The sequence below is a fragment of the Schistocerca serialis genome, chromosome 4, assembly GCF_023864345.2.
Source record: "Schistocerca serialis cubense isolate TAMUIC-IGC-003099 chromosome 4, iqSchSeri2.2, whole genome shotgun sequence".
NCBI classification, from domain to species: domain Eukaryota; kingdom Metazoa; phylum Arthropoda; class Insecta; order Orthoptera; family Acrididae; genus Schistocerca; species Schistocerca serialis.
The window spans coordinates 140377142-140521320 of record NC_064641.1 but is presented as its reverse complement, the minus strand read 5'-3'; the positions used below and the strand labels follow the sequence as shown (position 1 = coordinate 140521320).

General features: G+C 41.3%; 2 protein-coding genes across 2 annotated transcripts; both read left to right on the top strand.

Moving 5' to 3' along the window:
- Positions 1–5058: 5058 nt before the first annotated feature.
- On the top strand, positions 5059–46204 carry LOC126473827 (ribosomal RNA processing protein 1 homolog). The gene is made up of 8 exons (XM_050101146.1): positions 5059–5286; positions 5496–5575; positions 5707–5850; positions 26108–26461; positions 37968–38236; positions 40242–41280; positions 41514–41778; positions 45958–46204. The coding sequence occupies exons 1-8, from the start codon at positions 5133–5135 to the stop codon at positions 46104–46106; spliced, it is 2454 nt and encodes an 817-aa protein (XP_049957103.1). The 5' UTR covers positions 5059–5132; the 3' UTR covers positions 46107–46204.
- Positions 46205–74995: 28791 nt separating this feature from the next.
- On the top strand, positions 74996–138727 carry LOC126473834 (WD repeat-containing protein 54-like). The gene is made up of 5 exons (XM_050101159.1): positions 74996–75436; positions 76050–76230; positions 101447–101660; positions 110512–110737; positions 137885–138727. Exons 1-5 carry the CDS (start codon positions 75209–75211, stop codon positions 138011–138013), a joined length of 978 nt encoding a protein of 325 aa, XP_049957116.1. The 5' UTR covers positions 74996–75208; the 3' UTR covers positions 138014–138727.
- The last annotated feature ends 5452 nt before the right edge of the window (positions 138728–144179 follow it).

The following is a 144179-nucleotide window of genomic DNA, read 5'->3' as shown; positions in this document are numbered from 1 at the left end:
TTCCACTTCAAATCGTTCCGCACGCATACTCCCAGATATTTTACAGAAGTAACTGCTACCAGTGTTTGTTCCGCTATAATATAATCATACAATAAAGGATCCTTCTTTCTATGTATTCGCAATACATTACATTTGTCTATGTTAAGGGACAGTTGCCACTCCCTGCACCAAGTGCCTATCCGCTGCAGATGTTCCTGCATTTCGCTACAATTTTCTAATGCTGCAACTTCTCTGTATACTCTGTATAGAGTGTGACCTGGTAAAGATTGCGTCAGCATCGAGACACACCAATGTTGAGTTTGTATCTGTCCTGAGACGCCATGACCGGCCTCATTTGAACTCTTCTGTTGGGAGAGTTAATTTGGAGTTGGAACGGCTGCTTGGATTGGGGGCGGGGGCTCATATTGGTGTGGTTCCTGTTGATTATCTCAGTAGGTGGGACTATACCAGGCACGGCCTACATCTCAACAGGAAAGGGAAGGGGAAACTGGCTGGGGTAATAGCAGGAAATTTAAGGGGGGGAGGCACTGCCATGAATGGTAAAATACCAGTGGTTAAAGGTGTTGGAGCAGCACCTTTTTTAGGATAGGTAAGACAGAAAGATGTCAAGTTCTACGAGAGGTCAGGATTGAAACAAATCTTCAGTTTAGGAAAGAAATTAAACAGCACAATTCTAGCACATTGGATCACCAATCACAACTATCAATTATAAATTTTCACCAATCACCAGAAATTTTATCTCCACCAAGTTGTATCTCAGTCCTAGGTAATTCCATTGATGAATTAAAGTCACCCAACCCAATTGACATAATCTGCCTCTCTGAACACCATGTGACCACTGGTATAGGAACTAGGCCTAAGCACAATGAGAAACTCAGACAGGAGAGTACTGCAAATGTTAGAATAAGGAAAGGTTCTCATAAAAGTACAATTAAAAATAATGTAAGTATATTTCATCAAAATATTGGGAGTTTAAAGAATAAAGTAGATGAGCTTCTGGTTTGTTTAGAAGATTTAGATGCTGAGAATGAAATAGATATACTATGCCTGTCTGAGCATCACATTGTTACTGATATGGATAAGGTAAATGTAAGTGGTTATAAGCTCTCTGCACATGTAATGAGAGAAAATATGGAGAAAGGAGGAGTTGCCATATATGTCAAAAGTTATCATTGTGCAAAAAGTATAGAAACAAAATAGTTTTGTGTAGAGAAACATATAGAAGCATGTGCCTGCGAGCTTAAATTAAATAAAGGCACATTTATAATTGTAACTGTATATAGGTCCCCATCAGGAAATTTTCATCTATTTCTGAAAAATTTGGACTCCTTGTTGTGCTATCTGTCAGACAGGGGGAAGCAAATCATTATTTGTGGGGACTTCAATGTAGATTCTCTGAAAGAGGGTAATAGGAAAAATGACCTTGAAGTATTACTCGGTTCTTTCAATTTGACACCCGTTATTGATTTTCCTACTCGGGTGGTAAAGGATAGCAGCTCACTGATAGATAACTTCTTTATAGACCAAGATAAGTTTAACCAGATAAATGCTCAGCCTGTTGAGAATGGTCTTTCTGATCATGGTGCACAGCTAGTTACAATATATGACATAGCTCCATTCAGCAATACTAAACAGTCCTCCAAAGTAGTACGTTCAGTCAACGATTTAACAATTGCAAATTTCAGGGAAAGCCTACAGCAGTTAGACTGGGATGAGGTGTACCGTGAACCTGATGCCAATTTAAAATATAATTTATTTCATGACATTTTTGTAAATGCATTTGAAAACTGCTTCCCCAAGAAAATAGTTAAATATACTCGTAAGAAACCTTGTAACAAACCATGACTTACTAAGGGTATAAAAATATCTTGTAACCGGAAAAGGGAAATGTATCTGACAGCAAGAAAGAGTAGTGACCCAGAAACTATCAAAAATTATAAAAACTACTGTGTTATATTAAGAAAAGTTATTAAAAAATCCAGGAGTATGTGTATCATGTCTGAAATCAGCAACTCTGATAATAAAATTAAAACAATTTGGAATATTATTAAAAGAGAAACAGGTCAACCAAGAGCAGAGGAAGACAGTATTACCATCAAATTGAATGAAAACTTTACAAACAAAAAGTCAGAAGTTGAAAATATTTTTAATAATCATTTTCTAAATGTTGTGGATATAGTAGGATCCAGGTGTTCATTAGAAGATGCTAGGCTGTTAATGGAAGAGGCCATACCTATGCAATTTGATACAATTGAAATCTCACCCACTTCTCCCTCTGAAATTAGGAAAATAATAAACTTGCTTAAAAGCAAAAACTCACATGGAATTGATGGCATTTCCAGCAAAATACTAAAAGCTTGTTCTCAACAGATAAGTAAGATTCTCAGCCACCTGTGTAATAGCTCTCTGGAACAGGGCATTTTCCCAGATAGACTGAAATATGCTATTGTTATACCTTTGCATAAAAAGGGGGATAGATCTGATGTCAACAATTACCGTCCAATCTCCCTTCTAACAGCTTTATCCAAAATTTTTGAGAAAGTAATGTATTCAAGAGTAGCTTCACATATCTGTAAAAATGAAGTACTAACAAAATGTCAGTTTGGTATCCAGAAAGGTTTTTCAACAGAAAATGCCATATATGCTTTCACCAGTCAAATTTTGAATGATCTGAATAACCGAACACCTCCCATTGGGATTTTTTGTGATCTCTCAAAGGCTTTTGATTGTGTAAATCATGAAATTCTGCTAGACAAGCTCAAGTATTGTGGCATGAGTGGGACAGTGCACAAATGGTTTAATTCGTACCTAACTGGAAGAGTACAGAAAGTTGAAATAAGTAGATCTCGTAACATGCAAAGATCAGCACATTCCTCAAACTGGGGAACTATCAAGAATGGGGTTCCACAAGGGTCAGTCTTGGGTCCTTTGTTGTTCTTATTATAAATTAATGACTTGCCATTCTATATTCATGAAGAGGCAAAGTTAGTTCTCTTTGCTGATGATACAAGTATAGTAATCACACCTGAGAAACAAGAATTAACTGATGAAATTGTCAATACTGTCTTTCAGAAAATTACTAAGTGGTTCCTTGTAAACGGACTCTCACTGAATTTTGATAAGACACAGTACATACAGTTCCGTACAGTGAATGGTATGACGCCATTAATAAATATAGACCTTAATCAGAAGCATATAGCTAAGGTAGAATATTCCAAATTTTTAGGTATGTCCATTGATGAGAGATTAAATTGGAAGAAACACATTGATGATCTGCTGAAATGTTTGAGTTCAGCTACTTATGCAATAAGGGTCATTGCAAATTTTGGTGATAAACATCTTAGTAAATTAGCTTACTACGCCTATTTTCACTCATTGCTTTCATATGGCATCATATTTTGGGGTAATTCATCACTGAGGAATAAAGTATTTATTGCACAGAAGTGTGTAATCAGAATAATAGCTGGAGTCCACCCAAGATCATCCTGCAGACATTTATTTAAGGATCTAGGGATATTCACAGTAGCTTCTCAGTATATATACTCTCTTATGAAATTTGTTATTAACAACCAAACCCAATTCAAAAGTAATAGCAGTGTGCATAACTACAATACTAGGAGAAAGGACGATCATCACTATTCAAGATTAAATCTAACTTTGGCACAGAAAGGGGTGAATTATACTGGCACTAAAGTCTTTGGTCACTTACCAAATAGTATCAAAAGTCTGACAGATAACCAACAAGTATTTAAGAAGAAATTAAAAGAATTTCTGAATGACAACTCCTTCTACTCCATAGAGGAATTTTTAGATATAAATTAAGAAAAAAAAATATTAAAAAAAATAAAAAAATAAAAATAAAAAAACACAAAAAAATAAAGTTGTTATATTAACTTAAGTATGTTGTTAAATTAACCTAATTATGTAATGTATTGGAAAATTTGACTCGTTCCACATCATTACGAAATATCGTATTCATGATCCATGGAACTAGTAGTAATCTAATCTAATCTACTACAGCATCATCCGCAAAAAGCCGCATGGAGTAAGTAAGTGGGTAATTTCCCCAACCCCAACAAAAAATTAAAAATATCAACTATCACGTAATATTTTGTGTAATGAAAGATCTATATAGACACCTTTTATTAACCTGACACGTTCCACATCACTACGAAGTGTCGTATTCATGATTTATGGAACAAGTACTAATCTAATCTAATCTGTGCTTTGTTGATCTATGTTTTTGGAAAACAAACTGGTTTCTGTTGAGTATTTTGTGGTTGTTAAGGTGTTCTACAATTCTTTTATACATTAGTTTCTCCAATACTTCTGAGAAACAGTAGTGATATTGGACAGTATTTAGATAAATTGCTTTTGCCATTTCACAATGTCCTCTGCAGGAATTTCAGTCCCACAAACTTCAGAATGTTGATTTACACGATACTTATTCAAATCCAATCTTTATAAATGATTTTACTGTCTGTATACATTACCGCATCAAGTTCATACAGTTCTTTCTGCAGATCATTTTGTATTGTGTTTTGCATTAAGTCGCAAAGAACAGAATACTTTCCGCCTTTTACATGAATAGTTTCACATATTCAGGACATTTTTTTACGTTTGTCATGTTCGATAAACCGCTTGAATAAGTATAAACATTACCAGCCGCCATATTGTATTTTCCTCTAGCTTATTTCCTTCCCTTTCCCAGAAAGTTCTTTTCTTTTAAGTTATTCTTGCAGTTTTATAATTTTCCAATGGAACTTCTGAGAGTGTAGGGTTTTCCAGTACTTCTTTCGCTCGTCTCCACTATTGGAAGTCGAACCATTGTTGTTTCGCTCTTTTATTCATGAGGTTGGCGGCTTATCTTAGGAGTTCTCCTATTGCCTGTGTTGCTGCTACCTTTAGTCGCGCGTTCTCTGTTAGCTTTTCAGTTTATTTTATGTTGTCTAATTTTTTCCACCTTCCCGATGCGTGTCTTCTCTTGACCTGTAAGCTCACTGGTGCTGGCATGTATCTCGCAACAGTCTCATTCAAGACTATCGACTTTGGTTGCTAGTTGATTTGTTCGATAGTCAACCTGCGTGTTTACAAAGTTCTGAATTTGAAGAGTGTTTCCAAACACGTGCAAAATGGAAACATCGAAAAAAGCTCGGCAAGAAGTTTTATTAACAGCTCAGCAAATATCCCTTGCTAAAGTTTTAGCATCAAATGATAAAGCAATACGTGACAAAGGCATTAAAAGATTAAGTAAATGGATAACTGCTAGATCAGGTAGCAAATTAGGTGAGACCAGGTCGTTCATATCATGACAGTTATTCGTTAACATTCATGTTACTTAGCTTTCCTTCAGTACGATCAATATGCATACTTGAAATATAACTTGTATGTGTAATTTACGTTCAACATATAGTTTCCGTCCATTTTAATGGTAGTGGAGTTTATTTATTGTTTCAATGTGACTTTTGACGTAAGTAGTTAATTTTCCATTGCAGAATTTACCAAACAGGATATGATGACTATATGGAAAGGTTTATTTTACTGCATGTGGATGGCTGACAAACCGTTGTACCAGGTAACACACTTTAATGTATGGTTATATGTTTATTATATAACGAATATCATACCATATAACTTTTCATATATATGTGTGCCCAAGCACTCGATATAATACCCAACATGCCATTTACACTAATTTGTTTACAGGAGGAGTTAGCAGAACGAATTGCAAATTTAATTCATTGTTTCAAGAAATTGGAACAGGGATTACTTTATGCTGAGTGCTTCCTTCTAACATTGAGGCGGGAATGGTTTGGAATCGACCAACACCGTTTGGATAAATTCATGATGGTAAAATTTGCAAATACTTTCTAAAGTTAGTGGCTGTGATTTTCTGGATAGTAAATTATGCGAGCTGATACATTTTGTTCATATTAGAAATAACATCCAAAAGTGAATCATAGCAGGGAAGCAATTAGTTACATAAGTTGGTCATAATTTACTAGTTTCTTTGTATGGGATATATGATTATTTAACAATTAAGATGTAGGAACGTGGACTGACTGCATTTACTGCCCATCCACCATCGACAAAGAGTAGTAGCTAGGCGTTACAGTCTTGAACCGCGTGACCGCTACAGTCGCAGGTTCGAATCCTGCCTTGGGCATGGATGTGTGTGATCTCCTTAGGTTAGTTAGGTTTAAGTAGTTCTAAGTTCTAGGGGACTGATGACCTCAGAAGTTAAGTCCCATAGTGCTCAGAGCCAGTAGTAGCTGCATGTGTAAACCCACAGCCACACCAACACTGAAAATATCACAAATTAAAATTTTCTGTTTTTTACCATATGTAGATTATTACAGAACTCTAACATTTATTCAAGGGATATCCATGAAATTTTGAGTGCCACTATTAGCTGATAAATACTAGTACAACACAAGTCTGAATAATTGCTGTCATTAGCACTTGCTTCTGTGAGTTAAGTCAGATTTGTACAGTGCCAAATGGCCTTGTTTTTATTAACAACACCAGTTTTATTTTTAAGTGACAGCAGTAAAGCATATGAGATATAAATACGCACTGTAGAATAATCAAAGGCAAAAGTACATGTGTCAAAATTAAAATGACTTACATGTGTAGGCCCTAATCAAACAATATTGCGAAAAGGAAAGTTGCTACTTATCATATAGCTTGTGAGTTGTTTGTGTGTGTGTGTGTGTGTGTGTGTGTGTGTGTGTGTGTGGTTTTCTCCTATCTAATTTTGTCAAAGGCCTTAATGGCTGAAAGCTATATTTGTGACAGTCTTTCTGTCGTGCATATCTGCGACTCAGCAGCTCTGCAGTGTGGTGAGTAGCAGCTTTCCTTTTCACAATATGTGTAGGCTCCAGTTAGCTGCACACCACAATATGGGAGATGCTGTCATTACATCTCTGCAAGCCACTGAAGAGTGCACTGTGAAGAGAACAATTCACTTTCCTATTCTAGTCATAAGTACAGCATCCCAACGTGTCTTAATCAATCACAAATTGTTATAATGGTTATTGTGTGGGATATACAATTGAGGCAATAGAATCAGTTTAGCCACCTGACATGATTGTCATTGAAGGGGAGTTGGAACACATTATCCCGACAATGTTAAATTTAGTGACTTGGCCTCCCTGTATTTCAGGAGCCACTGTAGCCATTGACATGAAACTTTTACAGGACATGAAACTGTATGTTTTGAGTCTACTGAACTACAATAATTGCATTTCAGCACTGCTTTCAGAAATACAATTTTTTAATTACACGGTTAAAATTTAGTGTACTTTTTTGTATGTTATCCTAAATAATTTTAATCATACATAACATTATGTTCTTCTTTTAGTTCCGTAGACTCAGGATTTGTATGTTATTACTCCCTGAAAATTTGAATATTCTACTCGAAGTGGTTTCTGAGATTTAGGGGAAAATGTAAATTTTCAGGGACACCTTCTAAAGTTTCTAAAGACTATAACTCACTTAATATATGCTTTTATTTTTTTAGGTCACTCAGAAGCACCCTGCACCATACTGTCTATCTTCCTCTTTAACATTTTTCCATGTTTTTTCTTCTTTCTGGACTCCTTAGTGGCCAACTGTGCTTCATACTCTGCTTTATCAATGTGAATCTTGTCCATATGTTGAAGTTCTCTGATGCAGTTTGCTCCAGGATTAATTCCCATATGCTGTAGCACTTTCACCCTACCAATGTTGCCATCATTAAAAACAATAATAGCATCACTGACACCCCACTTCAGCATCTTCATTCCAACAAAAACAGTTTTTGGCAAGCGAGTCCATATAAGAGTATTGAAGGACTCAGGATTTTGAGTCTGACCATGCAGACACTTCTTCAGTGATTCAGGATTTGCCAGGTCTCGGTTAATAGGTTTTATGATATCCATGACTGCTGCTTGGATGGAATGTTTCAGTTCTGGGCGTTGCGGTAATTGCACCATGAATCAGTTCCATGAGGTCAAAGGTGGTGTACTGGTTTTTCATCTGTTGACATTCTGTGGAAGAAGGTAGCCCATACTGCCTGCTTCATTTTCAATAGTTCCTCAGTGTTATTTGTAACGGCCATGCCACAATACTGCTGTAGTTCATTAATCATTTTGTCTGTAAGCCTGCCTCTTATGGTTTTACCATCAGAAAGTTTGTCTCTCAAACTTTGCTTCAGCTTCCTCAACCTGGTGCCCATCCTCTGTTAACCTTTATAACACAGCAATCCACAGCCTTCTATATAAAAAATTACCAATAAATTAGATCTTGAAGTAATGCATGTAAAAAATTTAAAATTTTCAAATGGTGTAGATTATATCCAAAAAATAAAATACTTCCCATTTGAGTTTGTAAGTGATATATATCATTTTATTTGGAAAATTGCAAATTTCATAATGAGATAAAAATCCGAAAATGTGAAAAAAATATTTTTCCCATTCTAACTCCCCTTAAACTATTCTAGCAGGATTACATGGAAAGTCTCTATATTAAAGATCACTGAGCATGAAAGTTAACACTCCAGTATTGGTGAACTGACTGTCTACAATTTTAGTCGTTGCATAGTTGTGAATGTCATTGATATTCTCCTGTAATATGAACAAGGGGTGCTTTCAATCTCTCAAGAGAGCTAACTTCTAGACCAAGGGCAGTGCCAGGCGGTGCATTATTCATCTGTTTTACACAGGTTGACAGTGTCAATTTTTTTTTAGCCAACGAAAGGACAGTTGTGTAATTAACCTTTGAGCAGTGACAAAACAGGTGATGTCAAGCATTGAAATTGAAACTGTTCTATATTCACTGTACATTGTTCATGATTTCTTTCAATTTTTGGGACAGCAGCTTGACAGTTTGTTTACTTCTGTTTTGTAATAGAGGTTGTGATGATACTTGTATTTAGTGGCACCTGAGGTCACGGTTAAGTTGAAAGATGACAGTTTGGTTGTGAGCTGGCGAAACCAACAAATGTGATATAAAAAGAAGATATTTGTTAAAATCGGGGTTATGGTGACAGAGTGTTTGTAGAATCACCCAAGATCCATCGTGAAAGGTGATGGTTTGGTTGAGATTTGGTGAAGAGAACAAAAGTGTTGTTATGCTGGAAAGTCTGCCTCCATTTACCAAACAATTAATGTTGTTGAAACGTCCTGGCCAAAACCACAGCTTACCTTCATCAGTGTTCGCATGTTAAAAACATCTCTGTATTTTGTGTCAATATTTCAGTTATATTTTATGTGCCACCAATTTATTTTTAATGTTACAGCAGCTATCTTTTAAGTTTACCAGTTTTTCTTCTCTTCTCTCCTTTTTTTTTTTTTTTTCAGTTGCGGAAAAGCTCTGTAATGTGCCCACATGCCATGTGCCAACCTTGCTCCATTAAATAGGCTACATCAGTAATAACGCTTATGTCTGATCAGTAGTGTTATTCTCGAGCAGTGCTGATAGAAAGTTGCACAAGTCTCTTATTTGTGGTCTCCTTTGCAACTTTATTACAACTTCCTAGATTCTTCTCAGCATTAGAAGTTACACACACACACACACACACTCACACTTATACATAAAGAGAGTGAAGAAGATAGAGAGACATTGAAAGAATACTATGGACAAAAAAAAAATTCATATTTGTAAAAGTATGATTTAAGTGAGAGGACCATAGTGAATTAGTTGGGAGTAAGAGGCTGAATGATAGCTGTAGTGAGGGAAGTAGACAAAGGCAGATGATGTGGTTGCCGGAGAGGGAGTACTGGATGTTGCAGGGAGCCATTTCATTTGCAGGACCAAGGAATATGTTAAGAATAAGAAGATCTTACTTGGACAGTTCAAAGAAGCAAGTATTAGGAGATGGGGATCTGTACGTTACCACTTCTGAAGCTCATGTTCAAGTCATCAGAGTTGTTCTCACCCGTGTTCTTGGCCAGTGTATGGTAAACCTTACTCGTGTCTTTAGTGTAACAGTGCCTATTCATTCATCTGGACCTCTGGTCATTTCCACCTAAAAGGCTGTGTGAAAGTTGTTCAGCTGGTATGTAATGTGGCTGCTTTCAGAGGTAATATTGCTTATTATGGTGTAAAAATAAAAAATACCTATTACAGGACTGGAATAAGTTATAGAGGTTGGGTGCATGGGACACACAGTCAGAGCTCTGGTAGATAATGTGATGTAGTTGTTCAGAGCATGTATATTACGTAATAAAGGAACCAGTCCTTTATAGTTGGTCTGTAGGAATATTAGGGATCTTGGAGGATACACTTCTGGACCAGGTTTTGGGGGAACACATTCCATATAATGTACTGAGTAAGAAATTGCTCATCATTGTAGATGAACAGTCTGCAAGAGGCAAGGCTGTGCTGGAGACACTTTTTGGTGCAAAAGCATTGACTGATATTTGATGAGTGGAGTTAGTCATTTTATGTATGCAGGGGCTTTTATGAGCTCGGGGGGGGGGGGGGGGGGTTGACCTCAAGGAATGTGGAGTGTTTAGCTAAGGACAACGAGGCAAAATTAATGGTAAATATGGAAATGCTGCAGTGAATGTGAGCCTTGGTCCTGCTTTTATACCATGAAGATATTGGAGGCTGAACCAGGTGAATAAAAGGTTGAGAATTTGAGTGTGTAGAAATGTTGCTTCTAGTTGGCATATAAACTGATCTTTGTTCCAAAGTACCAGGCCAGTGCTCATACCATGACATCGATTTGTTTTTATATATACCCTTCGGAAGAGAAGTAGTTGTGAGTTATACAGTCTTTCATAACTATAAGAAGTGTGATGGAAAGTTTGTAATCAGCAAGACATGGGAAGGTAGTCTTTGGTTTCAGGAAAGCCATGAGTATGGGGAATGTTGACGTATATGGAGGCACTGAAAGCAGTAACAACTCAGAGGCCAGGTAGTTATGGGATAAGTATTGTGCACTGGAGGATATGGTTAGTGGCCCTAATGTAGAAAGTTGGCTGCAAACAATATTGAAGTTGGTCAACTAGACCATAAATTTCTTGTGTGATGTCACAGTGGGGTGTCCACAGTGTTTTATAATTGTAGATTTTAGGATTCTGGGGATTGGAGATCACATGCGACTACATAGCAACATTGATGAAGCCGTTGTCTGTTGGAGAATCACATGTGAAGTATCTTTCAAGTTTGTGGATCCATGCTCAGTCATCTTTAAAGATATCTGTGTTGTTGGGGCAGGGTATGGAGGTTTCCAGTGGATAGGAGGGCAGTTATAGTCTGTCCGTAAACTGAAAAGTGGGCAGTGCTTGTTGTGGAAGGAAGAGGCCTTTCCCAGAAGAATGCTTCAACTGCCATACAGGTTAGCTAAAAACGAGTTTCTCGTCAAGAAGTTCAGTGTAACATGTGCTGATTTACGTATATTCTGTTCTTGTTCATTTCTCTGGACTGTAGTTGTATTAGTTATTAATTCCTTTACTCAGTATAGTGTTAACACATGTAGTGGAAAATAAAACACTTCCAGGTATGTATGTGGACCCCTCTGTTTTAAAAGGTGCACCACAGAAGGGCCGGTGCAACTGTGTGAAACGGCTTGTAGTTGCTCCATGATATGTAGATGGGTAGAGGGAGTGGGCAATTGCTTGCTCATCCATCAGTTTGCAGACAGATTATACCAACAATCCAACTATTTACCTCCCCCTTATTACTCAGTATTGCCACAGACTGTAACAGCTGCATTACATCCTATGCTCAGGCTTTGAGTACTGTTTTTCCTACCTTCAGATGAGGATTGTGCTCCCCAAAATCCTTCCCACTTCTCCCAAATTGTTATTGTCACCCTCACAATGTATGAAACATCCTAAACCATGGCACTCCTATCTCAAATGCCATGTCACATGGGTCATATGCAGGTGAAAGACCATTGCGCAAGAACTGTCCCTTGCACTCACTCAGCACACCCTCATTTCACTTATCATTAGAGTCTTCCCTTCAACAACTCTGCCTTTCTCCAGGTGGCTTTTTGTTTTCACTTCTGACTCACTCACCTCATCTGCACTATTTGGATTTCCTCTCGATCCTATACTGCTCCTTCTACATTCAGTCTTTCTCCTATGTGTGTTTCTAAAAATAAAAATAAAAATATCAAGCTGAGCTACAGTGTTTCAGGTCTTGTTTAAATGCCTATTTACTGCTCAACTGACTAGTTACGTTTGTTTATTCCATTGTTTTTATCCCAAAAGTTTCATATCTCTGCAAACCCATACACTCGAAAATAGCCATTTAAGTGCTAATTTAAAGCATTATAAAGTAGCAAAATATAATAAATTACAAACAGCATTCCTGTTAAGTGACTGTGTTAGGAATCGGCAGTGCCAAACAAAATGTGGAAGTTTGCTGTGGCTTCCTTTTCGCTTGTGACTTTTAAAACTATTTACGCATTTAATGTGAATCATATTACAGTGTTATATAATGTTAATGTGTTTGTTGGACTTGAATTATATGATGATGCTCATGTAAGACCCACCAAGGTGTTAATTGACAAGGCAAAAATAGCATTCCTCTTTTTTTTTGGGGGGGGGGGGGGGGGTGAGAGAGAGAAATCCCATACCTTGCTGAGTTTATACCCCTGTCTGTGTTAAATAAATTCAGTACCTACACTTATTATCAAAAAATTTAACCATATAAGGTGTATCAAATGAAATTTGTAGCTGAATTGGAGATTTATTGAAAATTGATTTATTGAAAATTGTGTACTTCACAAAATAAAAAGAATAATATAGTGGAAGCCTCTAATACCAAGTCACATTTATAATCGGACAACTCATACAAACACCTGAGCATCAAAAATTTGTAGGCATATGAAAATAAATGGTCACATAAATTCAGTGGAAGGTAAGGCAGGTGGCTGACTTTGGTTCATATGCAGTATACTACGGAAATGCAGTCAGTCTACAGAGGAGGTTGCTTACGAAAAACTCGTGCGACTTGTTGTATAATACTTCTCAAGTGTTCAGGACCTGTACCAAGTATGACTAACAAAGGATATTGATCATATACACAAAAAGGGGGGGGGGGGGGGGCAGCACAAATACTCATCTGATAAAGGAGCTGTTGAGTTGCAGACAGACACAACAAAAAGACAGCTATACATTTGACCTTTTGGCCAAAAGGTCTCTTTCTAAAATATAAAACACACATTCACGCAAACACAACTCATACACACTGACCACTGTCACCAGTCACTGAGGCCAGGTTGCAACTGTGCTTAATGGAGGTAAGAAGGAAGCTGGGGAGGTGGAGGATGCAGTGCTGATTGTGGGGAGCATGAAGGGACACCATGGGGACACAAGTACGGCTGCTAGATGAAGTTGAAAGGTTTGAGGGGAAGGAGAATGGAAAAGGAGAAAAGTAGAGGGAAAAAAGAGTAGTTGGTGTAATAGAAAGCTGTAGTTGGTGTAATAGAAAGCTGTGTAGTGCTACAGTGGGAGCAGGGAAGGTGGTAAATGGGTGAAGTACAAGAACAAGCAAAGGTTGAGGCCAGGGTGGTTGCAGGAAAGTAGGATGTTTTGCAGGGAGTGTTCCCATCTGCACATTTCAGAAAAGTGGAGTGTTGGTGGGAAGGGTCCAAATGGAGCAGTATGTGAAGCAGTCATTGAAGCGAAGCACATTGTGTTGGGCATCATTTTCAGAAACTGAATTGCCCAGATGTCTCTTGGCCATAGTTTGTCAATGGCCTTTCCTGCGGAAAGACAGCTTGGTGGTTGTCATGCCCACATAGAAAGCAGCACAGTTGCTGCATAGTTTGAAAATCACATGATAGCTTTCACAGGTAGCCCTACCTTTGCTGGGATAGGTGATGCTTGTGACTAGAATGGGGTAGTTGGTGGTGGGAGGATGTATGGTACAGGATGATTGCTGCTTAGTTTGTAAATCACATGATTGCTTGCACAAGTAGCTTAGCCTTTGATGAGATAGGTGATGCCTGTGACCAGAATGGAGTAGTTGTTTGTGGGAGGATGTATGGGACAGGTCTTGTATCTATGTCTATTGCAGGGATATGAACCAGCTGGGAGCAGAGCTGGAGTATGGATGGCCAAGAGTATTATTTAGGTCCTATGGGTGGTGGAATACCACTATGTGAGGGGTGGGAAGAATAGTGGGTAGGATATTCCTCATTTCAGGGCATGATGAGAGGTAATCGACACCCTGGTGGAGAATGTGATTCAGTTGTTCCAGTCCTGTGGTACTGAGTCACAAGGGGAGTGCTCCTTTGTGGTCGAATAGTGGGAATGTGGAAGACAGTAGGTGACTGGAAAGACAAGGCACAGGAGATAAGTTTCTATGCAAGGTTAAGAGGATAATTTCAGTTTGCAGAGGCCTCGGTGAGACCTTCGGTATATTTGGATAGAGGCTGTTGGTCCATACAGATGTGACAGTCACTGATGGCTAGGCTGTATAGAATGGACATGCTGGTACAGAATGGGTGGCAGATGTCAAAGTGGAGGTATTGCTGGTGGTTGGTCAGTTTGATGTGGATTGAGGAACTGATGTAGCTATCTTTGAGATGGAGGTCAACATGGAGGATGGTAGCTCATTGAGTTGAGGAGAATGAGGTGAAGCAAACGGGGGAAGAAGTGTTGAAGTTCTGGAGGAATGTGGACAGGGTATCCTTATGCTCAGTGCAGATCACAAAGCTGTCATCAGTGAATCTGAAATAGGTGAGAGGTTTTGGATTCTAAGTGGTTTGGAAGGATTCCTCTAAGTGGCCCATACCATGCAGGTGTCCATTGCCATACCACGGATTTGTTTGTAGATAATGGCTTCAAAGTAGAAGTAATTGTGGGGATCATGGTGATCAGGAAGGAAATTGTAGGTTTGGAGTCTGTTGGGCATTTGGAAAGGTAGTATTCAGTAGCAGCAAGACCATGGACATAAGAGATGATAGTGTAGAGAGAGGTGCCATCAATAGTGACAAGGAGCATGTTATAGTGTAAAGGAACAGGAACTGTGGAAATTTGGTGGAGGAAATGGTTGCTGTCTTTTATACAGGGTTGTCAGAAACAGTCTGAAAAGCTTGTAAGGGTATTTGGCGGAGGGAAGATTGTGCTGAGAAATAATCGTCAAGAAAAAAATTCGAAACATTGCACTTTTTCAGAGTTATGTAGTGTGAAATTTAGCCAATCAAGTTTATGTGTGTGCAAATTCAAGCACTTGCATACACCAACATGTGATAATGCACCAACATCTGTGGGTCCTTGAGGTACCATTTGTTGAAATGCTCATTACTAGTTAATATGTGCCTTTTTCAAAAGTTATTAATTTAAACCAGGTGAGAAAAAGTTACAATTATCCAGATTGGGGAGAACTAATTTGGCAAGACTGCCTCTGGCAGGCTGCTTCAATTTGCACCTGTGATGGCCTGATTGGTTAACTTCAGTGCTAAATAACTCAGAAACTGCACATGGTCACAGACTTCTTTCTTAACTCTTATTTCTCTGCTCAACACCCCCTACAACACCCTTACAAGATTTCCAGTCTGTTTCTGACCTTTACTGAAAGTGTTGGGCCATGAGAGCAGAGTTGCTCTCATTGGGGACACAGTAACCGGCCACAGTGGGGCTTCTGAGTTGTTGGGTTTACAGACTTTAGGAAGCACGTAGAAGGTAGGAATGAGGGGAGTGATAAGGGGGAGGAGAGAGTGAGTTTCAGAGGAGAGGCTCTAGGATAGCTGTAAGGATTTGAGAGACTGAAGGTCCTGTGGGATTTCTGGAATATGGTCACTGTGGAAGGGTTTATAGGTGGATAAATCTGACAGCTGGTGGAGTCCTGCCATGTAGTCCCTCTGGTTCAGAACACAGTGGTGAAGCCTTTGTTGGCAGGTGGGATGGTAAGGTTGTGATCAGTTTTTAGGTGGTTGATTGCAGTTCTTTCTGTGAATGTAACGTTAGGTTCCATGTTGAAGGATTTGGAGACTGGCAAGGTTTGTGATTAAGAATTTCTCGAACGTTAACAGGGGGTGATTAGGGGGGCAGTTGGGGTGAATCATAGTTGGATGGAGAAGTGAACTGAATCAGGCATGGTTCAACATTAGCTTTGGGTTGAGTCTGATTGGTAGGGTTGTTGGTGAAAAAGGCTTTCCACTGTAGGGACCAAGAGAAGGAGAGGTGGTCTTTAACAAGTCCAGTGCGATTGAATTTGGAAGTGGGACTGATACTTCTTTAGGGTTAAGGTTTTTGGAGGAAAGGTTTATGACTGTGTTTCAATTCCATTTTGGTTCTGCATTCTGTATGGTGGTAGGAAGGAGTTTCTGAGGGAGTGGTAAATGTAGTAGGTCTGCAAGGCGGGGTTTATTGGCAATAAGGGGATGTTGGGGAGGTTCAGAGGCTGTCGTAGAGGTGGTGGAAGAAACAGCTGGACCACCTAGTTGCTGAACACATGCTGCCCAACCTGCTGTGCTCCACTTCAATGGCTACTTGACAGCCTGCACCATTAGTGTCCATCCTACTAATGGCAGCTTTTCTGTACTGCACTGGTGGGAACTCTCCCTGCAATATATCCTTCATCCACACCCACAGATTGCTTCTCCCGTTAAGCGTAAGTGCTTGCAGTCCTGTCTCAGTGGCTGTGTGTGTGTGTGTGTGTGTGTGTGTGTGTGTGTGTGTGTGTGTGTGTGTGTGTTCTACACATGCATTTGAGGTAAACATGCCCAAGAATCCACATATTTTTCTGTCAGAAGCACATGCATACTGATATTTGTCTTCAGGCATTGTCATCCACACTGGAGAGACCATAGCATTTAGGGTGCCTGTGCATGTAATTCTGAGTTATTTCATACGTGGAATATTTACAAGCAGACCTGTCAGCCATAGACCATTTTTCGTCTTAATTGGCGTGGTTGCAAAATCTGCACATGCAACGATTTAGTTGACAGGCATATGACATACCTTTGCATAGTGAGGGATCCATCACTGGCTTACTAAAAACATATCAGTTGGAGAGTATGAAGGAGCAAGAAATTTTCGTCATCCATCTTCTGATTGATTTGATCTCCTCAGCACTGCTATCTCTCCCTCCCTCCCTCCCTCTCTCTCTCTCTCTCCCTCCCTCTCTGTCTCTCTCCCTCTCCGTCTCTTTCCCTCTCTTCTGTGCCAACCTTTTCATCACAAGGTAGTGCTTATGCCCCTCAATTATTTGTTGGGTATATTCCAATTTCTGCCTTCACTTCTAGTTACTAACCTCTACAGCTCCCTCTAATACAAAGGAAGTGATTCCCTGATGTCTTAACACATGTCCTATCATCCTGTCCCTTCTTCTTGTTAGTGTTTTCCACATGTTTCTTTCTTTGCTGATTCTGCAGAGAAACTCCTCATTCCTTATCTTTTCAGTCCACCTATTTTTCAACATTCTTCTGTAGCAGCACATTATACACTTCGACGCTCTTCTTTTCCAGTGTTCCCGCAGTCCATGATTTAACCATACAATGACATGCCCCAAACATACATTCTCAGAAATTTCTTCTTCTTGAAATACTAGTAAATGTCTCTTCAGCAGCAGTGGCTGTGCTGATCTGCTTTTTATATCCTTGCTTTGTCCATCATGGATAATTTTCCTTTCAAGGTAGCAGACTTTATTAACTTCCTGTACTTCGTGATCACCACTTTCGATGCTAAATTTATCACTAATATAATTTCTGCTACTCCTGTTTAGTTTCATCTTTCTTTGTCGCACTCTCAATCCATATTCTGTGTTCATTTGCTTGTTCATTCCGTTTAACAGATTTTGTAATTCTTCATCATTTCCACGAAGAACAGCAGTATTATCAATGAATATTGTTTCATGCTGAACTTTTTGCTCACTCCAAAATCTATCTTGTATTTCTCTCATTGCTTCTGAGATATGCAGATTGAGCAATATAGGTGAAAGGTTGGATCTCTATTTTATGCCCTTCTTAATCTATTTAATTCTCGGGCTTCCATCCTCATTGTTACCTCTTATTTCTTGTACGTCATTCCCAATAGCTTACAACTATTTCTCTGAGAATTTCGAACATCTTGCACCATACAATTACAGTTTTGTTAGCGGTAGGCATTGTAAGACATCCTGTGAAACATTAGTAATGCCTCCTCTGAAAACTACCTAGAACAGATAGTTCTGAACCCTACTCATAATGGAAGTATATTGGATCATATGGCAACAAATAGACCTGACCTATTTAAGACTGTCCACATTGAAAACTGGCATCAGTGATGTCCACATTGAAAACTGGCATCAGTGATCGTGACAGTAATCATGTGCAGTAATCATGATGCGGTTGTGGCAACAATGATTACCAAAGTAGAAAAGACGACTAAAGCAAGCCGAAAGATACCTACATCTACATCCATACTCCGCAAGGTGTGGCGGAGGGTACCCTGAGTACCTCTATCGGTTCTCTCTTCTATTCCAGTCTTGTATTGTTCGTGGAAAGAAGGATTGTCGGTATGCTTCTGTGTGGGCTCTAATCTCTCTGATTTTATCCTCATGGTCTCTTCGCGAGATATATGTGGGAGGGAGCAATATACTGCTTGAAGGTATGTTCCCAAAACTTTAACAAAAGCCCGTACCGAGCTACTGAGCGTCTCTCCTGCAGAGTCTTCCACTGGAGTTTATCTGTCATCTCCGTAACGCTTTCGCGATTACTAAATGATCCTCTAACGAAGCGGGCTGCTCTCCGTTGGATCTTCTCTATCTCTTCTATCAACCCTATCTGGTACAGATCCCACACTGCTGAGCAGTATTCAAGCAGTGGGCGAACAAGTGTACTGTAACCTACTTCCTTTGTTTTTGGATTGCATTTCCTTAGGATTCTTCCAATGAATCTCAGTCTGGCATCTGCTTTACCGACGATCAACTTTATATGATCATTCCATTTTAAATCGCTCCTAATGCATACTCCCAGATAATTTATGGAATTAACTGCTTCCAGTTACTGACCTGCTATTTTGTAGCTAAATGATAAGGGATCTATCTTTCTATGTATTCGCAGCACATTACACTTGTCTACATTGAGATTCAATTGCCATTCCCTGCACCATGCGTCAATTCTCTGCAGATCCTCCTGCATTTCAGTACAATTTTCCATTGTTACAACCTCTCGATACACCACAGCATCATCCGCAAAAAGCCTCAGTGAACTTCCAATGTCATCCACAAGGTAATTTATGTATATTGTGAATAGCAACGGTCCTATGACACTCCACTGCAGCACACCTGAAATCACTCTTACTTCGGAAGACTTCTCTCCATTGAGAATGACATGCTGCGTTCTGTTATCTAGGAACTCTTCAATCCGCAATCACACAATTGGTGTGATAGTCCATATGCTCTTACTTTGTTCGTTAAACGACTGTGGGGAACTGTATCGAAAGCCTTGCGGAAGTCAGGAAACATGGCATCTACCTGTGAACCCGTGTCTATGGCCCTCTGAGTCTCGTGGACGAATAGCGCGAGCTGGGTTTCATACAACCGTCTTTTTCTAAACCCATGCTGGTTCCTACAGAGTAGATTTCTAGTCTCCAGAAAAGTCATTATACTCTAACATAATACGTGTTCCAAAATTCTACAACTGATCGACATTAGAGATATAGATCTATAGTTCTGCACATCTGTTCGACGTCCCTTCTTGAAAACGGGGATGACCTGTGCCCTTTTCCAATCCTTTGGAACGCTACCCTCTTCTAGAGACCTACAGTACACCGCTGCAAGAAGGGGGGCAAGTTCCTTCGCGTACTCTGTGTAAAATCGAACTGGTATCCCATCAGGTCCAGCGGCCTTTCCTCTTTTGAGCGATTTTAATTGTTTCTCTATCCCTCTGTCGTCTATTTCGATATCTACCATTTTTTCATCTGTACGACAATCTAGAGAAGGAACTACAGTGCAGTCTTCCTCTGTGAAACAGCTTTGGAAAAAGACATTTAGTATTTCAGCCTTTAGTCTGTCATCCTCTGTTTCAGTACCATTTTGGTCACAGAGTGTCTGGACATTATGTTTTGATCCACCTACCGCTTTGACATAAGACCTAAATTTCTTAGGATTTTCTGCCAAGTCAGTACATAGAACTTTACTTTCGAATTCATTGAACCCCTCTCGCGTAGCCCTCCTCACACTACATTTCGCTTCGCGTAATTTTTGTTTGTCTGCAAGGCTTTGGCTATGTTTATGTTTGCTGTGAAGTTCTCTTTGCTTCCAAAGCAGTTTTCTAACTCGGTTGTTGTACCACGGTGGCTCTTTTCCATCTCTTACGGTCATGCTTGGCACATACTCATCTAACGCATATTGTTACGATGGTTTTGAACTTTGTCCACTGATCCTCAGCACTATCTGTACTTGAGACAAAACTTTTGTGTTGAACCGTCAGGTACTCTGTAATCTGCTTTTTGTCACTTTTGCTAAACAGAAAAATCTTCCTACCTTTTTTAACATTTCTATTTACGGCTGAAATCATCAATGCAGTAACCGCTTTATGATCGCTGATTCCCTGTTCTGCGTTAACTGTTTCAAATAGTTCGGGTCTGTTTGTCACCAGAAGGTCTAATATGTTATCGCCACGAGTCGGTTCTCTGTTTAACTGCTCAAGGTAGTTTTCAGATAAAGTACTTAAAAAAATTTCGCTGGATTCTTTGTCCCTGCCACCCGTTATGAACGTTTGAGTCTCCCAGTCTATATCCGGCAAATTAAAATCTCCACCCAGAACTATAACATAGTGGGGAAATCTACTCGAAATATTTTCCAAATTATCCCTCAGGTGCTCAGCCACAACAGCTGCTGAGCCAGGAGGCCTATAGAGACATCCAATTACCATGTCTGAGCCTGCTTTAACCGTGACCTTCACCCAAATTATTTCACATTTCGGATCTCCGTCAATTTCCTTCGATACTATTGCACCTCTAATCACTATAAACACACCTCCCCCTTCACTGTCCAGCCTGTCTCTGCGATATACATTCCAATCTGAGTTTAGGATTTCATTACTGTTTACGTCTGGTTTCAGCCAACTTTCTGTCCCTAGTACTATATGGTCGTGGTGACCGTTTATTAAAGAGAGCAGTTCTGGGACCTTTCTATAGACGCTCCTGCAGTTTACCATTAGCACATTAATATTGTTATTCCCTGTTACATTTTGCCTACTCCTACCTTGCCGCATCTCAGGAGGCGTCTTGTCGGGCCTAGAGAGGGAATTCTCTAACCTAAAAAAACCGCCATGTGCACTCCACACGTACTCCGCTACCCTTGTAGCTACTCTCACAATTAAAGCTTTCGGCCATTAAGGCCTTCGTCAACAGTACACACACACACACACACACACACACACACACACACACACACACACACGACTGCAGTCTCAGGCAACTGAAACCAATGGCCTTCGTCAACAGTACACACACACACACACACACACACACACACACACACACACACACGACTGCAGTCTCAGGCAACTGAAACCAATGGCCTTTGTCAACAGTACACACACACACACACACACACACACACACACACACGCGCGCGCGACTGCAGTCTCAGGCAACTGAAACCACACTGTGAGCAGCAGCAGCACCAGTGCATAATGGGAGTGGCGACTGGGTGAGGGTAAGGAGGCGGCTCGGTTGGAGAGGGGGAGGAATAGTATGGTGGGGGTGGTGGACAGTGAAGTGCTGCAGGTTAGAGGGAGGGCAGGGGAGAGGTGGGGAGGGAGGGGCGCAGGAGGTAGTGGAAGAGTAGAGAAATAAAAAGACTGGGTATGGTGGAATGACGGCTGTGTAGTGCTGGAATGGGAACAGGGAAGGGGCTGGATGAGTGACGACAGTGACTAACGAAGGTTGAGGCCAAGAGGGTTACAGGAACATAGGATGTATTGCAGGGAAAGTTCCCACCTGCGCTATTCAGAAAAGAGGGACTGTTCATCACTGCAGATGTGACGACCATGGGTGGCTATTCTGTACAGAAGGGAATTCTTGGTATGGAACAGGTAGCAGTTGTCAAAGTGGAGGTATTGCTGGTGATTAGTGGTTTGCAGAGTATTGATGTAGACATAGGTACAGTGTAGACTTTCATGGCCACTATTTACAATCTTGGTGATTTTATTTGTATGGTCCTTAAACCATAGTTTAGGTATGTTTGTGTGCTTAATGTTTTGTCTCCAGAAGGACACAAAAGCAATTATCATCTGGGCAACACAGATAAATTGGCAATAGCAGTTGATGCACTGGGACCAAGGAACCACTAAATTTTATTTTCTGTTGCTGGAGCTTTACCAAGGTCTATTCATTATAACGCTAGGAAGTATAGAGAAGGTATAGAAATTCAAAAACACAAAATGCCTTCAACATAAAAGCAGGACTGAAATTAGACAAGTTGTCATCCGTAGTCCTAAATAAACCAAACAGACCAACTCTTTAGCAGAATAAGTTCTGTATCACACATTGGTGCGAATCTGCATTCTTAAGCAGTGGCATGGTTTCATATAGATGGTTTGACTTTGAGCTTCTTTGTGTTAGTACACCATCTAACAAACTCTTTATAATCTCTGAGGTTGTCTCCAGCATTAGCTGTTGTTGGGCACCGAAACGTGCCTTAGACCACATCCTAATGCCCATCCGACTAAAATCACAAATAACATCTAGCACATTTTAAACTGTCAAACACTTCTCTAGGTCAACAAATCCTATGAAAGCGTCTTAATTTATTTTAAGTATTGTTTCCATTATCAAGTGCAATATCCAAACTGCCTCACTGATTCAAACCAGTTTTCATCTTACAGATCCTTAGTTTTATTTCCCATTTTCTGTATATTATTCTTGTCAATAACTTTGGTGCAAGAGCTGTTAAGCTGATTGTGAGATAGATCTTGCTCTTACCTGCTCTTGCTATTTTTGGGATTGTGTGACTGATACTTTTCCAAAAGTCTGGTGGTATATCTCCATGCTCATATATTATATACATCAACATGAATAGTCACATGCTTGTCAGTCCCCAAAAATTTTAGACCTATGTCTTCCAAATCCACTCCCATTTCTTGTGCCAACATGTATGTGACTAGACAATTCCTCCCCCTTGTAGAGGCCCTCAAGTTTCTCATTACACATATCTGCTCTCTCTTCTGCTTTTAACTGAAGAATTCCTATTGCACTTCTGATGTTGACACCCTTCCTTTTAATTTAATCTGTGCTGATGACATCTTTTTCAGTTTTCTTCACATTTTTTGGAGCTGTTTCACGTCTCTTCCTTGAATTTCCTGTTTATTTTGTTCGTAAGTTACTTATATTTGTGTATTCCTGTCTTTTTGTGAACATTTCAGCACTTCTTTCTTTTGCTGTTGAAGTGAAGTACTTTATCTATTACCCAAGGTTTCTTCATAGTTACCTACCTCATACCTATACTTTTTGTTCCAAGGTCTCTGATTGCACCGGTAAGAGATGTCCATTCCATTTTAACTAAATTGTATAGTGTGGTTATTCCTTACACATTATCTACTGCCTTAAAGAACTTCAAATCGACATGTTCATTCTTCTACTTCTTTACACATTGATACTTTGTGACAACTCTCTTAAATTTCAGTTTACTCTGGCAGTCCAAGACCAATGTGTTTTCATATTTAGCATACAACTGATAGCCTATTTTCACCACTGGACCCAAAGATTATTTCTTGGGACATGTACATTCTTGTTTTTCCATGATAATTAACACCATGCTGAAATTTCCCCCAGTCAGAAGAATCATTGCCTCATAATTACAGTAGGTTCTTTAGCAAGATGTTGCCAAGATTCAATGACGACCAACTGGCAAAGTGTGCGAAAGCCCCAGAAAAAAAATTATTTTGCCCTAAACAATCTACTTTTATTATTTTGATTGTTGTCGGCATTACTTAAGTTTAAAAAAAAGTGACTGACAGCATTTATTTATCACATATAGAACTGTTCCAATTCTAAACAGCTTGACTTTGCTTTTACAGGAGTATACTTAATGGTGTTTCTGTCTGTAGGCCCATATAACCTGCAATGTTATCTTACAAATATTAGCAGATAAACAGCCGCATTCATTTTGTCAGTCCAAATGATGACTATTGTTTTTCCCACCTTATAAGTAGTTCAAACAAAAGTTAATGTAACATATGATAGTCATTCCATAAGTCATGGTAACTATGGTATATCTTGTGATAATGCAACTACATGAGAATTCCATGATGTGCATTGAAGCGGTATACAGTGTGTATGTGAATGCCAACACAAAATAGGGTTCCAGTTCAGTAAAGGTTGAAATGAAACACACGCATTGGAATGCTGTGTAAATTTATTCTGCACAAGTACAAATGGAACAAAAATGAATGAAAATTAACTACTGTGCTTCAAGATAGTCCCCCAGTGCATATACAAACATTGTTGCCTGTGTTGAATGCCATTGGCATTCCCATCAGTGTGTTGCCAAAATGCATTGAGAACATTTGTCCTGTTGCAAAGTGCGTCCCATGCAATGGTTTCCTCAGTTGTGGAATGAGGTCAAAGTCACGTGGACTGAGGTCTAATGAGTAGAGAGGGTGTGGGAGGACCATCTTGTAACACGGCCAACCTGACAATAAATGTCTCAGGTGATGATACTGAGCCATATTCACATGTGGTCACAATGTGTTGGCTGATTTAAGTAATATTTTACGTGAGCTTTCAAATGTATTTATTGTGCTTACAGTGATGCCATACTTCTGCGCGATATACCGTAGTTGCCATGACTTATGAAATGATCCATGTATATCCTCATCAGTCATTTAAGATTCAGTGCCAGATAAAAGCCTCCTCTAGACTTTTCCATATATTGTGATCTTCAACTACACACAGCCATGTTTCTCTTTCCATTAGGTTATCTTGGTGTTTTAGAGTCTTTCTGCATTTAGCAAAGAACTTCCTTTGTCCAGCTATTATCCAGTTGCCCACAGTGGGGTGCACATAAGAAGGGAGCAGCACAATGCATTCGGAGTGGACAAGACAGAGAATACTTTGTGGTGTCACCAGTGTCCTCTTTGTCTCTACCTCGCAGCTCATGCTCCAGCCATTGCCTACCTTGGTAACTGGCAACGCAAGAGTGAGCATTACACCAGGTCACAGTTTCTGCTTCTGACTCTGCCTAACAGAATTTATGTACTCAGAGAACTGTCACTGTTGCTTCTTAATGTAATACTTATCCTGTTTCCTTTATGACACCCATAATGAACACTGAAGTTGCTAAGTAACATCACAACACCTGGACTAAAACAAAAATCAATGCTCAATGTCCTACATTCACACCGATGTATCTGCTACAGGCATACACACCAGAATGACACTATTGGCTGGAGTGTCATGTGATGCACTGCTCCTTGCCACTGAGCGTTGCCCATGACCCGTCATCTTACGGCCAAGCGAGGTAGCACAGTTGTTAGCCCACTGGACTCACATTCGGGAGGATGATGGTTCAAACCCGTCTGGCCATCCAGATTTGGATTTTCCTTTATTTCCCTAAATCGCTTCAGTCAAATGCCAGGATGGTTCCTTCGAAAGGGCACAATGATTTCCTTTTACCCCCTTCTGTAATCAGAGCTTGTGCTCCGTCTCTAATGACCTGATTGTCGATGGGATGTTGAACACTAATCTCCTCCTCCTGCGTCGTCTTATGTGCATACCACTATAAATACATGTACTGCTCACCTTTATCTCATTTTTATTAGGCAGTAGTCCATGTCTCTCCGGCATAAGACAAACAGGTAGCATGCATTAATTTTTTAAGCTTTCCATTTCACACACATTGGAAGCTTAGTTTTAAAAACTCTTGTTTAGTTTACAGGAAGAACTCTTTTACTCTGACATTTATTTATTCCCCAGGCCACCAACTCATAAACTTTAACAGCCTTAAATACCAAAACTCCACTACTGACTCCGTGACTTCATTGTTAAATTACACTGTTTTCTTTTCAGTGTGTTGGTTATACACTATTTTAGTTCTATTGCCAGGTCCACTTTTTATATATTTCTGTTGATAGTGGTTTCTGAGGTATGTGGTCTGAATATTTATTTACTTGTTTTATAGCTATATGCTAATGAAATAAAAGTAATGAATTCTTCCGAAATTGTTTCAGCTTGTTCGTCGATGCATACGTCAACTGTTTGCATACTGCTCGTCACACTCATGGCCCAGTGAAACTTGTGAAGGTATTTCAGGCTTGTTGGAACGGGGCATCACATCGTCTGCTGAGTCATCCCCATCGCTGGGTTTGTTATTTCATATGGCTGACATAATACTCGAAGAACTGGCAAAAGTGGAAAGCCCTGAAAAGGGCCTTCATGCTGTTCTCTTGCCCTTTGCTGCATTAATTGCTTGCAGTAAAGATGGGCGGATTCGGCAGCATGTTTCAGAAAGGGTGTTTCATCACTTGATCCAGCAGTCTCCACTTGGTATTGAATTTCAAGAAAAATTTGAAGCCTGGAAACAGGTTTGTTAAATCTTTATCATGATTTACTACCACCTGTGTGTGTGTGTGTGTGTGTGTGTGTGTGTGTGTGCGCGCGATTTGAAGCAGCTGCAACATTATGGCCCAGCAATTTTGAAAACCAGCAGATTTTCAGTGGCAATATTTTTTTAAAAAAAGAAAAAAAAACATTGCTCAGAATTTGACTTGGATTCATACAATATTGTTCATTATAAATTCTCAGTGTGATTGTTTCAAAGATGATGGTAAAATCCTTTTGGTGCATCTTTTATACTTTTTTCCTAATGACATTTCCATCAACATGATATGAAACTAAAATTCTCAATATGCAGCATTTTGCACTTTCTGAACTTGTCATAAAATGTAGTTGAAGACAATGATATATTTTATGGAAGTTATTGAAGTGCTGAAGTGTTTGCTCAGTTTAGTTTCAGGCCTCAATGATAAAACAGTAAATTCCTCAACAAGTTATGAGAATAAAAATTACGGTTGCAGTCATGTAAATAAGGATTTTTGTCATATAGTTGAGGGACTAAATAAAGGTACTAAGTCATCAATGAAACTCTCGCTATCTTGAGTGGGTCAGCAGAGTTTTACAGGTCATGACAAAATTACTGCTTGTTTGTACGAGACAAATTGAAAGTGTTTGCTGGACTTGGAAAAAGCCTTTTGTGGACGATGCACTAATCAAGCTATTGAGTGTGCCTCTAGCACCAATACAGTATTTGTTGTGGGTTTGTCCCCTCTTTTTCCAATCTCTACAAAGGTTCTCTCAAAATACTGTAAGATTAAAACCTGTGAAACACATACACAGGATATAGTATGGGGTTAGGCGTATCGACATTTTCAGGGTTGTTGCTGAGAATGAATGCTTTTAACATATGCATATTTGCTAGTTTCACAGCATTGTGGGAAAGCCTCTGCAGTATTTAAAAGGAAAGGAGAGGAACCTTTGAGAAGCTGGTGCTCAGAGTTGGTGTATGAGGTGTTCATGCACTAGGTAATCATTAGCGCGTTACTCTAAAAAGGCAGAGATCTGAGACCTAATCCCAATTTGGCTCTCATTTAAAAACTTCTCATGAATCAACGCAGCATCTTCTTTGCATAGAATGATAATTCACTACCAGAAAGTGTTGCTTGTTTAAATATGGGATACTTGGTCATCTTTACTGTATTACATCACCTTGCAGTGCTTAACAATTACAGAAGAGTCAGTGCAAGATGATCCCTGACAGCTACACACTGCAACTGTCAGGAACAATTTATGCCAATCCCCCTGTGGGTCCGAAGGTTAGAATAGGCTTGAGGCCTGTTGTAGGAGGTGACTAAAAGGAGTCTGTCACTTTTCGGCCCTATAAGTTCAGGTCCCATTTTATGGTTTGACCTGCCACTTTTCAAATTCTACAGAAGTAGGGCCATATGAGAAAGGAGGCCTTACGTGGGGCATGAGTTATCAATTTAGATTCAGTCTCCTGAACCTCTTGTCATCACTTAGCGTCTCCACCCGCAATTCAACTATTTAGGCAAGGACACTTCCGGGGTATGTCATCTTCTTCCGTTGTCTCCTGTCCTCTTTTGCCCCATGACAGTATTGGATTTCTCTGCGCCCAATGTTCAGCACAGTAGCCAGTCTGTTGTGGTGGGGCCATCATGTACCCATTTGGTGGTTGGCCCCCTGACAACACAGGGATTGCACTGCTGATGCCTGAGCTGTAAACTCCCCACGTATGCCAAGGAGTAGATGCCTGTCTTCCTGGAGCATCAGGACTCCCAGCAACGGTCATCATGCCAGGTGGCCTTTGCTGTGGCTGGGTGGCACCCGTGGGGAGAGCCTATGATCCGAGTGGGTGGCATCAGGGTGGATGACCCGCATTGAAGTGGACTAAGTCATCTCTTGCTGGTGACTGTACGGTGCCAGCAGTCTCTAAGAAGGGCAAGATTGAGTTCAAAGCTGACAGATATGACCCTAAATCGTTTCCCTCCCTCGCTACACCATGGTAGGAACGTAGGGCTACAGAAAGAAGAGAGGCATATTCACTTCGGTGTGGGGACTCCTTTCTACCTATGAAGCCTCAATCTTTTGTTGAACATCTTGAGGATAAGTTTGGGGAAGTGACAGCACTGTCCAAGATTAGAAGCGGTACAGTCTTGATTCAGACAGCATCCCCAGCCCAGTCCCGGTCGTTACTCACTTGTGACTGACTGGGTGATATTCCCGTTTCCGTCACTTCCCATAAAAGCCTGAACATGGTCCAGGGGATTATTTTCCATCGCGACTTCCTCTTTCAGTCTGATGAAGAGCTCGGTGCCAATCTAGAACAGTGGGGTGTTCATTTCATCCGTCGCATTTACAGGGGACCCAAAGACGACAGGGTTGCTACCGGTGCCTGAAGGCCTTTGTTAGGGTGATTCATTGCCTGAAAAGGTCAAGGTGATGGTTTACTGCTGTGACGTTAAACCATATGTCCCTCCTCCCCCTATGCGGTGCGTTAAGTGCTGGAAATTCGGGCACATATCTTCCCGCTGCACTTCCAATGCCACATGTCGAGACTGAAGACGTCCACTGCATACAGATACTCCCTGTGCACCTCCTTCCATGTGTATCAACTGCAGAAAGCAGCACTCCCCCTGCTTGCCAGACTGCATAGTACTCCAAAAGGAGTGGAAAATTATGGATTGCAAGACCCTGGACCGGTTGACTTACCAAGAGGCTAAACGTAAATTTGAACGATTACACCCCATCCAGTTGACATCCACATATGCTGCAGCTACATTACCATCGCCATCACAAGTACCAGTCATACCACACACTGTGCCACGGACAGTGGGTCCTCCGGGCCTCCAGAATACATCTTCCCCCTTGGTGGTAGGGGGAAAATCTCCTTCCATTGCTCCAAAAGAACTTACTTTGGGAGTAAGGCCCCCCCCCCCCCAAATGCAGGGGACATCGGTCCCCTCCCTTCAGTCGGAGAAGCAACAGGCTCCTCTCGTGCGGTCCCAAAGGACCCTCTCTCCCTAGGTCTCCACTAATGCCACAGCAGACACTCACCAGTGGCTAAAGGAGCCAAAAGCTGCTTGATGAAGAGCTTCAGTCTTTCTCCTTGCATGAAGCTACTTCAGAGAAGTCCACCCAGCAAGCCCCTAAAGAGAAGCGACAGGACAAGCAAACAAACAAGTTTGCCAAGAAAAAGGTTCATCCGGTGGCCCCAACACCATCACTCCCTACTAATTCCGCACCTGTGGATGAGGTGGAGATCTCAGCATCCCCTGAGGACCTGGAACTCACAAATGCCTCATCCACAATAGGAATGGATACAAATACTCACTCGGTGGCAGCAGGTGACCCTGAGGCGTAACGTACCTCCTTGCACACTTCCATGCCTTCCCAGCCTCACTATAACGTCATCCGCCAGTGGAATTGCTGCAGTTTTTCCACCTCCTGGCTGAGCTATGGCAACTGTTAAGCTTTACACCTGTTTTCAGCATTGCCCTCCAGGAAACCTGGTTCCCGCCAATGTGGACCCTTGCTCTTCGCGGCTATTGGGGATATTACAAGAACAGTAGTGACTATGAGAGTGTCAGGTGGAGTTGCATCTATGTCCTGAACTCAGTATGTAGTGAACCTGTGCCCCTCCAAACCCCTCTTGAAGCTGTAGCTGTCAGGATAAGGACGACCCAGGAAATAACTGTCTGCAACGTATACCTTCCTCCAGATGGTGCAGTACCCCTGAACGCATTGGCTGCCCTGATTCAACAACTCCCTAAACCTTTCCTACTTTTGGGAGATTTTAATGCCCATAACCCCTTGTAGGGTGATACTGTGCTTCGTGGCCGAGGTAGAGATCTCTAAACTTTCCTTTCTCGACTCGACCTCTGCCTCTTAAATATTGGGGCCCCACACATTTCAGTATCTTATGTCACTTATTCGGCCATTGATTTATCCCTCTGCAGCCCAGGACTACTCCCATCTGTCCGCTAGAGAGCCCACGATGACTTGTGTGATAGTGACCACTTTCCCATCTTCCTGTCAATCCCTGAGCACCATTCACCCAGACATCTACCAAGATGGGCTTTGAACAAGGCAGACTGGGAAGCTTTCACCTCTGCTGTCACTATCTCCCTCACATGGTACCATCTATGTGGTAGTTGAGCAGGTCGCTAGAATGATCGTTTCTGCAGCGGAAAACACAATCCCTTGTTCTGTAGGATGCCCGCGGCGAAAATCAGTACCTTGCTGGTCACCGGAAATCACTGAGGCCATTAAAGAGCATTGGTGAGCTCAACACTGACATAAGTGGCACCCTTCTCTAGCTTGCACATTGCCCCGATACAGCTTCTGGGCCAGATCAGATCTACAGTCAGATGATCAAACCTCTCTCATCCGACTACAAACGACATCTCCTCATCATCTTCAACCAGATCTGGTGTGATGGCGTCTTTCCATCACTATGGCGGTAGGGCACCATCATTCCAGTGCTCAAAACCCGTAAAAACCCACTTCATATGGGTAGCTATTGGCCCATCAACCTCACCAATGTTCTTTGTAAGCTCTTAGAACGTAAGTTAAGTTGGTGGTTGTGTTGGATCCTGGAGTCACATGGCCTACTGGCTCCATGCCAGAGCGGTTTCTGCCAGGGTTGCTCTACCACTGATAATCTAGTTTCCCTTGAGTCTGCCATCCGAACAGCTTTTTTCAGCCGCCAACACTTGGTTTCCATCGTTTTTGATTTACGAAAAGCTTACGACATGACCTGGCGACGTCATATCCTTGCCACATTATATGAGTAAGTTCTCTGGGGCTCGCTCCCAATTTTTATCCAAAATTTCTTATTGCTCCGTGCTTTCCGTGTCCAAGTTGGTGCCTCCCATAGTTCCCTCCATATCCAGGAGAATGAGGTCCCTCAGGGCTCTGTATTGAGTATGTCTCTATTTTTAGTGGCCATTAACGGTCTAGCAGCAGCTCTCAGGGTGTCCGTCTCACCTTCTGTGTATGCAGACGACTTCTGCATTTTGTACTGCTCCTCCAGTACTGGTGTTGCTGAGTGGCGACTACAGGGAGCCATCCACAAGGCGCAGTCATGGGCTCTAGCGCACGGCTTCAAATTTTCAGCCATGAAGTCGTATGTCATGCACTTCTGTAAGTATTGTGCCCTTCATCCGGCACCAGAACTGTACCTTAATGATTATTCACTTACTGTAGTGGAGACATATTGATTCTTAGGACTGGTTTTCGACACCCGATTGACGTGGCTTCCTCATCTTCATCAGCTGAAGCAGAAGTGCTGGCAGTACCTCAATGCCCTCTCTGAGCAACACCTACTGGGGTGCAGATTGCTCTACACTGCTGCAGCTCTACAGAGCCCTTGTTCAATCCTGCATTGACTATGGGAGTCTGGTTTATGGCTCAGCAGCGCCCTCAACATTGCGTTTACTCGACCCAGAGCACCACTGTGGTGTTCAACTGGCAACAGGAGCTTTTAGGACGAGTCCGGTGACCAGCATTGTTGTGGAGGCAGGGGAGTCCTTCCATTGAAGGTTAGGTGTGCACAACTGCTCGCCAGTTACATTGCACACATTCATAGTTCTCCTGAGGATCCAAATTACTGTCTCGTTTTTCCCATCCATGGTGGTTCATTTTCTGCATTGGAGGCCCAGGTTAGGGCTTAAGAGTGGAGTCTTTGCCTTTACCACCTATACTCGAAGTCCATTCACATACAACTCCATGGTGTACACCTAAGCCAAAGCTTCCCCTGGACCTTTCACATGGTCCAAAGGACTCAGTTAACCCAGCGGCTCTCTTTTGTCACTTCTTCTCAATTCTTGACATGTACTGGGGCCAGGAAGTGGTTTACACTGACAGCTCAGTGGCTGATGATCACGTTGGCTTCGCGTATGTTCATGGAGGACATATTGAACAGTACTCCTTGCCAGATGGCTGCAGTGTTTTCACTGCAGGGCTGGTGGCCATTTCTCATGCTCTTGAGCGCATCCACTCATGCCTCTCTACACTGACTCCTTGAGCAGCCTACAAGCTATCAACCAGTGCTACCCCTACCATCCTTTGGTAGCGACCATCCAGGAGTCCATCTATGCCCTGGAATGGTCCATTTGTTCCGTGGTGTTTGTGTGGACCCCAAGCCACGTTGGAATCCCAGGAAATGAACTTGCCGACAGGCTGGCCAAACAGATTACATGGAAACTGCTTCAGTAGATCGGCATCCCTGTAACTGACCTGTGATCATTATTACGCCACAAGGTTTTTCAGCTTTGGGAGATGGAATGGCATAATCTCAGTACACACAACAAATTATATGCCCTTAAGGGGACCATGAATGTGTGGAAGACCTCCATGCAGGCCTCTCACAGGGCCTCTGGTTCTCTGCATTGACCATATGTGGCTAACACATCGCTACTTCCTCCATCGTGAGGACCCACCTTGGTGTCACTGTTGTCCACATCTTGCTGGACTGCCGACTTTTAGCCGCTCTGCAGTGGACTTTTAACCTTCCCAGCACCATACCTTCGATAATGAGCAACAATGCCTCAACAACAGATTTAGTTTTACATTTTATTTGTGTGTGTGTGGGGGGGGGGGGGGCTATCCAATTTACTGTTCTATCGTGTGTCTATATCTCCTTTCAATGACTTCTGAAGGCGATTCTGAAGACCAGATCTTTTAAAGAAAGTTGTGATAGCTCGACAGGAATTTATTAGTCGCTGCACATCACTCTTCTCATCATTCACGTCTCCTTGAGTCGTGTGCCCCAGCACAGTATTAAGAATGTGTGCTGAGCACGAGAGCCTCTTGTATTGGTGAAGTGCTGCCACAATATTTGGACCTCTCTCCGTAACGAACACGATGTTATTCACAGCACTGAATAAGTCGTACGACCGTAGTATCTTAATTCAATCAAGTTTAATGTTTTCTCCTGTTTTTTTAATCTCACTCTAAAAATTTCTGGTGCACAACACTCGATCCTCAAGTTTCACTTCTTCATAATTAACATAATGTGCAGTCACTCCCATATAGTTTATTTTACGGTACGAATCAATTCATAAATCTACAGTTAGTGCTCCACCTATATCTCTGAATATATTCTTCACTTCTGCGGAGATAGTTTCCCGCAGACGATCGGCCGTTTCCTCCAAATTTCTGGATATGGTGGTTGGATGAGGTAGCAGTTCCTTAGCACTCACTGCACGGTACTTGGCCCCCACATCAATAAGAAACTGTGCCGTCTCGAGAAACCCAGATCCACACGCAGCTTCGAATGGTAAAATGTTTTTGCTGACAAGATTGATAAGTTTTTCTGTCGCGGCTGTCTTCAAATTTGGCGGAACTTCAGGAACTTTCACGTCTCTCATGGCATTTAAATAAGTAATTATGCTACTTTGTCCAGCCTCACACGAATGTTTTTGCAAATTTGAAGTTCCACTTTTGTGTCCAGTGTAGGAATATACTTTTTTACATGCAAAACAAGCCACTATATCTTTTATCTTTTCATTGCCATCAAATATGTATCCGAATTTTTTCCAGATTGGCGATTTCAATTTGTTTTCCTTCACTAATGTAAAATCACCTTTTTTTCACCTTACACGAAATTGTATCCATCGATATGGTGTTCATTTGAAGAAAGAACTCTCACTGATATTTGCTACGATGCACGTTGTCACTCGGTCACTACAAAGCGCTAACTGAAGGCAGCGGAAAATTGTAACGGGCACCTGTCTGGTAGACAGTGGGCAGGTTTGCCACCCAGAGAGCACTTCACAGGCCACACAAAAGACACGGTCATGGAAACAGATTAGGCGCAGGTCTCTTGGGTACAGCTACATCGGTCGTAGCCAGGGGCTGAGGACAACAGACATCGGCTCTACCCGGGCCCTGCAAGATTCCAAGAATGTCAACAGACTTGAAGTTTTCAACTAACATTACAACATACGTACTGGGCAGATGCCTTGCTCATTATCCGCAGATGACCCGCGGATATCCATGCCGGTCATGATTTTATCTGCCAAGTAACAAATACCACGGATATCCACATCCGCGCAGACCTCTAGTCATAGCATATACTTGAAACAAACATAGTGGTTGATGGTTTCCATAGGTAACTTAATTTGTGTGATTAAATCTTGTCCTTCACCTTGCAATGTCTAGACGGTTTTACATTTGGGATCTTCCTGTATTATCATCTAGAGTAAAAATTAATTAGTGTGGAAAAAGTAATTCAATTTTTAACACTATTACTGCAAGTTTGTGTATAGTATAACACTCTATTGCAATCTAGCATTACCGTCTGGTATGATTTTTTGAAGTTTGACCATGTGCTAACCTAATAGGAAGAGGGTATCAAACAGTATTTTCGTTTCTAATAGAAAGACTAACAGACTGAGTTTTGGAGGTAATGAAAGTAATAAAATGCATACAAATAAAATAATCCATGGTCACCAACCTAATTAGGCATAATACTTTGAAACATTAAGTTTAAAGAAAAATGAACATGGGTTGCTGAAGTGACTTTCGTTAATGCTCCTTTTCAATAATACAATGGATACACACAACTAACGAACGAACTACATAGTGGCTAGCAATAGATAGCTTTTACACAAACCAGCAAACATAGAGAACTACAGGGTGGCGCATGAAATGTGTTACCAATTGTTTCTTTCACAATTTACGACTCACATTGGATATCCCGCTGGGATCTCTACAGCAGTACCAGCAGAGCTTGGAAAAACAAATGAGTTACGAAATGACGTGTCATTCACGATACTGCCGGTAGGAGACTAGTAAGCAGCAATGACTGACAATGGAAGACTGACAACACAGCAACGATCGGCCATTGTGTTACTTTTTCATGAAACGAAAAGCCTTGTTGTGACTCGGAGGCGTTTTCGACAACAGTTTAACACACAATGGGTCCCTTGCAAGAAGACCATCCACAGGTTGTACGATAAATTTGTACAGGAAGGAACAGTATTGGAAGTGAAGCGACCTCGGCCTGAGCATGTTTGTTCATCGAAGAATATTGAAGCAGTACGAGTTGCTGTACAGAGAAGTCCCGGGAAATCGTGTAGAAAGGGAGCAGTGCAACTGGGAATATCCAGATGCTCCGTTCAACGCATTCTTAAAAGTGACCTCCATATATACAAGATGACCTGTGCACAGAAGCTCACTGAAGAACACAAGCAGTAGAGACTACTGTTTGCTCAGTGGGCGGAGGATAGGGAAGAAACTCTCAACAACGTTTGGTTTTCAGACGAGTCGCATTTTCATTTAGACGGTGTGGTTAACAAACAAAATGTACGCTTTTGGGCCACTGAAAACCCACAAGTGCTTCATGAATGACAACATTATGTTCCGTGGATTACAGCGTGGGCAGCAATTTCCAGTCACGGACTTATTGGACCCTTTTTCTTTGAAGAAACTGTGAACAGTGAGCGTTATTTGAGCATGCTTCGCAATAGCTTCATTCCACAGCTTCTTGCTACTGTCTTGCCCTTCAACACGCAGTGGTTCATGCAAGATGGAGCAAGGCCACATACTGCAAACACTGTATTGGAGTTTTTACACGAGCATTTCGACATGCAGATCGTTTCACTCAGGTTTCCAGGTCGCTTCAGTAATGAACAAAATCGGCCCCCCAATAGTCCAGACCTCAATCCATGTGACTCTTTTCTTTGGGGGTACCTAAAGGAAAAAATTTTCCCGAAATATCCACGTGATTTAATGGAGCTCAGAAGACTTATTCATCAAGCTTGCAGTGAAATTACGGAAGACATGTGCTGTAGGGTAATCACTAACTTCAGTGTTCGTTTGAAGGAAGCTAGGAAATGAAATGGTGGACATATTGAGCATGTGCTGAGTTAGAACAAATCTCCATGGACGGCTCTTCATTGTAGTATATGTTCCTTTCAGATTGTATTGGCAATAAAGTTTATATTCAAAAACAAAATGGTAACACATTTCGTGCGCCACCCTATAAATAATACTTCACTCATAGTAATAAAAGTTACTATTGCAATCATTAATTGATTCAGTACTAATTCAACATTAAGATGTTACTAAAGACACACTGGACTGAAATTGGGCATGGAAAGAGTTCTGATTTCAGCTAACACATACATACCACAACTGAAATTAAATAATTCTACACCTATACTTATTATGCCTTCATTATTAGCAATGTCACTGATTTCTTTTAATAGCAATGAAAAACCCAATTATCTTTCAATTTGAGAATAGATTACTGTGGGGGGTCATAAACTGTTACTTTCTCTACATGCAAACTCTGGCACCAGTTGCAGTTTAATAACATTAAATTTTTAGCTCCACTTGCAGTAATTTATGTTTTAAAGCTTTAACACAAGTTAGTCAAATATTAAGCTCAAACAATTTCAGAAAATAGTTCATAATACTAATCAATTCACGTTACTTTTCACCATAGTCAAATATAAGTGCCTTTCTCACCACCTGTGAAGCAGGTAGCTTTCATAACATTCAAATATTTTAGCACTGAACTTTAACACCTTTAGTGCAACAACAAACCATTATTTTTCAGAAACATGATGCTTGGTTATCTGTACGTTAAGGGCAGGACCCTGCATTGGTTTGTGATTAGGACAAATTTTAAGGTGCAAACACAGTTTTATGTCACTGGAATTATTATTGAAGGAAAAAACAAAAAAAGGAAAAAAAAACACTCACATCAATATACTGGTCCATACTGTGATACATATCTGAATTCCTGCATTTGGTGGAGCAATGGCGCAATAGTGGTGGCAGGGACATGATGGCTAAGTGGTCCCATGCTCTTGAAGTTGAATGCTCTTTATAAATTCTTCTTGTCAACATATTTCCTTCATTTCAGAGCCATTCCATGAAAACAAGAGCACCATACGCCAGCCAAAACCACATCCGAGGCAATTTCAACATAAATTTGCTTCCCAATGCCTTACTTGGCACCTGCATTGTTAACAGTACAGCATCTAGCCACTGACTGTGTAACATGCTCTCTCTCTTGCCGCCCAGATTGACTGCCAAATCCATCTTTTCCCAGGCGCCAAGCCCTTCCATAGTACAGGGGGGTTCACTACGTCTTTTAAGTTACATCGTACAATTTCCCTAATTATGAACCAGTATTCAAAGCACAATTTCTCTTTTACGAGCACACATATTTTTTAAAGTTTCATTATTTTTAAACATTATTAAGTTTTTACAGTAGATATACTTTACAAACTTCCACTTCCCTCTGACAATTCAAAGATCTTAATCAGTAAAGAACAACTACTTCATAGTTACATACACATAATTACATTGTTTAAACCACTTACAATCGATACTGGTGCTACAAGGTGGGGGAGGGGAACTTGTACATACGCAAATGGGGGAGGGAGTGACAGCCTGCATCCACATATTTACTTCTGTCGGCCAGGTAAAATATCTTGACGAGGAAAACATAGCCATATAATAACTAATGAAACAGTTGTGTTTGTTGTGTCATTTCAGGCTGGATTTCCAGGGAACAGTTGGCGTGACATGGTACCAGTGGATGTCAGTGATAATGAAGGTGATGAACCAGATGAAGAACAGGATGAAAATGAAATTTCTTCTTCCGTGACTGGAGAGAAGCTTCTTGACCCTAGAGCTGGGAAGGTTGATATAGTGTTGCCAACTATAGACTTTGATGCTGTTGAAATTGCTTCATTACTTAAGTCACAAATGCAGAAGGCTGCTAATGTGAAACAGAGGAAGGCATTGAATGTTCTTGTATCACAGTAAGTGCACAGATGAAATTCTAGTTATGCTACCCCTTTTTTCCTGCTTTGCTGTTCATGTACAACAGGCTACACAAATTTTTATAAAACTTGAAATAATCTAATTACCATGAAAGATAATAAACTACAAGTATTTGATTACATTGTACAATATAGCTTACAAACTTGATCAAATGGTTTGTGTACTCTGTTTAATTATACAGGCCAGTATGACCAAAGATGATGCCCACTGATTTCTATTACTTGTTTGTAATTCTTATTTTTGGTTGTAAGATTGCAACTTTCTTCCAGAAGCTGACGGTATAGTTGTAATTGTATGTACTATTAGTGGACACTCTGATCACAAGCCTTACACTATATAGACAATAATAATCACACCACTAACTTCATTTGTTGCACTTCCCAATTCATGAGCCAAAATTTGGGAAAGATAGCTCAATGATTAAAACAGTGGGCTCCAAGCTAGGAAGAATGGGGTCCAAGTCCTCAAATGGCCTTTATCAGATATTATATTGCTTATGAGCAACAGAATTAGTAGGGTATAATGGTTGTTTTCAAGCAGATAACAGAAGCTATGCATCTTAGGATGGACACTGAGAATGAGCCTGCTCCACGATGGCTCAGCCATTGGCTACAATTCAGGCGACTGCTCAGAGCAGATTTCAAGATGAGCATATCTCTCTCCTACCTGACCTGCTCTACAAGTGCCATAATATCTGTTAAATGTGCCTCAAACCATTCTGACAGCTCAGGGGTAGCGGACAGGCGCAGTGTGTTTTTGAAAGTGCAGATACTTGTGCGGTGCTGTTGGCAAACAATTAGATGGACATGATTCACAGTAGTTTCCTGTGTTCCTCCCTCCATGAAGGCAGGTGTATCTGGGGTCCAGTTTCTTCACACACAAATGTCCTTCACAGTGGAATATGTCACTGTTTGTTTGACCAGTGTCTGTCAAGTAAAATGAACTGCCTCATCTTTTTTTCAAAGTATTCTTACCACTTCATAAGTTGTAAGGTGTACTGTAACTCATTAATCCAGTTGAAATTGTGAGCATAAAAAGTAATTTTCCTGTGTCCATAAAATCTTTGTCCCCTGTGGCATGCAGTTAGCAGAGATACACCTGTTGTACAGTGGCTTCTGTATGCTACAGGGAGGAGGTGAATTTTTGCTTGGTGTGGCTGTTCACAGTTTGTGGTTATTCAGTATTGAATTAGCAAGTGATTTCCTACACTGTGACCTGTCTATCCACTGATACGATATATGATAGTGGTGGCCCCTGACATCAGCATGTTGTCTCCTGTGGCAGTTGACTGATTTGTTTTGTCCAAAACTGAGGTGCACCTTTGACAGTTTGATACTTGAAATTCCCAGTGCCTACATGCTTTACATGTAATGTTACATGCTCAGTCACCCACAATGAGCTGTGTGTTACCATGTGCATCGACCACATTGAAGTTGACTGTCACACTTATGCCCAGTCAAGGGACATCCCAGTCATAGGGAACTGCCAACTGTTCCATTTTGCAGGGTGGGAGGAGTGCTCTCTCTCTCTCTCTCTCTCTCTCTCTCTCTCTCTCTCTCTCTCTCTCTCTGTGTGTGTGTGTGTGTGTGTGTGTGTGTGTGTGTGTGTGTGTGTGTGTGTTTTCTTCTTCCTGGTCATCTTGCTGTAGCAGAAAGTGTTCCTGCTGAGTATACTGTTTCCAATCTTGCTTTAAAGATATTTTATTTGTTGACTGGTAGTACTGCAAATTTATATTCAGTATGCAACTACACTGAAAATAGTGTGTATTCATAAACCATACTACATCACCACAAAAAATAAAGCAACTTATGATATTGTCTCTGCTTTGCGGTTTGTTCTAAAATTATGAATTTTGTATTCACTTACACAATCCTAGTTAACATCTTTCATTTGTGCTCTGTATAAGGTGCGTAATTTTTTTATCTTTTGAAACTAGTAGAATCTTTCAAGCATTTTTACTAACTTTTCCAATTCTCTTGACAGATTTGTTACTCTTTCTAATGGCAAGTATCCACTTGGGTTTAAGAAACCACCAGGATCCACAGATCGTCCCAGTCGTGCTGACCACCAGGAAGAACTCTGGCAAGCAGCAGAAGATCTAATTGGATTTGAAGAAGATCTGCTGCGAAAGGACCCTAATGATGAAGGTGATGATAATAGTAGTTCACAACCACTCAAGAAAAGGAAGCGTCCTGATGCTGATGCTGAAATAGTTCAAGGCAAAAGAAAGAAGCATAAATTGTCTGAGGAAAATTCAGAGCACCCACATGATTTGCAGAAAAGCGGTGGTGACCTAAAGAAACCAAAGAAAGGCACCCACAACTTGAATAAAGGAAAGAAGTCTTCCACAGTTGTTAAAAAAGCTGGGGAGGAAAACCAGGGAAATGAATTAACATCGAAGGGTAATGATAATGTGACATTTAACAATAGTGTTGCAGACTCAAAAAGATCTAACAGAATAGTACTGTCTCAGAAAAGAAATGAGAATGATGATGTACCAAGTAAACAAGTTAATGCTGGAGTGCAGTTATCTGACAAACTTCTGAAGGGGAAGAAGAAAAGGAAACTTAAGGCTGCTCCTGTTGAACTGCTCACACATACAGTTAGTAATGCCAGTCAAACAAGGAAAACTAAAAAGAGTAAACAGAATAGTAAAGCCTTCAATGTAGCACAAAATGATGAGAACCACTTCCAACATTCTGATCTGGATTTAGTTAGTGGTGCATCAGATTGTAATCAAATTAATAATGTGCATACAACAAATACTGTTACAGGCGGTAGCAACTTTTTACTTGCTGCTAGGCAGAGTCCAGAAACACGTGCAAGAAAGAAACTAAATGGCTCAATCCATGGAGAAGAAATGGGTTTGTGCATAGGAAATACCCTCCAATCTCTCAGAAATAATGTAAATGTAACTAAGATGGTCACAAGGAAGAGCCTGCCCTTACAGCAGACCTCTTCGCCATACATCCCAAAGAAACGAAACAGTCTTTCATCGTGGATTGTAACAGAAGTATCACAAGTAAGTCAACTACGTCTGAAACATTAATAAAATTATGTGGAACTTCTTTCAGAGTCTTTTCTCTTCCAACTAATTTGTGAAAATGAAATTAATGTCTGTGTATCTACTTTATTGTTTTTTATCTTATAGGTTTATAATGTTGTAGTTTTATATGGTTTATTTAGACTGATAGACTTTACTTGTGTAATTTTTTATGTAAAAAATTATTACTAATGAGTTTTTCACCTCAACAGCCATTTAGTATGAATGCAACTACAAAAGAACTTCCAGAATCAACCACTTGCACTGCTACAAATTCTTTGCCAGGAACCGCACCAGAAATCATGAAGAGTTCTGTTAAAACACCGAAGAAAGAAAAGAAAGCAGAAAATGAATATAGTACCAGTCCAAATGAAAATTCTTTGCTAACAACCACACTGGACTCCAACAGCAGTTGTGCCAAAACACCAAAAAGTGCAAAGAAAGTGAACATAGTTCTCAATAAAAACATAGCACATGGTAAAAATTCTCAACTAGTCTAATTTTACTGTATGAAAAAAAAAAAAAAAAAAAAAAATCTATTTTTACTGATTAGATATATGGGTACATCAGGGTATGAACATAAGGTTTATTTTTCAGAGGTAACGATCTGAGACATTTTTGACTGTAATTAGGTTGGGGAGGGGGGGGGGGCTAGATAGATGGAGACTGCTTTGTTCATGGATTTGTGGCAAAAAATAGAACGTTTGCTTCACCTTTGTGATAATGAATCTGGATTACAGTGAAAGGCCATTTTGTACATGGCACTAGTATTATAGCAACAGAGATTTAAATTGTAGAGTTTTAATAATGAGCTGTAGACAGTTAGAAAGAACTAGAACTTGGAAAAAATCCACATGCTTGTAGAAGGAGTGGTAAAGAGAAAGGTGTAGTGGTGGTAGTGGAAATAGTAGTAGTAGTAGGTCAGAAACGGAGAAATTTCTGATAAAAAATACAGAGATATGCTAAGAAACTGAGAACAAAAAAAGGAAAGAAGTTGCATATATTTAAAAAATGAGATTTATATTGGAGGGCCTGTAGCCATCTCTGTAGCTTGGAAGTACTTGTTGAGGAATTGGATGGGATCCACATTTTTTCAAATCATTAATAATGGGAGGCCCTGCTATTGTAATGCATTCCATGTTCAGCAACAGAATGTTGTTAGGTGGTATTATTAATTTACACAAAGCACTTTGATGCAGAGACTGTAAATATCTAAAGAGATTATCTGTAATAAGGGTTTTCCAATAAGCCATTTCTGCATGTTAAACTATGAAACTGTTTGTTTTTAAGACATCCTTGCATTTGAGTGCAAAAATACATTTCTTCTCTTCCATATCATAGTCTACAACTGCGAAGCCAGCCATCTTGCCAGTTGGTGGAATGTTCGTTGGAGAATAGGTCCAAGACTGATCCTTGGATGTTAGGAGATTTTCTCCCATGCTTGGGTCATCTACGAAGCAAAAGGGAAGATTAAAATTTGATGTGCTGTCAACAATGAGACCGTTAGAGACAAAGCACATCTTCAGATTGGCAATGATGAGGAAGGAAATTGACTGTATACATTTTAGAGGACGCACCCCGTCAATCACCTTTGATTTAGGAAAACCACAGAACACTGTTTCTTAATGGTTTGATGAGGATTTGAACTGTGGTCTTCCCAAATGCACCCCCTTAATCACTGTTACCTCACGTAATGAGCATCTACGAGTTGAGTATATAGGATTTCCTCTGACATTTTAAACTGGAACTTGGTAAATCCTATTCATTTCCTTGTTGTGTACAAAACATCATAAATAGGACTAGCATGTAGTGTGTGTAAGCGTAACTTTTGTACCAGTTTCCTTAATTCTTTATCTTCACATGTAAGAATATTTGAGTAGGAGGGGGGGCGGGGGGGGGGGGGGGGGGGGGAGTAATTGCCAGTGTATAACCCAAACACATGCACAACAATACAGGCAAGACAGGGCACTTGAGCAAAAACTACAATTGTTTAATGGTTGACCCTTACCATTGGATACATGAAAGCATCAGCCACAAAGTTAATTTTAATCAAAGTTTAGGAATACTAGAGTAGAGTCACAAAGACAAAGGTCCTTAAAGATGGTTGTCCTTGAAAGTAGGGCTAGAACTATTTCAAGTATTACAGGAAGTAGTAAATGTCTTAAACATAGGATGAATGATACCAAACAGTCAGTTGTATGTGTTGTTAAAACAAGAAAATTGTAAAACTATAGATGATTTTGTATGCATATCTTTAAAAAGCTGGTAGAAAGCAAAAGTGTGGGAAAGGAAGCCCTTTGTAATATAGAAACTGCAATGAAAGCATTTGTATTGGATAACTGGCCAAATGAATTTAATTATTTGAAAAGTTACTAAATCCATTAACTTGCACTAGTGTTCATTGGTAGAGAAAAACTGTAATTATTTTTCTGTGTGCTAATGATTTTATCTGTGATTTGATGAATAGATGATTCAAACGTGCTATTAACTGCAAGTAAAATACTATCACTTCATTACAGAAAGTTTCTCATTGAAATAACTGCATAGTTGGCTATCTTGACAGCACACATTTTTATTCTTTGTTTTCTTCAGTCCAATATACATTTACCAAAGCTTTGTTAACATCAAAGTGATTTTCCTCAATCAAAGGCAAATGAAGACCTGAATTGCTGCAACTGTTAATTATTACAGTACTCTCTGATATTCTTTCACAGTAAGGCATACCACAATATGTCCTTGTAGTGAATACAAAGTGAAATTTGAATCATCATTGTCCACACAGTACTAACACTTTAAATAGCCTTTTTGTTTAACAGGAAGAAACAAAGAAAATTGATTGGTATCTCAGGCTACACTGCAGAAAGTTGTGATATGCATATAGATGGCTAGCTTTGTTACAGTTTACCATGTCTATAGGAATACTCATGCTATAGTGGTCACTTTCCAATGAGTAAATGGCACTCATATTACATTGCCTTGTATTCTAAAGAGATTGGAAATGGTATTGACACATGGCTAGATGCAGTGAGAGCCTGAAAGAAGAGATGTTCAAGAAAAATGAAGGATAAGGTTCAGTGCTGTTGTTCTCAATATTGGGTTAAGTTTAGTCATATGGGGGGGAGAGGAGATGGATACGTGCTGTGTTATGAAAAATAATCAGTCCTTGACAGGAATAGTTTGATGAAACTGGGGGCACAGTTGGAGATAAAACTTTTTGCCAGTTCTGAGAAGTTGCAGAAGCAGAGTTTCAAACTAAGGGAACTGTTTTGTTAGAGCTGTGGCTGGTCTCATTTGAGTCTAGACATTAGAATCCCTTGGTTAAGCTGGATTCGTGTAAGAAGAGAAAACTGTTGATGGCAGAGCACAGAGTAATTCCATAGTGGAAAAAACTATTAAATTTTTGAAATTATGCACAATTTGTTGCTGCACCATATGGAGGATTAGGACTTAAATATGGTTTACACGTCAGCAAAAGCTTGAGGATAAAAAGTTAACCAGTTGTGAAACTTCGTTCATTCATTGTTCTTTCGTGGCACTCTGTCATGCTATTTTGCTGTATTGATTCATTTCTGTATTTTGCATTTCATTCTGCAATCCCTTTTTAAGATATTAACGTTAACTCATTCATTGTCACTAGCTTGGCAAACAGCATTTCTTACAGCCATTGAGTTGGATCAGGCATTTTCTTCCATTCTTTACCAATTTGTCAGCAGGGTAAGTGATAGAAGCACAATTTAATACACAAGCTTTCCAAAGTGCTCAAGTCTCTAGTTGATTTGATGACCAAGCCCATATGTGGATATGCACTTTAGCATTTTTTGACTGTGGTGCCATGAATCACACCACCACCCAAGATGGAGATCTGACAGCTGCCCAATAACTGGCATTGGCCGCCAGACAGCACCTCTACTGTCACAGCTGCCTTTTAGTTATGAATATGGACTCTGCTTGTGATTAGTTTGCCATGTTAGCAACTGTTAAGTTCTTTCACAGAACTTATGGCTCTAAGCTCTATTGCTGTTGTAACAACACAACCGTGTCTACGAGCTGATTCCAGTGTGATTTGTTTGGTAATTTCATGTTGCGTTCCTTGGTCTGATTGTAAAGAATTTACATACATACAGGAAAATGCTTGATTTTTGGTTTAATGCTTCATTCAAGTTTTCCTTGCTCTTAACTTTCAGATATCAAGTTAAATGAAACAGCAGAGTATTGAGAAAATAACAATAAGATTCCTTCATATTATAAAGTTAGTAGTTGCTTGACTTTCCTTCCTTCTTATTAGGAACACAGGACATTGTGTTGCACTGAATGGAATATTTACATTTCTTCAAATAGCATATTCAGTGTTTATATGTGCTGAATTAGAACTGTGTTCTACCTGGTCATAGGAGATTGCAGCTTTGATTCAGTCTCTAAGGGGGAACAAAAGGAAGTTGTACATTTTTAAATTCCAGACCAACACTTGTTTCACATAGCCTGTTATAAAAAGCATGAGAGTGGATGTATTTCATTGTAACTTTCAAAATAATATTCTTGTACTTAACTGATTAAATTGGACTGTGTAGAGAAAAGGGTAACAAGCAATATTAATTTAAGTGCTTCAATAAAGAAAACGTTTATTAATGAAATATACATCACTTTATCTTGTTCCAGATTTCCGTGACTACCCCAAAGCTGTCAAACAGAGTCCCAGTATTCCTTTTGATGCCAACAAGAAACCAGTTCAGGGAGTGCTTAAAGCAGGTCATTTACCAAGTCCTATCAATCCTTTCTATAGAAAGTCACAAAGACTTAAATTGTAACTGCTGAAATTGTTTGCACTTAACAATGTTTTTCTTGTAATTGTAAATACTTTTGTAAAGGACCTCAATGTAATAAAGCAATATTTTTATTATTTTAATTAATTTGTTGGTTCTTTATGGGAGACAGTAGTTATAAATTCCTGAGAACAATTATATATGTAAACGGATAGATAAACACCTACTCACCAAGTGGTGGCAGGAGAACACACACACAAAAAGGTTTCATTGTTATATTAGAACAGTTGCAGTGTGATTTACAGTTGTTGGCATCTGATGTTTAAGGTCCAATGTTGTTGTATTGTCAACATGCTACTGAAGGACAGTGCCCATCCAAGTGTCACTCATGTCAGCTGTGACAGAGATACATGAGTCTGGGACAGGGTATGCAAGTGTGACAGTGTTCAAAAATGCAGTCTTAAGAGTGTTGAAAGCTTGAATCGTTTTGTCCAACCACTGCACCCTACATTGCCCAGAGGTGTTTATTCCAGCCAAAGCATCTATGAGTGGTCCTTGAATAGAAGAGGCATGGGGTAAATATTTGCAGCAGAAATTTTTCATACTGAGAAAACAGTATAAATTGTGGTAAGTCATGGCTAGTGGAAGATCACAGATGAATTTGACGCAATCAGTAGTCAGGTGGACGCAGTCAGCGGTGACAGTGTGTCCAAGAAAGGTTGCAATTGTGCTGCCCAGTTGTGATTTGTCATAGTTAATTTCTGTGCCATTGTCATGTAGGGCAGCCCGAACCTGGTCCAGGTGGTGTTCACGGTCCTCAACAGCTGAGGAGAAACGAGGATGTTGTTGAGGTAGGTGTAGCAATATGGGAGATTGAACAAGATGAAGGAGAAGTCAATGAATCTATGGCATGTCTGGACCACATTTTTCAGGCTGTAAGGCATAAAGTGGCAAGGCATAGAACAAATGGCATAATGCTTGCTGTTTTAGCAGGTCATCTTTGAACATAGGGACCTGCAGGTACACTCACAGCAATCAAGAATACTAAATACTCATGCCCCTTTAAGCAGTTGGGAAAAGTACGAGATGTGGGAGATAGTGCATTTGTTGATAATGGTGCAAGCATTTCTAATAGCCACCACATAACTGGAATTAACTGTCTTTCTTAGGTACAAGGTGAACAGTTGATGACCACTTCCTGTTTAAGGGATGTACAATACTCGTGTTTAAAAGGTCATTAACAGCCGATTTCTCATGGCGTCATTTTTTTTGTTGTAGGTGGTGAGCCTTGTGGCACACAGGAGGGCCTTCTGTCATCATTATCCCAGGGCAGGTGCTATTAGTGATTGCACCTAATTGTACGTCTTGTGCATGAGAATAAGGAACACAGGTGTCCTCGTGTGGGATGGGGGCACAATCAGACACTATACTGGGGACGTGAATGTCACTAACCTTAGGGTGTCGATGCTGAGGCACCAATAGGTGCGTGTCGACTGCAGGAGTTGTGTCAGTAGCGTTTGCTGATCACAAACAGGATAGGTGACAGATTGTGTAGTGAGTGTCCATCAGCTGTTTCAGCTCGACGTTATGAGTGCATGGGGCATCAGTCTTGAAGCTCTGGATCTTGAGCTCAACCAGTGAGGAAGTAAAGTGAGCAGTCAGTGTAGAGCACTCAGAAAGGGCAAGCCGAAGTAGATCACTATTTTGTGATAAAGCACCAAATGAACCTTGGATGTGCGTGCCAGGAGCATGGTGCAGTAAGGCTGCCATTTGTAGATTTGGTGGTAGCCCGAAATGCTTGAGAGTACTGGTTCGTCAGTGTCACCTATGTGGAATGTCCAAGTAAACTCCACCCCAGTGTAAGTTGGACCAGAAGTTCGGCTGCACCGTTAACATTGAAGTGGGATCTGTTGGCTATGCATAAGGAGGGTTTTGCCAGAATGGTGGGTGGGAGCATGCAAATGGTGGTGATGATGCTGGCATCTGCCCCTGTGTCACCAAGAAAGTGAAGACTCATAAGATCCAAGGTGTAGAGTCTGGTGGCAGTGTTGCTGGCTGCTGCTCACGACAGCACCGTGCACACTCGTCGCGAGCTGTGCTATCTAGACTGGCTAGCATGTAGAGTTTGCACAGTGCAGGCCAGCCAGCAGTTTCTCGTTGTGTCATTAAATGCTAACAGAGCTGGTAGGTAGGTTGGAGAGTGAGGCATTCATCACCCATGCCATCTGTTGTGGAATGCTGTTAAGTTGGTTGCATGTTTAGGCGGAGTGTCAGTGTTCAGGAATCCAATGCAAGTAGTGCCCATTGTCAGCAGCTGCCAGGTGGTTTCATTGTTATATTAGAACAGTTGCAGTGTGATTTACAGTTGTTGGCATCTGATGTTTAAGGTCCAATGTTGTTGCAATAAGTACTGTCTGCAGGCAGCCACCACAATGACCCTCTTTGCAGTGATAGAAAATTGTCGAAAAATCTACCTCCTTAAAAAAAATTAAAAAAAAAAATCAGATATCAAACAATGGAAACTCCAGGTAGGAAAATCAACAATGTAGCAAAAGACAGATTTCTACTTACCATAAAGAAGACACATGAAGTTGCAAACAAGCACAATTAAAAGACGTTTACATAAAGCTTTCAGACACAACCTTCATTAAAAGAGAGAGACACACCAGTCATGTGTGCTTCCTTGTGTATGAATGGTGTATGTCTCACTTTTGAAGTGCTGATGAAAGCTATGGTCAAAAGCTTTATGTAAGTGCTTTTTAACGGTAACTGTCTGCAACTTAACGTGTCTTAAAAAGTTAAGTATCAATCTGTCTTCTCTTCGTACATTGTTAAATCTTATGGTATACATTTTTATAATGTCTCTAAGCATGTCAAAAATCTGTTCTTAGTTTTAATTTTGGCCAGAGTTTTACATTTTTTATTGAAATGCGCAAAATGAATGTGTTCAGGACAGTTTCCACATGAGATCTGGCAGGCACAATGCTTTGCACTGTGGAAATGGCAACACAACACGGGCTGACGATGGCACTATTGCTCCCAGTGATGTATTGGTGGTGAGAGCTATCCAGCTGAATATTTTACTAATGCAAGCTACTTTATATCAAACTATAAGGTCAAGTTACTGAAAGAAGTGTTCAACTACATAACTTGAACTCCAGTTTGTAGGGCCATACAGGGATACAGTTGAATCTCTAGATTTCAAGATACACAATTGATTACAAAAGTAACAATGAACTAATAGTTCTGACATTGTACAGTGTAAAGGGTGTTCAAAGGGAAAGATACAAAACAACACTAGGGTATAATTGAGGTCTTTATTCAAAAGTAATCACCAGATGCCTGAGTATAACTATCCCACTGTTTCACAAGCTGAAGGATTCCATGTTCCAGAATTCGTATGGCCCTGACAGGAGCCAGTCCTCCACTGTGTCCTTCAGTTTGCTGTCCAACATGAAGCACTTCTCTCTGAGACGTTTTAGCAGCCAAACACATCGAAGTCACAGGGCAGATGCTCAAGCTGCTCCCACTTGAACTTGACCATTACATTGGGTGTGACCGCAGAGATGTGTGGAAACACATTATCATGGAGCAGACTCAGTCCCTCTGTAATCAGCCCAGGCTGTTTGCTCTTGATGGACTTTTGTAGGCTACGGTGTGTCTCTCAGCACACATCACTGTTAATGATTTTTTCATGCTCGAGGAATTCGATGAGTATCAGACTTCGAATGTCGAAAACGACAGTGAGCATCATCTTGCCTGCTGAGAGCACAGCTTTGAATTTTTTAGGGAGAAGTGACAACACATATTTTCACTGCATGCTGCCCCGCTTTGTCCCTTGCTCGGGAGGGATGGCACCAGCTCTCAAAACCAGTGATAATCCGCTCCAGGAAAGCAGAGTCTTTGTGATACCAGAGCAGGTATTGCAGTGCTAGCCCTGTATGCAGTGCCTTTTGCGGTTCACTGAGCTGCTTCAGAATCCACTGCACACACACTTCCAGTAACCGAACCTGTTGTGCACAATTGTCCACACTGTCCCAACACTGGCCTCCACCATTACTGCCAACATTTGCATTTTGACACACCAAACACTTTCTACCAGGTTATTCACCTTGTCTATGAGTTCGACCATGATTACTGTGTGTGCCTGGCCTGGTCTCAAGTTGTCACTTCACAAAAATGGGCACGCCACTTTCTCACTGACCTTTTGGACACACTGTCTCCCCCCCCCCTACACAGCCACCATAAGTTGAAGAATATCGGTGGTTTAACCCCTTCCGCAGTAAAAAATCTGATGATGCTTCACTGCTCCTCAGTCGTTGAATTTTGCAATGAAAACACTGTCTGCTTCCCTCCTGCATCACGTGCCTGTGCATATGCACAACCACACTACATTTGATCCCCTAGATGTGTCGCTCTGTTATACCAAAGTACTGTCAGTTATGAAGAAAATGAAAGAGAAAAGGTTATGATAAAGGTTTGCCTGGAGGAGGAGAAGCAGGAGGAAATATGAGGAAAGGTAAAAGAAATGAAAAGAGTGGTATACCATGAAGGAAAATGGTGCAGAATTTAAATAAAGGCTAAGGAAAGTATGTGATATGAACATTCTGGTTCTTATCAAAGGAAAGATACAATGACAGAAATCTAAAGGGGAACATCTGGACCAAATGCTGTTGAACTGATACTAAAGTATTTCAGTGCCTGTTGTACACCGTATGTTCATCAAACTATCGTTCTTATGTGAGCTTATTTTCAATATGGAAAAGTCACTCCCGTAGATGAAGAATGGTGTGAGTGCATGGTGGCTGTTGGATACGTCTTAACATTACTGGAACTTTTCAAGTGGTGATTCTAACCCTATGTGCACATGCAGTTAAGACCACGTTAACAACTTTGAAATATGTCAAATCATTAGCGTGGTGGACATAGCAGCATCATACCTATCACCCAAGACAGTTGGCTGTAGTGCAATGACTGCAGAACATTCCCTGGCCTCGTAACAACTGTATTCCAGAAGAACTACACCACACACGGACAATCCTCTGTCACCTTTAGGCCTGATACACATACTGAGCTCTTGGGCTGCTGTGTCATGTGACACCACAGCAGTGCTCATAGCACATGTCAAACTTAGTGTTCATGATGTTAATGTTTATAGATAAAACCACTGATATGAATGGCACCCCTTTTGCAACAAGCCAAGCCGACAAATTATACCTCAAAACATGCATTTTATGTTCACGCACTGTGAACATTGTTTCTTTACTTAAGACATTTTACAGTACCTGCCTTAAAAACTTCCATTGCAAAATTCTAAATGTACTATGTTCATGACATGACAATAATTGTAAACATCCAAATATGGGATACCATGCATCTTGAAATGGCACCACAGAAAACAAAGTGCCCTCAAAGCCAACTGGTTGCAGCTAATTCACTGTAAGTTACCCTCAGTTTCAACAGTTGTAATGTTCTAATATTTCTTAGGCAGGGTGCAATTCGAGTGCCTTGCTTTATGTCATACGAATTTCTTCCATGTGTCAGATTGAAACCAATTGCGGGGTGAATCCTGTGGGTCCCCTGTTGCTCATTTGTGGACTACATCATGAGAAGATTGTAGCTTTGTTTAGTTGGCTCTAACAAATAGACTGATGACAACACCTCAGATCTGAGCAGAGCTTACACGCAAAATGACACCATGAACAGAGTACAGCAAAGTGTGTTATCTTTAGTTGCCATGTGACATTTATCGTTGACATCATACCTCAGTAACAGAGACTTGCATGGCCTACAGACAGAATCATGTGGGATACTGCACTGCATACTGTGATGTTAGTTGAGCCATGAGTCTTGCTTCTATTTGTAATAGTCAGATTGGTACCACTATCTTCATAGATGTCTGGTGACAGCTCACAAAGCAGCAATTCTTGAGATCCATCTCTCTCGAGCTGCTGACATCATGGTATGGGAAGGTGTTGGATATGTCAACTCAACTAATTTGTTAATTGTCGAAAGAAGGCTGTATGTTTGTCAGCTTGTGGCAAGAATGTTAAACCATGTTAATGGTAAACCATTCATGACCAGGTACCAAATACTACATTCCAGCAGGATAATGCAAGATCCCACACAACAGTTCACACAGCAAATGCCCCTTGTGTGCCCCCATAGATTGTGGCTGGGATACAATGGTCAGAAGCATTCTTTGATGCTAGCCTCCAGCCAACAATCTTCATGAACTGTAAGAGGGTATTCGTGCCCACAGGTGTCAGACCTCATACTGATGTTGGTGGACATCAGTTCTAAATGGAATGAAAGTTTAATCATTTAATACTCATCTCCACTTATTCCATAACAATCCATCTTATTGCTGTAATGTTTTGCGATCACAAGAAACAGCTTAATTAAATTAAACAAGGTGCCTAATGTTCACAACTTTTGATTACTCTGTTCACTGCCTCACAGAGCAAGAGAATACAGCATTTTCATTTGTTAAACTACTTCTAAAACCAAACTGTATGCTTAACAGCAAATTATGTGAAATGAAATGATCAGTTACTGTTATGTACCAGTGGCATAGAAATAGGTCTAAATATGTCTGAATTATCCCTTTACCGCTTCCTATAAAGCAGTTTCACTACTGAGTATACTGAGCGAGGTGGCGCAGAGGTTAGCACACTGGACTTGCATTCGGGAGGACGACTGTTCAATCCCGTCTCCAGCCACCCTGATTTAGGTTTTCTGTGATTTCCCTAAATCGTTTCAGGCAAATGCCGGGATGGTTCCTTTCAAAGGGCACAGCTGATTTCCTTCCCAATCCTTCCCTAATCCAAGCTTGCGCTCCGTCTCTAATGACCTCATTGTCGACGGGTCGTTAAACACTAACCACCACCACCACTACTGAGTATTTTAATCTTCCAGGAAACTGGCTGTTCCTAAAGGAAAAATCACAAATGTGGCTAAATATAGGGCTAACATATGCAGCACGGTACTTTAGTATCATGCTAGAAACTCCATCATATCCATGAGAGTCCTTAGCTATGTTTCAAAGAGCCTTGGAAACCCATTTTCTAAGAGACAAACAACAGAAAATCCAGGATGGAATATAACAAAATTGTGAAAGTATAGTCTCAGTTGCCTGAGACTGCAGTCATGTGTGTGAGTTGTGTTTGCGTTTGTGTGTGTGTGTGTGTGTGTGTGTGTGTGTGTGCGTGCGTGCGTGTGTGTGTGTGTGTGTGTGTGTGTGTGTGTGTGTGTGTGTGTGATCTAATTTTGACAAAGGCCTTACTGTCCAAAAGCTATATTTGTGACAGTCTTTTTGTTGTGCCTAACTGCGACTCAGCATTTCACAATATTGTTACATTTTCTAAGAGAGTTTTGTGATTCCTTGTAGCAAGTATGTTTGTATTTAACTCACCTGCTATATTCAAAAGGGATTGTTAATTAATGTGCATTTATCTGACTTATGAGTAACAAAAACATTTTTACTATGTATTGACCTTATATCCTTGACCCTGTGCTGTTGGCAAGACACTTACTTCGTGACTGACCACATTGTTTTAATTTTATTTTGAGAATTAACTATTCCTTTGCATACCACATGCTTTTAACCTTTCTAAAGACATTGTAAAGAGCTGACAGTGATGTTTGTAATGGGCTACTGCAGCTCAGTTGTGACTACTCCTGACATTTTGATGTAAAGGTGCGTTTACACTGCCATTTGTATCGGCACATGTATGAGATACAGGTAAATGCGACTTTGCGACATGTATCGCGACTTGTATGAGTTGACAAGTATCAACCTCATACATGTATGAGCGTGCGTTTACACTGGTTGATATGTATCACTGTGCGATAGCTTTCGACGACGATTTGGAAGTTTTCACATTTTTATGTGCTGGTACACTTGCTCTTTTGGAAGATGATAGGAAGAAAAGGCGGAGGAAGCGTAGATGGTGGCACAGAGAGTTTCTCGCGAATTAACGCTAAAGGATGGCGCATATTTTAGAAATTATGTTTGGATGAGTATGGAGGATTTCCGCGGTTTGTTATCACTTTTGGCTCCTCTTGTGTCCAAAACCAACACAAACTTTCGGGAAGCGATTCCACCAGAGGATCAGTTGGCAGTAACACTCCGTTTTTTAGCCACTGGGGATTCCTCGTAAAACGAAGATTTCATGACAAAACATTTGCATTGTCGCGCGATTGCTAATGCCAACGTCTCACACACGATTGTCGGCATCCGTTGTCAACATTATCACGCGAGGCCGCCGGAATAACAGCAAAACATTGATATACGTGCCAGATGCATGAAAAAATTATATAATGTATTACATACTCTGATATATATAAAACTTTTACCTTCACTTATTGGGATAAAACTTTCACAATGGCCTCGCAAACACGAAGAATAATGTTGCATATGGCACTTTTTGATATTCTATGCAGATACATTAACGTCGAAACGACAGTCGGCACCTTCAAAACTCAAACAGCCGCCAAAGAGCCTGGTACTACGCATACGCTAATCGTCGAAATAAGCGGCAGTCGACAAGGCGAAAGGACATGATAGTACTGGGCATGCGCGAGTTCTTCAAATGTCGCTCATACATGTCGCGTATATGGCCAAAAAGCGATATACAAAATGTATACGCGACATGTATGAGCTCGAGGGTCCGCATACAAGTTCCGTGAATTTTTGTATGAGGTGATGTATCGCGACATGTCAAATTGACATGTCGCTCATACATGTCGCGATACATGTATCCCAGTGTAAACGTACCTTAATGCTCACTTTTTTCTACATATCCTGAGCTCAAACATAATGAGGTATATATGTATGGTGTCTGCTTTTTTGGACATGTCCAAAAGAACAGACACCACGGTGGATCATGACAGCCGTGAAGAATGGAATTTCAATGAAGTACAAACATCAGCTGTGTACGGGACATTTATAACACTGGGGAGAGTTGAAAATGTGTGCCCTACCAGCATTTGAACCCACGATCTCCTGCTTACTGGGCAGGCACTCTAAACCCTAAGTCATTGAGGACACAGAAATTAGCGTGGATGCACGGACTTATCCCAAGCATGCCCCCCCAGCAGACTCACATTCTCAACTTACTCCACACAGTACGAAAGTAGTGCTCCCTGCCCATTAATCTCAATGCTCATGGCAAGGCTTATTCCTGTATGAGTTCGAGCGTATGTATACGTCAACACAGAAATGATCCATAGCTTGTGGTCACCATAATTATATATGTATGGTGTCTGTTCTTTCGGACATGTCTGAAAGAATTACATATATATGGTGTGTCTTCCTGCGGACATGTCCGAAAGAACAGACACCATACATATATAATTACAGTGATCACAAGCCAAGGATCATTTCTGTGCGGATGCATACATATGCTTGAACTCATGCGGGAATAGACCTTGCCATGAGCATTGAGATTAATGGACAGGTAACACTACTGCCGTAGTGTGTGGAGTAAGTTGAGAATGTGAGTCTGCTCGGAGGCGTGCTTGGGATAAGTCAGCGTAGCTGCGCCATTTCCTGTGTCCTCGGTGACTCATGGATTAGAGCACCTGCCTAGTAAGCAGGAGATCCCGGGTTCGAATCCCAGTCAGGCACATTTTCAACTCTTCCCCTTGTTATCTATGTCCTGTACACAGCTGATGTTTGTAATGAATTGAAATTTCATAATGAGGTATCTTGAACAGAATGAGCTCCTCCGTGCCAGCCAGCAAACTTGCATTTTTCTCACGTGACATATTGAAAGCTTTGGATCAAGGCAGGCAGGTGGAAGAATTATTTCTTTATTTGTGGAAAGCATGTGACTCAATACCACATGCCGGCCGCGGTGGTCTCGCGGTTCTAGGCGCGCAGTCCGGAACCGTGCGACTGCTATGGTCGCAGGTTCGAATCCTGCCTCGGGCATGGATGTGTGTGATGTCCTTAGGTTAGTTAGGTTTAAGTAGTTCTAAGTTCTAGGGGACTGATGACCACAGCTGTTAAGTCCCATAGTGCTCAATACCACACCTACACTTATTATTGAAAGTATGGTCATATCAGGTACCAAGTGAAATTCGTGACTGGATTCAGGACATTTTGGTGGGGAGGATGTAGCATGTTGTCTTTGATGGAGATTCATTGTCAGGCGTAGAAGCAATTTTGGGTGTACCCCAGCAAAATGTGTTGGGACCCTTGCTGTTCACGTTATATATTATTGATGTTGCAGGCAATATTAATAGTAACAGACTTTTTACAGATGATGCAGTTATCTGTAGTGATATACTGTCTGAAAGAAGCTGCATAAATATTCAGTAAGATACTGATAAGCTTTCAAAGTGGTGCAAAGATTGGAAACTTCCTATAAATGCTCAAAAATGTAAACTTGTGCGGTTCACAAAACGAAAAAACAGTATCCTATGACTGTAATATCAATGAGTCACTGTTGGAATCAGCCACCTCATACAAATACCTGGGTGTAACACTTTGTGGAGATATGAAATGGAATGATCACATACTCTCAGTCATGGGTAAAGCAGGTGGTAGACTTCAGTTTTTGGTTGAATACTGGGGAAGAGCAACCAGTGTACAAAGGAGATTGCTTACCAATCACTTTTGCAATCCATTCTAGAATATTGCTCAGGTTTGTGGGACCCATACCAAATAGGACTAACGGGGGATATTGAACATATACAGAGAAGGGCAGCATGAATAGTCACAAGTTTGTTTGATCCAATGGAGGCTGTCCCAGAGATAGTGAAGATACCAAACTGGCCGACTCTTGAAGATAGACATAAACTATCCTGAGAAAGTCTACTAACAAAATTTCAAGAATTGACTTTAAATTATGACTCTAGAAATATACTACAACCCCCCATGTATTGCTCACATAGGGATCTTGAGAGAAAGATTAGATTAATTACAGCATGGACAGAGACATCCAGACAATTGTTCTTCCCACACTCAGTACATGAGTGGAACAGGAAGAAACCCTAATAACTGGTACAATGGGACATGCCCTCTGCAATCCACTTCACTACGGTGTGCGGAGTATAGATGTAGATGTCATTTTCTTATCCCATTAGTTATTAGCCAGCCACGTTGCCTGTTAGTGCTAGTACCATGTTTTAGGCCTTTTAATGGAAAGCTGCTTTCTAAGTGCATGAGAAATGTAATGAGGTAAGCATTAACTTTATCCTCTATGTTATCAGCTCTATAAAAGTCACGACACTCTGGTTCTTTAATGATGTTCAGAAATATCTTTGTTATACTGGAATAACATTTCTAAATAGTTTAATGATATTCAATGGAAACCTCATGTTGTAATATGAACAGTAGAAGGAAAAGGATAATTTCCTACTCACCTTAAAGATGACATGCCGAGTTGCAGACAGGCACAATGAAAAGACTCTTTATGATACAGATTTAGCTTTCAGCCAAAGCCTCCTTGTGAAAAGAAAACATACACACATTCATCCACACAAGCAAGCACACCTCACCTCCAGTCCGTGCTGCCAGAGATGGTGGTCATATGTGCGTGGGGTGTGCTTGCTTCTATGAAAGAATGTGTGTATGTTTTCAAACAGTGGAAACTCCAGGTGTTTTCAAACAATGGAAACTCCAGGTTGAAATATCAATAGTATTAGGAAAAGGATGGATTGCTGCTCACCAACTGAAGCTGCTGGTTGTAACAGTCAGGTGTGCTTGAGATTTGCTTGCTTGTGTGAATTTGTGCATGGTGTCTATGCTAAAGAAGGCTTTGGCCAAAAGCTATATGTGTAACAATCCTTTCACTGCACCTGTCAGCAACTCTACGTGTCTTCTTTAGGATGAGTAGCAATCTATCCTTTTCCTTATACTGTTAATTATATTTAACGTGTGTGTGTGTGTGTGTGTGTGTGTGTATGTGAGCGCGCGTGCACACATGTGTGCATGTGCACGCACTTAAATTTCTTTTAGTGTTAAAATTTGTGCATCATGGTCTGAAAGGCCATGTACCCTTTTACTAACATGATACCTCTTCTGATAGTGAAAAATAAACAGAAATGTCTATAGTTGTGCTACTGATCCCCTGCACTCAGTCTGGAAAATCTGCATCAGATGATATGAACTTAGGTCTTCCAGCATGTTTTTTCTTGTACAGTCACTTACACAATTGATATTAAATGTCACCATACCACTAATTTTTGATATTTTCTACAAAGTGATCCAAAAACACTAGCTTGAGCAAAAACGTCCTGAAATCACAGCTAGGAGACTTATAGATAACTATAATTAAAAATTCAGTTTCAATAACTTTAGCTGCCCCTGCACAACAATCAATGATTTGTTTACTACAGCGCTTTGATACATCAACAGATTCAAATGGAACCGTTTTTCGCATACATGGCCACTCCCACCCTCCAAAAGCAGCTGCATGAAAAATAGCCAGCAAATATGTATTCCAGTATAAGCAGCCTCTGAATAGCCACAGTAAGTGGCGCTCTGGTATGTCAGCTAACAGCTGTATTAAGAAGAGTCTTATCATGATGCTGAAACAGCTGCATTAGGTGAACATTTGTTCCACCAGTTTGAGTAGCTATCTTTTCCAGGTCACCTCATATGTCATACTATGTGGCACTATCAAGACTATTCCCAGCTCCACCCACAATTTCATTAGATAAGTTGAAAACCATCAGAGTCACAAAATGTTTTAAAACCACATACAACAGGCCATGATTTTGATACTATCGCAAAATTGACTTCACTATGATTAAACAGAACAATCATTAAGGTAGTAGTCTCTGTAAATATTGCACTATCCCACTACATCTACAAACTAGTGGTAATTTTCAAGAGGACAATTACAGCAGCAGATATTATATGGATTACTCTTATGGTTTGCAGACCGGGATTGTGTAATGATGACACACCAATGACATCAGCTAAGTGATTGTTTATTGAACTTTATAAACGATAGAAGCTTTTCTCTTGTAGACAAGTGACAGAAGGGATTTTTTAATAAACAATTAATTTGGGCTGAAGTTATTTGTACATCTTATTGTTGTTACCTTTTCATGTAACTGAAACACCAATCAATTCTGAATAATACTTTCTCTAATTTTTAAAAGCTTAAAAACAAAACTAATTTCATAGTTCTGTGACCATTTTGTTACAGTAAGCAAGCAAGCACCATCTGGATCACAACTTATTGTTTACTTACAACTGACTTTGGTCTGCACTGCAGCTCATCTTCAGGTCTGATGCTGCAAGGTCCAGTTCACACAACATTGACAAACTGCACTTTGTGGTGCCAGACCTAAAGGTGATCTGCTGTGCAAATTGAAACCAGTTGTCAGTAAATAAAAGGTTGTGATCCAGATGGTGTTAATTTATCGAAACTAATTTCTTTTATTAAATGAATTTCCATAACAAATATTACATTTTTTAGTGAATACTTTATCTTTTGACACTGCTTCCATTCCTACAGCATTTACATGCACCTCATATCTGTTTGCTGTAGTACAGAATTTTTTAGTCTGTGTTTTCTTCCTCTTTTGCTACATATAAATATGTGGGGCGTCGATAGGTCATATCAACCACAATTAACACCATCTTTGGACTCTTATTGCTCTACTGGACCTCCATGTTAGTTTCAGGCTGTGTACACATTTATGACTAACTACAAAATATCTCTCTATGTGGAATTTAATGGAGATAGTTACTGCATTCGATCGATAATCATATCTCGTCCCCATACTGGGGCCCCCGACGTTTCTACGTCTTCCGCGACTTCCGAACCAGGTGTTGTAAATCAACAGGTTATGCACACGATGCCATGGCTACCTCACTCAACACTTTGTTCGAAGATTTGGAGGCCCAGCTACAACAACCTGGCCACTCCAATCCTTTGCCAACGGCCGGCTCTCCACTAATCGACAGTGATTTGCGATCTCCAACAAAGTTACCCTCAAGCTTTGTTGTTCTACAATGGTTGAGTGCTACACCGTTAACTCAAATAATGGACTCAGGTTTCGTGTCACCAGACTGTGCTCGCCAACGTGTGAAATGTGATGTGGATAATTTTCAGAACTATGTACCTCCCGACTGATCGTGTAATGTTCAAAGTGATCTACAATTGCACAAGTACTTTGACTCTCAACGGGCTACAATGTCAGTTACAGTCGTGCCGTATGCAATGCCACCATTTGTGCAAAACGCACACGCTATCAACTGCTATCAACCTATTCCAGTTTTGCCTCACTCACAAACTAAAAATGGACATTTTCATGCACCATATTCCCCTTGCTCACCCACCAGACCTGTTGCTCAGTTTTTTGACCACTTGGGCTCAAGTACACCTTATGGCGTTTCACCTTCCAGGAACATTTTAAAACAACTATGTGATCTTCAACAAGTTTCACCAGTAATTTATAGTCCGACCACACGGGGTGTGTGCACAGAAAACGCACACTGTTGTCGCACAAAGTACTAACCCGTCCCTCTATCCCCCCCACCCGCATGGGGGGGGGGGGGGGGGGGGCCCGATTCCGACCGTTCAGCCGCTCGCCTCTCCCACAGTTCCACCTGTGTCTGTTGTGCTGGCCTTCCATGTCATTTCCGAGGTGGACAGTTTCAAATCTGTAACTCTAACCTCCACTCCGGGACCGCCACACGTGTTACGCAACTACTCGTTCCCACAGTACCATCCATGCATGCCGCGGCATGTTTTCATGACACATCAAGGACAATGCAAGCCGCCATTGCTTCGGACGTGCTTGTCAATGGCACATCTACGCCTGTGGTGCCGGGCTGCAGTACGGCCCCTCCTACCATGGGCCAGCAGGCCTTTCAAGATACACTGAAGCTGCCTTCATCACCCCCCGCCCCCCCTCCGTCCCCTGGCCATCTGCTGAAGCTGCCCCCTTTTATATGCTTGTGGAGCATCTGTTCAAGTTACATCATGTGTCCGACGACAACTTTAAATTCCTATGTCTTGTCACACACCTCTGTGATCACTCGGACTTAATTTGTGATCTACTCCTCTTGCCACCACCTCCACCGAAGTACGAGTTTGCAAAGAAAACAATATTAGACCGACTTGCCTGCTCACCACAAGAATTAATCATCAAGATCTTGTACAAGGAGCACCTTGGGGACCGAACTCCATCACAACTCTGGCACCGCCTTCGATTACTTGTGAGTGAACATACGGTGCCAGATGTTAATCTGTGGGGGGTATGGTCTGCCAATTGACCTACAGAATCACCTGCTACTGCTCTCCTTCGAATCAATCGGCTCTCTTCTTCACATCGCAGACCAGCTGTATGCACTGCTACGACAACACCAACCAGCACACCACTCACCACTGGTTGGCACAACTGCTCCTGCTTACCAGCTGTCTGTGGGTAGAGGCAGAGCTCGCTCCACCTCCGTGCCGTCTACACCTCCTTCTCCGTGTTTTCCATGGACTTTCTACATTGCCGACATTGATGAACCAATTCTCGGTATGGATTTTTTTGTCACATTACAAACTCTCTCCTAACATGGTTCAGGGCTCAGTGCTACATCATCCCACTAACACTCAGATACTGTGCTCCCACACTTATGTTCCGCGTTCTGTTTTTCTTGCGACATGTGAGTTAGTACGTGAATGCTCCGCCCTCGCGGGCAATATTGTGACCTGCGTCACTAACCTACTGTCAGAATACAACTTGGCGGCACAACTCTGCCAGGAAAACAATGAGCTGAAACAACGAATAGCACACACTTACAACGAGCTTGTCGCGGCTCGTACCTCGCTGCTGAAACTGCAGTCCACAGTGCCGCCACCTAATTATGTTTCTCCAGCAGACACCAGCTCAGACACTCAGCAGGTTAGTCCAAAAACATTAATTGTGTGTGACAATTCACGTCCGGTAGACACTGCACCCCTAATGCGCTTGCCACGTTCACTGCCATGTGTTTCAAACAGTGGTTCTACTGACAGTTGCACGCGCGATACGACCACACCCACAGCGCAGGTAGCCGCCCCTCGTGTTGATAAACATTCCCTCTCTCGCGCACCAGCCATGTGACTCGGCAGACATCGCTGTTCCCCACGCAATGCCAATGCCTCCTTCGCCCGCGCTGGTTACCCACTGCAAGGCTGACAACAGACAGTTTCTGCACATCCCAACCCACTCCACACTGCGTGCGCAGCCGACCTCGCCAAACAAGCGCACCCCGCACTCACGTAATAGACATGTGACTTTTGTGCTGCCTTTTCCCACTCGCACTAACAGTTACACCTCGGTGCGCCCCACTCGTCCAAAAAACTTCACGTCAGGACATTGCGCAGTCTCATGTGCAGTTCTCAGTTTCTTCCGTCACTGACACACACAAGATAGTTACTACTGTCAGCCCTCCTATTAGGCACAAGGTTAGACGCCTCAACCCCATTAACTTGCACGCAGCCAGGCAGCAAATTAACAAACTTTTGGAGGCAGATATCCTGCAACTGTTGGACAGCAACTGGTCTTCACCGATTCACCTCATCACCAAACATGACGGTTCTTTCTGAATGTGTGGTGACTACAGACCCTTAAATGCTCGTACCATCATGGACAATTACCCAGTGCTGAACATGAACGATTTCACTCATGTGTTATCGGGTGCCACAATCCTCAGTGTTATTGCCTGTAAACGTGCCTATCACCAGATTCCCGTTGCATCAGAAGACATTCCAAAGACAGCTATTATCATGCCACTCGGTTTGTTCAAATACAACTTCATGCCAATCGGCCTGAAAAACGCAGCACAAACATGGCAACATTTCATCTACTGAATCTTACGACAGTACAAGTTTTGCTTTGCATATCTAGATGACATACTCATTTTCAGCAAATCGGCTGAGGAACACGAAAATCATTTATCCAAGGTCCTCCTGACCATGAGCTCCAACGGCGTCAAGGTCAACAAGGACAAATTCCAACTGTGCCAGTCTTCTGTCACATTTTTGGGTTACACCATCTCCATAGATGGAATACAGCCTCCCAAATCCTGCGTGCAGGCCATCACGTCACTTCCGCCTCCGGCTACCTAAAAAGAGCTCCGACGTTTCTTGGATACAATAAATTACTACTATCAGCATCTGCCTTCTGCTGCTGCCCTGCAGGCCCCGCTGACAGACTAGGTGTTGGGCAAACAGACTTCAGGCCTTAAACCAGTTCGCTGGACTGAACCTATGCTGGAGGCTTTCAAGGCTCTTAAAAACTTCCTTACCTCACACTGTGACACTCACCCATCCCAACCCGTTGGCCGAGTTGTTCATCACTACGGATGCCAGCGACATCACGGTGAGGGCAGTACTACAGCAACACAAAGGTGACATGGTTTCTCCTCTTCATTTCTTCTCTAAAAGGCGGTCTACAGCTCAGAAGAAATATTCCGCTTTTGATAGGGAACTTCTGGCGGTCTATGAAGCTGCCAAACACTTTCGCCCTGACGTTGAGGGCCATTCTTTCTTCATCCTTACTGATCACAAATCACTAGCGGACACTTTCTGCAACCTTCCTGAGGACCCACCCCCTCGGCATTTCCGCCACTCTGATTTAGTCTCTCAATTCACAACAGACGTCCACTACATCAAAGGCACAGAAAACATCCCCGCTGATTTTTTCTCTTGGATCAATACTGTCTCACACATCATCAACTTACCCAACCTGGCCACTCTCCAGGCCTCTGGCGAGGAATCTCAAGCTCTCCTCGTACATCCTCAAACATCTCTTGTGTTTACCAAAGCTAAGTTCCCCGGCATTTTGGATTATGTGTGGTGTGATTCTTCTACCGGCACCATGTGGCCATTGCACCCGCCCACATTGCGCCAGCAAGCCTTTGACGCCTTGCATAACCTCGCCCACCCTGGCGTCCGTGCCACCACACGGCTCGTATTCGAGCATTCCATTTGGAAAAATATTAAGCGGAACTGTCAGACCTGGCCACGCAGTTGTGTCTACTGTCGACGCAACAAAATCGGCCGCCACACCTCCCCTCCACTAGGCAAGTTCCACATTCCGCAAGGAAGACTTTGTCATGTACATATCGACCTTATCGGACCCCTACCACCATCGGAGGGTCACAGATATATTCTCTCCACAATCGACCACATGTCTCACTGGGCGGAAGCTGCTCCTTTACCCAACATCACCGCTGAAACAGTGGCCAAGGGTTTTGTCTCCTCATGGATTGCCAGGTTCGGTTGCCCAACCACCATCACCACTGACCAAGGTCGGCAGTTTGAGTCTGCCCTGTTCACCATTTTATGTAACATCTGCAGCATTAAAAAAATTCATACAACAGCCTACCACCCACAAAGTAACGGGTTAGTTGAACGGTGGCACTGCACCTTCAAAACTGCCATCAGGTACCACGACTGCCTCTGGTCTGAGCGCTTCCATGGTGTTACTCGGTCTCCGTTCGATCTTTAAACCAGTCTTACAGGGAACCATCTCTGAATTCATTTTCGGAGAGAACCCAGTCCTACCAGGGGAACTTATCCTGCCTCAAGCATCCAGGGATTTTCCCCCCTCCCCAGATTTCATTAGTTGCATGTGCACTCACTTCAAACATGAACAGCTACACCTGCCTATCAGCCATTCCCTGCCAGACACTTGCTCCCACATTATGCTCAGGGATGATTCTATTAGACAACCCCTGTAATCACCCTACCCCAGCCCGTTTAAAGTACTCCAGCAGGGTGACACAACATTCGGCATTATGGTTAAAGATCGTCCTCAAACTGTTTCATTTCACAGGTTACTCCGACACCCCTCTGCCTTCTCAGTCGGACGCTCCTGATGACTTTTCCGCTGTGGAGACTAAAAATACTTTGTCTCATCTCACGGTGCTGTTTTCTCCAACCCATGATTCGTCGTCACCATTCGCAGGTTTTCCAGGCATGTCGCCATCCACCCCATTTGCGGGTTTCACCGCCACTTACCGACTGCGGGGGCTCGCTCTCCCACATTCAACCTGTGCTGCAATGTGCCACCACACCATGTGGACGATGTGTCGATCGTCGCCTTCGATGGCCGTGTGCTCGTGCTCCTAATAGACACAGCGGCCTCGCCCACCAACGGGCAGTTAAATGTCAGTGTAGTGCATAGCCTGTCCCTCGCTCGTGAGTGTGACCCGTCAGAAATTCGCGTGTTCAGCTCCTCGGATGGCTCAATCTGAATTCGGGGTGGGCACTCCTTTACCACACCGCAGGCCGTTGCACACACCTGCTCTCAGGGCAGCCGACGCATCGTACAGCCCTGCTGGTTGACTGACTAAGAGGTGGACCTGCCGCCAATCACTCCGCCTTCGCACTGACCAAGACGGAAATCCCGGTCCAGCACCTGCTGCCTCGCATGACTACTACCGACACCGACACCCACATGACCTCCACTCAAGCCTCACAGGTGGTACTCCATACTGCGGGTCGGGGGACTGCTGTGTGGTGTTGATAGGTTGTATCGACCAAGATTAACACCATCTTTGGACTCTTATTGCTCTGCCAAGCCTCCATGTTAGTTTTTAGTTCTGTTCTGTGTCTCAAGCTGTGTACACATTTACGACTAACTACGAAATATATCTCTATTTGGAATTTAATGGTGATAGTTATTGCATTTGACAGATAATCATATCTCGTTCCCTTATACGTAATTGCAGTGTTTGTGAAAAGTTACTCCTGCATACTGCATGTTCATCCAATTTGTGTGTTGAAATTTGTGCTATTTATTGCAGTGTGTTAGTGAAGTGCCTATCTTTTATAATGTCCTCCATTAAGTCAGCTGGCTGTTGCCAGTCAAAAAAGATTAGGTGTGTTTTCATTGGTTAAGTATTTAGCTCACTGGAAAACTTTGATTCTGATAGATGCGTGTTAATGGTGTTAGTTTATATATCATTATTCGTCATACTATGGAATTAAAAATCTATTGTGGGGCTTGCATACTTGTATGGTGACTATTAGTAACTGATTCATTCTGTGTGGATATAAAATTTTACTTAATTTACAGAATACTTACAATTTTATGATTTTAGTTACTTCAAAATTTACATGAGAACTTGTGTATTATGTTAAAAACTATCAGCTTTCTTAATCTTTTATTAGGGCACAGTAATTTCTGGTAGGAGTAATATTGGGGGACTTCATGTTCTGTTGCAAGATATATGAACATAAAAGTTTCTTACCCATTTTTCTTATGAGATATTATTAAAAAAACAGCAGTTAGCTGTTTGTGTTCCAACAAGAAGTTGATGCAGTGTCAGAGTTAATTAAGCAAAAACTAATTGAAACAGTTAACTCTATTGTTTCAAATTGTCTTGCTCACAGTTCTTTGTAGTCAGAAGGTACACTTACTTGCAATGTCTTCATAACACTGAGTTCAGTGAGATGATGCCAGGCCGATACATATCTGCTCTCGTATGTTTCTCCACTAAATTCTCTGGAAGAAAATTTACAATGGGGGCAGAGTCAGTAATTTATACTACTACTACTACTACTACTAATAATAATAATAATAATAATAATAATAATAATAACACACATCAATTAAACAATCAGAGGAAAACGAAATCTTAAGACAGCCACCAGAACAAGCACAAATAGAACACGAAGTGACACACATGTTAGATATAGAAGAAAAATTTCAGCTGACATATATAGAATACAAAGACACAAATAGAGACAGTAGACCATTCTTGCATAGACCCCCAAATAACCCACAAGTCGAAACAACAATAACAACTATCAACACAATCATACACAACAAAATAAATGAAAATACAACTATAGAAGAATTACAACTACTGGTTTATATAGGAGCACTCACTACACTAAATATACGCACTAGGCAGAGATCAGAACCAACCAACACACAGAAGAAACCCACAAAACCAGCATGGCAACACAGGCTACAGATCAGAATAGAAAAACCACATTGTCTGACCCCCAGGTGTACTGAATGCCAGTGGGATATTGCGAACCATGTCCATATGGTGGAGTCTCCTCAGAGGCAGGTCCTGTGCTGGGTTGCAAGTAGAATCAGCAAGCGGCTTATGGTCAGTAAAAGTCGTAATTGCGTACCCTTCAACGTCCTCATGCAAGTATCTCATGACTTTATAAACTTCCCACTTACACTGGGAAGCCGTAAATTTTTTGAGAAGAACCAGAGTGGTTGGGTTGTATTGCCAACATGCTACTGAAGGACAGTGCCCATCCAAGTGTCACTCATGTCAGCTGTGACAGAGAAACATGAGTCTGGGACAGGGTACGCAAGTGTGACAGTGTTCAAAAATGCAGTCTTAAGAGTGTTGAAAGCTTGAATTGTTTTGTCCAACCACTGCACCCTACATTGCCCAGAGGTGTTTATTCCAGCCAAAGCATCTATGAGTGGTCCTTGAATAGAAGAGGCATGGGGTAAATATTTGCAGCAGAAATTTTTCATACTGAGAAAACAGTATAAATTGTGGTAAGTCATGGCTAGTGGAAGATCACAGATGAATTTGACGCAATCAGTAGTCAGGTGGACGCAGTCAGCGGTGACAGTGTGTCCAAGAAAGGTTGCAATTGTGCTGCCCAGTTGTGATTTGTCATAGTTAATTTCTGTGCCATTGTCATGTAGGGCAGCCCGAACCTGGTCCAGGTGGTGTTCACGGTCCTCAACAGCTGAGGAGAAACGAGGATGTTGTTGAGGTAGGTGTAGCAATATGGGAGATTGAACAAGATGAAGGAGAAGTCAATGAATCTATGGCATGTCTGGACCACATTTTTCAGGCTGTAAGGCATAAAGTGGCAAGGCATAGAACAAATGGCATAATGCTTGCTGTTTTAGCAGGTCATCTTTGAACATAGGGACCTGCAGGTACACTCACAGCAATCAAGAATACTAAATACTCATGCCCCTTTAAGCAGTTGGGAAAAGTACGAGATGTGGGAGATAGTGCATTTGTTGATAATGGTGCAAGCATTTCTAATAGCCACCACATAACTGGAATTAACTGTCTTTCTTAGGTACAAGGTGAACAGTTGATGACCACTTCCTGTTTAAGGGATGTACAATACTCGTGTTTAAAAGGTCATTAACAGCCGATTTCTCATGGCGTCATTTTTTTTGTTGTAGGTGGTGAGCCTTGTGGCACACAGGAGGGCCTTCTGTCATCATTATCCCAGGGCAGGTGCTATTAGTGATTGCACCTAATTGTACATCTTGTGCATGAGAATAAGGAACACAGGTGTCCTCGTGTGGGATGGGGGCACAATCAGACACTATACTGGGGACGTGAATGTCACTAACCTTAGGGTGTCGATGCTGAGGCACCAATAGGTGCGTGTCGACTGCAGGAGTTGTGTCAGTAGCGTTTGCTGATCACAAACAGGATAGGTGACAGATTGTGTAGTGAGTGTCCATCAGCTGTTTCAGCTCGACGTTATGAGTGCATGGGGCATCAGTCTTGAAGCTCTGAATCTTGAGCTCAACCAGTGAGGAAGTAAAGTGAGCAGTCAGTGTAGAGCACTCAGAAAGGGCAAGCTGAAGTAGATCACTATTTTGTGAAGGGGTGGGGGTCAAAGCACCAAGTGAACCTTGGATGTGCGTGCCAGGAGCATGGTGCAGTAAGGCTGCCATTTGTAGATTTGGTGGTAGCCCGAAATGCTTGAGAGTACTGGTTCGTCAGTGTCACCTATGTGGAATGTCCAAGTAAACTCCACCCCAGTGTAAGTTGGACCAGAAGTTCGGCTGCACCGTTAACATTGAAGTGGGATCTGTTGGCTATGCATAAGGAGGGTTTTGCCAGAATGGTGGGTGGGAGCATGCAAATGGTGGTGATGATGCTGGCATCTGCCCCTGTGTCACCAAGAAAGTGAAGACTCATAAGATCATAAGATCCAAGGTGTAGAGTCTGGTGGCAGTGTTGCTGACTGCTGCTCACGACAGCACCATGCACACTCGTCGCAAGCTGTGCTATCTAGACTGGCTAGCATGTAGAGTTTGCATAGTGCAGGCCAGCCAGCAGTTTCTCGTTGTGTCATTAAATGCTACCAGAGCAGGTAGGTAGGGTGGAGAGTGAGGCATTCATCACCCGTGCCATCTGTTGTGGAATGCTGTTAAGTTGGTTGCATGTTTAGGCGGAGTGTCAGTGTTCAGGAATCCAATGCAAGTAGTGCCCACTGTCAGCAGCTGCCAGGTGGCTGCAGATTGTTCTGATGTATCAAGTCTGTTCTGGTACATCCCCTGCCATCCAAGCATATCAGAGGAGGTGGGGTGGCATGTACAGTATTACCAACCTTGTCTACTGCCAGTGTACTTGCGACTGGGAGTAACCATCTAAGGCAAATAATTCTGTGAGCCTGGTCTGTAAGTCAAGTTCACTTTCCAACAGGCAGCGCATGCTTCCACATAAAAGCTCAGTGCCTAAACGAATCCAGTTTCTCTTCACCATTTACATTGACTGAATTGTATGAGGCCCTGAAACAAAGTAAACATGGTAAAGCACCTGGTCTGTATAATATACACCTGGAATTTCTGATAAACATGGGTAAGGGTGGAAAAAAGGGCTGGTCTGCTTCTTCTCCAACATCCTACATAATGAGTCACTGCCCAATGAGCTAAAGAGAACAAAAATAGTGGCAATTTTGAAACTGGGTAAACCAGCTAACCGCCCTCAAAGTTTCAGACCAGTTTCCTTTTTGAGCTGTTCTTATAAACTTTTGGAGAGGCTCATTTATGATAGAATTAGCGGCTTCAGTCGAGAACATATCCCTGCTGAGCAAGCTGGTTTCAGGCTACAGAGAAGTTGCTGCGACCAGATACAACTTTCATGGAAGCTAGTTTCCAAAACAGTGTGAATGTATCTGTCATGTTTGCAAACCTAAGCACAGCATATGACACAGTCTGGAGTGAAGAGATGATATACAAATTATTAAAAACAATCCTATGCTGAAACACTGTAACTCTCATCAACACTGCAATAAACAATAGATATTTCTGCATTTACTTGGGAGAAAATGTGAGCAAGAAGAGGAAATTAAGTATTTAGGGGCACCGTCTTAGCTACCCTATTATTCAACCTACATATCTCCGATCTCCCCAATACCAGGTCTACAAAATTCTGCTACAGGGACAATATTGCTCTTGCTTGTAGAATCAAAGATCTTGGAGAAGCGGAGACAATTCTCACAGAAGATCTAGCCGTTATGAGCTCCTATCTTATAAAGTGTCGACTCAAACCCAGTATAAGTAAACTGAAGTATGTACATTCCATCTGAACAATAAACAAGCTAACACAGAGCTCAGAGTGAAACTTAATGAAAACACTCTTTGTCATAACAAATACCCTAAATACCTTGGTGTCGCCCTTGACTGCGCCCTTTCATATAAAAAGCAGCTAGAAAATATCACTTCCAAGACAAAAATTCAGAACAATATTATTCAAAAATTGTGTGGAATGACATGGGAAGCTTCAGCAGATACCTTGTGCACATCATCCATTGTCCTGGTCTTCTCAGCAGCCAAGCATTGTGCCCCAGTGTAACTGAACAGTTGCCACACACCAATCTCGTTGACGTCCAGTTGAATCACACTATGTGGTTAATAACTGGGATGACCCAGCAAACACCAATTTATTGACTTCCTCCGCTGAGTAACATCCGTCCACCTGCATTCCACAGAAGTGAAGCATTGCTTAGGGATACCGCAAGCTACAGGAGTATCTGGAATCATCCATACAAGAAGACATACAAAGTCTATGACAAAACAGACTCAATTCGAGAAACTCACCATAATGGCAAGCAGAACAGCTAGATGCCAGTAATATTGAGGTGAGAGACATACAGAATCAGAACTGTCCACTTATTAAAAATCCTGAAGATCATGAGTCATTCTGAAAGTATAACTGTGATACTGCTGGCACAGAAATTGACAGGAAGCCCTGGGTCAAATTAAACAGAGCTTGCACTGGGCATGGTCGATGCATAGATGCACTTTACAAATGGGGTGCCACAGAGTCTCCAGTTTGTGACTGTGGGGCTCCAAACCAGACACTCAAGCACATTAGAGAGGAATGCCCCTTGCGTTCCTGTCGGGGTGTTGGAGCAACCTCATGAAAGCTGATGACACAGCTCTTATATGGATTAGGAACTAAGATATAGATATTTAGTTAGTTTTTATATGTAGTTTTGTCTTGCAGTATTCTTGTTATATACATAAACTAATGTTATATACCCATATTTTTACAGTACATGAATAACTAAATAATCTTTCCAACAGGTCTGATCACTGCAAGAGAGGCTAGACTTGTAGTTCATGCAGAAGTTTCACTAACCACAGTGCCCAGAAAAGTTACCTCTGGATCCACTGGTGCACATTGGTGGCACCAATGCTGCAAGGACGATCTTGAACCGAGATGCTCTTGTGAATAATATGATGAATTGCTTCAAATGGCAGATGCAACAGTCACTAATGAGGCCTGTGGAATTGTGGATATGGCATATGCATCAGATGTTGTCAACGAGAATGCGGTGTATGTCAAGTAGATTGTCCAACAGCACGAACCACATTTTGGGGCTGTCCTTCTGTAACTGAGGTAGCTTTGGGAACCTGCACATTCGGACGTGTTGTATCATTGGAGTTTGGGTCAACACGTGGAGAGACGTGGTCAGCAATGTAGAAGTGTGCAGTGATTTATCCACAACGGCAGAAGCAAAATTTGGGTTGAGTGTGCAATGTGGAGAAAGAGTCTGATCTGCTGTGTCACCCGAGGTCGACTTGGGGAGGGAGAGGGAGTAAGCAATGGCCACAGGTGATGCATGACGCGGCAGGCACAGGTGCAAAGTCATCTGATGCGGGTGAGGTGACTGGTCATCAGGCAGTGAGTCAATAGATATGCAAAAAACGAATTTGATAGCATAACTGAGCACTGTGACCCATTCAGAGAATAATTTCCTGCCATCTGCTGAGGGAAAATATCTGACATTGCAGTTAGGCAGTGCGAGGTAATATCTGGTTTTGGAGAGAGTAAACCAGTCTGATGCAACCGGTGAAACTGCTGTTTATCTGAAAGACGCTTGTTCAATGTTCCGATTACGAACATAGCTGAACTGAAGGCACACATCGTGCAACGCATTCTGAATGTGACCCTTGTGGCACTCCAATCTGTTGTGGAACATGCTGTTTCTCGATTTCATCTTGTGAAAGGAAATGGTGGGCAGTATTTTGAACCTGTCTTGTGCTAGTCTCACTACAATGAAAAAACCGATTTCATTGTTGCTTTTTATGTGGTTTTTGGCTTCGGGATAGTTAAAAGCCGATTTTATTGTTGTTATTACGCCGTTAATGCCCTCAGAACAATTGAAAACAGATTTCATTGTTACTTTTTATTCGGTTTTTGCTCAGGACAATTGAAACCCCGATGTCTTTTACGCGGTTTTTGCCTCAGCACAATTAAAAACCGATTTTTCCCATTCGATGTGCTGTAACATTGCCGTGGTGGGTGGTTTTACAAACGTAACAGTGCCACGACTTCTAAATGCTAAACCTGTGCGGTCATGTACACATTACGGTAGGTTCAATATGCAACTCACATCATAACCGTCGTATAGCGATTCATCCGTCATTTTTAGCTGAATCCTTTTACGTTATGACACTTACAGCAGAATTTAGTAGGAAAATTTTGGTGAAAATTATTTTGTTTCCATAACGGTCCTCCCTTCTTCGGTAATATACCGTTGAAATTTGACATCATTCTGAGTAGTGGTTCTTTTTATGTAGCGTTTTGGAACGGAACATTAATCAATCACCATGTGTTGTAAAGTGGTTTAGGCCTAGTATGTTAGGTTATTATTAAGCACAGTTTTTCAATAGGACAGACTTGTATTTTGAAAGCAACTGTGCTTCGTTTCCTTCAACCATCCGCTTTTCAAGAAACTACTACGAGTTGCCTCCCTCTTCAGAGCCAGAGTACGCTCTTGTTGACGCCTTCTGTAGATCGTTATGTAACTTGTGCCCATCTACACTTAGAGCTATACTCGGCAAACCACTGCTTAGTGCACGACATAGGGTACCTCCCATTGTACGAATTGTTGGGGCGTTTTCCCGTTCAATTCACGTATGGAGAGTGGGAAGAATTACTGTTTCGCATCTCTGGGCGCTGTAATCAATTTAATCTTATCACGATACTTACGGGAGTGATATCGGTACGTACGGGGCTGTAGTATACCACATTTCTAGGGTCATCATTGAAAGCTGACTCCGAAACTTCGTAAATAGTCTTTCCCGGGATAGTTTACGTCTATTTTCAAGAGCCTGCCAGTTCAGTTCTTACAGCATCTCCGCAACACTCTCCCACTGGTCAGGCGAACCTGTGACCTCACGTGCAGCCCTTGGAACATAAAACGTTTTGCTTGTAGTAGCCTAATAGGCCTTTGATACTGGTACTACGTGAATTATATTCTGTTCTGTTATTTACGTAAATGAGGTAGATAAAAATGACCGTTTGTGCCAAAACAGTCTCGCTTATTTGGCGTGTGTTACAATTGTTGCAATATTAGAAAGGCCTATTTCGTTTGACCTAGCAGCCAGTGACAAAATAGACGTAATCAAATCGAGAAACCACGCCCGTCTTGGCCACTATTAGTGTTAACAGCTTTTTCAATATTAGACCAGATTTTGATTTTTTATGTTGCAAAACGTTTGACGAACTTTGATGAGGTTAATAGATTCTTTCGTGGAAAGGAAAGCTCGCCGTGTAAAGCTGTAGCAAAGTTAGAGAGAAAAAAATGCTGGGACATAATGACTGAAAAAATGTGTACTGTCTTACTTGTCTCTTGTCTTTACTGCTTTTATAATCCCTGTATTTAATTAGCTAATGGGCAATAAAGAGTGCGAATTTTCTTGAGAGTTCCTTTTCTCCCGGTCACAAATAATCCCACCCAATATTAATTGGGAGTTTTTTTCTTTAAAAAAAAAAGGGGGTTGAGGGGTGGGGTTGAAATGGCTCTGAGGCCTATGGGACTTAACATTGGAGGTCATCAGTCCCCTAGAACTTAGAACTACTTAAACCTAACTAACCTAAGGACATCACACACATCCATGCCCGAGGCAGGATTCGAACCTGCGACCGTAACAGTCGCGCGGTTCCGGACTGAGGCGCCTAGAGCCGCTCGGCCGGCGCGGCCCGCAAAAAAAAGGGGGAAGGAGTTGTCAAACCGGCCGACTGGGGACAGGAGAGGCAGCACAGGACATATTAATTTCCACTGTCCTGAACATAGGTTTGATGGTTTTCATTACAAAATATACACTTTTGGATTCCACAGAGCGAAATACAATGAGGTGCGATAGTATGAAGAGCCGTGGCACTGCACTTTGACGCATGTAAGACCAAATAACATGTCTTACATTTCCTCGAACATATATGTTTTATATATCAAACTCTTCTTGAAAGATGTGCGCTACAAAATTAACATATTTTTGAAAAACCTTTTTTTTCATTTTTGGCGTCCTACATCAAATTCTCTTGTGGAAGGGGGGGTGGTGGTGATGGTGGGGAGGGGGGACTGTCAAGTTTTTGCCCCTGTTCAATTCGGAATATCGCAGATCCATGAGTGACTGTATACGTTGCGAAGTGCTGCCATAGATTTGAGTCCTAATCTATAATTTACGAAAATCTGCACTGTCATCAATGTTTACACCTTAGCAATAACTCATTCTTTTGCTTGCTGCTGCTTAAAAAAGAATGATACACATTTATTCAGTCAGATTCAAAATGCTGGGGAAAGACATTATTACAACACATCACACTCTACAGTTAACGCAAGAGCGACATAGGATACTTGTTATAACAGCAAGAATTCCGCGCTTTTCGTATTGACGAATTAGATAGCGTGTTGTTCCACTCGTTTCTGTTGCTATAGTTACCCAATGGAAACAATCCATGAGCTGAAACGCATGAATCTGCTGTACTACGATTGTCGCTGTTCCGTCCGTGCAAACTGTATCGTACCGGTATCCTGAGAGAATTCGCTTTTGTGAGAACAATAACACGAAGTTTAACGTGTTAAAAAATGTAACGGTTCGCTTAAGGGGCGTATAAAGAAAACCGGGTCTACCTATGAGACTGGTTTGCTTGAAACAGAAAAACAATGTACGAAAAAGATACTGAAGTTATGCTTGTAACGTCAGCTTCCTTAATTTACGGGAACTTGAAAGTGCATTATTCAATAGAGGACGAAACACTACGAACATTTGCCGTTATTCATGGCGGATACATTAATATCCTGATAGCTCATGGACCGAACGTAAGGCCAAAATATTTGCCATGTATAGAAATGGGCACAAAACCAAAGCATATCACCGCTTATGTAACAGAAGTAAGTACGGACAATCATTACAGTGTACACCAGTTATTGCTATAGAATTTCTTATTGTCTTACGTGAATGAATAACTACTCTTTGGCGTTTTTTAATAATATATAAAAACTGATGATGAAATAGCAAAGAATTTACCCTTACTTGTGGACTTAACTAAGGCACAAAAGTATAGCACTTTTGCGTTACGTATTTTTGTTTGGATTCTGGTTAGCAGTCACACGTTACAGGAAAATTACATGATTCCCTCATATGGACTGCAGTTAGGTTTCTTCCATTAAAAAGAACGGCAAATGCCGCGTAATACAACAACAATAGCAGTATGTTGGGGCCTATACTTCTCCATGTTGAACAATACTGTCACACGTTAAGTCAAACGTATCCAGTAACACAACGGATATAATCAGACACAAAATATTGCTGATGGCATAATTTCTTTCCTTTACCCGTACCCTATGTATTAAAACTACAATGGCACTGGCCCTGTTTGATGGTCTTGCACATGAATATAATTCATTAGCATACAATTGGGAATTGGAATTGTGCGTACATATGTGTGTGTGTGTGTGTGTGTGTGTGTAAAAATAAGTATATATGGCAGTATTTGTGTAACAGGTGAAATGGGCATTCTTTGGCAACCGGTACCATCTGCTGGTAACATCGAACTTAGGAATCAACGTTTATGACCAAGAAGGTCAGATCTTCAAATTTACTCATCCATGCTGTGATGGCCCAAGGTCTCCAGGAACTTTTGCAAGGGGCATTGCATTGATAGGTGACCAGTTGCTCTGTGTTGGTAAGTACAAGCCCAGAAGATATAAACATTGATTAACTCATGAGTTGTGTCTCTTGAAGTTTGATAGATGTATGCATTGTGAAAGAGTGAATAATTATAGGTACATTACCACTAAGATCTGTCTTCAGATAGTATATTTCAGCCATGCTTTTAAACATGCCATTATAGTTGTATCTAGTTGTGAACCATCATACAGAGTGACTATCCTTTTGCATTACAAATGATATTTGGGAGTCTTCATCGATCACTCTTAATTTTGAGTCAAGTTCTAAAAAAAATACTGCAGTCGATAAATAAAAGAGCACATACCGAGCCAAATAGGAGAGGCACTGGTAATTCATATTAAAAACTTGTATCATCAGATGAAAGTCCCCACAAATGAGAAATATCTGATGGATCGTAATTTTACATATCGTATGCAGTAATTCATTCTATGAGCTTTTTCTGTAGTATTTATGGCAGGGAGTATATTTAGAGATAATGTTACTAAAAGTATAATTTCACAAAACTGTCGTGCATTCACACTCATTCATCATGTTCCATAGAACCCTCATAGAAAGAGAAGCCTTAGACATGAGGAATGAGTCAAAATATGCATTAACAAAAGACGAATGACATGCAGGAATGTATCTACATACAGTTTTAGCCACAAACTATCACTATAGACCCTACAGCTTAATTAGACTCAGTGGGTAGGTGACACACTACCAACCAAATGTCTGAAAGTTCAGTCCCCAATTAGAGAAGGTCTTGTATGACATCTATGACTTACTTCACCTCTGGCATCTATTTGTTAAAAATTATTTGTGAAAACTGCTGAGTTGCGTTATGGTTTAGAGTCCATTTAAACTAGAGCTTTGCACCAGAGTTCATAATCCTACTCTGAGCACTGGACAAGTAAAGAACCACGTAAAGAATGGAACACATCCCAGGAATCCCCAGTTTTGTGTTATCCCTGGTAGTATTGCAGGTGGTCAGTAGTAGTATCATAGACCATTTCAAGCCTGAAAAAGACATCTATTTAGCTTTGTTTTGATAGGAAAGCCACGTGCATAGCTATTTCTGGCAGCGACAGGTTAACTATGTTATCTCCTACAACCTAAAAGAAAGTGACTATCATTCCATCTGCGTTTGAGAGGCCACGTAATGAATTGCTGTGAGGTCTTCCCTACATGTATTGTGGAGTATTACCCGTATGAACTATGACAATGATTGTTAGCAAGTTTGAGTACTATTAATTAAAATGTCGTTTTCCTTAAGTTGAGATGTCCCATCACCTAAATTAAATTGCATAGACCCCCGCCCCCCCCAATTTGAGTTTTTACAAAAACAATTTTTTTGGTACAAATTCTTTTTTTTTCTCATAATGTTTGCCTTTAAGTTTTATTCAATTTTGCAATTCTTCAAAATAAATTTGCAAGCATTTTTTCCACTCTGATGTCAGTTCTTCAAAAGCATGGTTTTGTAAGGATTCAGCAGCTTCTCTCTGTAACACTAATGTGTTGACTGAACCTACTCGTATCAAATCTAGCAGTACTACAGAATGAGTTGCACTAGTTCTGTTTACACAGTACTCTTTATTGAGAATTCTTGAACATATTCGCAGTTCAAATATAATAAATTTGCTTGCAATGGAAACACTTCTGTCCACAAATCAGCACGGATTTAGAAAGCATCACTCATGCAAAACTCAGCTTGCTGTTTTCTCATGATATACTGCAAACCGTGGAAGAAGGGTAACAGGCAAATCCCATATCCCTAGATTTCTCAGAAGCATTTAACACAGTGACTAGGTTCCCAGATATGAGAGTGTCTTGAAGACTTCTTAAGTAATAGAACCCAGTTCATTACCCTCCACAGCAAGTGTCCATCAGAGACCAGGGTATTATCAGGTGTGCCCCAGGGAACCATGATCGGACCGCTCTTATTTTCTATATACGTAATTGATATCCCAGACAGAGTGCTGCTGTTGAATGACTGCAGGAGGATAAAAGATGATATGGACAAAATTTCTAGTTGATGTGGTGAATGGCAGCTAGCTTCAAATGTAGAAAAATATAAGTTAATGTAGAGGAGTAGTAAAACAATCCAATATTCTTTGAATACAGCTCAGTAGTGTGCTTATTGCACAGTCATGTCAATTGAATATCTAGGCACAATCTTGCAGAATGATGTGAAATGGAATGAACACATAATGACAATAGTACAGTAGTAGGGAAGACAAATGGTCAACTTTACTTTAGGGACGAATTTTAGGGAAGTGTGGGTTGTCTGTAAAGAAGACAGCATGTAGAACACTGGTGCGGCCCATTCTTGAGTACTCTTGAGTGTTTGGAACCTGCATCAGGTCAGATTAAAAGACTACATTGAAGCAGTTCAGAAGACAATGCTTAATTTGTTTCCAGTAGATTGAATGACCCCCCCCCCCCCCCCCCCCCCCATGAACCATGGACCTTGCCGTTGGTGGGGAGGCTTGCGTGCCTCAGCGATACAGATGGCCGTACCGTAGGTGCAACCACAATGGAAGGGTATCTGTAGAGAGGCCAGACAAACATGTGGTTCCTGAAAAGGGGCAGCAGCCTTTTCAGTAGTTGCAAGGGCAACAGTCTGGATGACTGACTGATCTGGCCTTGTAACACTAACCAAAACAGCCTTGCTGTGCTGGTACTGCAAATGGCTGAAAGCAAGGGGAAACTACGGCCGTAATTTTTCCCAAGGGCATGCAGCTTTACTGTATGGTTAAATGATGATGGCATCCTCTTGGGTAAAATATTCCGGAGGTAAAATATTCCCCTATTCGCATCTCCGGGTGGGGACTACTCAAGAGGATGTCGTTATCAGGAGAAAGAAAACTGGTGTTCTATGGATCGGAGCGTGGAATGTCAGATCCTTTAATCGGGCAGGTAGGTTAGAAAACTTAAAAAGGGAAATGGGTAGGTTAAAGTTAGATATAGTGGGAATTAGTGAAGTTAGGTGGCAGGAGGAACAAGACTTCTGGTCAGGTGACTACAGGGTTATAAACACAAAATCAAATAGGGGTAATGCAGGAGTAGGTTTAATAATGAATAGGAAAATAGGAGTGCGGGTAAGCTACTGCAAACAGCATAGTGAACGCATTATTGTGGCCAAGATAGATACGAAGCCCACGCCTACTACAGTAGTACAAGTTTATATGCCAACTAGCTCTGCAGATGACGAAGACATTGAAGAAATGTATGATGAAATAAAAGAAATTATTCAGATAGTGAAGGAGACCAAAATTTAATAGTCATGAGTGCCTGGAATTCGAGTGTAGAAAAAGGGAGAGAAGGAAACATAGTAGGTGAATATGAATTGGTGCTAAGAAATGAAAGAGGAAGCCGTCTGGTAGAATTTTGCACAGAGCATAACTTAATCATAGCTAACACTTGGTTCAAGAATCATAAAAGAAAGTTGTATGCATGGAAGAATCCCGGAGATACTAAAAGGTATCAGGTAGATTATATAATGGTAAGACAGAGATTTAGGAACCAGGTTTTAAATTGTAAGACATTTCCAGGGGCAGATGTGGACTCTGACCATAATCTATTGGTTATGACCTGTAGATTAAAACTGAAGAAACTGCAAAATGGCAGGAATTTGAGGAGATGGGACCTGGATAAACTAAAAGAACCAGAGGTTGTACAGAGTTTCAGGGAGAGCATAAGGGAACAATTGACAGGAATGGGGGAAAGAAATACAGTAGAAGAAGAATGGGTAGCTTTGAGGGATGAAGTAGTGAAGGCAGCAGAGGATCAAGTAGGTAAAAAGGCAAGGGTTAGTAGAAATCCTTGGGTTACAGAAGAAATATTGAATTTAATTGATGAAAGGAGAAAATATAAAAATGCAGTAAATGAAACAGGCAAAAAGGAATACAAACGTCTCAAAAATGAGATCGACAGGAAGTGCAAAATGGCTAAGCAGGGATGGCTAGAGGACATATGTAAGGATGTAGAGGCTTATCTCACTAGGGGTAAGATAGATACTGCCTACAGGAAGATTAAAGAGACCTTTGGAGATAAGAGAATCACTTGCATGAACATCAAGAGCTCAGATGGAAACCCAGTTCTAAGCAAAGAAGGGAAAGCAGAAAGGTGGAAGGAGTATATAGAGGGTCTATACAAGGGTGATGTACTTGAGGACAATATTATGGAAATGGAAGAGAATGTAGATGAAGATGAAATGGGAGATACGATACTGCGTGAAGAGTTTGACAGAGCACTGAAAGACCTTAGTCGAAACAAGGCCCCGGGAGTAGACAACATTCCGTTAGAACTACTGACGGTCTTGGGAGAGCCAGTCCTGACAAAACTCTACCATCTGGTGAGCAAGATGTATGAGACAGGCGAAATACCGTCAGACTTCAAGAAGAATATAATAATTCCAATCCCAAAGAAAGCAGGTGTTGACAGATGTGAAAATTACCGAACGATCAGTTTAATAAGTCACAGCTGCAAAATACTAACACGAATTCTTTACAGATGAATGGAAAAACTGGTAGAAGCTGACCTTGGGGAAGGTCAGTTTGGATTCCGTAGAAATGTTGGAACACGAGAGGCAATACTGACCCTACAACTCATCTTAGAAGCTAGATTAAGGAAGGGCAAACCTACGTTTCTAGCATTTGTAGACTTAGAGAAAGCTTTTGACAATGTTGACTGGAATACTCTCTTTCAAATTCTGAAGGTGGCAGGGGGAAAATACAGGGAGCGAAAGGCTATTTACAATTTGTACAGAAACCAGATGGCAGTTATAAGAATCGAGAGGCATGAAAGGGAAGCAGTGGTTGGGAAGGGAGTGAGACAGGGCTGTAGCCTAACCCCAATGTTATTCAATATGTATATTGAGCAAGCAGTGAAGGAAACAAAAGAAAAATTTGGAGTAGGTATTAAAATCCATGGAGAAGAAATAAAAACTTTGAGGTTCGCCGATGACATTGTACTTCTGTCAGAGATGGCAAAGGACTTGGAAGAGCAGTTGAACGGAATGGATAGTGTCTTGAAAGGAGGATATAAGATGAACACCAACAAAAGCAAAACGAGGGTAATGGAATGTAGTCAAATTAAGTCTGGTGATGCTGAGGGAATTAGATTAGGAAATGAGACACTTAAAGTAGTAAAGGAGTTTTGCTATTTGGGGAGCAAAATAACTGATGATGGTCGAAGTAGAGAGGATAAAAATGTAGACTGGCAATGGCAAGGAAAGCGTTTCTGAAGAAGAGAAATTTGTTAACATCGAGTATAGATTTAAGTGTCAGGAAGTCATTTCTAAAAGTATTTGTATGGAGTTTAGCCATGTATGGAAGTGAAACATGGACAATAAATAGTACGGACAAGAAGAGAATAGAAGCTTTCGAAATGTGGTGCTACAGAAGAATGCTGAAGATTAGATGGGTAGATCACATAACTAATGATGAAGTATTGAATAGAATTGGGGAGAAGAGGAGTTTGTGGCTCAACTTGACAAAAAGAAGGGACCGGTTAGTAGGACATGTTCTGAGGCATCAAGGGATCACAAATTTAGCATTGGAGGGCAGCGTGGAGGGTAAAAATCGTAGAGGGAGACCAAGAGATGAATACACTAAGCAGATTCAGAAGGATGTAGGTTGCAGTAGGTACTGGAGATGAAGAGGCTTGCACAGGATAGAGTAGCATGGAGAGCTGCATCAAACCAGTCTCAGGACTGAAGACCACAACAACAACAGATTGGATGATCACGTGAGTGTTACAGAGATGCTTTGTGAACTCAAATGAGAATCCCTAGAGAGAAGGCGATGTTCATTTCATGGAACACTACTGAGAAAATTTAGAGAACTAATATTTGAAGCTGGCTGCAGAATGATTCTACTGCCGTCAACGTACTTTTCGCATAAGGACCACAAATATAAGATATGAGAAATTATGACTCTTATACAGACATATAGATAGTTGCTTTTCTCTCACTTTCTTTGAAAGTCGAACAGAAAAGGAAATGACTACCAGTGGTGCAAGGTACCCTCACTGCCGTGCACCCTGTTGTGGGATGTGAAGTGTGTATGTAGATGTAGATCTAGGGATATGAAATCTCGTGGTTGCCCCCCCTCCACAGTCTGCAGGATATCACATGATAAAAGGGCAAGATGAATTTTGCTTGAGTGCTGATTTCTAAATCTGTGCTGATTTATTCATATTAGCTTTTCTGTATCAAGGAAATTTATTATATTAGGGCTTATAATATGTTCAAGAATTCTCCAGCTAGCTATTGTTAAGGATATTTTTAATTTTGCAGGTCTGTTCTTTTAGCCCTCTTATGTACAGGAGTCACCTGCACTTTTGTGTATCATTCAGCATTAACTGTTCTTCACCAGTGTAAAGCAGTGGTTGTGATGTCTCATCTTACAAAAGAAACAAGTAATCATTTTATTGAATGTTATTTTGATTCAGATTCTTTGAATGACCAGACAGTTGATTCCTGCTTGGTTACCAGCTCATATAAATATATTCAAGTTTCATTTCCTCGTAAAATGTTGTATAGGGATTTTGCATAACTTTAGTCAAATTTTTTTGAGCATATGCCTAAATGAGTTGACACTTACCTATTTTTAAGCTTTGGTCAAATTTTATGAAATCTATCATGCCTCTCATTTCACGGTAAGTCCCACGATGATCCTCTTCAATCATGTTTCACACGGCATCATTGTTGTTTTTGAAATAACAACAAATTCTGACAGGAGACTAACTGTGATGAAATTCTGCAAACCAGTTCTAAACAGTCTTTTCTGAAGTTGATTGATTGCCGTAAGTTGAATTTAGTGATTCAAGGCATTGTTGTCGAGCTAGGCCTTCACCAAAACCATGGAAAACCACTCAGTGAAAAACCTAACATGAAATTTCCACTTTTTCATAACACATTTGCTTAAACAGTAACTGCAAAGAAGCTACTTGATGCATTCCTGAGCTGCCATTATTTTAAACAATAAAAAGTGACACATTCAAAAACAACAGTAATGTAATATCCCAGTATCACGCTCTACATCTACATCTGTATTGTGCAAACCGCCATGAGGTGCATGGCAGAGGGTATATCCCATTGTACCAGTTACAGTTTATAAGTGTTTCTTCCTGTTCCATTCACTTATGGACTGCAGGATGTATGATTTTTTGAATGCCTCTGTGTGTGCTCCTATCTTCACAATCCCTATGTGAGTGATGCATAGGGGGTTATAGTATATTCCTATAGTAAACATTTAGAGCCGGTTTCTAAAACTTTGTTAATAGACTATCTCAGGATAGTGTACCTCTGTCTTAAAGAGCCTTCCAATTCAGTTCCTTCAGTATGTCTGTGACACTCTCCCACAAATTAAGCAAGCCACTGACCATTCGTGCTGCCCTTCTCCGTATACATTCAATATCCCCTGTTAGTCCTATCTGGTATGGGTCCCACACACCTGAGATGTATTCTAGAACTGGTCGTACAAGTGATTTGTAAGCAATTGAAGTTGTATATTGATTGCAGTTCCTCAGTATTCTACCTATAAACCAAAGCCTACCTATGACTGAACCTATGTGATCATTCCATTTCATATCCCTACAAAGTGTTACACCCAGGTATTTGTGTTAGTAGGCCAATTCCAACAGTGACTCATTGATATTATATCCATAGGATACTATGTTTCTTTTCATGAAGTGCAAAATTTTACATTTCTGAGCATTTAGAGCAAGTTGCTAATCTCTGCACCATGTTGAAATCTTATCACGATCTGATTGAATATTTATGCAGCTTCTTTCAGATAGCACTTCATTATAGATAACTATATCATCTGCAAAAAGCCTAATTTACTATTAATATTGTCTGCAAGGCCGTTAATGTACAGTATGAACAACAAGGGTCCCAGCACACTTCCTTGGGGCACACACAAAGTTACTTCTACATCTGATGATGACTCTCCATCCAAGGTAACATGTTGTGTCCTCCCTATCAGAAAGTCCTCAATCGAGTCAGAAATTTTACTTGATACCCCTTATGATAGTACTTTTGGCAATAGGCATAGGTGTGGTACTGAGTCAGATGCATTTTGGAAATCAAGAAAGACTACAACATGATTGCCTCGATCCAAAGCTTTCAGTATGTCGTGAGAAAAGTGCAAGTTGGGTTTCACACAGTTGATATTTTCAAAATCCTTGCTGGTTGGCATTGAGGAGGGTATTCCATTCAAGACATATCACTGTGTTTGAGCTCAGAATATGTTCTAAGATTCTACAACAAATCAGTGTCAAGGATATTGATTGGTAATTTTGTGGATTACTTCTACTATTTGTCTTGTAGAGAGGTGTGACCTGCACCTTTTTCCAAGAACTGGGCATGGTTTTTTGTTCGAGAGATCTATGGTCGATTATAGTTAGAAGAGGGGCTAACTCAACCACAAATTCAGTATAGAATCTGACGGATTCCACTGGGGGCTGGAGCCTTGTTCAGTTTTTATGATTTCAGCTGTTTCTCAACACCACTGACACTAATACTTATTTCTTTCATCTTTTCAGTGGAATGAGGATTAAATTGGGGCAATTTTCCTGTGTTTTCTTTTGTAAAGGAACATTTGAAAACACTGTTAAGCTTTTCAGCTTTTGCTTTACTACCCTGAATTTCAATTCCTGTTTCATTTGCTAGGGACTAGACACTGTTCATTCAATATCTCTTTCTCATTAGTCCCATACTTTGTTTTGCACCTATTATGCAGAAATCTCTGTTTCTTTAGCAATTTCTTTACAGTGACTGTATACTATGGGGGTTCCCTCCCATTATGAACTGTTCTAGTGAGCACATATCTATCCAGTGCATGGTAAGTTAGTCTTTTAAAGTTGTGCCAGAGTTGCTGTACATGCTCCTGCCCTGTGCTGAAAGCTTCAAGTTCCTGACTGAAATGTGACACTACTGATTTTCTGTCTAGCTTGCTGAACATATAGATCTTTCTGCTTGGTTTAGTTGTACTTTGGTTATCATTGTTGCTGCTACTGCACCTGGTCACTAATACCAGTTTTGATGTGGACATCCTCAAAGAGGTCAAGTCTGTTCGTTGCCATTGGATCTAATATACTTCCATCATGAGTGGGGTTCCTAACTACCTGTTCTAGGTAGTTTTCAGAGAAGGCATTTAGTAAAATTTCACAGGATGTCTTATCATGCCCATTATAATGAAACTGTAATTTTCTCAATTAATTGTTAGATGATTAAAGTCTCCACTGAGGATTACATTATGATTATGATTGGGGAACTTACATACAAGTGAACTGAGGTTTTCTCTGAAGGTTTTGGTTACACCAGGAGATGAGTCTTGGGAGGGGGGGGGGGGGGGGGGCGGGGGGGTCAATGGCCAATAGAAAGATCCAATGATCCCTGGCATTGAGTCTTGTCCAAACAATCTCACGTGCAACTTCAATTTCTATCTTGGCGGATCTGAGCTTCTTCTGTACTATGATAAATACACCATCTCCATTTACCATTTGCATATTCTTTCGATGTACGCTTAAATTTACCCCAAGAATTTCACTGCTATCAATTGCAGTGTTGAACCAGCTTTCTAGTGATCATACCTAAAAACTAAAAACTTAATGGTGACCCTTGCAAAAAGGACAAAGAAGACCTTTCTCTAGTTCTCTCTGTAAATTAATTCAATGTGTTGTAATGAATTTCATCTCAGCCAATTGAAACAAGGAAAAGCAGTATCAGCTCACTAATGAAAGAAGTACCTTTGAGGCACAGAAGTCTTTATATACCACTTGGTGGCAGCCTCCTTGATTCTGACTGGCAGTGGTGGTGATTTTGATGGAATATTTTTGCATCACATAGAGTATGTATCTCATATTCATAAATGCTAACAGTAGTAACAAGGTAGCTTGTACTTTACCTTAAAATCTTCCTTAATATTGCTTTTTATCTGTTTCGTATGTCCTTGTTGTAAATAATTTGCTTTATATGTTACATGAAAAATTCTTTTACATAACTTTCTTTATATGTAAAATGATAAATAATGTAATTTTGGTGTTGTTTGTCCAGTCACAACACAGATCTTTTAATATAACCTCACATTAACTTTATAGGCGGCACATAGACACTAGAATAGATGTGGCAATGACAAGTGGATTTAGTTGACCATCTGATCACACATTTGTACTTATCTTTCTTGATGATTCAGCCAGCGCACTTTCATAAGCATCCGTTTCATTGACTTCCTTCTGGCTCTGCTGCGCCTGACTGTTGAACCAGTTGACAAGTGGCCATTATGTCTGGTGTTCAGAAAACAATTCTTCTCTTAAAATAAGGCTCCAAACAGCTGAGGCCCTGTGGTACTTAGTAGCAAACCCTGTTTGCTTAACATGTACTTTAAAGTCTCCATGAAAGAGAAGATCTATGTCATGAGTTTATTGAGAGGTTTATTGTCAAGGGCTTTGTGTGGTAGTAGGTAAGGGACGTCTTCTTCTTCTTCTTTCACTGGTGCATTGTCCCACCATTTCGCAGGGTCGGCATGGTTAGGATAGGATTTGGCAAGATTACGGTAAGTTTAAGAGGTGGCCAGATGCCCTTCCTGCCACCACCCCGTACCCCCGGGGGTGGAATGAGTGTACCCCAGCTGTCTGCATCTAATGTAATCCATGGAACAGTGCGAACATGTTCAGATGTCTATGAGTCGTGTAACAGAGGTGGAACATGAAGACCTGCCCAGTATTCACCTAGCAAAACGTGGAAAACTGCTTAAAAACCCCCATCCAAGCTGGCCGGCACACCAGACGATGTCGATAATCTGCCGGGTGGATACGATCCAGGGCTGGTGCGCCTACCCAAGTCCAGAAAGCATCACATTAGTGCTCTTGGCTAACCTGGAGGGTCAGGCAAGGGACAGTCCACATAAAATCAAAAGAGTGCAAAAACTACAGAATTTCAAACCCTTTTGATCCAGTGATCATTTGTTTTTAAAATTTCAAGAACCGAAACTGCTCATTTTTCTGATAGGGCCATGAAATCAAAATTATTAATGCTAAAAAAGCTGGAACTGATGCTATTGTAAAGTTTTTGGTGTACTTTAGTTTAATATGTAAGTTGATAATGCTGTAACATTTGCTTATTTTTGTGTAAGTATGGCAAAATGTGCTTTGGAAAATGTGAAACACATTCCTTTTGTTTTTTATAAAAAGAAGAAAAAAAATGTTTTGTCATGTGTGTCTTTTCAAACAGTTGTTTCAGTTTCAAGATGGAGAGAGAGTGGTTTATTCAGATATAAAATAAAGAATGTTAAGTTACATAAAAGAACAACGAGGTAGCTGTAGCAAACTATATTCAGTCTTTTCCTTGAAAAACGAAATCGAGGTATTTGTTTTACTAAAATTTGAATTACATATTTATTAATCCTAAGTATAAACCTATAGGATTAATAATACTATAAACTTCCCCTCATGAACCATGGACCTTGCCATTGGTGGAGAGGCTTGTGTGCCTCAGCGACACAGATAGCCGTACAGTAGGTGCAACCATAATGGAGGGGTATCTGTTGAGAGGCCAGACAAACGTGTGGTTCCTGAAGAGCTTCAGCAGCCTTTTCAGCAGTTGTAGGTGCAACAGTCTGGATGTTTGACTGATCTGGCCTTGTAACATTAACCAAAACAGCCTTGCTGTGCTGGTACTGCGAACGGCTGAAAGCAAGGGGAAACTGCAGCCATAATTTTTCCTGATTGCGTGCAGCTTTACTGCATGGTTAAATGATGATGGTGTCCTCTTGGGTAAAATATTCTGAAGGTAAAATAGTCCCCCATTTGGATCTCCAGGCAGGGACTACTCAATAGGATGTCGCTATCAGGAGAAAGAAAACTGGCATTCTACAGATCAGAGCGTGGAATGTCAGATCCCTTAATTGGGCAGGTAGGTAAGAACATTTTAAAAGGGAAATGGAAAGTTTAAAATTAGATATAGTGGGAATTAGTGGAGTTTGGTGGCAGGACATACAAGATTTCTGGTCAAGTGAATACCTAGTTTTAAATACAAACTCAAATAGGGATAATGCAGGTGTTGGTGTAATGACAAATAAAAAAAAAAATAGGAGTGTGGATAAGCCACTAGCAATGCATTATTGTAGCCAAGATAGACACAAAGCCCACATCTACCACGGTAGTACAAGTTTTTGTGCAAACTAGTTCCACAGATGATGAAAGAGACTGAAGAAATGTATGAGGCGATGAAAGGAAGAAGTCAGATAGTTAAAGGAAACAAAAATTTAATAGTCATGGGGGACTGGAATTCGATAGTAGGAAAAGGAAGAGAAGGAAAAGTAGTAGGTGAATATGGACTGGGAGTAAGGAATGAAACAGGAAGCCGGCTGGTAGAATTTTGCACAGAGCGTAACTTAATCATAGCTAACACTTGGTTTAAGAATCATGAAAGAAGTTTGTATACATGGAAGAGGCTTTGAGACACTGGAAGATTTCAGATAGCTTATATAATGGTAAGACAGAGATTTAGAAACCAGGTTTTAAATTGTGAGACATTTCCAGAGGCAGATGTGGACACTGACCACAACTTATTAGTTATGAACTATAGAATAAAACTGAAGAAACTGCAAAAATGGGAATTTAAGGAAATGGGACCTGCATAACCTGAAAGAACCAGAGATTGTAGAGACTTTCAGAGAGAACATTAGGGAACAATTGCCAAATACAGGGGAAAGAAATACAGTAGAGAAAGAATGGGTAGCTATGAGAGATGAAATAAAGGCACCAGAGGATTAAATAGGTAAAAAGATGAGGGCTAGTAGAAATTCTTGAGTAACAGATGAGATATTGAATTTGATTGATCAAAAGAAAAAATATAAAAATGTAATACATGAAACAGGCGAAAAGGAATACAAAAGTCTCAAAAATGAGATCGACAGGAAGTGCAAAATCGCCAAGCAAGGATGGCTGGAGGATAAATGTAAGGATGTAGAGGCATATATCACTAGGGGTGAGGCATAAAGGGATCACAAATTTAGCATTGGAGGGCAGCGTGGAGGGTAAAAATCATAGAGGGAGATCAAGAGATGAATACACTAAGGAGATTCAGAAGGATGTAGGTTGCAGTAAGTACTGGGATATGAAGAAGCTTGCACAGGATAGGGTAGAATGGAGAGCTGCATCAAACCAGTCTCAGGACTGAAGACCACAACAACAACAACAACAACAACAACAACAACAAAATATATACTGCGTACAGGAAAATCAGAGAGACCTTTGGAGAAAATAGAACCACTGGTATGAATATCAAGAGAGAAGATGAAAAACCAGTCCTCAGCAAAGAAGGGAAAGCAGAAAGTTGAAGGAGTATATAGAAGGTCTATATAAGGACGATGTACTTGAGGTCAATATTATGGAAATGGAAGAGGATGTAATGAAGATGAAATGGGAGATATGATACTGTGTGAAGAATTTGACAGAACACTGAAAGATCAAAGTCGAAACAAGGCCTTGGGAGTAGACTTCATTCCATTAGAACTACTGGGGAGTAGACAACATTCCATTAGAACTACTGGTAGCCTTGGCAGAGCCATCCTTTACAAAACACTACCATCTGATGAGAAAGATGTATGAGACAGGCGAAATACCCTCAGACTCAAGAAGAATATAATAATTCCAATCCCAAAGAAAGCAGGTGATGACAGGTGTGAAAATTACTGAACTATCAGTTCAATAACTCATGGCTGCAAAATACTAACACAAATTCTGTATGGACGAATGGAAAAACTGGTAAAAGGTGATCTCAGGGAAAATCAGTTTGGATTCCATAGAAATGTTGGAACAGGCGAGGCAGTATTGACCCTATGACTTATCTTAGAAGATAGAGTAAGGAAAGGCAAATCTACATTTATAGCACATGTAGACTTAGAGAAGGCTTTTGGCAATGTTGACTGGAAAACTCTCTTTTAAATTCTGAAGGTGGCAGGGGTAAAATACAGGGAGCGAAAGGCTATTTACAGTTTGCACAGAAAACAAATAGTAGTTATAAGAGTAGAGAAACACAAAAGGGAAGCAGTGATTGAAAAGGGAGTGAGACAGGGTTGTAGCCTATCCCCAACGTTATTCAATCTGTATACTGAGCAATGAGTAGAAGAAACAAAAGAAATATTTGGAGTAGGAATTAAAATCCATGGGGAAGAAATAAAAACTTTGTGGTTTGCTGATGACATTGTAGTTCTGTCAGAGACAGCAGAGAACCTGGAAGAGCAGTTGAACAGAATGGACAGTGTCTTGAAAGAAGGATATAAGATGAACATCAACAAAAGCAAAACGAGAATCGTGGAATTTGGTCGAATTAAATCAGATCATGCTTAGGGGAATTAGATTAGGAAATGAGAAACTTAAAGTAGTAGATGAGTTTTGCTATTTGGGGAGCAAAATAACTGATGATGGTCAAAGCAGAGAGGATATAAAATGTAGACTGGCTATGGAAAGGAAAGTGTTTCTGAAGAAGAGAAATTTGTTGACATCGAGTGTAGATTTAAGTGTTAGGAAGTCTTTTCTGAAAGAATTTGTATGGAGTGTAGCCATGTATGGAAGTGAAACATGAACAATAAATAATTTAAAGAAGAAGAGAATAGAAGCTACTGAAATATGGTGCTACAGAGGAATGCTGGAGATTAGATGGATAGATCACGTAACTAATGAGGAGGTACTGAAGAGAAATGGGGAGAAGAGAAATTTGTGGCACAACTTGACTAGAAGAAAGGATCGATTGGTAGGACAAATGGTTCAAATGGTTCAAATGGTTCAAATGGCTCTGAGCACTATGGGACTCAACTGCTGAGGTCATTAGTCCCCTAGAACTTAGAACTAGTTAAACCTAACTAACCTAAGGACATCACAAACATCCATGCCCGAGGCAGGATTCGAACCTGCGACCGTAGCGGTCTTGCGGTTCCAGACTGCAGCGCCTTTAACCGCACGGCCACTTCGGTCGGCTTGGTAGGACATGTTCTGATGCATCAAGAGATCACCAATTTAGTATTGGAGGGCAGCATGCAGGTTAATAATCATAGCGGGACACCAGGAGATGAATACACTAAGCAGATTCAGAAGGATGTAGGTTGCAGTAGGTACTTCGAGATGAAGAAGATTGCATAGCACAGGGTAGTATGGAGAGCTGCATCAAACCAGTCTCTGGACTGAAGACCAAAACAACAGTATAAACCTGATAATATGTTTCAGTAATAAAGGTAGCCTGACATAAAAATACTGTAAAGAGCTTCTACTAACACACATATTTTGTACAGTTGTTACATTCCAATATGTTATTGAAAATAACAGTGATAAAAATACTCAGAACTTGATTAAAAGTTTTCATAATAATAATAATAATAATAACAACAACACACACACACAACTTTATATACAATATTTATTGTTTTAATATTCATATAAGGTAAATTTGAATGAACAGTCAGTTTTCAGTAAGACATTCGTCACAGAAAGCATTAGATTATTTTCCATTTCTTTCTTTCTTTCTTGCTTTTTTTCTTTCTTTACATTCCTAATTGTAGTTTGGAAACAAATAGTTACATAATTATCAATAAAATTATAAATATGAAACAACAGTTTTCAGTGCAGGCAATTGTTTTTGAAATCATTAAAATTTGTTTTCTGACTTTAGTTCTTACACGTTGTTGTTTAGACACAAGTAGGTGACACAACTTTGTTACATTTTCCATACAATTTGTTTGTTTTATAGTCATTGCTTGCTGGACTGAACATAGAGTGCAAACATTTAGTCTGTTTTATTGTTGTTACTGTTTTTGATGCACTTTGCCACACATTCGGGGTATTGAATGTGCCTTACTATGTTCACCCAGATCTGGCACAGAAACAGCAGGCCTTGTGCGTATCAATAGTGTGAGGTTTATAACTTTCAAGCTCCAATAGGAGTAGAGATACAGATAAAAATGTTTTTTCCAGCCCCTGGCATATAAGCTGCCTGCCTGACAGGCATGTGTTGTGGGAACAGTATTGACTTGCCAAATCAACCTGTGCTGCAGGGCAGCCTGCATGTCAGGGGAAAGAAATAGTTTTCCAGGCCCCAACACATAGACTTCCCTGCATGATAGGCATGTTGTGTTGGAGTGGGAGTGGCCTGCTTTATCCACTGTTTTGCATGGCGGCTTGTGCATCAGGGGCAAATAAATGATTTTCAACCCCCTGGCGTGGCTCCTGCTCTGCATAACAGGTGTGTTGTTGGAGTAATATTGGTCTGCTTTAATGAGCTGGGGAAAGGTTGAGATGAACAGAGCGGGGGAGGGGCGGACAGAACAAGGGGGACAAGGATATGGACAGAGAGAGAAGAGGAGGGGGAGAAGCATGAGGCAGGCGAAAGGTATAGGGGGATAGTGGGCTAGCAGAAGGTGAAGAGTGGGAGACGGCAATGGAAAGAGAGGAGGAGGAGAATATGGTCAGAAGGAGGGAGGATGAAGATAAGGTGAGAGAGAGAGGGAGGAGGATATGGTCAGAGGGAGGGGGGTGGGGTGAAGATATGGTTAGAGAGATGGAGTTAAGGAAAAGGAGAGACAGACAGAGATGGGATGATAAGGTGGACACAAAGGGGGGACAGAGGTGATGTGTTCAGTATATGTGTTGAACACATACACAGAGGTAGCCCTGGGGAAAAAGCTAGTATGCAGTACAAATGGAAACTTCTGGAATATTGTGGAAAACTTTCATGACTCACCTGTTGGTTTTTTATTTGCATATGTTGTGTGCCTGTTAGCTGAGAAAGACTGTATGAAACGCCTTGCATTGAACTATAATCCAAAATCATTTGTGGCCTCTTATCAGCCCTGTCACTGATTTCATCATCATGGTGCAGTATGCTCATTAGTACAATATTATTGTAATAGAAATTATGATAGAAATATAATTGTTCACAGAAGTGACATTTGTGGAGTAAAATGAAGATCTATGAACCTCCTTGTTGATCATATTTTGTGCAAGCTCTGGCTTATATTTCCTTATAGTTTCCAACTTTGTTAATTTCTGTTTCAGAAGTTGTCCCAAACTGTATGAGATAAAAAAAGTTGTCACATATGGTATTCCGACCTTGCAACTCAGAAGTGAGATCAGCAATTACCCTCATTACCTGATTTTTTCCCTAGTGCCATTCTGCTCTCCTTTACTTTATAAATTTGGTCTTTCAGTACAAGTGAAAACTGCTGTCACAGCGTCCATATTTTGAGACCATATTTTGCAAGTTTACTTGAGATATACTGTTTGAATGAACAGCAACCTCTGAATGCTCCTCACTGCTTGTTGATAGTAACATTTTCTTAAAGATTGTAGAATTTATGATGTGCTTCTATCCTCTTCTCCTAAACACTGCAAAACGCAGCAAGTTTATTAGTTTGTACATTTTTCTCACAGTGGATTTCTTAGCAAATCACGAGACACACAATATCTTACAGGACATTTCATTTGACATAATTGCTTGAAATATTTTGTGCCCAGTATCCTTGTCCCACAAAGGTTTTGTAGAGTGCCATGTAATTGATATGCACCCCACAAGGAATACGAGTCCTAGTACGCAAGAAAAACAGAATAATCAAGTTTTGCAAAACAGAAGCATCAATTTTTGTCCATTGTTGACTATAAACTTCCTGCCCTGGCATCTCCAATATATAATTTTGAAACACTGTACAAAATTCTACTTCAAATGAACTTTTTACATAATTTATTCTGCTGGCTTCGTACCTGTTAACTCCTGCTATACTCTTGGTGGCATTCAAAGCTGATAGGCAGCCATGTGCTAGTGGGTCTAACTGCCATTCTGTATTCCCATTATTAGAAAGAAAAGACTGTACAGTATTTTGTACAAGTTGTGGACTGCCATCGGAATACTTACTGTCAGTGGCATTACTAACATGATCTTCAAATTTGGAAAGTGATCCTTAAGCTGCTGAGGAATTTATTAATTCTGCCACTCAACATCAGTCAGTGATGTAGTTACCGTACTGTCACAATTCAGATTGATTAGCAACAATAAAGATTCAAATAATTGAGGAGTATTAAACATTCCTTGGGAAGGAGTAAAAAAGTAATCCCATTGTTGTAAACACAGAGGCTTTGTTGATTTGGCTATGAAGTTTTCTCGACACAGTCCTTGTGTAAAGTAAACTGAAAGTTTTTTATGTTTTGTTCATTGTTCAAAGTAAGTTGGAACATTAAAAATCATTATTACCGTAAAGTGGAGATGCTGAGTCACAGTTAGGCACAACAATGAGACTGTCACAAAATGAGCTTTCAGCCGATAAGGCCTCCGCTATATGGTAAGTAGCAACTGTCAGTTTGATAATATTGTTTCAGAAAACAAACAAAAACCGACGTTAGAGGAACAGTAATCATATTTATGTTGGGAAATTGTTGCATGTGTCTCCAATAAGGTTTGTGACCAAGCTATTAAAATATTGCCAAGCATTTTTATATGCGTGTTGTTCATACATTCTCAGACAAAGTAACTGAAAATTTTGTAAAGTTATCTTGGTATTTACATAATGAGAAATGAAATTAATAACCATTTTTGGTCATATATACCTGAATAGAACAGGGTTAATGAACTTTAACTGCATTTTGGTTAGAGGAGTTTTAAGCAGTATTTTTTGTGACATGTAGAATAAAAATAAATAAAATGAAAAAGCTGCACAAGCAGTCACTTAAGCCATGTCACTTGCAGTTCCGTTTGGATGAAGAACTCTAATTTCTAAGATCGAGAGTCCTCTTCAAGAATGCAAGCTTTGAGCCACCAATTTTTGAGAACTGGCTGTACTAGTTAAGACAAATGTAACGAATCCGGCATCAGTAATGCTTAAATCTTCTGTGAAAGAATGCTGTTTAGAATTTACCATCAAGGAGTATGGTTTAATTATAGCCAGAAGTATAAACACTGAAACTCAAGAAGTATGGTATTAGTCTCTTGGCTGATATTTGAATTACTAAACTGGGACAATAACACTCCCCTTGCTAGTATCCTATGTTGTGCATAATTCAAAGTGGAAGCCAAGAATGGTTCCTTGAACAAAATCATACAGTTGCTTGAGTAACATATAATTTTCTAGTGCCTTTCTAAACTGGCTTCAGCAGCAAGCCTTTTGACAGAACTCTCTAATCTATTGCAAGCACTTTCACCCTGTGCTGTGACATAATAGTGCCATTCTGCATCAATATTCTAATTAGTCTTATAAAGACACGTGTTGAGGAGTTTTTTCCTGTTTTATATTTTGCAGCACAGTTGCCATAAAGGTAGAACATATAAAATATGTTAAGACAGTTTTTGCTTCAGCTCCAACTGAATGTTCCACCCCTATCAAACTACACTGTAAGTATGTAAATGTCTTTATATATGAATTATTTTTGTTGTTCTTAAATGGTAATGCAATGGTATGTCCAGTATCTTTGTAAAAGTGATCTATGGATTACGACTACTACTACTATTACTATTACTGAGATCAAGTTTGACTTCCAGATATTAAACTCAAGTGTATCATTTGTAAGTAATCATAAATGAAATATTACTTCAGATTTTTGAGTTCATTGTTATCCCTCGTAATACAGAACAAGAAGGTACAGTAGTCTTAACTGATGGTCCAGTGGTAGGACTGGATTTCATCTTAAATCACAAATGAGTAACTTTTAGCAAAATTATAGGTTATGAGTACTTCTGCATCTTGTAAGTTATTTTGTATAACCACAAATCTGGTTTGCCTCACTTTGTACACTGAAAATGAACTAACAATGAAAGCTGAGGACTGTTTTTTTTTTTTGTTTTTTTTAAAAGTCACTTCAGTGATGAGTCAACAAATATCTCCCTCCAGATGTTGTGGTACCCCTGAATGTATTGGCTGCACTCATTGATTGACTCCCTAACCTTTCCTACTTTTGAGAGATTTTAATGCCCTTAACTCCTTGTGAGGTAGCACCATGCTTACTGGCCGTGGCAGAGATGTCGAAAATTTACTGTTCCAACTCGATGTGTGCCTCTTAGATACTGGGGCCACCACGCATTTCAGTGTGGCTCATGGCAGTTACTTGGCCATTGATTTATCAATTTGCAGTCCAGAACTTCTCCCATCATCTATCCACTGGAGAGCACATGACAACCTGTATGGTAGTGACCACTTCCCCATCTTCGTGTCACTCCCCTGGTGTCATGCCCATGGATGCCTACCCAGATGGGCTTTAAAAAAGGCAGACTGGGTAGCCTTCACCTCTGCTGTCACCTTTGAATCTCGCCCATGTGGTGCCATCGATGTTGTGACTAAGCAGGTCTTCTCCCATCATCTATCCACTGGAGAGCACATGACGACCTGTGTGGTAGTGACCACTTCCCCATCTTCGTGTCACTCCCCTGGTGTCATGCCCATGGATGCCTACCCAGATGGGCTTTAAAAAAGGCAGACTGGGTAGCCTTCACCTCTGTTGTCACCTTTGAATCTCGCCCATGTGGTGCCATCGATGTTGTGACTAAGCAGGTCACTACAACGATCATTTCTGCAGTGGAAAATGCAATCTCTCTTTCTCTAGCGTGCCCCCAGTCAAAGACAGTCCTTTGGTGGGCGCCGGAAGTCACTGAGGCAGTTAAAGAGCGCCGGCGAGCTCTACTGCGACATAAGTGGCACCCTTCCGTAGAACACCTAATAGCCTTTAAGCGGCTATGTGCCCGCGTTCACCTGCTTATAAAATGACGGAAACAGGAGTGTTGGGAGAGGTACGTGTCGACCATTGGGTGCCATACGTCACCTTCCCAAGTCTGGACGAAGATCAGACATCTTTTTTGGTACCAGACCCCAACAGGTGTCCCTACTGTTAACATCAATGGCGTGCTCTCTACCAATGCAAATGTGTTTGCCGAGCACTTTGCTCGAGCCTCTGCGATGGAGAACTATCCCCCAGCCTTTCACACCCTCAAATGGCAGATGGAAAGGAAGGTCCTCTCGTTCACTACACGCCACAGTGAACCCTATAACGCCCCATTTACAGAGTGGAAGCTCCTCAGCACTCTTGCACATTGCCTCAACACAACTCCTGGGCCTGATCGGAGCCACAGCAGATGATTAAACATCTGTCATCTGACTACAAGTGATATATCCTTGTCATCTTCAACCGGATCTCATGCAATGGCGTCTTTCCATCGTAATGGTGGGAGAGCACCATCATTCAGGTGCTAAATCCCGGTAAAAAGCCGCTTGATGTGGATAGCTATCAGCCCCACCAACGTTCGCTGTAAGCTGCTGGCTTGTATGGTGTGTCGACGGTTGGGTTGGGTCCTGGAGTCACGTGGCCTACTGGGTCCGTGTCAGGGCGGCTTCCGCCGGGATCACTCTACCACTGATAATCTTGTGTCCCTCGAGTCTGCCATCCAAACAGCCTTTTCCGGAAGCCAGCATCTGGTTGCCATCTGTTTTGACTTATGTAGAGCATACAACATGACCTGGCGACAGACAACCTGGCAACAGCATATCCTTGCCACATTGTACGAGGGGGGGGTCTCCGGGGCCCGCTCCCAATTTTTATCCAAAAACTTACTGTCGCTCCGTACTTTCCATGTCCAAGTTGGTGCCTCCCATAGTTCCTCCCGTATTCAGGAGAATGGCATTCTGCAGGGTTCCATATTGAGTGTATCTCTATTTTTAGTGGTCATCAATGGCCTGGCAGCAGCTGTAGTGTCGTCGGTCTCCGCTTCTCTATATGCAGATGACTTCTGCATTTCGCACTGCTCCTCCAGTACTGGTGCTGCTGAGCAGCACCTACAGGGAGTCATTCACAAGGCACAGTCAAGTCATGTGTCGTGCACTTCTGTCAGCATTGTACTGTTCACTCCGAACCCAAACTTTATCTTCATTAGGATCCACTCACTGTAGTGGAGTCGTATTGATTCTTAGGACTGGTTTTCGATGTCCGATTGACTTGGCTACCTCACCTACATCAGCTTAAGTGGGATTACTGGCAGCACCTCAATGCTCTCCACTGCCTGAGTAACACCAACTGGAGTGCAGATTGCTCTACACTGCTGCAGCTCTACAGAGCCCTTGTTGAATCCTGTATTGACTATGGGAGTCTGGTTTACAGTTCCGTGGCACCCTCAGTGTTGCATTTACTGAACCAGTGCACCACTGTGGTGTTCGCCTAGCGACGGGAGCTTTTAGAACAAGTCCAGTGACCAGTGTCCTGGTGGAGGCCGGAGTCCCTTCATTGCAGAAGCGACGTGCACAACTCCTCACCAGTTATGTTGCACACACTTGTAGTTCTCCTGAGCATCCAAATTATCATCTCCTTTTCCCACCCGCAGCAGTTCATCTCCCTCATCGGCGGCCCAGGTCAGGGTTCACAATTGTGATTCACGTGTGATCCCTTCTCTCTGAACTGGAGTCCTTTCCTTTACCACCTCTACTTGAGATCCATTCACGTACATCTCCATGGTGTACACCTCAGCTGAAGCTTTGTCTGGACCTTTCGCGTGGCCCTAAGGACTCCGTTAACCCCACCGCTCTCCACTGTCACTTCCTCTTGATTCTTGACGTGTTCCGGGCCTCTGAAGTTGTTTACACTGATGGCTCAATGGCTGATGGTAATGTTGGCCTCGCCTATGTCCACAGAGGCCATATTGAACAGCATTCCTTGCCCGCTGGCTGCAGTGTATTCACTGCAGAGCTTTCGGCTGTATCTTGTGCCCTTCTGTACATCCGTTCATGTTCTGGTGAGTTGTTTCTTTTGTGTTCTGACTCCCTGAGCAGCTTACAAGCCATCGACCAGTATTACCCTCACCATCGTTTGGTAGCGAACATCCAGCAGTCCATCTCTGCCCTAGAACGGTCCAGTTGTTCAGTGGTGTATGTGTGGACCCCAGGACACGTTGGAATCCCAGGCAATGAACTTGCTGACAGACTAGCCAGACAGGCTACACGGAATCCGCTCCTGGAGATGGGCATTTCTGAAACTGACCTGTGTTCTGTCTTACGCCACAAGGTTTTTCGGCTGTGGGAGACACAGTGGCATAACAGTATGCACAACAAACTGTGTGTCATTAAGGAGACTGTGAATGTGTGGAAATCTTCCCTGTGGGCTTCTCGCAGGGAATCTGTTGTCCTTTGTTGCCTCCACATTGGCCATACATGGCTCACACATGGTTACCTCCTCCATCGCGAGGACCCACTTCAGTGTCACTGTGGCTCCCAAATGACAGTCGTTCACCTCTTGTTGGACTGCCCACTTTTAGCTGCTCTGTGGTGGACCTTTAACTTTCCCAGCACCCTAACTTCGGTGTTGGGCAACAACTTTAGTTTTACGTTTTATTCGTGAGGTTGAGTTTTATCATTTGATCTGAGTTTTAGCCCATGTCCTTTGTCCCTCTGTGTCCTCCACCCTAGGGCTTTTAGGGTGGAGGTTTTAATGTGTTGCAGAGTGGCTGGGTTCTCCTTTTATTATTCTCATGGTCAGCCAGCCATAGTAATCTGCTTTCTTGTTTTTAATCTCCTCTCCCTGTTTCTTGTGTGTCTCTGTGGTTTTCTTGTCCTCTTTTGTCCATTGTAGTGTTTGTTGTCCTCCCGTCATTCTTCCGGTTCTTCCTTTCTTCTGTTATTGTGCCGTACATCTTCTTTGTTTTCTTCTTTCCCTTGGGTAATTGTTCTACTGGAAAGAGTCCCTTTCCCCCCATTTTAAACCAACCAACCAACCACAACTGGTCCCACTTTTGCACATCCTTGTCTGATTCAAACCAATGTCCACACATGTCTTTCTTCAGGTCACCAAAGATGTGAAAACTACACAGTGAAAGATCTGGGGTATATGGAGGCTGCTGCAGTGTTTCCTAACCAAATCAACGAGGCATAGCCCTTGTCATAGTGCTGCACATTGATTCTGATCCCATTGTTGAGGAACTCAATTAGCAGAGTTGCACAACAATGCCTGGCCCCACAATGTCAATCAGCAAATCCATTATCTTGCAACTCTGCTTGTTGAGTTCCTCAAACGTGGAACCACAATGAATGTGCAGGCGCCGTGAGTACACTTTGTAGAAACTGTGATGTGCCATAACGTCGAAATGCCCAAGAATGCTGTCAGATGAAGTCATCATGTTGCACAATAATGCCCGCTCCACCCTGCCAATCAGACAAAAGCTACACTTTAGTGATTTGGTTGGGAAACACTACAACATCCTCCCTACAGCCCAGATATTTCATGATGTGGTTTTCACATCTTTGGTGACTTGAAGAAAGACACGCATGGTGTCAGTTTCAGTTGGACGAGGAAGTGCAAGAGTGAGTAGGGCTGTGGATCCATCAGTACGGACCACATTCTACGAAACAAGAATTGGCCATCTCGTCTCCCAGTGCGATAAATGTCGTAATGATAATTACTTTTGAATGGATCCATTCCATGGTCTCGTTGTGGCACGTGTTCGGTTTTCATTTGACTGCTCCTTACACATGGTTCAGCAATAACATCAGTATCCAGTTGCAAATGACGCACCCCTCCTCCCACCCTCTCAAACTGCCAGTTACCAGTTTGCCATCATACACTGAAATAAAGAACATGATTCTAGTGATCTATCCCATCCCCTCCCAAAATAGTATTCCAGTGCACATCTTATCTACACAATATCCTACTATGTCCTTACATTATAACTATCCCCAAGAGTTGCCACATAAGTCATATGGAAGATACAGTGTAAGACCTGCCCACTGCACCCACGTGCACATGCTGCTACAGTCCAAGCTTATCTTATCCTGTCAGGGGCTGGACCACATTTGAAAGCAGTCATGTAATATACTAGCTCTACCATAATTTTTGTGAAGCCCCTCCCACTCTCTGTGTCATTGTGCACTGAACATAACTCCCTCCGCCTGAGGCCAGAACAAGCTCACTGTAGACACATTGCTATTGCATGCACCTGCTGCCTCTCCCTCCCAGCTGTCGGTCACCTTTCCGCATCACTATCTCCCACTCCCCACTTTGTTTCTCCCCTCGCCCACTCCACGTGCCACAACCTGTCAGCCCAGTTGAGCTTACATTATTTACGTTCCTCCAAGGACTTTCCATTAGCATAGGTAATATAGACAAAATGTAGATTTCCTTCTAAAATTCATCTTTACTAATGAAAACCATTTTTAAAAATGTAGTCAAGTAAAATACATGGAAATTGCAGTACTTATTTGTGTTCAACACAGGGAACAGTTCGGGCTATATCTACATATTTTGCTATCCAGATGAGGAGAGTTGTCAGGTACTGGAAGTAGTAAGGCTCTTTAAGGCACATGATCAGGCAGTGATCTCGTTAGAGAGTGGCAGAAAAACGATGATTTCCACTGATAACTCTGGTGTTATTACAATATGGGCAATCGACGACAGCATGAGCCATCTTGCTACTATTCCCAGCTTCAGGTAGGTTTAATTGTAGCTTGAACCATGTTAAAAATAGGCCAGCAGTAATTTTGCAAAAAATACATAACGAAAACAGTCAAAAATGTATGAATTTTAACACAACACCTGTGTTGTGACAAATTCAATAGCACTCAGGTGCAAATGACATTGATACGGATTGAATTGCAGTCTCTTTACAGCATTTTGTAATCTTCCTCTAGTTTCAAAATAAGGTGCCATATTTTGACCATTTTGGGCAGCAGTCAGTACATGCCACAGTCTATCTGCAATAATATTACATTTAAGTTCTTGTATTGTTGTAATTTGGTAGTTGAAACTGTATGGCACAAGGGGCTCACTAGGGCAGGCTGCTCCAGCTCAAGTGCGCACTCGTGGGCAGTAGGGCACTCTGGTGGGCAGGGGTGGCAAACTGCTGCCATGCAGACAGTCAGGGAGCCTGGCTATGTCCTGTATGACAGCACTGCCATAACTGAGCACCTGTAAGCAGGGGTGTCCAATGACTCGCACATGCACAGAAAGTGTACAGTAGAGCTGCCTGACAGGTAGCCAGTACTAACTGTGCCTGCCTGCATGTGAGCTGTAAGCTACTCATGAGGACCATGCCACATGAGGAACAGCCTGTCCTAGATATCAGCTGACTTACAAATTGAATACCTGTATTTATAAAAATGCCTGCATCATTATTGTTCCATGTCCCAGTTTTTACTTCTTTTCCCAGCATTCAAACACTCTTCTGTCAAATTTTATGCCCAAGAAAAGCACAACATTGAAATGGAAATGCTTCAAAAGAAATTTAAAGCAATAACACCTCCTAATAATGGCGAGGAACAACATTAAAGTTTATCATCTCAAAGTGTGGGTGAGTGGACAACAAAACAGAAATAAATGATAAACTCATGGAGCATTCATGGTGATAAAAAGAGTATGAAGCAGTCAACTTATCCGAGGGCAGAGACATGTGAGGTGACGCAGCATCTGTTGCAACATCTGTTCTGTTTTTGTAAAGTCTTTCAAGATTTGTTGGGGAAAGAGTGTTATACACTAGATCATCTGTTTAGAGATGAATGAAAACTATAAAATGTTACCCACAGTAATATTAGCATTGCAAAATAACATGGGTGATCATGAAATAACTTGCTAAACTGTGAAGAACATTGCAGAACTGAGGACCTCACTGTAGTGAATAACTGCCTTTCAAATTTGGCAAATGCTTTCCCAACCATGAAGACATTACTAAAAAGTTTTGTTGCTCAGATTCAGGCAGATGGTAGAATTTGTCCTTAACAGTGGTGATCTGGTAAAGATGACTAACAAAGCTGTTAACAGGTGAACACTGCTTGATGACAAGTGTGATGGTAATGTACATAGGTGCTGCACAGGAGCTTCACTCATCAGCACTTGAAACTGCGTTAACATATTTGGAGCAGCAACCTGCAGCCTCTGTAATTACATCTGCATACTTAAAAGAAAGTGGGGACTACCCAGCTTTCAAGAGACCCTAAGCAGACAAAAAGGAAAAAACTTACAGAGATTTTAAAGTCTCAACAGTTTTGTTTTTTAATTACAGTGTCAAAAGCTTGTTTGTAAGGTTGTGTGTATGTAGGTACCAATTGCTTATTACATTTTTGTAGTTGTTTATTGTTATTATTACATTCATATATACGTAATTTTTTCACAGAATTAAGGGTTTTCTGTTACAAATAACTATGTATCTAATATATGTAGTACTAGTTTTGCTTCTTTTTTAATTTTTTGATTATTATTATTATTTCTGTGGTGTCACCGCCAGACACCACACTTGCTAGGTGGTAGCTTAAATCGGCCGCGGTCCATGTAGTACATGTCAGACCCGCGTGTCGCCACTGTGATCGCAGACCTAGCGCCACCACCAAGGCAGGTCTCGTGATACGAGAGAGCACTCACCCCAGTTGTACGAGAACCTAGCTACCGCCCAGTTGTACGAGAACCTAGCTACCGCCCAGTTGTACGAGAACCTAGCTACCGCCCAGTTGTACGAGAACCTAGCTACCGACCAGATGTACGAAGCCTTTTCTCTCTCATTAGCCGAGAGACAGAATAGCCATAAGCTAAGTTAATGGCTACGAACTAGCAAGGCGCCATTTGTATCAGTGCCTATAGCTTACGAGTATTCAAGAGAGATGTATTCCAAGGACTAATAAAAAGATAAGTAATAAGCATCTACATACTTTTCTTCTTATTCATTTAATAGTTCTCATGTTCCAGACTTCACGCCCGTCGGCGTTAGCCTTGCGTGCACTATCGGCTACAGCGTTAGTCTAGAGTTCATTTTCAGCACTCTCAACTTCACGGTGTTGGCCCAGCTACCGACACAACATTTATTGGCGACGAGCAAAAGAGTTTGTATTAATTCGTTTACAACATTGGCGACGATTTAAAGTGTTCTGATTGCTTACATTTAATTGTGTCATGGCTTCGCCACATTCTCCAGATGTACTGTCCGAATTTTATCGCTTGCAGAATCAGCAGACGCAGGCGTTACTGGATGCCCTTGGACAGCTCGTCCAGGGTCAACGTGCGCTGCACACCGATGCGGCCGCCGCCGCTTCTTCGCTACCGCTGCCACTAAACGCTGTTGCACCTCCCTTTCGACCATACGTGGCAGCCGATGAGACGTGGCAAGAGTGGTCTCGCCAGTTCAACTTCCACCTTGCTGCCTACAGAATTCAAGGTAATGAGCGGCAGCCGTTTTTGCTTTCTTGTGTCGGTGTGTCCACATACCGTGTGATAGTGAAATTGTTTCCCCGACGCGACGTAGCAACTCTGTCCTACGAGGAAATTTTGTCTGCATTAGATGCCTATTTCAAAGAAACAGTTAATGTGGTTGCAAAACGGTATACGTTCTTTCGTACAAAACGTACGGCCGGTCAAACTAATAGGGAGTGGGTAGCAACATTGCAAGGACTTACTAGGGACTGTGCCTTTGAATGTGACTGTGGTCTTTCTTATTCAGATACAATGGTGCGTGATGCAATTGCACAGAACGTTTCTGATGTTCGCATACGGGAGCAAATTTTGAAACTAGTTAATCCCTCCCTTCAACAAGTGATAGACATATTGGATAGACAGGACACACTTGACTGTGCTCAGGAATCTTTTGAAACTTCGCCAGCCGTGTGTAACATTAACCGGCCCGCTGGACGCGCTGCGCGGCCCGGTAACCGGGCCTTGCGCACGTCGACACAGCGACCGCCGCGTGCTAAGCCAGGTGTGCCGCGCCAGCCCACAAATGCAGTGAAATCATGCCCGCGGTGTGCTACTAGACATTCGCGTGAACATTGCCCGTCACGCCTAGCTATTTGCTTTTTCTGCAATAAGAAAGGACATGTTCAAAGTGTTTGCCGGCAAAAGCTCAGATCAGACAATCACAATCATTCCAGGCCCTTTGCTTCGCGCCGGAATCGAACCAAGGACACTCAGGCTCGTGGACCTTCGCCTATGGACATTCATGTCGTTAATTCCGCTTCGTCCAGTGACACTTTCTCTAACAGTGACTGTGTTCGTCCCACAAAAACTGTGCGTCGACGTCGCCGGAAATCACGTCAATTAGCAAGTGATTCTGTACCAGTGTCTGTTCCAATTGCACAAAACAGTCGCTCTTGTCGTCAGCAGAACAATAAGCTTTTTGTGGACTTAGACTTTGAAGGCAAAGTGATACCATTCCAGCTCGATACCGGAGCTGCAGTTTCATTGCTCAATCACGACACGTACAAACAACTGGGCAAACCTCCGTTGCGTTCCGCAAATGTTAAGCTAACTACATATTCCGGACAGAAAATTCCTGTGTTAGGACGGTACAGCCTTCTTGCAACATACAAGGGACAAACAAAACTTGTGTCATTTTACGTTCTTCGTTCTTCTTCTGCAGTGAACTTGTTTGGGCTCGACTTGTTTCAGTTGTTTAACATGTCTATTGTAAATCAGGTCCTATCAGTGAATCAGACTGTGCCTACAGACAGTGTTTCTCGGCTGTGTGACGAATTTGCAGACATTTTTGCACCGGGCTTAGGTTGCGCTAAAAACTATGAAGCACATTTAGAACTGAAGGTAAACGCGCAACCGAAATTTTTCAGAGCGCGCAATGTTCCCCACGCATTGCGTCAGGAGGTCGCAAGAACGTTGAACAATGTAGAATCACAAGGTGTGAGTGAATGTGCGCAATGCCTCTTTCATTTCAGCTCCGCTTCATCGCTTACGCCGTACGGGTGTTCAGTTTCTCTGGACGACGGAATGCGAACGCGCCTTTCGCCAGTTGAAATCGGCGTTGCTTTCTAATACTTGCCTTACGCCATTCGATCCCCAGAAACCCCTTTTGTTGATGGTAGATGCATCGGATTTCGGGATCGGTGCGGTGCTTGCGCACAAAGTTGGCTCCCATGATCGCCCTATTGCCTTTGCGTCCAAATTGCTCTCGTCTGCGCAACGAAATTATTCACAGATAGAGAAAGACGCTTTGGCTCTCGTGTTTGGTGTTACTAAGTTCCATGATTTCTTGTATGGTCGTCACTTTACCATCATCACAGACCACAAACCTTTGACATCGCTTTTTCATCCGACCAAGCCTGTACCTCCGCGTACAGCGCAGAAATTCATTCGCTGGTCTATTTTCCTCTCGCAGTACCGCTACGATATCTTGTATCGGTCCACTGCTAAGCACGGAAACGCCGATGCGTTGTCCCGTTTGCCTGTTGCTGAGGATAAAGCATTCGATTCTTCCGAACTTGCTTGCATGTTCATTGATTCGGAAACCGATGAAGTGGTCGACTCGTTTCCGATTGATTTTCGTCGTGTCGCTACAGCTACAGCTGCTGACCCTGTCCTTGCTACTGTTTTGCGTTTTGTTGCTACGCAATGGCCTTTGTCAAAGTCTCGGATCGAGGATCCGTTGGTTCGCCAATTTTTTGCTCACAAGGAGAGACTTTTTGTTCGACGTGGTGTTTTGTTGTTGCGTTCTGATAATGATCAGTCCAGAGTCGTGGTCCCACGTTCGTTACAGTCCTCTGTTTTACGGCTTCTTCACCAAGGACATTGGGGTATAGTGCGAACGAAACAACTTGCTCGTCAGCACTGTACTTGGTTCGGAATCGATGCTGCGATTACGCATATGTGTTCTTCGTGCCCGGCGTGTGCCGAACAACAGTCCGCACCGCCGCGGAAAGTCTTTGCGTGGCCAAAAGCCACTTCCCCTTGGCAACGCTTGCACATTGATTTTGCTGGTCCATTCTGGAATGCTCGATGGTTGGTTCTGGTCGATGCCTTCAGTAATTTTCCTTTTGTTGTCCGGATGTCTTCCACGACGTCCTCCGCCACCATCCAAGCGTTGTCTGCTATCTTTTGCATTGAAGGTCTTCCGCAGACTATTGTTTCCGACAATAGCCCACAATTCATGTCCGCAGAATTTCAGTCATTCTGCCAGGCCAATGGTATTCAACATCTGACATCCGCGCCGTTTTCGCCTCAGTCCAACGGTGCCGCTGAACGATTGGTCCGGACTTTCAAGTCACAGATGTTGAAATTGAAAGAGTCGCATTCTCGGGAGGACGCATTGTTGCTCTTTTTGTCTTCGTATCGCTCTCAGCCCCGAGATGGTCGCTCGCCGGCTGAGTTGCTCCACGGTCGTCCTCATCGCACCTTGATGTCTTTGCTGCATCCGCTGCATCAGGTTCCTGTGCAGCGGCAGACTCCTGCTTTTGCTCCAGGCGACGTTGTATTTTATCGCAACTATCGAGGTTCACGGCGTTGGCTCGCAGGGCGCATTCTTCGCTGCCTCGGCCGCGCGATGTATTTGGTTTTGGGGGCCTCTGGTGAGGTGCGTCGGCATCTCAATCAGCTGCGCCTCTGTCGTCGCTCGGGTTCTGCCGCTCCCCGTCTGCTTTCAGCGACGGTGCCGTCCGGTCAGCGCCCTGGGGACCCATCTACTGGCTCGCCTCATCCCCAGGTGTTACCGACGATGCCTTCCATTTTGCCCCATGGCGCCGCGCCGCCGCCGCCGCAGCAGCAGCAGCCGCCGCCGCCGCTTGTTCTCCCGCCGGCGCCGCCCGCGTTCGACGCTTCGTTGCAGCCGCCAAGCGCCTCCCAGGGTCACGCGCCGCCGATCGCTTCCCGTGACCAGCTGTCCTCCGCCATGGAACTTCCGCCCGCTCCGGACCACATGACGTCCTCGCGCGTCGGCTACCCCGACGCAATGGAGGTTGATCCTTCGGGCACTCCTGTCTCTTTACGGGCGCATACACCGCATGTTGACGTGCACCCTGGACTAGTTTTTCAGGCGTTTCCTAGCTCCCCTCGGACCGTATGGCCGGGTGCGGGTGGCACAGCCTCGCCTGTTGTTAGGCTCCCCACCTCATCGCATACGTCAACATGTGGTCCTCCCCACGGCGGGCGGAAGCCTTATCTCACGACCGTTCGCCGATTTGCGGGGGAGGAATGTGGTGTCACCGCCAGACACCACACTTGCTAGGTGGTAGCTTAAATCGGCCGCGGTCCATGTAGTACATGTCGGACCCGCGTGTCGCCACTGTGATCACAGACCTAGCGCCACCACCAAGGCAGGTCTCGTGATACGAGAGAGCACTCACCCCAGTTGTACGAGAACCTAGCTACCGCCCAGTTGTACGAGAACCTAGCTACCGCCCAGTTGTACGAGAACCTAGCTACCGCCCAGTTGTACGAGAACCTAGCTACCGACCAGATGTACGAAGCCTTTTCTCTCTCATTAGCCGAGAGACAGAATAGCCATAAGCTAAGTTAATGGCTACGAACTAGCAAGGCGCCATTTGTATCGGTGCCTATAGCTTACGAGTATTCAAGAGAGATGTATTCCAAGGACTAATAAAAAGATAAGTAATAAGCATCTACATACTTTTCTTCTTATTCATTTAATAGTTCTCATGTTCCAGACTTCACGCCCGTCGGCGTTAGCCTTGCGTGCACTATCGGCTACAGCGTTAGTCTAGAGTTCATTTTCAGCACTCTCAACTTCACGGTGTCGGCCCAGCTACCGACACAACAATTTCATTGCAGTTATCTGAGGTTGTTCCGGCCATGACTGTCTTGGAATACTAGGATTCCGTTGTAGTAATATTACAGCATTTTGATTCCTCCGTTCTTACACTCTTTTGCATAATAAGCAAAAAATTAAAAAAGAAGCAAAACTGGTACTACATATATTAGGTACATAGTTATTTGTAACAGAAAACCCTTAATTCTGTGAAAAAATTATGTATATATGAATGTAATAATAACAATAAACAACTACAAAAATGTAATAAGCAATTGGTACCTACATACACACAACCTTACAAACAAGCTTTTGACACTGTAATTAAAAAACAAAACTGTTGAGACTTTAAAATCTCTGTAAGTTTTTTCCTTTTTGTCTGCTTAGGGTCTCTTGAAAGCTGTGTTGTCCCCATGCTTTTAAATTGCTGTTCAGCCCCTTACAAATGTATTACACTGAAGTGCCAAAGAAACTGGTATAGGCATGCATTTTGAAATAGAGATACATGTAAACAGGCAGAATAGGGCACTGGAGTCAGAAAAGCCTATGTAAGACAATAGGTGTCTGGCACAGTTGTTATATCAGTTACTGCTGCTACAATGGCAGGTTGTCAGTATTTGAGTGAGGCTGAACGTGGTGTTATAGTCAGTGCACGAATGATGGGACACTGCATCTCCAAGGTAGTGTGGATGTGGGGATTTTCCTGTTATGACCATTTCACAAGTGTACCGTGAATATCAGGAATCCAGTAAAATGTAAAATCTCTGACATTGCTGTGGCCAGAAAAAGATCCTGCAAGAACAGGGCCAATGACAAATGAGGAGAAATCCTTCAATGTGACAGAAGTGCAACCCTTCCGCAATTGCAGATTTCAATGCTAGGCCATCAACAAGAGTCAGCATGCGAACTGCTCAATGAAACATCATCGATATGGCCTTTCAGAGCTGAAGGCTCACTTATGTACCCTTGATGACTGCACGACACAAAGCTTTATGCCTCGCTTGGGCCCATCAACATCGACATTGGCCTGTTGATGACTGGAAACATGTTGCCTGGTTGGACGAGTCTCATTTCAAATTGTATAGATCAGATGGCCGTTTATGGGTATGGAGGCAATCTCATGAATCCATGGATCTGTTCAAGCTGGTGGAGGCTTTGTATGTGGTGGACCATGTGCAGTTGGAGTGATATGGGACCCCTGATAAGTCCAGATATGACTCTGACAGGTGACATGTATGTAAACATCCTGTCTGATCACCTGCATCCATTCTTTTCCATTGTGCATTCAGACAGACTTAGGCAATTCCAGCAGGACAATGCAACACCCTACATATCCAGAATTGCTACAGAGTGACTCCAGGAACACTTTTTTGAGTTTAAACACTTCTGCTGGCCACCAAACTCCCTAGACATGAACATTATTGAGCATATTTGGGATGCCTTGAAACATGCTGTTCAGAAGAGATCTTATGGATTTATGGACGGCCCTGCAGAATTTATGGTGGCAGTTCACTCCAGCACTACTTCAGACATTAGTCGAGTCCATGCCACGTCGTGTTGCGGCACTTTTGCGTGCTCCCGGGGGAATTACACAATATTAGGCAGGTGTACCAGTTTCTTTGGCTCTTCAGTGTATAATATAGATCTGTTCCTCTTACCTGATGGACCTGGCTGAAAGCTCAGGAAATTCTGTATTCGAATCATCCTTTTTTATGGTCTGATAAATTCATTTTTTTAAAAATTGTTAGCTAGTAACAATCTATCTCTTTTTGAAAGATTATCTATTGCTAACTGTTAAGTACATGCTTTCAGTTCAGTTTGCACGTCTTTGGTGAACTGTGACAGTGTGGTAATTGCGGGGTATCTCTCTGGCCACCTCCGCCTATTTGAGAGCCCATCTGGTCAGCTTCTTTATGATGTGACAGCTCATGCACGTCCTGTCACAGCTCTCGACTTTACACCTGAAGCTGGATTATTGTTATCTGTATCGGAAGATTCTTTTATAAGAATCTGGCAGTTGGAACCCGGTGATAAATTGGTAAGTATTGCAAGTATCAGATTGCTAAAATGTTGCTTAGGTCAGTAAGACTTGTATCTATGGGTACTTCATCAAAAAATCTGTATAGCATTGTCTCATCTTTAACGTGCAGACTCTCCACCCTATGAGATTAAAAAGTAACAACTTTAACAAAATGACATGCTAATGAATAACACATTCATAGTATATACTGGGCTTATTAAAACCGATGTTTTAAGCATAAGTAATCAAATGTCTGTCCATTTTATAAGGAACTACAAAAGCTGATGGACATGATAAATAAAATTGGCTTTATTTGTAAAAACAGTAATTAAAATGCAATGGTTTGACATAAATCTTTCCATAAGTTGTAGGGACAGAAGGAGAATCTTGCCTTGGCAATATGGGTACCATCTAAGGGCATTTTGTACATTCAGTAAATGCAAAATTATGAGATGAGTTTTTTGGAAAGAAACATATTTATAAATTCACCTAACAAGGGTAGTGACATAGGTTAATAATTGATTCTGTGGTAACTAATGAGGAACTTTGTCCCACAGCTACCAGTACTGAAGTGGGAAAGAAGATGTACCATAATGTTAGGCAATTATTTAATAATCTCAGAGATATTTAAGTTACCTACATAGAAGAAAATGAAAGCAAAGATAGAGCACAAACATCAGAGTGTTACTAAACATATATTTTACAAACTGACAGCAATTTACACCAAAGCAGACTAACAGAAAAATTCTGTCAGCAGATAACATAGAACAGGAATGGCTTAACACTGAAAAAGATAGTGAAGTAGTTAGTTCCATAGATTATATTCAGAATAAACTACATTATGTCCTGCCTAATACTACTTAAGTCTCACTACCTGCCTAACGACATCATAAACCCTCGTTTTTCTCCTTATCTCTTTGAACCTGATCCTGTTTCTGAGACTCACTCCAAGCATTGCTCTCTCTGTATTGCCATTCGACAGACCCGGAACCAAATTGCACTTGCTTTTTGTAAGTTTCATTATTTTGAGCCCATATGTTGTTACTGGCAGAATGCATGTGTCAGACTTCCCTTTTTGAATTTATAGGGATAGGCAGTTTACGGATGATATCTGCAAAGCAAAGGTGGATGAAATGTTTTCCATCTATGTTGATACCTTTCTGTCCCCAGGACAGACACTTGAACACATCCTTCAGAGCCATGGTGAATAATTTAGGTGATAATTGTGTCTGCTTGTCTGACACCTCTCCTCAAAAGAACTTCTACACTGGTCTAGTCTTCCTTTATTTTCACATGTAGAATGGCATTCTCATAAATGTAGCAAATTAAGTGGATATATCTGTAGTCAATGTGAGCTCTGTCCATTGCTCTCAACATTGTGTAGGTCTTGACCATGTGCAGAATTCCTCTATGGTGTAGAAGGATTTGTTAACGAGAAACATCTGAAATCTACATGTGAAAACACTTCTGCTATCTATGTCATTTTATTTCCATGTGTCAGGTTTATAACTGCATATTTCACCCATTTCCGTGCCAAAGTTAGATTCATTAAAAGGGCAATGCAGATTATTTTTCCTTCAAGTATTCTATTTGTGAATGTGTCTGTTGCTCTCAAACCCATATAAATTGTTGGTAACAAATTTCTTAAATGGATAAATGTACTGTGTGGTAATGGTTAATATTCCCAGCTTTTTTAAAGAGATGCCTGCAAGATATGGGTGTATGAACTCCACGTGTAATTCTATTTACTTTCTTTTGTGCAGGTCCTAAAAACCACTAACAAGGGGAGGTCGCCAATTGTGAAATTCGGGTTCGATTCATACTGCGCATAATAAACGCTCATGGCCAGAGGTGTAATGTGGCAAAGCACCAAGATGCACTTCTCAGCCGTTGTCGAGAAAATCGACAGTTGAAAGAAACCGTTGCCGTGAAATACTCTCTACCATTAATAATTTTCTACAGCGTCGTGGCGCAGCGGTAAGCGCTCGGGTTCGTAATCCGAAGGTCGCCGGATCGAATCTCGCGCCATGCGACCTTTTATTTTTTTGTATTTGTTTTTTGTAATTCAAAAATGTGTGTGGTGGAATGTTTCCCTCTATATATATATATATATATATATATATATATATATATATATATATATATATATATATATATATATATATAAGTTGCAACAATTATGCATATAATAAGCTGTTGAAAGTCGTTTGTCGTGGAAAAACTGGCGACTTCGAACATCATTATGTTTTCCACAAACAAAGTTGTATTTCACAAATGTTATTAATTGTCTTCATAATGTTAACCACGTATAGTTAATGGAAGACATAGAAGCGATATTCCGAAACGAATACGTATAGCGTAAGTCAAATGTTCGAATTAGAATAGAGACCCCACGAACACAAATTTGCTGTGGCAGGTATGAAATATAAACTCCGTTACTCGCTCGTTACACTTGAAGGACAGATGTTGAATGGGCCGAAACGAGCCACCGCATAACAGCGTAGTTGCCTGCTAACTTCGAAAGAAGGTAGATGCGGTCCCTAGTGCAACTTATAACATCGTCGAAAATCAGTGCGGACGGGAGCTTTGGTACACCCTGTTAAAAAACGGAAAAATGGAGGCGGTGCAATTGGAGAGCGATCCGCCTTCACCAACATGCATAAGCAATTCATTAATAATATATATATATTTGAATTACAAAAAACTAATAATAAAAAAAGTTGCATGGCGCGAGATTCGATCCGGCGACCTTCGGATTATGAACCTGAGCGCTTACCGCTGCGCCACGACGCTGTAGAAAATTATTAATCGTAGAGAGTATTTCACGGCAACAGTTTCTTTTAACTGTCGATTTGCTCGACAACGGCTGAGAAGTGCATCTTGGTGCTTTGCCACATTACACCTCTGGCCATGAGCGTTTATTATGCGCAGTATGAATCGAATCTGAATTTCACAATTGGCGGCCTCCCCTTGTAAGAGTAAAATAGGTCCTATATTGGAAGATATCACTTTTGAACTTGATATGGAGGCAAACTCTGTTTCTTCCATCTTTTAAACATGTGTTAGGGAGAGAAAACAATGTCAAGAACCTGGCGCAAATAGAGAAGAGTGTTAACACTACAGTGAATACAAATATGAGTTGTAATAATATAAATGCAAGAAAACAGTGTCGACAGATTCTACATAAATCTTCGCACACTGTTCTAGACTGCCATTGGGGAAACTGATTCTTAGTGGTTCTCTGCAGCAGTTGTAGCATTCTTCCATTTTCAGTTTATGGACAGACTGTATCGTCTCAGAATGACCTGCCAAGTCCTCTTCTGTAAGTAGAAAAAATAACTTCACTGAGTACATGTTTCTAAACTGGAGTTATTCTAAGTTTATTGAGTACTTATTTGCAATGTTAAGTGAGTTTTGTGTAAAAATATGTTCCAATAAACAATGGCTGAGAAGTGCTCAGTTAGTAAGTATTACATTACACCTCTGGCCATGAGCGTTTATTATGCGCAGTATGAATCGAACCCTAATTTCACAATTGGCGGCCTCCCCTTGTTAGTGGTTTTTAGGACCTGCACAAAAGAAAGTAAATAGAATTACACGTGGAGTTCATACACCCATATCTTGCAGGCATCTCTTTAAAAAAGCTGGGAATATTAACCATTACCACACAGTACATTTATCCATTTAAGAAATTTGTTACCAACAATTTATATGGGTTTGAGAGCAACAGACACATTCACAAATAGAATACTTGAAGGAAAAATAATCTGCATTGCCCTTTTAATGAATCTAACTTTGGCACGGAAATGGGTGAAATATGCAGTTATAAACCTGACACATGGAAATAAAATGACATAGATAGCAGAAGTGTTTTCACATGTAGATTTCAGATGTTTCTTGTTAACAATGTGTGTGTGTGTGTATATATTCATTCATTCATTCATTCATTAACTCACCACCAAGTGACTATAACATGGTTCCATGGGTTTACAGTAAGCTGTCAATGACTGATAGCAGCAAGCTGCCACATTAACCAATCTAATTCTGTTCCCACCAACACTATATAGGCCACTGACATACAGCCCTTCTCTTAACTTAATCGTGTTGCTGGTATACTGCACAAATCTCTTCCAGTCAGGAATTGCTAGCACTTATAGAGGGGCTGTGCTGAGTGGAGCCACTTACCACAAATCCACAGTATATCTTGTAAGGTAGGTGTCAATATGTCAAATACACTCCTGGAAATTGAAATAAGAACACCGTGAATTCATTGTCCCAGGAAGGGGAAACTTTATTGATACATTCCTGGGGTCAGATACATCACATGATCACACTGACAGAACCACAGGCACATAGACACAGGCAACAGAGCATGCACAATGTCGGCACTAGTACAGTGTATATCCACCTTTCGCAGCAATGCAGGCTGCTATTCTCCCATGGAGACGATCGTAGAGATGCTGGATGTAGTCCTGTGGAACGGCTTGCCATGCCATTTCCACCTGGCGCCTCAGTTGGACCAGCGTTCGTGCTGGACGTGTAGACCGCGTGAGACGACGCTTCATCCAGTCCCAAACATGCTCAATGGGGGACAGATTCGGAGATCTTGCTGGCCAGGGTAGTTGACTTACACCTTCTAGAGCACGTTGGGTGGCATGGGATACATGCGGACGTGCATTGTCCTGTTGGAACAGCAAGTTCCCTTGCCGGTCTAGGAATGGTAGAACGATGGGTTCGATGACGGTTTGGATGTACCGTGAACTATTCAGTGTCCCCTCGACGATCACCAGTGGTGTATGGCCAGTGTAGGAGATCGCTCCCCACACCATGATGCCGGGTGTTGGCCCTGTGTGCCTCGGTCGTATGCAGTCCTGATTGTGGCGCTCACCTGCACGGCGCCAAACACGCATACGACCATCATTGGCACCAAGGCAGAAGCGACTCTCATCGCTGAAGACGACACGTCTCCATTCGTCCCTCCATTCACGCCTGTCGCGACACCACTGGAGGCGGGCTGCACAATGTTGGGGCGTGAGCGGAAGACGGCCTAACGGTGTGCGGGACCGTAGCCCAGCTTCATGGAGACGGTTGCGAATGGTCCTCGCCGATACCCCAGGAGCAACAGTGTCCCTAATTTGCTGGGAAGTGGTGGTGCGGTCCCCTACAGCACTGCGTAGGATCCTACGGTCTTGGCGTGCATCCGTGCGTCGCTGCGGTCCGGTCCCAGGTCGACGGGCACGTGCACCTTCCGCCGACCACTGGCGACAACATCGATGTACTGTGGAGACCTCACGCCCCACGTGTTGAGCAATTCGGCGGTACATCCACCCGGCCTCCCGCATGCCCACTATATGCCCTCGCTCAAAGTCCGTCAACTGCACATACGGTTCACGTCCACGCTGTCGCGGCATGCTACCAGTGTTAAAGACTGCGATGGAGCTCCGTATGCCACGGCAAACTGGCTGATACTGACGGCGGCGGTGCACAAATGCTGCGCAGCTAGCGCCATTCGACGGCCAACACCACGGTTCCTGGTGTGTCCGCTGTGCCGTGCGTGTGATCATTGCTTGTACAGCCCTCTCGCAGTGTCCGGAGCAAGTATGGTGGGTCTGACACACCGGTGTCAATGTGTTCTTTTTTCCATTTCCAGGAGTGTATAATGGGATTGACCATGTTTAAATGAAGAACACTGCTTCTGTCACAGTGGGAGTCAATCTACACCTCTGGACCTCATTGGGAGACCTGAGACAACAGTGATGCATTTGACACCCTCAAGCTGTGAAAAGTACTCCAGCATTGAAGGTGGAGCAAGTGAAATCAACATTGTCGAATGCATATTGTTAGTGTGTTACCATTTAAGCAGGCTCTTCAGTGTGGTAGACAGTTGACAGCTCCAACCATTGAGATTTTTTACATAATAGCTCATTTAACAACTGCAAATAAAGACTCAGTAATCTGTAAATAATTGCACTACCTAAACATGTTCTCAGCGAAATTATTTTATGTACTCACATGAGATAACTGAACAGGAAATGTGGAGGTCTGTGTGTAAACTGAAAAGTGGGAGGCATTTGTGGTGGGGGAAGTTAACTTTCCCAGAAGAACACTACAGTTGCTGTACGGGATGACTAAGAATCAATTTCCCTCTAACATTGTAGAACAATGTGCAAGGATCCACATAGATTCTGTCCATAAGCATGTCTTGCATTAGTATTATTAGTAATTCATGTCTGTATTCCACCACTTTGTGGAGAATAACCCCCCCCCCCAGGCATCTCTGCAGACTTCATTGACAGTGATTCATAAGAGAAACTACAGAGGGGATGGTATAAATTTGGGAAATGAGACAGTCAAGAAAAACCCAAACAGTCAGGATTTTTAGTATGTTGTTCATTACACTCCTCCTACCACTGTACAACAATTTGTGACTACATGAATTTTTTTCTATAATTTTCCTTTATTGAATGGACTATAATAAAATTATCTTCAGGAGGCAATGTTCCAGTACTGCCACTAGATACATTTAGAAGTGAAAAAACTAATCCTATCTTTCAAAACTGTCATTTCCTTCATCAAGAGGAATAGTTTGGTAAAAATTAGAAAACAGTTGTGTTCCTCTCATCCTACCTTTCCTCCTTGATAGAGAAAACAATAGTTCTGAAAGTTAGGAATAGTTCTTTTCACATTTTAAATATGTCTATCAACAGTACTGGAATTTCATCACCTAGACATAAATACTAGTCAGGCATTCTGTCTCTTTGTAATTTATAGTTTTATCAAATGCATTTTCCTTTGATACTGTAAGTTACACAGCTTCCACCATATGTGTGGCATTACTAAAATTTGCTCAAGGATTGGGCAAGGAAAAACTAACACTATATGGGTGTGAAGTGTGGGTATGAACTAATTGGGACATTTCTTATATACAAGCAAGTGAAATGATATTTGTCATGTGTAAATTTCAGTGGTAAAGGAGTCCATGCACCAAAAACCTGAAATATTGATGTGTTGACGAACCCCCCCCCCCCCCCAAAAAAAAAAAAAAAAAAAAAAAGAGAGAGAGAGAGAGAACTTGCTAACTTTCAGAATAAATCTCTCTCTCTCTCTCTCTCTCTCTCTCTCTCTCTCTCTCTCTCTCTCTCTCTCGCACACACACCCACACACACACACACACACACACACAGTGCTGGCCACACAATGCCAGGATTGCAGTTCAGCAGGTAGACTGAGATGGGTGGCAGTTGTGTCAGAGGGGTGGGTAGAGGGGAAAAAAGAGAGGCGAGAGGCAACAAGATGTGTTGGGGATGGCTAGCTAGCAGCTCGAATGGAGACAGCCAATTTGTTGCCTAGGAATGCAGGAGTGAGGTGCGGTAGATGCAGGGACTAAGCATGGGTGCCAGAGCTGGTGGGGAATGGCTAACGATGAAGATGATGTGGAGACATAAATTGGGAGAGGATGATAGACTAGAGGGAGGGGAAACTTTGGTGGAGGGTGCGGAGTGGGTTGGTGAAAATCAAGGCCGGGCATGTTATAGGACTGAAGGTTGTGTTGCAAGGATAACTTCCATCTTTGTACTTCAGAAAAGCTGGTAGTGGAAGGAAGGATACATGTGGCCTGGGTGGCGAAGCAGCCATTGAAATCAAACATTACGTTCGGTCTCATGTTGTGCCAGTGGGTGGTCAACGTTGTTCTTGGCTGTGGCCATTTATTCTGGTGGACAGTTGGTTGGTTGTAATACTGATTTAAAAAGCTGTGCAGTGATTGCAGCAGAGTTGGTACATGTCATGATTGCTTTCACATGTGACCCTGCCTCTGATGGGATAGGACAGGCCTGTGGCAGGGCTGGAAGGAAGTGCTGGCTGGGTAGACTGGGCAGGTCTTGCACCTGGGTCTTCCACAGAAATATGATCCCTGTGGCAAGCGGTTAGGAGTCGGAATGGTGTAGGGATGGACTAGGCTGCCATGTAGATTGGGTGGGTGATGGAACAACACTTTAGGAGGGATGGGAAGGATCTTGCATAGTGCATCCCTCGTTTCAGGGCATGATGATAGATGAAGCCCTGGCGAAGGATATGGTTCAATTTTTCCAATCCAGCATGATATTGGGTGATGGGGGGCAGTCCTTTGTAGGAGGTTGTTCAGAATGGTGGGAGGATTAGAGTGTGTGATTATGTGCCACTGAAAATTTGTGTAGAATGCTGTCAGATCTGCAGATTTGTTGTAAATTCATATTACATTAATGCAAGTTCAGCACTAACTTTAGTATGATTTTTGAGGAATGAAAGTTCAGGTTGAGGTATCACATCACCACATGGCACCATAATGGATGCAATAATAATTTTCTCAAAAAGGGAGCAGCACATCTGTTTTCTGTAAAACTTAGTAGAGTGAAGTTACAATGAAATGAACAAAAATGTCTTGTGAAAGAGGTGGTTAAAATTCACAGGTATGAAAGTTTCAGTGCTCAATGGATGCATTGATGTCCCTTGTGCTGTTTGTAATCTATAAATTTATTTAAAAGTAAACGAACTCATTTGCATACACAATACTCTGTTAAACACATGGAGAATAGGGAGCCACAGTACTAAGAATTTTGTTTTGTGTCTCTTTCAAGATATAACTATGCAAATTTAGATTGGTTGTACTACACACACAAAATTTACTTCATGGAATTTTTATCATTTCTTTCATATTCCACCAGAAAGATGTCTTATTTATGAATACAGGTTAATTGCTTAATTGTATCCTGACAATAGTCTTTTGATTACAGCTGTTATTTACTTAAACTCATAAATGTTGGCTTTGTGGATGAAGTCAAACAACACACATTCAGCCACTGTAAATGGGTTTTTGCAAGTCTGCAATGAAAGCAACATAGAGCAGCAAAGCTGTGACTGCCAGGCACCACTGCCAAGTCAGCAGCAATTCATGTTGCTAATAGTGCCCTATAGCCACTGCCAACTTAGTGCAGCAACCAGGCTGAGTGCCATAGCACAAGGTCCACTGTGAGCCATCATTCTAGAGCGTTCATACAAAACTAAACTGCTACATTTATGCCAGCATATGTGTACTATAACTGCTCATAGATTCCTCATTTCTCTCCTCTTTTCTTGTAGTGATATACAGAAAGCAGTTATGTTGGGAATAGTAGGTAAGAGGCTGAGGGATGTATCTATGAAATGTGTGACATGTATTCAGAGTAACCTGCCAGGCTGTGCACCTTATGAAGTGAAGTGAGTCACATGACATGGTATGTTGGACTTGTCGATAAAGAGTGCAGTACAACAGGCAGTGCAGATATAGCACTTGACTGAACCGTGATAAGCCTTGGATTCCAAACAAATATAGTCGGGTGTAGGCTAAATTTTGTAAAGGTGGAGTTGTCACAACATTAAATATGTGAATGTGGCTAGATGTTCACAGAGTGCCTGTGTTGTCTGTGGAGCTGCTTTTTTATTTTCATTTCTGCATCACACTCCATCTGGTCCTATCTTTAATTCCTTTCTTTTGTAAGGGACGTCAAAGACAAATGCAAATCATACATTAATTGCATTCAGAACTGAAGGTAAAAATAGGAATGAGTAGTAGACCATGTTATGACAGTTGCTGCACAATTAAGGTATTATCTTAAGTAGGATTTTTGACTCTACATCACATGAGAATTGGTGAAAAGCAGTGAATTGTGGGGATTAGGCTAAGATACCAAATTGATGGAATGTGACACCACTGACATGCCAAGTCCAAGGTCCATCGAGTTTGATGGGAAAAAAGTCTCCCCTGGATAAGTGTTTTAACCAGTATAGCATAAGGACAAGATCAAGGTTGTGAGGATGGAAGAACTCAGCAAATCACTTGATATCAGTGAAAAGTATATGATGAAAATGTAATTACTAATTGTCCAACAGGTAAAGACTGAATTGAGGCAAAACAGGTTGAAGCTAGGGCAGTGCATGTGCTGAATAAAATATGTCAATCAAAATCAAACAATGAAAAATCTGGGATGGAATAATGACGATATTATTATGATAAGGATAGATTGCTGTTCACTATACTGAGGAGATGTTTAGTTAAAGACAGGGACAACAAAAAGACAGCTATACATTTGAGCTTTCACCCCAAAGGCCTCCTACTGAAGTAGAAAATGCACAACACACACACATATGACCATCATCTCTGGCCATTGAGGCTGGACTGCATAACTCCAATTGCACCTGTCCAGCTGTCTCTTGGCTACAGTTTGTCAATGGCCATTGATGCGGACAATCTGCTTGTTGGTCTGTGTAGTGGTTGCCGCTTAGTTTATAGATTACACGATTGCTTTCACAGGTAGCTATGCGTTTTATGGGATAGGTGATGGCTGTGACTGGAGTGCAGTAGGTTGTGGTTGTGGTGGTGGTGGTGGTGGTGGCAGGAGGATGTATGGGACAGATTTTGGTTGGTGTCTTTTATATAGGAGGGTAAGATGTGAGTAATAGGCTAAAGGTGTTGGTCAACAAGAGCAGTGATTCTCTCAGTGGGGGCAGTTACTGGCCACTGGGTGGTTGCCTTTATGGGCTTCAGGAAGTATGTAGAAGGTAGGAGTGGTAGGAGTGATGAGAGAGAGAGAGAGAGATTTTTTGGGGGGTGGGAGGGGGGGTGAGGGTGTATTTCGGAGCTGAGTCTAAGGATTTGAGGGGAGATTTGAGATCCTGATGGATTTCTGGAATAGGGTCACTCTGGCTGGGTTTGCTGGTGGACAAATCTGACAGTTGGTGGAGTCCCTAAGTCAGGTAATCCCTTGGTACAAAACGACAGTGGTGGAGCCTTTGTTGACTGATTATAAGGTTGGGATCAGTTTTTAGGTAGTGGATTGCAGTTTTTTCTATAGATGTGAGGTTAGTTTCTATGTTGGGGGATTTGCAGAAGTTTGAGGTTAAGAAATTCTGGAATGTTAACAGGTGCCGATTTGGGGGCAGTTGGCATGGATCATGGATGGATGGAGGAGTGAACTGAGCCAGGCAGGGTTCAACATTGGCTTTGTGTTGAGTCTGATTGGTAGGGTTGGTGGTGAAAAAGTGTTTCTGCTGTAGGGATCAGGAGAATGAGAGAAGGCCTATAACAAGTCCAGTATGATTGAATTTGGAAGTGGGGCAAAAAGTATGGCCTTTGGAAATGGCTGATATCTATGTGGGACTAAGGCTTATTTAGAAAAAGTTTGATAACTGTGTTTTGGCTCTGTTTAGGTTCTGGATTCTGTGTGGTGGTGGGAGGGAGTTTCTGAAGATGTGGTAAATGTAGTAGGTCTGCGAGGCAGGGTTTGTCAGCTATGAGGGAGGGGATGTGGGAGAAATTAGAATCGATTACTCTTAATTGAGAATGATGACACCTTCCAATGATAGGCATACCGTCACATGCCCTCTATGTGCTCTATAAATGCGAGAGTACTTGGAGCCTCAGTGGCAGTAGCCGGACGACCTCAGGAGATGTCTCCCGCAGATGGAGACAAAACATTAGGTGGGAATTTTATACATTGACCACGGCCTCTCAGCCTGGAAGTTTTAACTGTAGGTATTTGAGGATCATTCCAAAGTAGAAGAGCAAAGACCAAGTGTCATTTAGCTGGGTAACAGGCACTATTTCCAGATAGGCACTGAGCACCTAGTAAACTACCAGTACAGCAGAATACACTTGTAGAGGTGAGTTAGGTAGCAAAAATGGTGGGAGAGATCACCTCCAGCCATCTGCACATCCGGCAGGGTTACTATAGCAAGAACACCGGGCTACCTAATTCTGTTCCTCTCATTATCACTTCACTGACTCTACTTACATGACACCACAAAAAAACTACACTGCTTCCTATAAGATAAAATTACTATCTTCTGCACTTTGGTGCCATGAGGTTCTGCAGTATCTCAACCTGTACATCAGTTTCTCAATAACCCAGAAAAACTAATGCTAACCCCTGTGTCAATGTATCACTAGTGCACGGTGAAGTTCTGATGAGACTACAGATAAGACACCACCCCACACTTCCACCAGAAGGCATTGTGAATGCGGTTATTGACTGATCTTCAGCTCTACCACAATAATAAAAGGAAAATCTTAGTTAAGCAAAGTGCATTGTGACAGTAAAAAAGTAATGAATTTTCTAACTATGCAGTACAGGGCAGGATCAAAGCTACAAATTTCAGTGGTGCAATAAACCATTAAAAACACCTAGATCTCTGTTTCTATGTCTAAAAATGTATTGCAAGCAGCATATTACCAAAAACAAACAAACTTTTAAGCAGTCAGAACTTTCTGTGTAATTGTAATTACATTATTTCGATTGTATATTTCTTTAAACATTTATTAATACTTTTGTTAACACTGCACCAAAGCTACTCGACATTCTAATTAAAATTACTCTTCATCAATAAAATAATATTTCCTCTAGCAGGACATGCATACATACAAAAAAAGAATACATACAAATAGTTTTCTTTCTCTAGATTCCTACTTAATTTACAAAGGAAATATATCTAAAATTTATTCAGAGTCCTTATGTGTGCAAGAAGAAAAAAATATTGGCATCTTCTGGAAAAAAGAACACAGTTCATATAATTCAAAGCCTCGAAAAAAGTAACACCTCATAGACTGTGACCATACGTCTACATCACACTCTGCAAGCCATCAAATGGTTTTTGGTGGAGGGTACTTTCGGTACCACTAACTGATACTGCCAACCCTGTTCCACTCGCGAATAGTACGTAGGAAGAATGATTGTCAGTAAGCCTCTGTATTTGCTCTAATTTCTCGAATTTTGTCCTCGTGGTCAGTATGCGAGATGTATGTGGGGGAAGTAATATGTTGTCTGACTCCTCCTAAAAAGTACTGTCCCGAAATTTTAATAGTAAATCTCTTTGTGATGTACAATGCTTCTCTTGTAACGTCTGCCAGTGGAGTTTGTGTAGCATCTCCGTAATGCTCTCTCACCAGCTAAACGATCTTGTGACGAAATGCACCGCTCTTTATTGGATATTCCCTATCTCCTCTATCAGTCCTATCTGATAGGGATCCCAAATAGATGAACAATACTCAAGAATCAGGTGAACAAGCACCTTATAAGCCATCTTTCGTGGATGAGTTACATTTCCTTAATATTCTTCCGATGATTCTGAGTCTGGTGTCTTCTTTTCCCACTATCTGTTTTGCGTGGTCCTTCCACATAAGGTCACTCTGGATAGTTACATGTAGATATTTTATGGCAGATGCTGTCTCCAGCTGTTTGTCATCAATAGTCTAGCTGTACAGTAGTGGATTTCTTTTCCTATGTATGTGCAGTATGTTCAAAAATGGTTCAAAGGCTCTGAGCACTATGGGACTTAACAACATCTAAGGTCATCAGTCCCCTAGAACTTAGAACTACTTAAACCTAACTAACCTAAGGACATCACACACATCCATGCCCGAGGCAGGATTCGAATCTGCGTCCGTAGCAGTCGCGCGGTTCCAGACTGTAGCACCTAGAACCGCTCGGCCACCCCGGCCGGCTGCAGTATGTTTTCATTTATTTACGTTCAGAGTCAACTGCCAGAGTTTGCACCATTCAATCAATTCTCTACAAGTCGCTTTGCAAATTTTTACTATCTTCTAACGTTGCTACTTTGGTATAGACAACTGCATCATATGCAAATAGCCTTAAAGTGCATCCAATGCTTTCTACTAGATCGTTTATATATATATTGTGAACATCAATGGTCCTATCATACTTCCCTGTGGTACTCCACCATAGTGTTGGTGGAGGGGAGGTGGCAGTGGGGAATCGGGACTGCACCACACTCTTGACCTTGACACGCGACTGGCATTGATGTTTGAGTGGCAGTTGAAGAACAAAGGACAGTTGCCCAGCGGATGTTGACAGCTGATCAGGCCAAATGGCTCAACTGGATGATGCCTACCTTGGTACGTGGATGGGCACATATAAATAGCGTGCCTCAGTGACTGCTAGTTTTGCTGTTGGCAATGGAGGTGTCATGTGTGCACCCTATTTGTTGGACTGCTGCAAAGTCATCATAATACAGATAGCGGTCATTGCTCAGCCGTGAGGAAATTCCAGTACTAGTGCTGAAAGTGTATCAACTTTTGCACTGTGTTGGTATAGAGGAGTATGCGAATAAGCAGTATGACATGTAAAGCACATGAAAGACCACAAGATCTTGAAGTTAGTGTATGAATGCCAATGATGTCAACTGGAAAGATCAGTAAAAAAGATAGCACAGTTGAAACAAAAATGATTAAAAAGCCAAAAACATTGAAGGGAAAGAATAAGAAGGATGGTGCAAAATCCTTAACATATCACTTTACTTTCTACCTTGTTTTATATTGCAACTGTAGACCAGCCTAACCAGTTTATCACTAATCAGTGTTCATGAACTGACAGTTTTGCCAGCTGTGCAATACTTTGTCCATTCACTTGTGGTGGTGTCTTCAAAGGTGACACCATCTCAACATACCAGAGACTTCTCAGTGTTTTTGAAACAGCTTAATAGCATATAATTAGACAATCTACACACTAAACAGTGCAGTTGTTGTTGCAGTGAGTACAATAATAACTGAAATGTTATCTACCTTAATAAATAAGATGGGAAACGCAGGTAAATAAATTATGTTATTTGCCACATGTGAATTTCATAACCTAGTTGATTATGAGACTATCTGTATCATGTTGGTGTGTGGTCTTCAGTCCTGAGACTGGTTGGATGCAGCTCTCCATGCTACCCTATCCTGGGCAAGCTTCTTCATCTCCCAGTACTTAATGCAACCTACATCCTTCTGAATCTGCTTAGTGTATTCAACTCTTGGTCTCCCTCTACGATTTTTACCCTCCACGCTGCCCTCCAATGCTAAATTTGTGATCCCTTGATGCCTCAGAACATGTCCTACCAACCGGTCCCTTCTTTTTGTCAAGTTGTGCCGAGTGGAGGGTCTGAATCAGAGGCTGAGATGGTTCTGCGACTGTGTGGGCTGCAGATTCCTCGACTTGCGCCATAGGGTGGTGGGGTTTCGGGTTCCGCTGGATAGGTCAGGAGTCCACTACACGCAACAAGCGGCTACACGGGTAGCAGGGGTTGTGTGGCGTGGGCTGGGCGGTTTTTTAGGTTACATGGCCTTGGGCAAGTACAGAAATTGGCAACAGCCTCAACGGGTGCGGGGCAAAGTCAGGACATGCGGGGACCAAGCAGCAATCGGTATTGTAATTGTCAACTGTCGAAGCTGCGTTGGTAAAGTACCAGAACTTCAAGCGCTGATAGAAAGCACCGAAGCTGAAATCGTTATAGGTACAGAAAGCTGGCTTAAGCCAGAGATAAATTCTGCCGAAATTTTTACAAAGGTACAGACGGTGTTTAGAAAGGATAGATTGCATGCAACCGGTGGTGGAGTGTTCATCGCTGTTAGCAGTAGTTTATCCTGTAGTGAAGTAGAAGTGGATAGTTCCTGTGAATTATTATGAGTGGAGGTTACACTCAACAACCGAGCTAGGTTAATAATTGGCTCCTTTTACCGACCTCCCAACTCAGCAGCATTAGTGGCAGAACAACTGAGAGAAAATTTGGAATACATTTCACATAAATTTTCTCAGCATGTTATAGTCTTAGGTGGAGATTTCAATTTACCAGATATAGACTGGGACACTCAGATGTTTAGGACGGGTGGTAGGGACAGAGCATTGAGTGACATTATACTGAGTGCACTATCCGAAAATTACCTCGAGCAATTAAACAGAGAACCGACTTGTGGAGATAACATCTTGGACCTACTGATAACAAACAGACCCGAACTTTTCGACTCTTTAAGTGCAGAACAGGGAATCAGTGATCATAAGGCCGTTGCAGCATCCCTGAATATGGAAGTTAATAGGAATATAAAAAAAGGGAGGAAGGTTTATCTGTTTAGCAAGAGTAATAGAAGGCAGATTTCAGACTATCTAACAGATCAAAACGAAAATTTCTGTTCCGACACTGACAATGTTGAGTGTTTATGGAAAAAGTTCAAGGCAATCGTAAAATGCATTTTAGACAGGTACGTGCCGAGTAAAACTGTGAGGGACGGGAAAAACCCACCGTGGTACAACAACAAAGTTAGGAAACTACTGCGAAAGCAAAGAGAGCTTCACTCCAAGTTTAAACGCAGCCAAAACCTCTCAGACAAACAGAAGCTAAACGATGTCAAAGTTAGTGTAAGGAGGGCTATGCGTGAAGCGTCCAGTGAATTCGAAAGTAAAATTCTATGTACCGACTTGACAGAAAATCCTAGAAAGTTCTGGTCTTACGTTAAATCAGTAAGTGGCTCGAAACAGCATATCCAGACACTCCGGGATGATGATGGCATTGAAACAGAGGATGACACACGTAAAGCTGAAATACTAAACACCTTTTTCCAAAGCTGTTTCACAGAGGAAGACCGCACTGCAGTTCCTTCTCTAAATCCTCGCACAAACGAAAAAATGGCTGACATCGAAATAAGTGTCCAAGGAATAGAAAAGCAACTGCAATCACTCAATAGAGGAAAGTCCACTGGACCTGATGGTATATCAATTCGATTCTACACAGAGTACGCGAAAGAACTTGCCCCCTTCTAACAGCCGTGTACCGCAAGTCTCTAGAGGAACGGAGGGTTCCAAATGATTGGAAAAGAGCACAGGTAGTCCCAGTCTTCAAGAAGGGTCGTCGAGCAGATGCTCAAAACTATAGACCTATATCTCTTACGTCGATCTGTTGTAGAATTTTAGAACATGTTTTTTGCTCGAGTATCATGTCGTTTTTGGAAACCCAGAATCTACTATTTAGGAATCAACATAGATTCCGGAAACAGCGATCGTGTGAGACCCAGAAAATATTAGCTACAGGCTCCCAGGTAGATGCTATTTTTCTTGACTTCCGGAAGGCGTTCGATACAGTTCCGCACTGTCGCCTGATAAACAAAGTAAGAGCCTACGGAATATCAGACCAGCTGTGTGGCTGGATTGAAGAGTTTTTAGCAAACAGAACACAGCATGTTGTTATCAATAGAGAGACGTCTACAGACGTTAAAGTAACCTCTGGCGTGCCACAGGGGAGTGTTATGGGACCATTGCTTTTCACAATATATATAAGTGACCTAGTAGTTAGTGTCGGAAGTTCCATGCGGCTTTTCGCGGATGATGCTGTAGTATACAGAGAAGTTGCAACATTAGAAAATTGTAGCGAAATGCAGGAAGATCTGCAGCCGATAGGCACTTGGTGCAGGGAGTGGCAACTGTCCCTTAACATAGACAAATGTAATGTATTGCAAATACATAGAAAGAAGGATCCTTTATTGTATGATTATATTATAGCGGAACAAACACTGGTAGCAGTTACTTCTGTAAAATTTCTGGGAGTATGCGTGCGGAACGATTTGAAGTGGAATGATCATATAAAATTAATTGTTGGTAAGGCGGGTACCAGGTTGAGATTCATTGGGAGAGTGCTTAGAAAATGTAGTCCATCAACAAAGGAGGTGGCTTACAAAACACTCGTTCGACCTATACTTGAGTATTGCTCATCAGTGTGGGATCCATACCAGATCGGTTTGACGGAGGAGATAGAGAAGATCCAAAGAAGAGCGGGGCGTTTCGTCACAGGGTTATTTGGTAACCGTGATAGCGTTACGGAGATGTTTAATAAACTCAAGTGGCAGACTCTGCAAGAGAGGCGCTCTGCATCGCGGTGTAGCTTGCTCGCCAGGTTTCGAGAGGGTGCGTTTCTGGATGAGGTATCGAATATATTGCTTCCCCCTACTTATACCTCCAGAGGAGATCATGAATGTAAAATTAGAGAGATTAGAGCGCGCAGGGAGGCTTTCAGACAGTCGTTCTTCGCGCGAACCATACGCGACTGGAACAGGAAAGGGAGGTAATGACAGTGGCGCGTAAAGTGCCCTCCGCCACACACCATTGGGTGGCTTGCAGAGTATAAATGTAGATGTAAATGTAGATGTAGATGTAGAAACTCCTCTTCTCCCCAGTTCTATTCAATACTTCATCATTAGTTATGTGATCTACCCATCTAATCTTCAGCATTCTTCTGTAGCACCACATTTCGAAAGCTTCTATTCTCTTCTTGCCCGTACTATTTATTGTCCATGTTTCACTTCCATACATGGCTGAACTCCATACAAATACTTTTAGAAATGACTTCCTGACACTTAAATCTATACTCGATGTTAACAAATTTCTCTTCTTCAGAAATGCTTTCCTTGCCATTGCCAGTCTACATTTTATATCTTCTCTATTTTGACCATCATCAGTTATTTTGCTCCCCAAATAGCAAAACTCCTTTACTACTTTAAGTGTCTCATTTCCTAATCTAATTCCCTCAGCATCACCCCACTTAATTCAACTACATTCCATTATCCTCGTTTTGCTTTTGTTGATGTTCATCTTATATCCTCCTTTCAAGACACTGCCCATTCCGTTCAACTGCTCTTCCAAGTCCTTTGCTGTCTCTGATAGAATTACAATGTCATCGGCGAACCTCAAAGTTTTTATTTCTTCTCCATGAATTTTAATACCTACTCTGAATTTTTCTTTTGTTTCTTTTACTGCTTGCTCAATATACAGATTGAATAACATCGGGGAGAGGCTACAACCATGTCTCACTCCCTTCCCAACCACTGCTTCCCTTTCATGCCCCTCGACTCTTATAACTGCCATCTGGTTTCTGCACAAATTGTAAATAGCCTTTCGCTCCCTGTATTTTACCCCTGCCACCTTTAGAATTTGAAAGAGAGTATTCCAGTCAAAATTGTCAAAAGCTTTCTCTAAGTCTACAAATGCTAGAAATGTAGGTTTGCCTTTCCTTAATCTTTCTTCTAAGATAAGTCGTAAGGTCAGTATTGCCTCACGTGTTCCAACATTTCTACGGAATCCTAACTGACCTTCCCTGAGGTCAGCTTCTACCAGTTTTTCCATTCATCTCTAAAGAATTCGTGTTAGTATTTTGCAGCTGTGACTTATTAAACTGATAGTTCGGTAATTTTCACATCTGTCAGCACCTGCTTTCTTTGGGATTGGAATTGTTATATTCTTCTTGAAGTCTGAGGGTATTTCGCCTGTCTCATACATCTTGCTCACCAGATGGTAGAGTCTTGTCAGGACTGGCTCTCCCAAGGCCGTCAGTAGTTCTAATGGAATGTTGTCTACTCCCGGGGCCTTGTTTCGACTCAGGTCTTTCAGTGCTCTGTCAAATTCTTCACGCAGTATCGTATCTCCCATTTCATCTTCATCTACATTCTCTTCCATTTCCATAATATTGTCCTCAAGTACATCGCCCTTGTATAGACCTTCTATATACTCCTTCCACCTTTCTGCTTTTCCTTCTTTGCTTAGAACTGGGTTTCCATCTGAGCTCTTGATATTCATACAAGTGGTTCTCTTTTTTCAAAGGTATCTTTAATTTTCCTGTAGGCAGTATCTATCGTACCCCTAGTGAGATAAGCCTCTACACCCTTACATTTGTTGGTTGGTTGGTTGTTTTGCGGAAGGAGACCAGACAGCGAGGTCATCGGTCTCATCGGATTAGGGAAGGCCGTGCCCTTTGTAAGGAACCATCCCGGCATTTGCCTGGAGCGATTTAGGGAAATCACGGAAAACCTAAATCAGGATGGCCGGACGCGGGATTGAACCGTCGTCCTCCCGAATGCGAGTCCAGTGTCTAACCACTGCGCCACCTCGCTCGGTTACATTTGTCCTCTAGCCATCCCTGCTTAGCCATTTTGCACTTCCTGTTTTGAGATGTTTGTATTCCTTTTTGCCTGCTTCATTTACTGCATTTTTATATTTTCTCCTTTCATCAATTAAATTCAATATTTCTTCTGTTACCCAAGGATTTCTACTATCCCTTGTCTTTTTACGTACTTGATCCTCCGCTGCCTTCCCTACTTCATCCCTCAGAGCTACCCATTCTTCTTCTACTGTACTTCTTTCCCCCATTCCTGTCAATTGTTCCCTTATGCTCTCCCTGAAACTCTGTACAACCTCTGGTTTAGTCAGTTTATGCAGGTCCCATCTCCTTAAATTCCCACCTTTTTGCAGTTTCTTCAGTTATATTCTACAGTTCATAACCAATAGATTGTGGTCAGAGTCCACATCTGCCCCTGGAACTGTCTTACAATTTAAAATCTGGTTCCTAAATCTCTGTCTTACCAGTATATAATCTATCTGATACCTTCTAGTATCTCCAGGATTCTTCCATGTATACAACCTTCTTTCATGATTCTTGAAACCAAGTGTTAGCTATGATTAAGTTATGCTCTGTGCAAAACTCTACCAGGCGGCTTCCTCTTTCATTTCTTAGCCCCAATCCATATTCAGCTACTATGTTTCCTTCTCTCCCTTTTCCTACTCTCGAATTCCAGTCACCCATGACTATTAAATTTTCGTCTCCCTTCACTACCTGAATAATTTCTTATATCTCATCATACATTCCATCAATTTCTTCATCATCTGCAGAGCTAGTTGGCATATAAACTTGTACTACTGTAGTAGACGTGGGCTTCATGTCTATCTTGGCCACAATAATGCGTTCACTATGCTGTTTGTAGTAGCTTACCCGCACTCTTATTTTTTTATTCATTATTAAACCTACTCCTGCATTATCCCTATTTGATTGTGTATTTATAACCCTGTATTCACCTGACCAAAAGTCTTGTTCCTCCTGCCACCAAACTTTACTAATTCCCAATATATCTAACTTTAACCTATCCATTTCCCTTTTTAAATTTTCTAACCTACCTGCCCAATTAAGGGATCTGACATTCCACGCTCTGATCCATAGAACGCCAGTTTTCTTTTTCCTGATAATGACGACCTCTTGAGTAGTCCCTGCCCGGAGATATGAATGGGGGACTATTTTACCTCTGGAATATTTTACCCAAGAGGACGCCATCATCATTTAACCATACAGTAAAGCTGCATGCCCTCGGGAAAAATTACGGCTGTAGTTTTCCCTTGCTTTCAGCTGTTCGCAGTACCAGTGCCAGCAAGGCCGTTTTGGTTAGTGTTACAAGGCCAAATCAGTCAATCATTCAGACTGTTGCCCCTGCAACTACTGAAGAGGCTGCTGCCCCTCTTCAGGAACCACATGTTTGTCTGGCTTCTCAACAGATACCCCTCTGTTGTGGTTGCACCTACGGTACGGCCATCTGTATCGCTGAGGCACGCAAGCCTCCCCACCAACGGCAAGGTCCATGGTTCATGGGGGGATCAGTATCATAACAAGCATTTGTTCCTCAAGAAGGTAGTATACATTAAGTACTCTGTTCATTGCTAGGTATGTACAACTATCAAAATCTTATCATTGGTGGACTTTCAAAATCCTTTATCTGAAATCTGCAGGAATGAATCATTAAGGCAGCAATAGAAATGATTGAAGAATGTTGGAATCAGTTGCCATAGCTGATTAAAACTGGCACTGTATAAATTCTTTAATATCTGTTGAATAACTACCCTTGATTGAATCTTCTTCACCAGCATATGAACAATAACCTGCCCCCTTAATCAGTGCCAGAATTGAACAGAATAATGGCTGCCATATAGACTGAGATTGACCTCCCAGCTGCTAGTGAAAGAACGGTTTTTTAAAAAAAATTTGTGCCCCACTGTTTAATGATTTTGCACTCAACGAGAAAAAGAAAGAAAGAAGCTTTGAATGACTTGTGCAAGCTCTCTCTGAAGATTATTTCTTATTTACATCTAGCACCAAAAAAATCTAAGTGAGGTTTCAGACTTTATTTGTAGTTAAATGTCCCTCATATGTTAAAGTATTTATTAAAATCCTAGTAGTTAACTTTCAAACCATTCACAACAGATTACCAGAGTTTGGAGTGTTCCTAAAAAGCAGTGAAGCTCACATGATACAGAAAGCTGGAAACACCTAAGGAGGACAGCAGTGAGGTTTTTCGGGAAAATTTAAGTATATATTGAAAGAATATGCTTACGGGAAATGGAGGTGGTGTATTTGTTGCATTAGACAAGAAAAATAAAATGCATCAGGGTAGAAATGGAAGCATTATTCAAGATGTTTGGGCAGGACTCAGTATCAGTGGGCAGGCATAAAATAGCAACTGGATCCTTCTATCGACCAGCAGACTCACCTCTTCATGTTACTAAAAACTTGTTTGCTTGTACATCAGTTCCCCAGTTATATTTTAATCATTGGAGACTTTAATCACCCAGCAATCAATTGGGAAAATTACAATTTTATTAGTGGTGGACATGGCAAGACATCTTGTGAAAATTTACTAAATGTCTTCTCAGAAAGCCACCTAGAACAATATTATGAAAAGGATAGTTGCTACTCACTGTATAGTGGAGATACTGAGTCACAGATAGTAACAACAAGAAGACTATCAGAAAATGAGCTTTCGGCCAACAAGACCTTTGTTGAAAATAGACAAAACACACACACACACACACACACACACACACAAGTGCGCGTGCGCACGTGCAAACACAACTCACACACAAATGACCATAGCCAGAGTCTGTTTTCAGTGGCCGGAGTCTGTGGTCAAGTGTGTGTGAGTTGCATTTGCATGAGTGTTTCTGTGTATGTTGTCTATTTTTAACAAAGGCCTTATTAGCCGAAAGCTCACTTTCTGACAGCCTTAAAGGTTGTGCCTATCTGCAGCTCCATTTTTCCATTGTTTAACCATCTACAACAGATAGTTTAGAACCCCACTCATGATGGGAATCTATTAGATCTGATGGCAACAAACAGACCTGAACTTTTTGAGAATGTCCACATTGAAACTGGTATCAATGACCATGAGGTACTTGTAGCAACACTGATTAACACAGACAAAGGACAACTAAAACAAGAAGGAGGATTATGTTCTGTAAACTAGATAAAGAGGCAGTAGAAACATATCTCCATGAGCAACTTGAAACTTTCAGAACAGGGTATGAGAGTGTACAGGAACTATGGCTCACATTTAAAACAATAGTTGACCAATCTCTGGATAGGGATGTACCCAGTAGAATATGTCATGATGGGGGAGGCCTCCTTGGTATACAGTCGCCATAAAGAAACTTCTAAAAAAACAGAAACTACTTTATAATGGGTGTAAAACAAAGCATAGGGCTATTTACAGAGAGATGCTGAATGACACACATTTGGCTGTGAAAAGACCAATGCATGAAGCTTTCAGTGATTACTGTAGCAGAATACTGTCGAACAACCTTTACAAAACCCAAAGGAATCCTAATCGTGTGTCAAGGCTGTAAGTGGCACCAAAATTAGTGCCTAATCACTCATATACAAGACAGGTATTAAAACTGGAGACAGCAAAGCAAAAGCAGAAATGCTGAATTCCATTTTCAAATGTTCCTTTACAAAGGAAAACCCAGGAGTATTGCCCTAGTTTAATTCTCTTACCACTGAAAGATAATGAAACAGATGTAAGTGCTAGGAGCTTTGACAAACAGCTGAAATCAGTAAAAATCAAACAAAGCCCCCAAAGATTAATGGAATCCCTAAGTTCTATACCCAATTTCCAGCTAAATTATTGGAAGAAAGCACAGGTCAAAACTATCTGCAAGAAGGGTAGCAGAAGTGGTTCACAAAACTATCGTCCAATATCCTTGAAATAAATTTTTGGTAGAATCTTAAAACATAGCCTGAGGTCGATCATAATGATGTATATCTAACAGAATGACCTCCTCCAGGCGAACCAGCATGTATTTTGAAAACATCGATCGTGTAAACCCAACTCACATGCCAAACTGAAAGCCATGGATCAAGGCAGTCCGGGATATGCAGTTTTTCTCAATTTTCAAAAAGCATTTGACTCAATACCACACCTACATTTACTATCAAAAGTACAAGTGTATAGACTGTCAAGTGAAATTTGACTGGATTGACAATTTCTCTGTGGGTAGGACACAGAGCATATTGTATTGGATGGAGATTTATTGACAGGTGTAAAAGTAACTCCAGATGTGCCCCAGGGACATGTATTGTGACCCTTGCCATTCATGCTGTATATTAATGACCTTGCGGACAATATTAATAGTAACATCAGACTTTTTGCAGATTATGCAGTTATCTATAATGAAGTAATGTCTGAAAGCAGCAGCAGAAATAGATATGATAAGATTTCAAAGTGGTGCAATAACGGGTAACTTGCTTTAAATGTTCAGAAATGTGAAACTGTGAACTTCACAAAATGAAAAAAACATAGCATCCTATGACTATAACATCAGTGAGTCACAATTGGAATTGGCCAACTCACAAATACCTGAGTGTAACACTTTGTAGGGAAACAAATAGGATTGCCCACATAGGCTCAGTCATAGGTAAAGCAGGTAGCAGTCTTCAGTTTATTGCATACAGATCACTTGTGCAATGCATCGTAGAATGCTGCTCAAGTGTGTGGGACTATACAGGGAAGGGTAGAATGAACAGTCATGGTTTGTTTGACAGTGCGAGACTGTCATGAAGATGCTGAAAGAGCTGAATTGGCAGACTTTTGAAGACAATCCTGAGAAAGCCTACTTACAAAATTTCAAGAACTGGCTTGAAGTGAAGCCTCTAGGAATATAATATAACCTTCTACTAACCACTCCTCTGGGGATTCTGAGGACATCATCAGATTAATTACAACACACACAGAGGCATTTACACAGTCATTTTTCCCACACTCCACAGGTGAATGGAAACCACTTCACGGTGATTTGCAAAATGTAGAAAATTAGCATTTATGGTAATTGATTGTCTTCCCCTCAGGTTTTTATCAACTTGAAATTATAATACTTTTATAACATTATCAGCTAAGTGAATGATGAACATTTCAGAATCAGTCTAACAAAGAATAATGAAACATTTATTTTGTTAGTGTATTTCATATTTTCTAAGCTTTCAAAAACATAGCATGTTCACTCTGAAATCAATGTGGTACTGCTATTTGAAATTGAAATAACTAGTTCTCTAGACTGTTGATGCTTTCAATTCTGTTAACAATGTATGTGGGCACCTGCAACAAAGTTGTTAATAAGTAGTCCACTTCTTCTTCCCTAACAGTGTTTCCATCATAACAATGTGATATGAGGTGTCTGAATGAATTGCGCAGAGATGCCAACTTTCAACAACAGCTACACATTGAAATCATACTCAACTTTCATTGCAAAAGTAATCAAAAAATGTCTTAGATTACTTGTATTGGCACCTTATGTTATGTGAAAACTGATAGTAAGTTCAGCTTTTGTTTCACGATAGCTCGGTGATCATTTAACATGTTATGTCACTCATTTCCTCCATTTCTTTTCAAATTTGTTTAGTAGTGTCCTAAGTCTTATGAATTATATTATTCATAGTAATATATTACTTATATTGATCATTTACAACATTATAGCCATCCATCCATCCATCCATCCATCATTAGAAGGAGCACACATAAGCCATGCGGAGAGTACAGCATGTTACAAAATGGAGAACAATGTTTTAGTGTATTACAGTGTCCCAACAGGGAAATGTTCTGGCTAAATATTTTCTTCATTAAATAATTAAGACTTGCTTAGTAGCTGACATGTTGACTTCATAATCTTAAAAAAAATTTAAAATTCGGGCATTATAGAGTCACATGTGCATTTCTCCCTTCCAAAAGTAGGAGACATACAGCTCACTAATCTAATTATTGTCAGGTTCAGTGCACATGTACAGTGAGCACAAGCTTTTTATTAGAAGCTACAGAGTTAGCTTATTCTCAGTCCTTTTGTGAAAGAATAATTCATACTAATATTATATGACATCTGCAAGGAAAAATTATTTATGAATATTGTCAGTGATCTTGCAAGATCTGACAAACATATCAATTTTCCACCAATGAAGTTGGACCAATTGCTACAGGAAAAAAGAAACACAGAACAGTCGGAAATAATGGATGTTCTACTTTCAGAAGCACAGGAGGAGATGTTCAACAGAATCCAAAAATATGAAATGATCAAAAGATATTTCTCGGAAAAAAGGCATATAACAGAGGCAACTTTCTTACATTTCCCTCTACACATTTCATCTTTACATAAACTTTACATTTTCCAGTAAACTCTTAGGAGAAGACTATGATTGAAGTAGTTCAGAGTTACTTTTTTAAAACTACTATTGGCTTTAGTGATTCAAGCTTTGCTTGCTGATGGACATTATTATCAACAATAACATAATCCCAAAGCACACACTATGGTTAGTTACGTTGCTGGAATCATCTTCATTAGTGTTCTGCCCAAAGTTAACTGTCCACATTTTCTTGTCTTCTACCATCATCTTCAAGTTTATATAATTTGCACTTCCCTTTAAGTCATTTATCATCTTGTATCTCCTCCTTCCCCTCAAGCTCCTCCCACAAACTAATCCCCCCGAAGTGTCAGTTGGCAAGCATTTCCATCTCAACGAATGCCCCATCCAGTTGTTCTTTCTTTCTTATAACTTGCAGCAGTCTTCTCCTCTCACCAGCCTTTTCAAACACACTTTCCATCTAGCCTATCTGCTCCATTCTCCTCCACGTCCACATATCCAAAACTTCTAGCCTTTTTTCACCCTCTCACTTCAGTGTCCAAGTTTCTGCCCCCATAGAGTGCCACACACTAGACAGACACACATGGAAGCCTTTTCCTCACACCTTTATCAAGTTTGCCACATAATAATTTTCTCTTTCTAATGAATGCCTCCTTCACTATAGCAATGCAAGTTTTCCCCTCCTGATTGCATCTCAAGTCTTGAGTGATGGTACTTCCATGGTACTTTTACTTGGGTATTAATAACTTGTCGTATCTAAATATTTGCCAGTCTCCTTCCTCTGCTGATCACTATACTCTTCGTTTTTGCTTCATTCAGATATTTTAGCATTTTATTTACAGTTTTTTCACTTTCTACCATTAATATCATATTATCGGCAAATTTTATACATTCTTGTTCTCCTCCTGCCCTCTTCTTCCATCTAAGTCTTTCAAAATTGCTAGGATATACTGATGTACTTCTCTTAATTCTTTATTTCATTGCAGCTTTTAAAAAAATGTAATATGTACTAAGTATGTCAAGTATTTTTCCAGTTATTTTTCATGCAAGTGTCTGAACTGGAGGAAAAGTGATTAGTCATGGTAAATTTAATAAATGTGCTTTCTTTCTTCACAGGTTCAGCACAAGTCTACTGTACATGTAAAGGACAGACTCATAGTTGGCTGCCAATTCTTGAACAGCAAGGGCACAGAGTTTTGCGTTTCATGTTATGATTCAGCAGAAATCCTTTGCTACAAAACATAACAATGATGATGATAATAATAATAATGTCCACACTACAGCTACAAGATTTTTACTTATACAAAGGTCAGCAGGATAACATGAGAAACATCTTGCGCCAAGTCTGAGAATAAATCATTCAATGAACATTTAGCCTTTCATCAAGGGAAAAAAGGCTGAGTCAGTAATGAAAATCACAGTTTCAGTATATTCGTTGCAGTGATAATTAAGGTCTTTCAAAGGTATATGTTATTTCATAGAGGTTACAGAACTAAAAAGTTTTATTTGAGCTGCAAAGCAGTGAACAGATTCAATGTTTTTGTATCTGCAAGAAAGGAAGAAACAGGGTCACAAGCTTAATTGGGAAAAGGAATTGGCTATGCCTTTTCAAAGAAACCATCCCTGAATTTGTCATAAGCAATTTTAGAGAAACCTTGGAAAACTTAAGCCCCTGTGTCCTGGATATAAGCTCAATATCTTACCCCTGTGAAGCCTCACTTGGTTTGTGTGTGTGGAAGCTAAGAACATCTTAAGATATTGCCTAACATGTGCTTTTGGGAGACTGAATACTTTATAATCACCAGATCATATAATTTGTCACTCAAAGGAGTAGGAGGAGACCAAAGAAATATGGAATACTGTACTGTGCTCTCTCCCAAGAATATTGAGCATATAATGAAATCATGGGAGGAAAAGTTAATTTAGTGTGCAACTTACAAGGGAACCTCCCCATTGCACCCCCCCCCCCCTCACATTTAGTTATAAGTTGGCACAGTGGATAGATCTTGAAAAACTGAACACAGATCAATCGAGAAAACAGGAAGAAGTTGTGTGGAGCTATGAAAAAAATAAGCAAAATATACAAACTGAGTAGTCCATTTGGAAGATAGGCAACATCAAGGCTAACGTGAACTTAGGAACGCCGTGGTCCCGTGGTTAGTGTGATCAGCTGCGGAATGAGAGGTCCTTGGTTCAAGTCTTCCCTCGAGTGAAAATTTTACTTTTTTTATTTTCACAAAGTTATGATCTGTCCGTTCGTTCATTGATGTCTCTGTTCACTGTAATAAGTTTAGTGTCTGTGTTTTGCGACCGCACTGCAAAACCGTGCGATTAGTAGACGAAAGGACGTACCTCTCCAATGGTAACCGAATACATCTGATCGCAAGGTCATAGGTCAACCGATTCCTCCACAGGAAAACATGTCTGATGTATTCTATTCGACACTGGTGACGGCATGTGCGTCACATGACATGAATATGTTGTCGACCCACCTAACTTGTACACTTGGCGAATGGGTAGAAAGATTCTTCTACCTTGCCTGATTTAGGTTTTCTTGTGGATGTGATAACCACTCCCAAAAAAAGTGATCGCATCGGACGGACAGATAACAATTGTTTGAAAATAAAAAATTAAACTTTTCACTTGAGGGTAGACTTGAACCAAGGACCTCTCGTTCGGCAGCTGCTCATGCTAACCACAGGACCACGGCGCTTCTGAGCTCACATTATCCTTGATGTTGCCTGTTCTGTGCATGGACTACTCAGATTGTATATTTTGCTTTTTTTTTCATTGTTCTACACAACTTCTTCCTGTTTTCTCGATTGCTCTGTGTTTAGTTTTTCAAGGCCTGTCCACTGTACCAATTTGTAACTAAATCTGAGGGGGGTGCGATGGGGATGCTCCCTTGTTAGTAGCAGAAATGTTCCATCTTTCATGCAAGTTATGAGTGATTGACATTGCTGTGAGTTTGTATTAGCCTGTGGATCATGAATGTTCAGTGGGCACTGACAAACTTGAGCCTTGATTTAAAGTGCCCTTGTTCATCCTGGAACCACTGTATTGTGCAATGCAATTACACAAGGTTAAACTGAATTCCATTGACAAAATTAACTTTGTATCCGTATTGCACTGAATATATCTGCACAACAGTGCAAAAGTCGACAGTATGTATTACGTGCATTGTTTGGAAACAAACATGTTTCGTTCACTTACAGTACTTGCTGTTAATACTAGAAATATCCATTTTTCTGTTTGCTCTCAAGTTTGCATTCAGTACTGCTCGGTTCTATCTCCCTTTGTTTTTTCAGCAGTGTTAGTTGTACATTGACAGTTACACACAACAGTATGGATAGGTTTACTGATGAAGACTTGGCCAATATGCAAATTGTGTAGATGGGTTGAATGAATGCAATGAAGAAACGGCACAGCAGTGTTATTCTGTGCTGTTCCAGCAGCCACTGCAACCATATCACAGTACTGTTCATCTGAGGGTTGCTGCATTACTTTGTATTTTGGATTGTACACTGCATTAAAGGCATCTCTCAAAAACAAAGATAACTGGGGTAACAAATCAAGGAAATCATCATCATATCATTATTACTCTGGAAATGGAAACCACAAGCCTTTACTAAAATATTTAGAAAATATCACTCAGCAATCTACAAAATTTTGTTGGAGAAGTTCAAGTTCAGTTTTACACATTCATATCACCACCAAGTACAAATATGAACAAGAAAGTGTCTTCTTACACCCGACTGATGATTTTATGTGATTCATTTTGCTGGATGAAACTTGTTCTTGGTTGTGTTTTACTTTGTACGTGCAATGCTTTACATAGTTTATACAGTGCTGATATGTGATGAGCAAATATGGTATCAAACAAATGATTTTCACTGTATTAATAGATGCCCTGCAGAGTACAAATGATTCTGGAACAACCAAATCAACTTCATATCACTAACTTAATAGGAACATACGGATTAAATTGAACAGAATTACTTTTAGACAAGAACAATGTGAGTAGTCTCTTCATAAATGGGTTAGGAAGTATGGTCCAGAAGTGGCTGCATAGTACCTTACAAAACTACTAATCATCAGCAACAATTGATTTTGTAATCACAACAACTGATACAATGCATGAAAGCAGAACCGTTAGTACTGTGAAGTATTCACACTTTGGATATGTTTTTGTTCTCCCTTCCCCCTAATTATTTTTGATACTTGGGTGTTTAACATACTTCAACCATGTACTGTGCAAGTGTGCCGTAGAAAGATTTTAGTTCAAGATTTGAAAGGCAATAACTAGAGAATATCTGCAAAAATGTGTCTTACTGCTCAAGCGACCAGTGCTTGGATCATAAACACACAGATCAGAAAAATTGTTATGCATTTGGTGCTGTATATTAGTGTGTGTCTGTTGAAATAATAGTGCTTATGGTTATACAGAATTTGTCTATGTTTATGCGTAACAACTTGACTGTAAATTTATTTTCATTTGTTTTTGCTTATGTCTGTGTTGTGGCACACATTTGATTCTTAGTGCTTATCTGGGTAAAAACAGTGATTCTTAATTGTGAAAATATTGTCTACTTTGTGTTCCTTTTTGTGCTTTATCTGTAAAACTACATATTTATTTAAATCAGTATTACAAAGGCATTTCTGTACGGTTGTAAAATATGAGCCAAGAACAAATAAAACTCGTACTACTAGTACTTGTAAGACATGTAGCGTGATCTCCATAATTGTAGCACACCACAGGAGAGCATTTTCATTTATGCTGACAATGTAAGTAGTAACTTCTCTGATCAACAATGGAGGAATGTACATTTCGGAACTAGCACTGTGTACTAGCGTCAGTTCTGTTCCGACTGCTCTCTTGGTCTTATACGTTTCCAGTTTAATATTTGAATTTCTCCCTGTAGCGTATCTAGTATAATGTTTGTTGTAGAAAAGGTGCTTTGCTCTTAAACAATTCTTTCGCAGCACATAAATATGAAACTGTGCGAAGAAAACTGTTAATTTAAATTGGAAGTCTAATTGTATCACAGTGCCTCTGTTGTTAATCAACTGATGAGTCCTCAACATCATCATGATGATAAATACTCCAGATCACCTTGGTACGGCACCCTCTGAAAGTGTTACACACTTCTACTAAGAAGTATAATTGGTCAAGTGTAGTTCCCAATGCTGACCAATTTCTTCTTCTAATACACAATAACTTATTCTTTTTGGCAAAAAAAGGAGCAACGCTGCTGAAATATCCTGTAAGTTTGTGAGACATAATGCAGCACCTGGCATATTCACTTTCATACTCCTGAAAGGAAAGTAGCCCCACAACATTTTGAAGATAGCTGTGTGTAGTGACTGTACACAGATCATCAGATGGTACCTGTAAGGAAAGTATAACCTCACATTAATTGAAGTATGTGTAATTGGCATACATATGTATTAGTGATCACAGACCCTGAACATTGTGTGCTGACTTTGCATTGTCCCTTCATAGATGACGATATTGTGCCATTTTGGATCCAGTTTTATGGACACCGAGCTGCAGTTCATCCTCCCATCGCTTCCTTGGTCTTCCACTTGAACAAGTGTCTGGCTTCCTGGCAGTGTGCCCTGCCAGGCTTATTCTCTGCACTCTCATTTTCTGTACAGTGTTTGGTTGTTTCATTAGGTCATGCAGTTCCTGGTTCTATCTACACCTCCTGATGTTCTCTTCGCATATTGGTCAGGAGATCTTTCTCTATGTGGCAAAGATGCAATGGATAAAACAATTCAAAATACACTTTCACCATGAGAAACACACAGAGGGCAGTTAATTAAATCAGATTGAGAACCAAATGTGACAAACTTTTCTTCCTGATGGCACAGAACCTTTTGCCATTATATCATTTAAGGAATTACACTTGTCCCTCTAGACTTAAAATAAGGCTTGGGAGTGTAATATATTGAAAGAAAAATAAAGTAGAAAGGTATGAGAAAAAATTGATTGTAAGGTAGGTTTCAAAAACTGTAATGGTAAATTCGTATTAGAGCAATGGTAGATATTGTCAAGGAATGACAAATATTGCTAATAGCAAAACATCCCTGACATTGTATTTTGGTACTATATAGCCTGTTACTATAATAAACAACTGTCCTTGTATTATTTGAAATTATTTTCTTTATTGATCCTTATAAAAATTGGTGCCAAAGCCCAAAAGTAAATCGAGGAAATTAGAGCACAAGGACACTAAAGAGTATCAGACATTGATGAAGAACTCTGAAAAACTTAAATCTCACAGTACAACGACACTGAACTTGCATGTGGTAAGCTGTTGCAAAGCTCTGTTTGTAGGTTGCTTATGGAGAAAGTGACACTTTTTTGTTTATTTATTCATAACATGCTCCATTACGAATTTGCAATGTTATATGTATGATGTCTTGTCTGTGTGTGTGCAGAGTGGAGTGGAGTGTAATGTTATATGATGATGATGATGATGATGATGATGATGATGAGAGGGGAGAGAGGGTGAAACCCCATGCTGGCACATAGCACCAAGGTGGCGCCAAGCTTGACATCCCCGTCTGACAGATGGATTACCATCAACACGTAGGCCCTCACTTCATGAGACACTGCAAGAGCTTTGGTATTTAAACTATGACATTAGCACATGAAACTTTACGCCATCACCTCTCCTCTATTTGCTCGTCAGATACTGACAGTGAATACTTCCTCTACCACCAGGATTCAAACTGGTTTACCCCAAGGTTGAGCACCACCGCACAAGTGTGCATTAGCAACCTTGGCCATGGGGGTGGGTGACAGTGCACAAGAATTAACGGCTTATACATTGCTGGCCATTAAACCTGCAACCTTGAGATGGGCAGAAAATAATGAAAGTTTATTTATTTTGCATATGCAGTATAGTAGGAACAATACATTATTAAATTTAAAGGTGATTTGGGGGTAAACAAAGTGTGAAATTTAGTACGCCAAGTTGCCACCTATGGCAGCAAAAATGGCAATAAACTGGCTATGCACTGAATTGAAATGAACGTGGCTGATATGTTTGGGTACGTCATTGCATGCTGTTACAGCTCAGTGCCTGATCTCATTGCTGTTTGTGGGTAGTGAGTCAGTCTCTCTACAACACATCACCAGATGTTTTTAACAGGTGGGAGATCTGGAGAAAGTTGACTGGCTAGAGCTAGAGCAATATTGAACACCCACTGTATAGCCTGGACAGAACAAGGAACATATGATCCTGTGTTACATTTTTGAAAGATAATGTCACAAAGATAGAGCACAGCCACTGGCCGTTACACATCAGAAATATAATGACTGATGGCCAAATTACCAGCTATGTAAACCAGGGATGATTGTGTCCATGTATCCAATGGTACCCAGTAGCATCAAGTTTGGTGC

Bases quoted from the DNA above. Each gene is read 5' to 3' on its own strand.
- LOC126473827 (XM_050101146.1), top strand. From the start codon at position 5,133: ATGGAAACATCGAAAAAAGCTCGGCAAGAAGTTTTATTAACAGCTCAG. The intron at 5,576-5,706 runs GTAACACACTTT...ATTTGTTTACAG, and splicing joins CTGACAAACCGTTGTACCAG to GAGGAGTTAGCAGAACGAAT. The intron at 26,462-37,967 runs GTTTGTTAAATC...GTGTCATTTCAG, and splicing joins AATTTGAAGCCTGGAAACAG to GCTGGATTTCCAGGGAACAG.
- LOC126473834 (XM_050101159.1), top strand. From the start codon at position 75,209: ATGTACGAAAAAGATACTGAAGTTATGCTTGTAACGTCAGCTTCCTTA. The intron at 76,231-101,446 runs GTAAGTACAAGC...TGTTCAACACAG, and splicing joins TGACCAGTTGCTCTGTGTTG to GGAACAGTTCGGGCTATATC. The intron at 110,738-137,884 runs GTAAGTATTGCA...CTTTCTTCACAG, and splicing joins TGGAACCCGGTGATAAATTG to GTTCAGCACAAGTCTACTGT.